This window comes from Lytechinus pictus, chromosome 2, assembly GCF_037042905.1.
Source record: "Lytechinus pictus isolate F3 Inbred chromosome 2, Lp3.0, whole genome shotgun sequence".
Taxonomy (NCBI): domain Eukaryota; kingdom Metazoa; phylum Echinodermata; class Echinoidea; order Temnopleuroida; family Toxopneustidae; genus Lytechinus; species Lytechinus pictus.
In genome coordinates, this window is record NC_087246.1 from 47,101,329 (window position 1) to 47,245,507 (window position 144,179).

At 36.7% G+C, this 144,179-nt stretch overlaps 4 protein-coding genes across 5 annotated transcripts; 1 reads left to right on the top strand and 3 right to left on the bottom strand.

Annotated features, from left to right (window-relative positions):
* Positions 1-38,572: 38,572 nt before the first annotated feature.
* Positions 38,573-71,671, bottom strand: LOC129278763 (transcriptional repressor scratch 2-like). The gene is made up of 3 exons (XM_064095668.1): positions 71,465-71,671; positions 69,210-69,300; positions 38,573-42,548 (listed from the first exon to the last, which is right to left on the bottom strand). Exons 1-3 carry the CDS (start codon positions 71,669-71,671, stop codon positions 41,692-41,694), a joined length of 1,155 nt encoding a protein of 384 aa, XP_063951738.1. The 3' UTR covers positions 38,573-41,691.
* Positions 71,672-79,487: 7,816 nt separating this feature from the next.
* Positions 79,488-88,171, bottom strand: LOC129278731 (cathepsin Z-like). The gene is made up of 7 exons (XM_064095856.1): positions 87,949-88,171; positions 87,104-87,267; positions 86,354-86,533; positions 83,435-83,585; positions 82,881-82,956; positions 82,174-82,263; positions 79,488-81,353 (listed from the first exon to the last, which is right to left on the bottom strand). The coding sequence occupies exons 1-7, from the start codon at positions 88,068-88,070 to the stop codon at positions 81,240-81,242; spliced, it is 897 nt and encodes a 298-aa protein (XP_063951926.1). The 5' UTR covers positions 88,071-88,171; the 3' UTR covers positions 79,488-81,239.
* A 26,845-nt stretch (positions 88,172-115,016) lies between these two features.
* On the top strand, positions 115,017-125,868 carry LOC129278721 (T-box transcription factor TBX20-like). The gene is made up of 6 exons (XM_064095857.1): positions 115,017-115,616; positions 116,413-116,686; positions 120,201-120,431; positions 122,134-122,210; positions 122,855-123,060; positions 123,538-125,868. The coding sequence occupies exons 1-6, from the start codon at positions 115,288-115,290 to the stop codon at positions 123,885-123,887; spliced, it is 1,467 nt and encodes a 488-aa protein (XP_063951927.1). The 5' UTR covers positions 115,017-115,287; the 3' UTR covers positions 123,888-125,868.
* A 424-nt stretch (positions 125,869-126,292) lies between these two features.
* LOC129254143 (uncharacterized) lies at positions 126,293-139,590 on the bottom strand. 2 transcript variants are annotated; one of them, XM_064094965.1, is made up of 5 exons: positions 139,395-139,590; positions 138,056-138,972; positions 131,984-132,127; positions 130,246-131,307; positions 126,293-128,595 (listed from the first exon to the last, which is right to left on the bottom strand). In XM_064094965.1, exons 2-5 carry the CDS (start codon positions 138,912-138,914, stop codon positions 128,471-128,473), a joined length of 2,190 nt encoding a protein of 729 aa, XP_063951035.1. In that variant the 5' UTR covers positions 138,915-138,972; positions 139,395-139,590; the 3' UTR covers positions 126,293-128,470. The 2 variants fall into 2 exon arrangements, with proteins under 2 accessions (XP_063951035.1, XP_063951036.1); XM_064094966.1 differs by having other exon boundaries at positions 139,477-139,583.
* Positions 139,591-144,179: the final 4,589 nt, after the last annotated feature.

Genomic DNA, 144,179 nt, shown 5'->3' on the forward strand with positions numbered 1-144,179 from the left:
TAGAGGCTCTTTGAAATCACATCATTCTTTGGTCTCTACTAGACCGTGATACAAAATGTTTTCTCTTACTGAATAATTTTTATCTTTCAGTTTCTTGAACTTCTATTTACGATACATATGATGTAGATATATATTATTTGTATTTCAATGCTATGATTTACCACTGTTGTGTTATCCGAAAGGTGGCAAAATATAGATCATGTATAAGATGCTGGACACTCTGTGGAATCACTATATGATTTGTTTCTTCTTTGTATCTCTCATATTCAACAGTTGTTAATGAAGCACATTCCAATGCGTAAAGGAGTTCATAAACTTATCTAACATGTTAAGCTATCCATTACATTACTATCCATTACATACCATCAATTACAATAATTATTTTGTAGAAAGGCTTACGGCCTCATGATTTCCTAAAAAGATACTAAATGTATTTTGATGTTTCTATACGAAAAGAAAAGCAACCCCATTTTTTCATAAACCGATGGCGTCAAAGAGGGATCCACACACTACAAGCATGTGGTGTTTAGGGTATCCCTCCATTTTCTCAGATCTGTACAGTGTGAATGATAATTTGCTTTTATATAATAATTTGTTTCACTTATGAAAAATATCATACATTGTACCTACCTCAATTTATATTGTTTGTATAAGTTTCACATCAGTGCAAATATCATTGTAATTATTTACGACAATTTTTTTTGTTCTGTGAAAATGAAATACAGCAAATTTGTATTTTTGAAAAATTAAACAATTGGTTAAGAGTAAGGCCCTAATTCGTGTCAGATACTGCTTTTTCTGTTTGGGGCAGATACAGCAGTTTGCCGGGTTTTTGTATTTGCTCGAGACAGATGCTCCTTTTTTGTTACCTTGTACTATGCATCCAACCTATTGATGATAATGGTGACCGACTAAACACGTCACTTTCTATATCTAGCTCTATATCATGGGTAACAGGTTATAGTCGCCATAGCTACAGGCGATATTTGCAAATAATGTTCTCCATCCAACAGAATGTCATACTAAATCACAAGCACTCACTACCGTTTATCCCCGGGTCTTCCATCTTCAAATATAAACAAACAAACCCCATAATGTCACATGTATAATGATACCAAATCTCTTCCCATTAATCTTCCTTTCTCCCGAAGACGAAGGGGGGAACAGCCAAGGAAAATGAATAGGAAACACTGGGTAAAGACTCAATCATGTTTGGGATAAATGAATTACTTTTGGGAGGCTAGAAGAGCGAGAGAAAAGAACAGTGGAAGCACTAATCACAGCGGCGAAGAGGAGAATGCTATAAAACCCTAAATCATTGTGCGAAATGAAATCTAAATATTTTGATTGGGCTGACAGAGCGCGGGCTTTTTGCTTGTTTAACGGTCAGCGCAGACGATTGACGTGGTCCTATTCACATCTCAAAAGCCAAGTTCAATCGAAAGTATACTTATCCGTATTACTTTACCAGGAACAAAGGTACTCTTTGAGAAAGTCTCTGCGTTTGTCATTTTGTAGAGGCATTGTTGAAATCATTAAATAAATAATTTCAAGGCATAGAATTAATTTATTGATGCTTTTTATGTTTCTTTCGCTCATTTTTCAAATCGATATTTACTCTTATATATACTTTTTGTAACTCCCGTAGGAACTCCCGCAGGACAGCATTTTGCTGGTATACGCCAAGGTGGTATATAATTACCTAGGAAACATTTTACGTCTAGGTTAATCAGTCATACTGGCTGACCTTACAGACGACAGATATTACAAGAATACGTGAAGTTAGAGCAGATAATTGTTATACATATATATATATATATGAAGAGATAAGCACTATAATATATGATTACAGTTCATAAACTGACATACATGCAGTTTGTGTAAGTAATGGTTAAATAATAAAAAAAAGCATACAAAAATCCCCCCAAAATATATATAATGTAAATTGTGAAAGAAAAAATCCTTAACGACCCCATGATTTACATAACCAGAAGTAAACTTTTCCGACCAATATGGAGCTATGATTTGATTTTTTAGTTTCCTTATGACAGCAGATAAAAATATTAGCATCGCTTTATCTCATTACGAAGTGTATGTCAGATATCGGGACCCCTGTGTCTTATCCATCTAGATGTTAACGTGGTACATGTATATATATTAAATGGTAACTATCAGGAAAGGAATAAGAAAGGCCCAAGTCACGGTATGGACCCTTGTGGAACGCCATCAGATTTATGTTTACCAAATTTGGTAACAATAATATCATTCTGTAATATTGTTGCGGTATTGCCGGTTGAAAAGGTAACCACTAAACCATGTAAGTGGCGTTCCCTTTCACCACTTTGTTCAAGTTTTTTTGGGGAAGAATTTTATGGTTGAGGGTGTCAGATGACTTCGATAGGTCTCCGAAGAACAAAAAAAAAAAAAGAAATAGGACTCAGTATCTTGTGAAATACTAACTCTACATTGTGCCTCGAAATTAATTATGAATGAATTCGATTGTACCCACACCTTACAAAACGCCAAAGTATATTTTTGAGAAGCCCCTCCCCACACAACAATTAAAAAAATAAAAGCAAAGAACCCCAAGGAAGATAGAAGAAGACCCCCCAATAAAAAAAAGTTGAAATCAAAATCCTCAGAATTTATCAATAAATTATGTTTACTAATAAGAGAAGATCCCACTCCAGGTAAATCGACAATTACTCTTCACATCTTGAGTTCATTTTAGAATTGTGATGTGAAGGGGGCTTGTCTCGAGCGTGGCTGGCGGATTTTGATATACGGATTAATTCCTGAAAATTGAGTGGATTGTCACGTGAGGGATCAAACGGCAGTGGGGCTTGGATTGAATGGATACGTGACTTTGTGTGGTGTGACAGGCTTGATGGAGTGAAGGATTACAAAGGAGACGGGTGAAAGAAGAAATAGAAAGAGATAAAGATAGAGGGAGAGTGAAAGAGAAAGAAAGATATACAGCGAGATAGACATTATAGAAAAAGAGATAGATATGAAGAGAGAGACACACACACCTACACCCCACACACACACAGACGGAGAGGAAGGGATAGAAAGAAAGGATGAAATAAGAAAGAAAGAGGGAGAGAGCGACTCAATGATATGGGAAAATGACACAATAGGGACGAAAATGAGAAAGAGAGAGAAAAGCAGAGGACATGTAGGTTAATGACCCAAATAAACTAGTTCCCAAAGTTCTTGAACTCTTATTATGCTAATATAATAATTCAGAATTTTGACGTATCAATACTGAAATAATATTGAAATGCGATTGATAACACATTTAAACTATTATAACATTATGCATTATGGTATTATTCTGCCAATTTGAGATGAGTGACTCGATGTTATCATATATCAATTGACGAATGGCCACCAGAAGATTGCAACTATATAAGGAATTGAATGAATGAAAGTAGTAGATGAAACATTTAAGGATGTAAAAATTATTGAAGATTGTAAAGATTATAATAAACTTGTGTTAAGTTGATATGAGAATGAAAAGTGAGGATAGTGTACTAGTTGCTCGCTTTACCATTAATCAATGAACTGAGGTTTCTGCCTTTCACTTAATTGAATAGGTTGATTGAATGAAATAAGATACTACCCATCGGCTATTACCAATACACTACTTTTACTCACCTTCTCCGAAATTTCTTCTTTTACTTAGTGCATTCCCCATTTCTTGTGTTTAGTTTATCCCATTTCGTTGACTCCGCCTCGCGTCAGTGTTTACTTTGTAGCGCGATATATAGCCACGCGCTCCAACCGAGAGGTAATACACTTAATGGAAGCGGCGAAATTGAATTATGTCTATTGACCCATCGTTTCATAATACGCACTGTATTGACTCATAAATAGCGTGTGTACACGTGTGAATGTAATTAACGTATTGTTATCAACCGGAATCTATTTAGCGGAGAAGTCACATGTAAAATGGACAGAAGTTCGGTTTGTAGGGTTTAGTTTAATCGCAGGAATTGGAATAATTCTCAATGTTGGCAAATAAAGATGGTTCGCTTGTAGCCTACATTCGGCAAATATCAAACATTTGCTGATTTGTTAACAGAAGGCATTCAACAAACCAAGATTTCTTTGTTTTATATGAGTTCTGTTAGGAAGGGGCAGATGTGGCCTAGAACAAATGTTCCTTTATGCGAATAATTATTCCAGGATTATATGATTTCAATTTAGGTCCAATCAAAGTCTCGTGACGGCGTCTAATATTTTTTAATAGTGCCAAGTAGATTGTCGAAGAGACCAATAATCCAATTTGCAAGATGTATAAGCATAGGTGTTTAAACAAAATGATGAAGCTATTGAAATAGGGGAGGGGGAGGGATAGACATAAAGAATGAGAGAGAGGGAGAGAGAGAGAAAGAGGTGAATACAAGGGGTACTTCGGGCCGATAATTTGTTATATCTAAATGAACAGAGTAAAATTCACAAAGCGAAACGCTGAAATTATCATCAAAATCTGATAACAAATAAGATATTGAACTCTAAAGATTAGTTTATTTTTAGGAAACATTATTATGTATACGCCGCCAGGAATATGCAATAGGTGCGCTGACCGCTGATGTCATGTACCTACTTTCCTTTTTCTTATGTTCTTGAAATTCATGAACTCACAATTACTTCAAAATTGTGATTTATGTGTGTATATCACCGTTGTAATAAAATAGGTTACTGTAATGATTATCCTACACATTTAATCTAGTGTTGATCCTACTTTTTTCATTTTTGGACTACAAAATCTGAATAAATATAATTTCATATCATAAAATACAAAAGAGAAAGTAGGGATATGACATCATCAGCTTGCTCAGTGCATTAGTGTTACCCCGAAATATTAAATGAAAAACTTTAAAATGTCATCAATTTTGTCACTCCTTATCCAATTTCGATGAAATTTTCATTTTATTTGTCTTATTTTACTTTATCTGGTCAAATCATATTATATTTAGCTAAGAGTAACTTTTTAAAGAAAGCAACAAATGACTTTATGGAGGAGGGAAATATAGACATGAAGGTACAGGGAGCGAGTGAGCTAGAAAATAAAAGTGAAGAGAAATAGGGAAGAATTTTATTCAGTAGCTTTTAGAAACAATTTGACTTATAATTTGAAATGAGGATATGTATGCTCTCTCAGAAAAATATTAGGTTGGTTAAGAAATGAACTTACCAGCTGTTCGTTGAAAGAAGATAACGAAAGGAGATTTTACTTAACAGTTAGTTGGTTCACATATTAACCAAAACGGTTGGTTAAAATATTTCTGAGAATGTGCGTTCATGATAACAACAATAATTATAGATATCAATTGATTAAAAAAATACAGCATTAGAATTGTAAATCCTTTGTTCACAATTCCCTGCTCTGTGGAAGCTTATATACGGCCAAATAATTCTCTTTCTCTTATATTCTGTCGGCCCGACTGATGTATGGTCTCTGACACTGAGCTAGTTCAGTGGTCTCTGACCAGTTTGATGGTATTGCGCCATCTACGATGGTAATACGACGTCAGCACTCAAGTGAATAATGACTTGAAGTAATTCAGTCCGTGCTCCTGATGTTCAGAACAGAATTGAAAACCCAGGAATCCATCAAAACATTAGCGTACAATAAAGGGGGGGGGGGGGGGGGGCTCTTGGTGAGCCATGCCTCCTGCCATTTCATGACCAAGGAAAACCAGAGAAAAAGAGAAAGAACGAAGAAAAAATTGCTTGCTCGCTTCGCGCACTTGCCCCATACGGTATATGTCTGGCCCCATCAAATTTGTTGGTTCTTTACGTCACTGCCTTCAAACATGAACATCACAACTTATCACCCCAATGTATAACTATTGCTCTTAATTATGAAAGTGATATCAATGATCACAATAAAACCTAATTGAAAATGTTATTATTACGACAGGAACAACAAGTTAATAGCGTGACAATTCCCATAAAAGAGAGATGTAGCTGTTCAGGGAACAGAACATGTTAAAAGGTATTTAAGCCTAACCATCTGCTTAAGAATTTCCTGTATTAATTGGTGTTAAAATTCAAACATTCGTCTTATTTTATTGGCACATCTTTGTTATTTTGATACATAATGAAATGTATATTGCGCTACAGACAAAAATACCATGCATGATGTTCGCATAAAGCTAGCATTCATAAAAATATTTCCGTAACGAATTGCAAGATATCTGAGAGCATAAACACAACAGACGATCTCTTTCAGGCTGATGAAGGGATTTGAATATTTTGAAGTACACGTTCCGCTTATGAAAATGTCATTTGTAATGTTGTGGGTGGTTATTTTGCCTTCAAATAAATCAATGTTGTTCACGAATTCAAATTCGACACGAGATATTGGATGGGGAAGCAGAAGAGATAGATAGATAGATCATATAGATAGATGGATAGATAGATGGATGGATAGATAGGTAGAGAGATTGATAGATATATAGATGGATAGACAGATTGATAGATAGATAGATAGATGAATAGATAGATAGAGAGATGGATAGATAGATGGATAGACAGATTGATAAATAGATAGATGGATAGATAGATAGATGGATAGGTAGACAGATAGATAGATAGATAGAGAGAGAGAGCGAGAGAGAGAGAGAGAGAGAGTGAATGGGGGGGGGGTGAGGGGAGTGGAGGGGAAGAAACATGGGAGGGGAGTGGAGAGAGAATTGGAGGTGAGAGGATATGCGTTTATTGGCATGGTTGATAATGAGCAAAATAAGTCGATTTCGATTTATGATTTTAAATATCAAAGATCTCTAAGGCGCCAATTGAAATGCTAAACAACAACAAGAAGGACCGATACAGCCTGCGAATATTTCACCTTTCACGCCGAAGTTCAAATCACATGCTCTTCTAGCGGGATGCAGTGCACGGATGGTGAGCTTAAAACAAAGGCGAGGAGATGCTAATTTGACACTGACTGCTATCATGAAACTAATCATCGGCAGGGTTGAGCGATCTCACCAAACTGTCTGATGAAGATAATCACTCTGGGTTGCACCAAACCCAAGATAGCAAAGAGAGAGCGAGGATAAGAGACCATCTGTTGAGACATTGGAAGAAGGCATGATGAGTAGTGGAGCGACATCTAAAGGGGGTGGGTTTGGGATGGGGAAGATGGTATGAGAGGTAAAGGAACAACACCTATAGAGGGATGGGTTTGCGATAAGAAGGGTGGTATGAGAGGTGGGTTTAGGATGGTGAAGATGGTATGAGGGGTAATGGGTCGACACCAGAAGGGTGGGGTTTGGGATGGGGAAAATGGTGTGAGGGGTAAAAGGGTGACACCCAGAAGGGTGGGATTTGGGATGGGGAAGATGGTGTGAGGGATAAAAGGATGACACCCAGAAGGGTGGGGTTTGGGATGGGAAAGATGGTGTGAGGGGTAAAGGGACGGCATCTAGATGGGTGGGATTAGGATGGGGGAGAGGGTATGAGGGGTAAATGGATGACATCTAGAGGGGTGGTGTGGGATGGGGAAGATGGCTTGAAATGTACTGTGACATCTAATAATAATAGTATCTTTTGTTGTTATTATTCCTTATCATAAAGTTATCCTACTAGTATTTTAAGTTATTATTCCTCACCGTTTATTTTCATTTAATATCATCGTTATTATTGAGATGGATACTGAAAGTGGCTCATCATGGGCGTTTATGTGCGTGCATATTCAACGCCTTAAAGTTATTACAACCATCCTTTTCAGGCTTCAATCTTTTGCATTTTTGCCAGGTATGTATGTGCTCTTCGGCGAAAATGTTTTCAGGATTGTTCTTCTTTTGAAAACTTTTACCAGTCGACTGCATTCAAATGGTTCAATTATGAGCAGCATATTAATTTAGCTCATTAGGACATCTCAGTACACAGTTGTGAAGATTTGCAAATTTGTTTAGCTTAACTTGTGATAAATGAAATTCGAAAAAAGAAGAGTGATTTTTAATTGAATGCCGGTCGATAAACGCATGGTACACTTAAATGTTTCTCCTTGCCCCTTCCTCCTCGCGTTTCACCTCCACTCTCACTTCGCCATTCTCAATCACACCAAATTGCCGATGAAATACAATAGCTGCATGGAGCGATTAAAGTCATGACTTGGACAACGACGAACCCCTCCGCGTCAATGTTTCACTACTGTAAATACTCCGGCCATTTCATGCGGAATGCGAGAACCTCCACTCCTTTTAATCTCGAAAATTATCAGCTATATTTGGTCTTGTGGGACGAGTCGACGAGAGGAAGAATAAAAACGATTGTGGATGCGAGTATTCGATTTAAAGGGTACCTCGGCCAACTTGTTGATATCATCTCAAGGGCAAGGCGCATTGACCATGGTTTCGAGGCCGATACATTGATTACTTGTCATGCTTATTGAGCGAGAGAGAGTGACGAGTGGTGTAATGAAAACAAATTCTCCATAATTTTGTTTTGTCCTAATATATTAAATAAACTATGTTACACTCATACTTTTATATATTTTTAGCATATTGGAGAGACGGCGGTCAAGATCCACCAATTTGGATCTATTTCAGTGTATCAAAATATTTAAAAGAAAAGGGGAGGAAAGGAAAGAGAGGGGGAAAAACAGAATAGCAAGGACATTAAACGTTAAAAGAGCAAAATATAAATGATCATCCAAAATAACCGGAACAGGGAAATAAACGAGATGTATACAGCATTAATGAAAATTTATTGAAAGATAGTTTAACAAAGGTGCAATTTAACCATGCCTTTACAAAACTACAGCTTTTATTTTATGCCTTATTCAAGCAGTAAAACGACAATGTCTATGCATTGAATTGCTGTAATGAGTTATATATCCTGTATTCATTAGCCCTTTAACGCCCAATATATCCATCACAGATTACAAAAAGAGAGAGAAAAATAGAATCCTTAGAGATATGGGGAAACGATCTTTTCATCAGTGCTTAATTTCTTGGCCTTACATTCCCGCAAAAATTCTCCATCTTCTTCTTTTCTTATTTGCGCGGGAATCGTGCACGCGATGTCGTCTGCTTTCGGAGCCCCATTTGGAGGCTAATTAACCGGCGCTGCTAATACGTGTCAGCGAATCGATAAATTATCCCAATGCTTTGTTATTGAGGAATTAGGGGACGAGGTATGTATATACAGCATGCTTTCACGATGCAGTACATTGAATCCGATATGGTCAATATACGACTTCTAGAGAATGACGCATGTGAATGTGAGTGTATAGTACACGGTATTTCAAGAAAAAAACTGAAATGACCTACAAATTAAGCGTTACTTCTACCATGGGTCCATGCTTTTACACTTCTTACAGATATCAACCGATATGTAAACTACACGGATATGACCCATCACATTACGTAATGTGTTATTAAGTGATTTAAAGAAGCCATTATGGGTCGAGTGGTCCAATGGTTAGAGAGGGTGATTGGACTCATGTTTGTGAGGTTAACAGTTCGAATCCAACTTGGCCATTATCTCCACACAAACTGAAAAGGCTCGAGAGTAATTTAGGTCTGCCATTATAATGAATTAAGACCCCCCAAAAACAAATGCTTCCCATGTGCCATTCTTGCTGTTAATGCGGCCGCAAGCTATACTCTCGAGTTTTTCAAGGGAGTTACTGCAACAGAAACGGAAACAATATGCCGATTATCCAATCTACTTATAGTTACGGAGGCCTTAAATTGGAAGGATAAGAAAAAAGTTTACTCTCGCATGTGCTTATTCCTATAACTTTTTTTCCCCACTTGATTTGAAACGTATCATCCCCAATTTTCTTTCTATCCCCGACTATCTTTCTCAGTTGCGTATTGTATAAAGCACGCTTCCCATACATGTATCCAATGTGGGCATACGATTGTGAAAAGCTAGAACGATATGATTTTTTTTTGCAACACCGTGTCCTCGTCTGTCATCTTCTTGATATGTGGCTAGCTGAAGCATAGCGTTTTGCCTAATTCGCTGGGTTCCCTAATAACATGTGAAGTAATCCATGAAAGAGCCACCTGTTCATTTCGATGTCACGCGCAACACGTAGAGAAACTCCCATCACGTTCTAACCACAGTCTGACTCGAACGAAAGATTCGTGTAAAAATATTGTAACTTTGTGCAAATTGTAGCTCGCAACATCCATGCAATAATGCAACTTGCAACATCCATGTAAAAATGGTCAGTGTACATAATGAAAATATTATCACAACCATTGGCTCAGTTGGTAGAGCGTCCGTCTCTCAACCGGGAGGTCGGGAGTTCTAGCCTCGGTCGCGTCAATCAGACCAAAAGACGCTAAAATATGGGAGTGGCTGCTACCCCGTTTGGCGTTCAACAATTCAAGGGATAGAGCTACGTCGATGTGGCGCTGTACAGTGGCTGCCGGGCCCACGATCAATGGGGCAAAAAACAATTTCGGAGTATTTATATTTTCACATTTCATTTCGAACAATAAAATATGGATTTCCATATTTTCATATTCTCCGCTTTCTTCATTTTAGGATCCATCCCTGTGCTTGTCCAAGTTGACGATATTCTATGCACATTTTTGTTCTTTATATTCAATCATGCACCTAATACTCTGAGTATGATTATGATGATGAGCCAGTTTCAGAGAAAAATCATCGAGTCATTGCCGATGCCCTTGAATTTGATATGCATCCAATATCATAGGAATACGTATAGCTGTATATAATATCAAATTTTATGTGAGATCAGACGAGAAGTAAGTAATCAGGGTTTATCGAGGCTCACAAGTAAGACTGCAACTTATAATCCTGGACCCCGTCTTACAAAGAGTTACGATCAATCTCAAGTATATGAAAATCCATCAAAATTATAATTTTTATTGAAGAAATTTGCTCAATATCCTTTGAAAAAAAGAGAAGCATACTGATTTGTCAAGAAAACAGTAAATGCATGAATATACATCATTTCTAGAAAATATTTTGAACAATCATGTAATTTAAGATGTTGACGTTGCTGGCTTTCCATAGTTGCGATTGACCGGATCAATCGCAACTCTTTGTAAGACGGAGCTAAGATCCTATGAGAATAAATGAAAGAATTACATGAAACTCATTTTTTTCATAGGAATTGCGGTTGGTGATAACCAAGAGGTATACAAATCACACCATACTATATATTTCTTTTTCTTCATTCAAAGTCTTCGATAAGAATGAAGATAGATTATAATTGTGTTAAATAATGTCAAATTTGCAATTTGATTTGACTTGCTTATAAATTGTTGACATATCAATCAATAACACAGTTTTCTTATATGACCTTCCACATGGTCTATCCATTCACAGTCATTTGAATTTTCTGTTTAGGAGGCACCTTACATGGGGGCCGTTTCATAAAGTTGTTCGTAAGTTAAGAGCGACTTTAAGAACGACTGTTGATCCTTTCTTACGCGCTAAACCATCCCCACTGAATCTCCCATTTACCACGTACAGTTTTATGAAACACCCACCCGGCATCCGAAGAAAGTTTGGCTCCATTCGAATCGGAAATAGTGTCGCCTTTTATATACAAGTATCAATGAAGAACGGTGGGTAGTTAAATGGATATATCAAGCCATGATGCTTCTAAGTATTAAAAAAATAATAAATACGTGGTATCTGCTCTGATACCTGTCAAATCGGTGCCTTTTCACTTTGGCATCGCGTAAAGAATAGATGAAAATAAATGACAAGCTAAAGAGGGCACTTCAGACTAGATAGAGTCACATTCATACTTCATAAGCAAGAACTGGTGCCGCGGTCACACCAACGACACCTACTCCAAACCGACCGATGGTATGCCCATTCGAAACAACGTAAGAGCTTTGATCGGTGTACAGTCGGTTTCGTAGGTGTGACTGTATCGCATCGGGAGCGAAGCAGAGGAGACGGTCGAGCGAGATTTCACCAAGTTTTTGCCCCGAGCCGTGCTTTCGGTAAATCCATCCAATACTCCCCGTCTATCAAAGCCGTTATAAAACGGGCTTTTAGGTTTGAAACCTTCCAGCTATCCGAGGATGAAGTGCAGGGGAAATCGAAGGGTCTTTAAACCGGTGCTTAGGAGCCCCCATCGATCGATGGGCCTGAAGACGCGAAGGGGTTTTCATGAACATGCATACACACACAATAACGACGGCTTCATCTTGCTGATCAATGCGATGTGTGATCAGACTTCTGTCCTAGAACTGCAGCATTTGAGTAAAGTGGAGACACCATTTAAAGCAACTTTGTAAACGTGTTATGATATGGCAGTATATATTACATATTTTTTAAGTGCGACCATGGGATAATATTCAATTCGTTTCTTGTGTGGTACAATACTGAACTCTTGTTTTATTTTTTGCTCTTTATCAATGACAGTTTCTGCTAGTGGACATGATATAATTTGATTGCCCGAAATCAAATTTGGATAATAAACTCAGCCTGTTCAGGTGAGCCTTCACTCTAAATGCAAAAGAGCTAATCTGATCCCTAACCACTCTCCTCTCAGAGTGAGACGATCGAGGGACCAGTCATTTTGGAGTGGGATTTACATCTTTTGAGGGTGCATTATAGCTCCTTCTGGAGTGAACAGTGCACATTTTTAGACACTTTCACTCCAGAAGGAGCTATCATACACTCTCAAAATATGTAAATCCCACTCCAACCAAAATGACTGGTCCGTCGTCTCACTCTGACAGGAGTGTGACTAGGAACCAGACTAGCTCTTTTGCATTTTAAGCGTAGGGACCACTGGTATCAGGTTTCTTTTTTTTTGGGGGGGGGAGGGGGGGGGTGCTTCTTTGTAATAATCGTTGGCTGTACTACAATAAAAGCTACTAAGGATGGGATTAGAATGGGACCATTTTGTTTCCATTTTTTTTAAATATTACTTGAATATCCATATAAAATCTATCATCCCAACTTCACATCTTCTATAGATAAAGGTCCCGTTTCATAAAGATATTGTTGTAATTGTCAATAACAAATTTACTCTCATCCAATCAGAACTAAGGATTGTATACGGTATAGCTTTAAACTGTGGTTGGGAATTTGTTATTATAACAAGTTTTATGAGACCGGCCCCTGGTCTTCAGTAGATGTGAACGTAGTGTGATGTATACATTATATAATTATATATGTATGAAAATATAAATGTGTGAACATATAGATCCATGTACTACAATTATGTAGTAACAATTCAATCACCCCCTCTCTCCCCCTCTGTCTATCTCTCTCTCTCTCTGAATGGAATTTGAATATGCAAAATGATGTCATTACTGTATTGTTGCTATTGTATTGCCGATATTGTCATTCTTTGTTTATTCATTCACTTATGTATTTGTTAAAATCATTTTCCTTTATTTATTTATTTACTTATTTATTTATTTATATTTATTTATATTTATTATTATTATTTTTTATTCATCTATCTATTTATTTATTCATTTATTTATTTATTTATTTATCTAATTATCTATTTATTTATTCATTTATTTATTTGTTTATCTATATTTATTTATTTATTTATTTACTTATTTATTCATTTATTTATTATTCATTTTTATTCATTTCTTTATTATTTATCTATTTATTTATTTATTTATTTACTTACTTTTATTTATGCACGCATTATATTTATGTTTTGTTTAGTCAGTCATCTTATTTGCACCTATACATTCCGTAATCCTTGATCTGGAACTTGTAAACGCCAAAATCCTTTATTTGCATCTTTCATATAATTTCCAATAACAATACACATACCATCCTAAGTACAGAATCCAGGCGACTTTCTAAGCTGTTAGTTTATCTATGTAGGCTTCTATCGGTTAATAAAGTGATCGTAATCCGCAATTGAGCAACGCCATCCATCTTTGAGGAAGGGGGAGCTATGTTAAGATGTAAGAGGGAGAATTAAGTCATTTTGGGGCCGAGATTTAGCCAGTGAATAGGAGCGAGGAAGAGGGGGACGCGTGTGCCCCTATGGGGACCGGGGTACCAGCTACTACCACCTGTTCAGCTGGTCTTTTGTGATGCTAAGGTGGATGGTGTGTGTACGCTGAGCGATGAGAGGGGAAAGAAATATGAATAGGAGATGCATGAACATAGATATATAGACAGATACATAAAGAGAGTGCAGAGTATATACATGTAACTGTGTGGGTGAGGGTGTGTGTGTGTGTGTGTGTGTGTGTGTGAGGGTGCTTGTGTGAGGATAACACGCTAAATACAGATAGAAATATAAATATATACGGGGACAGAGAGATATAAAAAGAAAGGGAGAAAGAGACAGAGAAACAGAAAGAGAAAGATACAGAGAAAGAGAGAGATAGTAAAGAGAGGCTGGTAGAAAGCTAGAAAGATAGAAAGAGAGATAAATTATCTATTTATATTTTATAGACAGACAAAAAAATAGATAGATATATAGATAGATAGATAAATTGATAGATAGATAGAGGGAGATAGAGAGAGATATGTAAAGTATGAATTTATCTAATCGTATAGTAATCTTGATAAATCTTTTATCATTTAAAATGCAGAGATTGTGTACCGTAGCTCATACACTCCTACATAGCAATGCTCCCAAAAATGACAAACCCAGTATTATTTCTCATGTCTTGAATTAAGAATTAAATTTGTGAGATCTCACAAAACATCAAGTCGTACTCCGTGAACCAATGGACCTAGGTCCATGATATGACCGGGGGTGGTAGCAAGATTATTGTGAGTTTTTAGCTCGTCTAACTGGGTCGCTGTGTTGCTACGTGACTCGAAAGAGATATTTTTCGTTGGCAACACACCGAGATCTTTCACCACGAGACGAAGAAATATAGAATAGTTCTCTCTCTTACCCCTAGAAGTGTCAATGTACTCTCTCAAAAGAAAAAAAGTCTAAGGGGATAAATGTAATGGCATATGTACATGTCATAATTAAAACATTGATATTACCATGCTTCAACTAGCATTGGTAGTTAAGAGCCATCCGGAGATAATTTAGGGAGAGATGGGGGTGGGGGCGGTTGATGCCCATGATCTTTTTTATTGTTGGAATAAAATGAGGAAGGTTCATTCCCTAAAATTTTTTTTAAACGTGAAGCTTGATGTGTAGTATTTTGAAATCCTGCTCTCGGAGGGATTTTGAAATTGAAATTCAATAATTATTAACAACCACACAAATTCTCAATTTTGATTTTAGTTAGATAACGATTTATACTCTGATTGTTTACATTTCCTTTTTTATACCGTCGCGGCTAATGTGCCATTTACCTTCTGTATATTCTTCTGTTAAAGGATTAATGTTTAGCTTCTAGCCTATAGTATCCTATCTTTCACACCCTCGTGGAGTCGCTCTTCCTCCCACCTCTCCTTAAACCCAGAACCCCTATTCATTCCATTCCCTTCTTCTTCTTCTCCACCGCTCCCACACCATCTTTTCAATTTCCTCGGCGAGAGAGTAGTATTATGAGCTAAGCCTGTTGCGTGCGTGCTCTAGTACTTCCAGCTCGTATCCAGTTGCAGAGACGCTGAAAACTCCTGCTCATTTTGGGATATGGAGGCCACTTAATACACGCTCCTGTTTCCTTACCTGACATGGGGGGAAAAAGAGGGGGAAAGAGGAGATGCATCCACTCATCGCTGTAACAATAGATGGTCTCTTGTTTGAAGTAGTTCGTTTGCTCCTTGATTGTATCCATGCATCTATTGAACATCCAAGATGGGATTGGCAGAGGGAGAGGAAGAGAGAGGGAGGTGGGGGAGGGGGGGGGGGGGGTGAGAGAGAGAGAGACAAAAAGAAAGGGAGAGAGAACGAAGAGTGTTTTTCGCGCGCCAAATCCCCAGGCCGCCGAAATACCAGCTGAAGATAATGCATCCGGGACATCCACTTCTTATTCACTCTCTCATTCACAGTATCGTAGGAAATCAGTGGTTTTCTCACTAGTGGGTTTTTCTCCTTCTACTCTAATTGATTGAGAATCTAGTTCTGCTCTGATAACCTGAGTACAAGTATGATGCAGTATATCCTTTTTTGGGTATGAACCACACCATTAGTGCTCAGGGACTGGAGACATGATCACGCTCTAAATTACACCTGCAGATAAAATACTTTCTCCATCTTGTATTGGATATATTACTTCCCGCAGAGATCTCATTGCGAGTTCCAGAAATAATTTTATTAACTGCAAGTTTTTCCATCAATGCAGCAGCAAAGAATATAGTTCTTTAATCTGATAGAATGATATTAATACTTAAAAAAAAAGATTTTGTGAAACAGCATGAAGCAATGATTCAGTCAGTATTATGATATAGTATCAATTCCCTTTTAGCCCCCCCCCCCCAAAAAAGGGCCCTCTGAGCAGGGGAGGCGGAAACGGGGGGGGGGGGGGGGCTAGGTGGGCTTCAGCACCCCCTAATTTTTCCAGAACCGTGTAAAAACTTAAAACTGACCATTCTGATTGTGATTATTTTGCATGGTCAGCCCCCCCCCCCACTTTCGAAACCGTTCCGCGGCCACTGTCGAGTGCCTACCCAAGTACTAGAGTTGTTCCAGCAACCTACACCGAATATAGGTGTTGTATAAAGTAAAGTTATTAACTATGAGCTGGGGACAACCACGAGTGTTGAACCCCCCCTCCCCCCTCGGTGGTCAGGAGAAAATGGAACATGGCCGATACAGATACACCCTCAGAGAGTAGTCAGTGACGTCATTATCGATCTCTGCTATCGCTCGTACAGAGTATCGTAAATGTAACCCATATTTGCCATCCAGTCTGTCATATTTGGATAATTTTTCGATATTAAACATATCTGGTTACCTCCAGGCTCGTGGTCGCCAATTCCCTACCAAGTCGGAGCTGTATCAGGAGCAACATCCTATCTGAGCCGGGTCTCCCATGAAATGTAATGTCCATACCTCCGTCGATTTCTTGTCTATGTGTGCCAGTGTACTTATAGGGTGAACTTTTTTTGTGGTTGCTTTGGGACCGGGCCGTGTGTACTTTTTGGATGCACTATCATGGTATAACCTACGTGTTGGTTAGGTTTCTTGGTTGTAGGATGACGAGGGTGGAGATGGTGGGGAGGGGGGGGGGGGTGGTTGGGAAACTAACATGAGACTCCTCGACAACCAAATAAGAAAGAGAAAATATGTAATTTTGCAATTAGTTATTTGCCTTTCTGTATTCCATGAACATGATGAACGTCACCTACAATATTTTTTGTCGTTTTCCCCGACATTCTTGGGATAAATTACCCGAAACCATGCATCCTCCAAGGTTTCGAGATTATTAGGAGACTCGACGAATGAAAATCTAATTTGCCCTCATCACGAGTTTTTAGTAATTGTTTAGTAATTGTTTTTAGAGAGATTGTGGTTATCCAAACACAAGGAATGGATTAAATTTTTAATGTGTTTATGTACATTTTGTTATGATTCATAATGTTCTTGTTTTTTTCTTCTTTTTAGTCCCTTTCTCCGTCATCTACTCGGTCTCTCTCTCTCTCCTCCTCCTCTCTCTCAACTTTCCCACTCTACATTCCATTTCTACACTGCAAAAACTCCGGTGTTGATTTGACACCAGCCCGGAATCTATATATGTTCACACCAGAGAAGTGTTAAACAACACCGGTTTCGTTTTGGTCTAACACCAGAAAGTTGTTTATACAACACCAATTAGTATTAAAACAGCATCAGTTTGATTTCAAACTGGTGTTGTTTCAATACTTCTCTGGTGTGAACATATATAGATTCCGGACTGGTGTTAAATAAACACCGGAGTTTTTGCAGTGTACTCCTATTTCTCCTCTGCTCCTTGACCCTTTCTCTCTGTTATCCATCTCTTTGTTTTAGTTCATGAACTACATGTATATCTTGATGCAATTAAATGATAGATTCCCACAGTGCTATATACAGGCATAATTACATGCTTACAATTTTACTTTGCATTCAGATTATTAATTGACACTTTCAGCCTCTGCTCCTGGCCAGTATATACCAATAAATAAAAATGAATGAAAAAAAATCCCAAGTGAATATTAATTTGAGCCATGATGGAATCACTTAATTCATAACATATCTTTTGTTTCAAGGATTAACCAAACTATAGTCCCCTGCGTTTGAGAAAATGTCAAAACGATACCAACTACATACAGATTTTTGATCGGTTGGCATGACTGTCTCTATTTCACGATAATATTACTTGTCATTATATATATAAATGAATATTTTTAAGGAAAAATAGAAACCATTCATGGCTGGTGAGGGGAAACAACCTCAAAGTTGTGGTGAAAAGATGAGCCCCTTATCTCCACCTCGACCATTGTCTTGCCCCCGGGAGATCAGGCGGGCAGTGGCGGCAGCGTGTCTCTCTCTGTCCGGTATTGTGAAGCGACGGTAGGAAATAGCTGGATTTATTCCTAATTGTTGCTGATTGCACTTTCATATTTTCTATTAAAGCGCAATACAATATGGAATTGTGAAGAGAAAATCGTGACTGTCTTAATGACTAAGGAACGCTTGCATTCAAAGACTCGCTTGCATTCAAACTAATTAAGACTCGGAGGATTTTTATGATAAAGTCAAAGGTTTTGTTTTAATGTTGGTTAGATTACTCGGTGAAGTAATCACAGAAATTCAGGACTTCCACATTCTACATTTTATATAAGGTTTACAACCTTGGTATATTCATTTTTTAAAATTATTTCTTACTTTTTAACAGTCGTTTGCTACTTGAGAAAACCTATTTGATAGCAGCATAATGCATTACAAAAACTATTTCGTGTAAAATCTTGCCAAATTATCACGTTGCATTTCATGATCTTTTATCCTAAAAATTGCAACAGGTTACATTATACGATATTTGTTATTTTCTTTGATTTATGTATCTTTTCATATGTGTTTACTTTTGACTTTATATGGACCCCGTCGAAGAACAGTATTGTCTTTTTTGACAAAACTGAATATGGGCTATCCACCCGGTTTTTTTTACCGGAAAATAAATTCCATACTTTACTTTGCTAAGTCGCTGATGTGTGTATTGTATATAGTATACCATACACTTTTATTGAACATTTGGGAGGGAGCGAGGCGTGCGAGAAAGTATAATTGTGTGTGTCACATGTGATTTAACATAAAAGGCTGATAATTCAAGGATAAAAAATCGAAATGATACACATTTTACAGACCCCATACCAAAGATTTCCACAGCAAAATATCACGTTTGAGAAAATTTCGGAGTTCTGTCCCCTTCCCCAGCCTGTATGATTTTGTTTCCTATTTCTATATCACGGTCCCTCACTCGGTTTTTAATGTATCTTTAACATAATGCATTCATTGATGTAAATTGACCCACATGTCTCCCCATATAGAGGTAGACCCTCATTTACACAAACACTTTTTTTTTCAATATGTTTTTATTAAGGATTTCATTCAAATGAATTACATAAACTGCAGATAAATACACAAAAAAATACAAATCTTCATTTCATATCAACAAGGATATGCAAAAAAGTACATATATATTTACCAAAATATGAAGCAAATAAGGACGGAATGAAACTCCTTAAAATTAAAAAAAAAAATAACTTAACTGAGTCCCCAACCCTCTATGTATTTCAATAATAATTAATGTTAAATGGCTATATAAATGATTTGCAGGAAAACAGAAATCAACCTAAATGTATTATCATTGCATCCCATTTTAAATCAAGCTTCAAACATAACTTTACATAATTATACACACATACACACACGCACCACAACACCCATACACACATGCACATACCACTCATACGTAAACAAACATAATATATACAAATCTGCATAATGAACGTTTAACATTTTGGCGCAATAGGATACAGAAAGGAAAAAAACCTGCAAATCATATTGATACAAGAGAAGGGGAAATTGAAAAGAACTAGTAAAAAGAAAAAAAACATCAACATTCACACCAGGATTCACACTCGCACCACACTAGACACATCCCACCTGTTCACATTCAAATTCCTTTTTCACCTTCAGTTCATCCCATTTCTGCAAATGTAAACTTAACTTGCCTGACTTCGTTGCCAGGCGTCTTTCTTCTTCTATACAACCCGTTATATATTTGTGTATTTTGATAAATGACGGTACCCGGCCTTCAGCTCTGGAATTAAAAATTGCATATTTAATACAAAGAATAACAGAATTGATACATTCAATTCTACAAGAATTTCCAGGTAATCCTAAGAATATTTCCCTCCAATTCAAAGTTCTTAATTCAGCTAAACAAAAATGTTCAATACAAAATTGCCAAAGAGGTTTAACTTTAATGCAATCCATGAGTATATGAAAGTACGATTCAGTTTTTGTACAACCAAACGATCAATAATTATCTCCCACGAAACCAAATCTCATCAAACACACACAACACCCTCCTTCACCCCACACACTCAAGTATGTTAAGACAGTGAGCTGAATTAGTTCAACAATTATTTGTCAGTGTTGATATCTTCAAGTCTCATTTTAGATAATTTTCTCAAAAAATTATTTTTTTTTTAATGCAGAAGACTGGTTTGTATTTATCTCGTTCATTGTGTAAGCCAATGATTCCTGTTTCAAATACATTCGCATTCATTTCTCTTTTGTAAAATCGAGACAATTTTTGGCGTCAGACAATCTGGTTATGTCATTAAACTGATATTGGTTCATATCCCGGCCAATTACGCTGCACTCGGACTCGAAGTGAGATATTGCAATTAGCACGAGGAAGCGATATAAGATGGTGAATCATATAATGGAAGAGGTATGTAGATATGAGAGATAGAGAAGGAGAAAAAGAGATAGATAAATAGAGATATAGATAGAGAGAGAGAAAGAGAGAGAGAGAGAAAGAGGGTGGGGAGAGAGGGAGAGAAGGGGAGAGAGGGGGAGCGGGAATGGGTATATAGGGGAGAAAAGGGAGGGAGGGGGGGGGGGGGTAGTATGGCGAGATGTGAGATACAGGGATGAAGTAACGGTAGGGTCATTAGTGTAAAAATGTAAATAAAGCAAGAGCTAGAGGAGGCAAAAAGAGAGAAAGAAAATATAAGGTGGAAAATGAAAAAAAAAGAACAAAGGCAACAAGAAACATATAAATGTAGAAAAGAGTATAGAATATGGACGAGAGGAGAGAAAGGGAGAATGAGAGAGAGAGAGAGAGAGGGGGGGGGGGTGGATAAGTAAGTGTGTGTGTGAAGGGGGGGGGGGGGAAGAGAGTGAGAGATACAAATGGAGAATTTATAAAGATGAATAGTGGGATAGAAAGGGGAGACTCTACATGTAGAGAGAATGCTAATAAAAGAGCTTGCCTGTTGCCCGCGCCTCGATGATGAGACGTTTAAGACATTATCGTAATTACGGAATAACGATTGCCTCTCAATTTAAGTCGCATTAAAAGCTACGAATCTAGATGCATGGATTTTAGAATGGAATTTGATGTCTTTAGGTTCACTTACACTTTAAATTGAATATATTAATAGAGAATAAGATTAATTCCTAGAGTGAAATTGCGTTTCTATCCTCCAATTTTAGGAAAGGAAGATTTATTACCCCAACAAAAGACATTTAATATCATTAGATCTTAATTATGTGAAAATTGTAAATTAGTTGAAAGTAATTGCTCGAAATATCGCTTTGCATTCAATAGAGTCTATAGAGTAAATTTGAATGTAAATACGTCAAAAACATTTTTTTTACTTGGGTGTACTTTATTATAGCTTCAATGACATTTTATATGACGTTCAACTAAATTATGCGCTGCATTTTGACACATTGTTATTTCATGTCATAGGCTCACGTGCTTTATTTATTTATTAATTTTTTTTATTTATTTCATATCAAAGGATTGACCCGTTTAATACTAAAACCTGCTTCACATTGTTTTTCTTGACGCAAATACCGTAACAAAATTATTTTTACTATGTTTACATAACGTAGGACGTATTTTGTGAATCTTGATGAAGTGACTATTTGATCTTTATTGAAAAGCAAGACCGATTTGAAGTGTAATCCGATCTGTTTTTCTTAGCGAAATATCGAGTTATGAATGTTGTCCAGAGCAGCGGCCGCCCCTGAATCGTTAAAATTTCTGCTACCGATTTGATATAGTCAACATTGGAATAAGGAATGTTTTTTCTGACGAAGATTTGATGCGGAAAGTCATCCGTTTCATGTCGGTTATGAGTTAACTGTCTACTGTTCTTTTTGTTGAAAGGAATAGAAGACAGTTATCTTGAAACCGACTTGAACCGGATGATTATACGCATCAAGTCCCCGTTAGAATAAAAATAATTCCTTATTTCATCGGTCAACATGTAGGACATTTTTGCACGATACATTTCGTCTAACAGTCATGATCACTAGCGTACCTACGGGGGGGGGGGAGGGGGCAGGGGGCTGACGAGCCACAACCCATGCAAAGGACGTATCCCTGCCCCCCCTGACGAGCTTGAAAGACCTTTTTGCCCCCCCCCCCCTGACGAGCTTGAAGACTTTATTGCCCCCCTGACGAGCTTGAAGACCTTTTTTTTTTTTTTTTTTTTTTTTTGCTTGTCAAATTTTTTGACGGACGGTTTTGCCCCCCCCCCCTGTGGAAAATCCTAGGTACGCCACTGGTCATGATAGATTAAGATATTTTTTGGGTGTTTTTCAATTCAATCCTCCTTTTTACAGAACCCTCCTTATAGAAACAGGCTCTCAATATAAGAATTCGAGATGCATGGACCGGCGGGGTATTGATACAATATTTCCCGCAGGAATAGCAATTCCTGCTTTGTATTTTCATTTTTTATGGAAAGCCGAGTATTCAATTCAATTCAAATTTATTTTCATTCTTCAACATAATATAAATAAGTACAAGATAAATTGATTCAATTTAAACAAAAGCATGAACAAGATTCAACATTGAATAAATGATATACATATTCAATAAGTGATTCAAATATAGATTAATGTGCATGTCAATTTTAAATCAATATAATATACTTCTATATACTTATATTGATTTTAATTATATTTAATTATATTGATTATATTGATTTAAAATTGACATGCACGAAAGCCGAGTAATACCAATAGCAAATGAAAAAAAAATAGAATAAAAAAAATGCATAGCCGGGTAAAGGTGGGCCACCCATTTATCTCAATATATTATAAATTCAAAGTTGATTAATGTTTAAACATGGACCTATGAAGAGATGGACAATCATCGCTCACATAATGAATTCACTAACAGGTGACTGTTATTGCCATCTGAATAACATTCTCTTCATACTTCTCTACTTTGATCCTATATCGTTACCGTGAGAAGAGCCTGAAGCAGTTCGTGATTGGAACTTTATATTTCACAGATTGTATGCGCAGTTGATAACAATTAAATCACTTCAATCATGGTACATCGATGTGCAGTTCTTGTTTACCTTTGGTAATCTTACTTCCATGTGTTTTATTTGGGAAAATGTCTGCATATTTTTATATAGAGGCAAATTTGTCATTGTTTGTTAACCATTTAAGATTCCGTTTCCCCAAGTTTCTCCACTGATATACGTGGCACATAACGTGTATAGAGCGCGTATCTCTCAATGTTATTGAGGTCCTTACGTGCGTCCGGAAGTGTCCGGATCGAAAAATATCATATTTTATATCACAAAAATCGTGTGCTTCTCAAGTTTGCTGCTCCAAATATGAAGCATGCTGATTGAAAGGCACAAGCTGAAACAGGGTATCAGCCAACAAAACTAAGACAGGGGAAACTGATCCGTCTTTAAGTGATCAGATACGTCTTGGTAGTCATGGCAATTGCTATTGTATCATCACCTGTATGTTCTTATTAAGATGCACATAACCAGGTGACGGTAACTATCATTGGATAAAAAAAATACTCGCGTTAATCGTCCATCTCTTCATCGGTCCATGGCTTAAACAAGTCATGAAGAGGACATTTTTGAAATCTCTTTAGAAAGAATAAGATTGCCTGTTTGACCAATTATAAGGTATTCATCCATGGTATATGATAAATCAAAGGCAAACAATGGAGGTGGCCAGACAAAGTTGCAAGCTAGCGAAGCAAGCAAGCAAAATGTTTGACCTTTGGTGATCTCCCCTCTTTGTTTTTACAGATGCATTGCTATTTTGTCTTATAAAGCCATGAAAATATAGAATAGAATAGTATCGTTGGAGCATGTGCTATAGAAGGATATATTTGGTTGGTCAGTTTTGTTCCTTTGAATCATTTATGAAACTTGTAGATTAAATAATAATAATAATAACAACAACAATAATAATAAGAATGATTATAATAGTAATAATAATAGGCATTTACATAGCGCCATCTATGGAGAAATAATCTATTCCGAGGTGCATTGTTATTATTATCATTATTATTACCCCGGCTTTAGCTCGAGCTGCCTTTTAGCTCTCAGTGCATTCAAGGAAATTAATCCTGCCTGGTAAGAAGGAACAACATCAAACTTCCACGATCATGATTATTTGCGTTACCCAGAACGTTCCCGTCATGTATCGTGTTCAGTGTTGAATGCATGAATCACCTTTACCATCGACAGTTTGATGATTTCAATGTTGGTCATATTAAGAAAAATATGTACACATTCCTGTTTATCATTATCAGGGTGAGCATGATCTTGAGATCACGGGGACATCGTTTTCATAAATACTCAAATTATTCAGAGGGTATAGGCAGAGGATAATCATCAACAGCCCGAAGGAAATAAGGAAAAATGTAACGGAATAAAAACAAATCTTGTAAAGGCAAATTCCGAAATAAGCGGGATATTTAGGCTTCAGGAATTAGGATGAGCATGGAAGATTGAAAAACATATAGGAGACGGGAAGAAGAGAAAAGGAAATGGAGTGAGGAGCTCGGAACACCTGCTCAGTTCTCAAACGTCTGTCCTCGATGTCAGGTTATAGAAGAGCAAGAGCGGGGGAGAAGGAAGGAATTAGGGATAGAGGGGGAAATAAAGGAAAACACTCTCGCAAATTGTATTTGCTTATCGACCGGGCGAGAGCTCTAGATGGAGAGAAATAAAGATAGAGGGGAAAGTGGGCGAGAGAGAGAGAGAAGATAATGGAATTTATAGATTCTTCTGCTGGTATTCCACAGGTTAAAACTGACCTGATGCCGCGCTAACATGCTAAAAAAAGCAAAGCAGTGAATCATTTTGGATTACGATATCAGGAAAGGTAGAATCGGGCTTATCATGTTTATTGCTTCGTTTGTGACATGATTGTCCAATATAACATTATAACAGCCGGTGGGAAAGGCGATGAGGGAACTTCCAAATACAAAATACCCAAATGCCAAATTCATCTCGACCATTTACATCTGATTCGAGAGGAATGATAAATGGGTCAAACCGAATCGACATTATCCATTATCTGAATAATTAGGATCATGATGGATAATCGTTTTTTTGAATATTTATTTGTCCATCATTATTTTATACATTATTCAGCGCTTCAAAAGAAAAACAAGAGCCAAAATAACGCATCAGCTAGAGTGAAAACGAAGATTACAAAATATGTACTTTTAAATGGTAATAATAAAATGAAAATCAAATAACATATAATCGGTACTATATTTTTTGTAAAATTCACTCATGACCATTGTGTATGTATAACCATTAAAAATCCCAGTTTATGACGATGATTTATCCCTTTCTTTGTCCACACCATGGTAATACAGGTATTTCCAAGTAAGATCTCAGCCCTGTCTAGATAAATAGTATACTGCCACGATCTACAGCACATTACTTGAGTTTCTGTACTTTTCCTCCAGCTCTGAAACCCGTACGTCGATCTCAGCCAACATTTAGAAATATATTCTCATAACAAGCAGAATATTCTCAATTTGATACACGTATATAGCGCCTCTCTTAAGAGCGATATCTAAATCTCATTTGGGTTTGATGCTACGTGCAAAACAAAAATTAATCAAGTTATACTTCCATGAATCAGCATACGCCACATGAGGACCCCAGGGATATTGACAGAGAGAAAGGTGGGAGAAAAATGTAGGAGGGGTGAGAAAATCAAGGATAGCAGGAGAATGAGAGGAGGTGGAGGGGGAGAGAGAGAGAGAAAGAGAGAGGGAGGGAAGGGGGGGGGGGGTCGCGGAAAGGAAAATTGGGCAAATGATTTGATTTGAAGGTATGAACAAAGATGACTAAAAACTATTGCGTCAAAAAATACATTAACAAAAATCATGAAAGGTAGCCGTGGGCATTCACAGACCAGGAACGAAAAACCTTCAAAACAACAAGAAAACTAAGAATATATGGCAAATCTTTAGTTTCTCAACAAAGGCCTAAATGACTTTTGATACACAGCGAAATAAATTCCGGAATTATGACATCAATACGAAAAAAAACGGTTTAAATATGCATAAATTAAGCAACTGAAAATTTATCAAAAGCCGGAAAAAATAAGTTAGAACGATTTGCTACATTTATTTGACATGATAAACCTCCACTGAAAAGAGTTATTCTGGTCCTAACTACCCCCACATATATTCAGGCCTGCACGGCTGTGGCGTCTTAATCCATATATTCCACAGGTTAGCTTGCGGCGCCAACAGCGCGCGTGTTTGCTAACAGGTAGTCGACGGACAAGCGAGTTAAGAGAGGGAAAGGAAGAGAGAGAGGGGAAGAGAGCAACGAACGGACGATTTAGTGTGTGCCAACACACACACCCACACACACACCATCTCGCACAGTCTCAGCTGTAGTACAAAGTGAATAGCCTTGTAAATTATCTTAGCTCTTTCTTCTAACTATCATAGGGCAGCCTTAACTGGTATGTCATATTTTGACTCCATATATCGTATATTGTTTTGATTACAGGGGTACCTTGACAAAGTCGTCATAATTGCATTACATTTTCCACAGACAGAAAGAATTGTCAATTTTCCCATAATAAAGAAGCAATACACACACTCACAAGCACACAAACCTACCGAAATATCGAATCACAAGCTTAATAGGGGAAAAATGACTATAATGAGTTTGGATATTTTTTTTCTAATCTGCACCACCCGACTATGTAGGCCGTTATTTACATATACAATACATTTATTTATTTATATATTTATTCATGAATTTATTCATTCATTCATTTATTTAGAGGTGAGCTTTATTGTATCCCTGAAGAAGACGTAAGTTTAACGTCGAAAATTTGGAATTGAAAAAAAACTGTTGGAACTAAGTACAATACATTACCTCTTTTCCTCATTAATATATATATATATATAATTATATATTTATATATATTTATTAAATATATATTTATTTATTTATTTCGTTATTTCTTATTCACGTTTCTTTAAAACGAAAGGGTTGTCTGGTTCAAACTGATCGGCTTGATTTTCTAGGGAGCCCTGTCAAAATGTACATACATACATACAAACATGATATATACAGAAATAAAATCAGTGGTTGAAAATGAATAATGACTAGGTTTCCATAGAAAAAAAAAAGGATCATATATAAAATGAGAATAAATCATGGGAAATGAGAAAGACAAAGCGTAATGGACGAAAATCAATACAAGTAACGAAAAAAGAAATGAAAAAAAAAAAAATAATAATGAAAATTAAATTATTTCATATATATCATATTGTCATGTTCATGGTCTAGAGATATCAAGAGAAAGAGAGAGCGAGTTTCAATTGGTTAGATAAAACGGAGAATATATCTGCCTTGAGCTGTGTGTATACGACAGACGGTAAAGTAATTTATAGGTGAATAATTTACGCGCCATGGGAAATGCGTTGTCAAGAACCAAAAGTGGAGTGTGTGTGTGGAGGGGGGGGGGGTGTCTGAGGTTGTTGGTGAGCTGAGGACAAAGTTCAGCCGGACCTGAAACTTTTCAAAATGGTACTCGAAATGGAGACATAAGTATGTTACTTTGGTTAGCAAAGAGGTAGAGGGGGGGGGGGGGAGAACCGTGGATATAGTATTTGATAAGCATTGTAATACTCTTGATGATATATTCACATTTTCCTCAAAAACCGCAATTCTAAAAAAAGGTTCCCCCTTCTAACTATTAAGAACAGTTATTACAAGGAAAACGTTTTCATCGAAACCCCGACTCTTTGGCGCTTTCAAAAATAAGTTCAACACTTTGAGAGATGACTCAAGACTCGTGTTGTTTGGCAAGGTGAAATTCGCTGGAAAATCCGAAGGTGACAAAAGATGTGAAGGTAAGAGATACGGATATAGGAGACCGATAGAAAAAAAAATTAGGATGTTGGCAAAATCGGGTATACAATTTTAAGGTCCAGTCGTCGAACCCTGGTGCGGATTCCCCCAGAGAGCGAGGAGTTCACGGTGTTTCGTGATGAAGGTTCCACACTCTGTTGCATTTCGAAATTACGGCACGAAGCGGAGCGCATCTAATACCCTCTGCCGTCTTCACCCCGCCGCTTAATCACAGCAATACCAGTTAGGCAAGCTGCAACCTCACGTGTGCTCAGTGATCAGTGATGCGCAACTCACACTCTCTCTCTTTCTCAATGACACGGGGAAGAAGAGGGGTTGTGGGTGATGTGACAAAAAAGGGGGAGGGGTTGATGATAAAAAAAATATGTAGAGGCTGAAACCGATTGTGTGTTGGAGATTTAATTTATCATTGCATTTCAAATTAATCTGTTTAGCCCAGAGTGAAGTTTAAAAAAATGTTGTATATAGGTCAACAGAGCAAATTTGAAAAAGCAAAAAAAAAATATACTAGTTGAACGTTCAAGCCCCTTTTGTGTAACTATATCATATTAAGTGTATACAAAGTATGAAAATACGATACAAAAGAAAGGAAGGATTTCGGATACCGAAGAAATTTTACTCATAGAAAAAATGGAGAGAGAGAGAGAGAGAAAGAGAGAAATGGAGACATCGAAGGGTGTGTATGTGGGTGTGTGTTTGTGTGTGGGGTTTTTAAATATAATGTTCTATTCATTTATTTGTCTTATAGATCAAAGGTATGCCCTTGTCAGTTATTTGAACAATTTTTCTAAGGGCCCTGCAAAATGAATGTAATACACATAACATACAAAACGCAAAAAAAAATCCGATTATAAAACATCTTCGTCCAGCTTATCAATATTATCATCGATAGATTTTACTGAAATTCAAACGATAATTCTTTAGAGGAGCTAGATACTGTAAGCAGAATGACTGTATACTAAATATGTGAATGCGCCGTACATTGACATAATCATAATCATGATTCATTGTTAGAATCATATTAAGTGAAATACAAAGTGTTAAAGGAGAAGCATTTGGCAAATAGTGTGATCTAATGTAGATATTAAACAAATGACTGGGTGGTTTATAAACATTCTCACATATTTGAGAGTATCATCCATGCACAGTCAATTATCACAAACTCTAACCCTCGTACACATACAGCACCATTTTTTGCCAAATATAAAATACTCACTATAGATCAAATTAATAATCAACAAACTGCTATATTTATGTATTCTTATTACAATAATCTCTTGCCAAACTTTCTTAATAAATGTTTTGTACAAAATAAATCACTTACTGGTCGTCTAACCAGACAAGCGAATGATCTCTTTATTCCAAATTTCAAATACACATTTTCACGAAACACTATTCAATATGTCGGACCCAAACTTTGGAATTCTTTATCAAATGAACTCAAACATTCCCCCACACTCCTGTCTTTCAAACGGAAATATAAATTTTACCTTCTTACTCCTTAATGTAGTTTTATATTTGCCTCTCCCCCTTTATTCGTATTTTACTTTCTCTTGCTTTGTCTGGGGTTTTGAGGTCTAGTATCTTTTTTCTTTTTTTTATCCATATGTAATTTGTGTATTCCATTTATTTCTTTCATTGGGGATTGACCTTGATAGATCAATATGGCCTTCGTCAATCCCCTCCACATTTTGATTATTCTATGTCTTTTTTATGTAATATATTGTAACTTTTTAGATTTGTATTGTTTATTATCTATGTATGTATTCAATTGTAATTATATTGCATGTTTTTTACTCAATATGTGGAAAATAAAATTGAATTGAATTTAATTGAACAGTCAACAATGTTGTTACCTATTCCTTTTTATTCAATGTAGAGGGAATAATAAAGCTAGTGTATTTGTATGTATGTGTGGGCTTGTACTTGTACACCCCCACACACGCACACGCGCGCATCCACACACATGCAACAACGCACGTCGATTTTTCTCTCTTATTGTGTATTTAATGTTTTCTCTTAATCTAGAGCTGTCATACCTTTTCCATATTATTTTTGCCTCTTTTTTTCTCGCTCGCTCTCGGATTTGTCTCTCTACCTCGAATACATCACTTTCTTCTCTCTGCATATCACATTAACTCTGTATTCCATTTCGTGTGTGATGTCAACTGAGCTACCAGACGCATCTCCGTTATTTTCTGCGAAAATAAGTCAATTTCCATTAATTTTCCATCATCAGTGGGTTTGGAGGTCTTAAAAACATTTGCCTCGGGACTGGTAACAATCACATCCGTGCAACATTCATGATATCATTCCTTTCTCGCGAATGTGTCATTCATTGAACAGCCTCGAAGATTAAACCTGAGTTTGGCGTCTGAGAAATTGGTTTATGGCTTTCCAAAGAACATGATTATTATCAAAATATCCTTGAAAATTGATACATTACCATGTCATGCGCTGTCTACAACCGAACAGATATAGTATGAAATGAAATATCAAGTTTGAATGTGCATAAGGGATCCTTTTTTTCATTGCTGATAAAAAAGAGGTCCTAATCGAACGATATGGGCCATTATATATCATTTCTAATTATTTGGAAAAAAAATCTTGTATTTTTTTAGCTTTGGTATAATTAACACCTCCTCATTACCACGATCAATAAGTCTTTCATTTATATCATTTTTAATGTTACTTCTTCCAAAGTTACTACTGCTGCTGCTACTACTACTACTACTACTACTACTACTACTACTACTGCTACTACTACTACTATTACTACTACTACTACTACTACTATTACTACTACTACTACTACTACTACTACTACTACTACTACTACTACTACTACTACTACTACTACTACAACTACTACTACTACAATTATTACTACTTCTACCACTGCTATAACCATCATTACTATTATTACTATCGTTATTGTAGTAATGTTTATTATTTATATTAATATTTCTATCAGTATCATTATTTCCTATCTTCAATCATCAATTCATCAATATCATTAACGTTAATATTATTATCATTACGATTTCTTACCTATTTCAATCTTTCGTCGTCCTAACAATAATGGTTTTGATTGTTTTTATAGAAGGTTTAGTAATATCATTATGATTTTTAATTTTGAAATCTAACATTGTGAAAGCTAATGAATTAGAAACCTGATATGATCATGCCTTGACATTATGGCATAAACGGGTTTGTTTCGTCATTATTTTCCACGCCTGGCAAAGGAAAGAGGGCAATAATCTATGATGAAGGCTGACTCTCCTTGTCTGGTAATGTCGTTCAACACACAGCAGGAATTGGTATCAATTCCAAAGCTTTTTGCCTTAATTTGCCAGATTTTATCATGATTAGTGTTATGACGTCACGGTAAGATGCATTTGGAGGAGAGAAGAAGAGTCTGAGGAGAGAAAAAAAAATCTGAAAAGACAAAGAAAAATGGAAAAAATGAAATAGAGGTATACTCACACAGAAAAAAAGATGATTAGAGAGTGGACGAGAGGAGATAAGGAGAAAGAGGAAAGGGAAATGAATAAATAAAGAAAGGGAAATGGGGGGGGGGAGAGAAAAGAGATAGAGAGAGAGGGAGAGAGAGAGAGAGAGAGAGAGAGGGGGGGGGGGAGGCCCCGCATTTTTTTTTCTCGAGTGATTTATCATATCAAGAACTTCAATATTTGTTTTTATTATACTTTAATTACTATGATCTATGCTATGTATATACTTCTTTTTTCTCCCCCAAAATATTTGCAAAAAATAAACATTATCATAGTCAACTCAAGAGACCATTTTCATGACATAGAGACAAGACTATAAAACATACGAACGATGTGTACGTTATTATCCAACAAAAGAACGCAGTGTACTTTGTTAATCTTCTAATGTTGCGTTAAGTTAAAATTGAATTTTAGAATATTCAAACAGGAAACACTATTACCCCCTAAAAAAAAAAAACCGACGATAAATCGGCTAAGAGCATCCTCGTGAAGGTTTTTTGTACTGTAATCATGGTAAAGGCATTAAAGAAACGAATAGAATAGGCAGGCACACAGGAGTATGACAAGATACACAATGCACTGATTTCAACAATTCAGACGAAAATCATCGTCATCGGAAAAAAAGTACGATGTAAATCAATCTCCATCTTTATGCCTCTTCGTAATTGGATCAAGTTCATTCAAAAAATCTTTCAATACAGTACTCCAACAACAGAGGAGAAAGGGGATCGCAATTACTGGACGAAATGCCAACTTGTAGAGCAGAGAGATCAATCGGGGAATGCATTATGCCACAGCATCTCTCGAATAAGCAAGACAGAAAATAATATCAAAATCCCAGAAATCAGCCATCTTGAATGCATTTGCACTAATGAATTAGTCGGCGTCTTCAGTCATACGAAAGGAATCACGTGATTGAAATCCTGAATGAAGTTAGACGTCAATTATTCCTTTGGGTCGCTCTTAAGAACCAAGAAGGAGCAGTAATAAGAGATTCAACGTGCCGCATTCTTGTTTTTGAAGTCAAATGTTAATCAATGCACATACGAATGCAAAATATTGTCTTGCTAATTGTCAGCATGTCAAGGTTTTAACCCATCAAAAACATTTATTTTTTCTGAAAATGCTCTCGCCAGCTCTAATCAAAGTAGATTTAGGAAGTCATTTTGAGAGTTCGAGAAAGGGAATAATGATCAAGGCAAAAAGTACACAGGTCTCTTACTTGATGTTTATTTGAAATCACATAGGAAATGTACGTTATTGGAAATGTATGTCAATAGTTCTCTTTCGTATTATCCTACCCTCATTTTGCGTAATGCTTCCCTAATATGGAGATCAGTCTACTGTAGGTTATAGTCCTTTTTCCTTACACTAAAGGGACAAATAAGGGAATAAAGTACCCATTACAAATATCGAAAAGGCAAAATTTGGTACATGTATTTATCTACATGTTATGCTCATAATGAATCTGTACTTTTTGTCGTGCATACGATATCATTGGTCTTTTATATTAAAAAGTTTAGCATGCATTGTTCAAAGATCGAAAAGCCCAACTCTTTTCGATGTTGATAGGAAATAAAAAAAGTACGTGTGAATGTCTGTTGATTCTTATGGTTTACGTCATTTGATATTATAATGCCAGTATAAACCTCTGCAGTCAAGCGAAGACAAACCGTCGATGGGTTGAACTAGGCGCCCCTCTCTTTCTTTGTTTTGATAAATGACGAAAACACTGCTTTGGATCGATTAGTTTATTGTTTACGTTAAATAATTATGTCTAACATTTTAGCGTGTTGCATGTCGTCTACCTATTTTGGAGCACATAAGATGTCATCGCCAATGACTATACCCGATCATTCTCCACGCGCAGCGTATGAGGCAGCGGTTCTCCGCAGGAAAATCTCTCGCGCCATCGGATGTTAGTTTAGCTGTCAGGTGGCGAAGCTTTAATTTGGTACCTCTTAATTATTCACTGGTGCTAATAGTTCTCATAAAGAAGCCCCGACGCACTGGCGTGTTAGAATTGGCTCAACCAAACCGGCGTGATTCGGCGAGGCATTAGCGGCAAGTATGATAATACCACGGGCCTGATACACACTGGACGTTCGTTGATTTGACAGCGCCTTCCTGAAAGTCCCTAACCTAGTAGCCAAACGCACATTGTCTCATGTCCGGGGAACGTGTTTACCTCAAGCGTTATAACCCACCAGCGCAGACCAGTTTTCATTTTTCTATTTTGTTTAATCGTTGATTTAATTTTCATCTAGGTCATTTCTTCCATTTTCCCGTTTTCAACATATCAGTCGTCCCCTGGCTTGCCTACCGGCAAGAGCTAGAACGATAACAACTATCCCGCTTCCATCTCCTTGAACACACTGGCGCTGTTTTTAAGGATTTAATTCTTCGCGCGCAAGCAAAATGTATCGTCTGCATAGCTCCTGTCCGTCCGTGCGCGCGCCCCAACACGCGACCAATCGTACGATACCTTTAGAAAAGGTGACGATTCACTATCCGGTTTGATTAATAATCATGCAACCCTGTGGCACCCTTCATATCGCAACAACCGCAGAAATTGGGAACAATATTGGATGACGGCCGCGGGCACATATTTTCCCCTTTCCCATTCTTCTCTTCTCCTCGAAAAGAGAGCTGTTGCTGAGCTGTGTGTGTCCTGTTGTTGTTGGATTAAAGAAAAAGTTACAGGTTGTTTTGGAGGTTGTTTAGGGTAAGTGTGCCATCGAACACGCGCTAAAAAAAGCCTGCTCTCAACTGCTGGAATAAGACACCATGTTTTATGAGGGCGTCGAACATTCGAAATTGGAAAATGAAGGCACAAAAGTGTGTGTAGGGTGTGAGGGTGAGGGCGTGTGCGTAGGCCTATGTGTGAGTGTGTGCGTTTGGGTTGTAAGATGTGTGTCTGCTTAATGCTTCACATGGATCTATTATTTAATGAGATAAATTCGATGGTGGATAAGACGATCAAAGTAATGTATTGTTTATTGTTCATTGTTCAGAATAATAAAATAATAATAATAAAAAATAATAATAATAATGATAATATATAGTTACATTTACTTCGCGCTTCATACATGTAATTTTTCATTACCCCGGTCATTGCATCCATCAGTGGTCCCCATATAAAGTACGCCATCTCGACTTCCCGGGATTACCCTGGACAGGCAACCGTTTTTTAACCGGTGAACACAAGCTTTATCTAATGTCTTTCACATCCCACCGGGTACCCATTCAACACCTGGGACGAGAGTGGCAAACTTGGATAAAGGACATTAGCGTTGAGTGGGAGTCGGACCCTCGAACCCTGGTTTAAAAGTAAAAAGACTCGAACCACTACACCACAACACCTCCACGAATATCCCGAACCTTGGGCAGGATCACCATTGGTACGTATCACGGAACAACGGAGAAAAGATAAGTCACTGTAAGTAGTGCGTGTGCTTGCAGCTGTTTCACCTGTGTGAGGGTGTGTGTGTGTGTGGGTGTGTGTGTAAGGGTGATGCGGGTGTGTGTGTGTGTGTGGGAGAGATACAAATAGAAGGAAAGGATGAACGGGTTAGTGAAATAAAATAGAGAGGGGAAATAATTTATAACAAGGTTGTCGATTACATAAAATGGGAGTGAGTTTTTAAAAAGGGGCCGAAAGCGAGAATTAAGATGCAGAATATGTAGTTGACCTGTCTTTACTATTTCCAATCTTTACCAAAGAGCGACATATACAATTAACATTGATTGAGAGATGACACTATCATATCTTAGCCAGATTAATCCTAAGACGCCAAATCCATCTGTTGCTATTATGAGAGAGACATGGCGATAGTTTAAGGGAGGACGGGAAAGCACAGGGAATGAAATGTTTTGTTCATTTGCAGCATCCGTACTTGTTTCTCTGAACGATTGTATTCAATAAAATTTGATTAGTGCCACTAGGATGAAATTAAAACCAATCAATCTATTTTTTGTAACATATGGAACATATATTTCTCACAATATTTCCTTTAAAAATACATTTCAACTGTCATGAAGCATAAATAAAATATAAAAAACCTTATATATACCAAAATGAATTCTCCTTTTAGGTATTGGAGTTGTAATGTTTAAGTGGTTCAAAAGTTTCGTTGATGGCTAAAACCATAGTGATAAACCAACATGCACGATTATTTTTGTCATTCGCATATGCAATTACGTTTTTCTTATGATTATCTTTGCTATAATTAGTGATTAACATTTCTTTTATTTTTTTTTCAAATGGCTATTATAGCTTAATGTATTAATTGTTTTTTTTTCGGTATAAAAAAATCACGACAATATTCCCCTCGCACCATGAGATTCTGTCATAACCAAAAGACCGTCATCTCCCGTGCATTCCTCTCAAATCCCTTATGAAAATGGGTTGCTATCATAATGGAGTACTATTACCCTGTTGATTGTAGCTTAGTGAGGCAGACTCTAATCCCGTCACTCCATATATCCGGCCCAGTTTTCACCCTTCGCCCAATCCTAATATTGCTTGAGAATGAAAAAAAAATGTAAAGAAAATTCATAAACCGCTTCGACTCCCAGACTTGGGGTTGCATATTTTCAATTATAAATGCTCAACTTAATACTTTCCTTTCCTCTCTGTATACATTGTCTTTACGTCCGATTGAACCGTATGAAAGATCAAGGGTTGATTAAACGGTCTTGACATTCATAACTATATCCCCCAATCCCACATATCATGAATATTTCATGAATGTGTTCATCTGGTTGAAATCCTCCCCCCCCCAAAAAAAAAAAAAATGTCTTTGAAAAACTAAATCCATGTATTCATGCATTGTTCTTGGTTAACGTGTCGTTGAATTGGCCCCGTCTCAAGCAGTATTATTCCCAACCCTCCTCCAAACAAAAACACATCACTCGACAATGAATTAATTTGCACTACATGCCAAGACTCATTTTCCTTATAATGAAAGGCTAGGCAATGGCACTAGATTTGTGCTGCAGATATTTGTCCAAAAAGTGGGTGAGTTGGCCTCACTTTTTTCTCTATATTTTGAGTGAACAATGTAGACCAACTTAGCGACATCTTCACATTTTCGGCGGCCAAGTTGATTGTCTATTGATTTGACATGTTTCCACGGCTCCTCTCAGAGGCTCACACAGTCTAGGTCAGCATAAAGACTTTAAAATGCCCCTTTTTAGCCAACAAGCCCACATAGTAGATAGCATATAGGGATGAATCAATATCCTACATGCTTTTTCCAGCACATTTAATGGAGTAATTAAGCCTTATTTTTCAGTATTTATGAAATTTTGAGGTAAGTTTTGAGCAATGTCTGTGATAATAATGCTAATAAAGAACATATTAAGGTAATGCTTTTTAGTAGAAATGCTGTTTCGTTGTTTTTGTTTTTGTCCTACCTTGATCGCTTTGTGCCGTGTAGAACATGTTTTTTGTTCTGTTTCCCCAAATCCATCTAAATATCCTTTTCAAGTAACGTTTAGTGCTTTTGGAGGTGTGAGGATAAAAAAAATGTATTGTAACATCATCATACCACCACCACCATCATTAGCAAGATGATCATTATATCGTCATCATCATTATCATCATCATCGTCATAATCGTTATCATCGTCATCATCGTCAACATCATCATCGTCATAATCATCATCATCATCATCATCATGGTCGTCATGGTTATGCTTTACGATCGATTTCAATGCCTTTTTTTGTCAAAATTATTTCTGTTCCTGTTTCTGAGTTTCTGTTCATGGTAACTCCCGCAGTACAGGAACTCGGCAGGACAGCATTTTTGCTGGTAAATGCCAAGCTGGTATATAACCAATTACCTATGAAACATTTTACGTCTAGTTTAGTTTCAAACGGTGTGGAAGACTTCTTCGTCACCGGAAAATAGTACGTAGCCAAACCCACATTCTTTGACCAACTTGTCGGGTGTTTTTCAGCTAGTCAAATCATTTGACGGTTAACTATCGGGGGTGGAAACATTGCTGACCTTCTTGTATAGGGCGTTGGCCGAGCTGGTATCGCGTGACCCAAACTAGGGGAATTACCTCTAAAACGTGTTTACATACAAAATATTACCTCTTTGCCTACTCTTAGTTACACGCCCTCCTTTATCCCTGTGCCCGGAGTCTAATCTGCTTATTAATTTCATGAATACACGAGAAAGGTTCGATGGCCAGTGGACAAACCGCCTGGCCTGTCCGAGGTCTAATCAAGGAGTTATAGCCCCTTTGGTCAAGTGTAAGAAGAAAAGAACGAGGACAAAGAAAAATGGAATGATTTCCCCCCCAGGCCGGCGTTGCTTATTCTACTTGAAAGTTGATAGGCATAAATCGACGGGGATTTCGTCTCTGGTAAAAAAATTAGGAAATATTGAATAAGGAAGATATCAAGTTTTATGATGACTGATATATTTTTTCATATAAAAGTATCGTAAGTCATGCTTATAGAGATGAAGGAAAATGATTTTAGCGAATGAGGGTGCTTGACTGCGCACTTGCGTGCATTAGAGTGTGTGTGTGTGTTGGCGTGGGTGAGGGTGTGTTGGCGTGGCAGTGTGTGTGTGTGTATATGCGTGTGTGCATGGGTGAGAATATGAATATTAGTTGGGCCACTTGGGTGGTTTGCATGAAGCTGAGAAAGGGGAAACAGAGAGAGAGAGAGAGAGAGAGAGAGAGAGAGAGAGATTGGTTATAGAAATGACAAATGTAATTTTTATGTAAACAATTACCAACTGAAATCAAAGTAGACAAAGTAAAAAAAAATACCGATGAAACACCTTCGCGAAAAACGTTAACTTTATTCTCGTCGATTCGTGCCACTCCTATAGTATACACAATCATTGTAGAATGATAAGAGATTCTAAAAATATTGCACGTGTATCGTCAATTTCTCTATAAAACAAACACAGTTGCAGTACAAAGTATTAATTTGCGGAAAATAACACATACTAATTCCCTTTACCATATTTATTCAATTTCGCTCGATATCCAGGAATGTTCGAATTGTCAAAATTACACTGTGTATGGGGCGACGAAAGGCCCTATCGTCATTAGTTTACCAACGATAGTATTGATAGCAATGATGATAGTGATTTGAATTGCAATAAAATAAAGGATAATAATGTTAATGCTAATGATAATGTTAATAATAATGATGATGATAATAACAATAATAATAATAATAATATTGATAATATTAGTAAGAATAATAATTATACTTCTAATATTTCTATTTCTAATACTGAATGTCATAATGTTAATGATAATAATAACACTGAAAATAATTATTATAAATAGTAATTATAAGGATAAGAAAAAAACATGTGTTTTATCACACTTTTCTAGTATAGATCTGCATGCAAAAGTACTAATGCATCATATCACGGTTTCACTGGTATCATAAATAATTTCTAAAGATCATTCATTTATCGAATAATCAAATCCTTGATACAAAGGCATTCTTTGGTTCGTGTCAATTATACCCATTGGAAAAGTGAGAGCTGATGTGGATACTTGATTTGACTCATTTAGTGTGTAACTGAAGGGATTGAGACACCAAGAGGCAACAGCAACACCCTTCTGTCTGGTATATTGCACCCCCCATTGCAATCGATTCTGCACCTTAACGGTACAAGGTTGCACCTTAAACGGTACAAGGTTGCACCTGTAAGGGTTCCAAAAGATGCATTCAAAAGAGTGTTATGTTTTTTACCTTTCTTACAGTATAGGGTCCAACTCTGCACCCTTTAGTGTTGCTGTAAACTACATCCCTATAAAAGAATAAAAAAAGTTTCTTTATTTGCAACTTAAGAAGACCTATTTGAAGGGTGCAAAATTGAACATATTCTCAAGTGTGTTCTAATTTGACAATTTTCTTGATATTGTTTGCGAATTCAATGCACACTTTTGGAAGGTCCATATCGATATATGATTTTTTTAATATACTGTATGGAGGAATATTTATGACAGTTTTCAAATATCATAATGATTTTATTATTTTCATACATGAAATACGTTCTCAAGCTATTTGGATATCACGAAATATTGCTTTCTCTTTGCTTAAAAATACGTTACATACTGGTACATTTCAGCTTCGAACGAGTATCAAAAAGTATGAAATATTATACACAATATTTACAATCAATCATTTGAGAATAAAACCAATCTTTAACTTTATCGATTTATATAGATTTAGCTCAAGTAGTTGTCTACGTCTATCTATCAATGTGCCCCGTTATTTTGGGTCTTGGAAAATCGCCAATGTGCGTTGTAAATAGCTGTGCAATGGGGACATTTATTGCGTTTTCTGCAAGTTGACATGAAGAAACACATTTGCCAATCATGAAAAATACACATCATAATTTACACCAAATCACTAATCACGCATTAATAGGCCCGGAAAATTTTCAAATAATATATATTTTTTGAGTCACATGGTTTTTTCACGATTTGATCCCTTTATCATGAAACAGATGTTTATTTAGAGGTTTGGTATGAGAAACTTCATATTTTGTTTACGAAATTTAAATTACTTTTTCATAATTGAAATTTGTGCAAATTATAAAAAAAGTGATTTCACTGATGCTATTATTGTTCAATAAAAAATTCTCTTTATAAACATAGCTTTGTATACGCCATTGGATCATGCTAATTGTAATACTGTATAATACTTTGGAAGCATACAAATGTTCACTTATTATGAGCCAAAGAGTATCATTTAGAGCTATTGAAGACCATTGCACACTTCAAGCCAGAGTCTGAAAACCCTACATCATTGACATTTGATTATTATTATTTGTGAAAAGTCTTATTCATTTGTGTCATACACTTTCTTAATTAACCGCGAGCTTAAATGAATAAAGAAAAGACTGTTTATATAACAAAATATTACACACTGTGAAATATGATGTTAATATTACAACCAGTCCGTGTCTGACTAGTCTAGATCTGGACGTTAGAAGCTGTTTTGTTTCAGTTGGAAAACCCTACACACATTCATCCCACACAGTGTACACACACACACAAACCGATCTTTCACTTTGTATTAGTGAAAGGAAGTGTGGGATGAATGAGTTTAGGGTTTTCCAAACAAATAACTACTAACGTCCAGATCTAGTCTAGTGTCTGACAGGACCACACCCTAGGACGTTTTCATGCACCATGCAGTTTGAAAAAAAAACCCACAAAGTAGTGTAGTAATAAAATGACAAACATAATCAATGTGTTATAATAACTCCATCGAGTTTTGAATCAACCATTAATTTTGTCACTGGTGCAAACCGCTTGAGTAGCCTTCTTTTGTTATCACATGTCGTGCACATTTTGACACCGCTATTCTGTTTTTGCAGTGCTTGGTATTCAAATGTATATAAACTGCTTTTAGCGAAATTCCAGTATTTGAAGAAAGCGATGCGTTTTTAAACATTTTTTTTTTACATACAATCATATGCTGAGATGATTGATTTATTTCATATTCTATTGATATAATATTTATTGCACAAATCTTTTAACACAACGCCTGGTTGCCTACAAACTACTATGTTTATTGCTTGCATACTCGTCTATCGGAAAGTTAATTTCCAGATAATTACATTTACAACACGAATTATACATAATAGTAACACTCAAAAATTTCAGAAAAATGGAATTATAAATGCCTTCCATAGAAAATTAGCATTAATTGCACAATCATAAATATAAGAATTCATTTGATCAATGTTGAAAAATACTTTGTCTTATTGATACATCACCAATGCTATATGTCAGCAAACATGTCTAAGCTGTATCTCCTCACTGAAATGTTTTCTTATAAAATCTAGTATTCGTATAAAAGGCGTTTGTTCGTATTGGATTGTAAGATACTTATTTGCTTGTTCCATTGTTCTCTCCTGATTTGATCACGTAGAAATGTTTCCATCGACCGATATATTTTCAGCATCAGACAGGGGCGACGGCGTACACGTCATCATGTCGTCTCTAATCTCTCCATCCAGTTTGAAGCAGGCCGATTCGTAGTGTTTGTTCAGATATGACTTGAGGGCAAACGACTTGTCGCAACGCTTGCACTTGTAGTTCTTGTAAGCCGAATGCGTCTGCATGTGGGCGCGGAGGTTGGAGCGGTCGGCGAATGCTTTGCCACAGTGTGCACAGCCGAAGGGCTTCTCGCCCGTATGTGAACGCATGTGGCCTTGGAGCAACCAGGGACGGCTGAAGGACTTGTGGCAGACATTGCACTTGTGTTTCAGGTTGTGCGTAAGCACGTGCATGGCCAGGGCAGGCATACTGACGTACACCTTGCCACAGACCTCACACTTCTTGGCAAGATGGCTATCGAGGCTGCGATGGGTTTGCTTGTGCCTTGAAAGGTTGGAAGAGGTCGCGTACTGCTTCCCGCACTCATTGCACTTGTATTTAGGTCTGTTGGCTACGGCGGCTAAGGATCCATCTATCTGGTCGTGCTGTTGATCAATACCCGGCCCGATCATCCCACCGCTGCCACCGTTTTGTAACGCGCGACGGCGTGATCGTCCGTCCGTTATCAAAAAGGCTTCATAGGACAGAAACAACTGTCCTTTGCTCTGAACACTGAGGATCCCGCTGTCCATATCAAAATCTCTAGATGTGGAGTCTGTAACGGTTTCTGGTGAGCTTGGCAGAGACGGTGGTTCTTCATGGTGATGGTTGAGAAGGTTGGTGATCATCAACGGCTCACTAGGAGGGGATGACGGTGATGGAGTGATATCATGGATGTACCCTGCAATGTGTGAGAAAAAGAAAGGTGTTGACAATTACTCAATGACTTACCCTTTCTATACTTCTATCTTTTTTCACCCTTTATCTTTACACACAACTTGAAAGTTTTAGACAGTGGGGTTAAATCAGCCTGAAATATAAAGTTCATAATATCTAGTCCCCGTTCCTTATGTACTAGAAACCAAATATTAATCGAGTTATTTCAACAGATAAATCACTGCTCGAAACGAGCATATTGAAGAACAATTATTGCTATATTTTAATAAATTGCAAATTGGATAGTTCATCTCTTTGCACTTTATAAATATTTTCCGTCTTCTGTTAAACCTATTTTGATATACAGCTTATACATTCTTAAATCGTCATAAAATGAAACACAGTCTGAGCAGAGTTAAAGGATTATCTGCCGGTGAAAGTACATGTACATCTGCACATAATATGTGTACTGGATTCGCTAAGTGACGTTGCTTCCATAGACTGCAGGGAGCTCAATGCGCCTGCCAACGAGGAAACTTATTTCATTGCGGTGGTGCACCATACATATGTTCATTTTGCACGCCTGATTGGACTGATATCATTAAGGAAGAGAACCGAGAAGGAGATTTGTGAAAGGAGAGCCTGACAATCACTTTCTTGAAGTGTGTTTGGCTGCGGTCAGAAGAAAAAACCTGTGGAGGGCTGCCTGTTGTGGGAGCAGGAGAAAGCAATGAGATTCAAACAGAAGAAGTATGCTGCGCCTACTACCAATGGCAACCGCATCAATATGGATTATTGTGCCTGGTACGTTAATGACGATGTGAAATAACTGCACTTAACTGTTATGTTATTAATGTAATGAAACATGTATCGGAATTAAGGGAAAGCATAGAAATAGGTTAATATTAGTTTCGATAGAATGAGTGAAGCGAGCTATTGTTACATACTGGATTATTTCACTCTAACCCCCCCCAGTAATCAATTTCTGTATTCTTGTGAGATATGTCCTCTTGTTACAGGCGCTCAATGAAAATGTAGATTCCAATTGGGATATACATGTATGCATGGATTTAGAAAAGTAGCTTAAGATGGGCAGGGGCAAGTTATAATATCTTATTAGTATACATTACAATGTAGAGAAAGGGAAGGGAGAGAGAAAGGGGGGGGGGGGTGGGGACATCGATCTATTGGGATAGATTATGGAAGAAAAAGACATGAAATAGTTTGTGAAGCTTGATGCATAGATTGGGAGGATAGGGAGATAGCAGTAGGCGGATGATGGATGTAGCTGGGCTGCTAACCTTTTCCCTCCAATTTGAGTTCGCCCGAGCGTGAGGATTGATCAACGAGCTTGCCCGGCATCCTTTTTTCATTATTCAAGAGACTTGTTGCGCGCGTGCTTGTATCGCCAAGCAAATACAGGCCCCTGCTGCCCTGGGAAGATCGAACTAATGCCTCTTCCACCAATTATAGGTGGCTCTTCTCCTACACCATGACTACTTCAAACAAGGTCTTGATGTGAGGATGATTCTAGAGTCCACCTTCCTATCATGTTTACTTCCATTCTCATCCCATTCCCACTTTCCCCATTCTGTCTCCACCTCAACACTCAGCGTATCGCTTTGCACGGAGAACGTTCTTACGAATCGTAGGTTACAGTCACACCAAAGAAACCAACTCAAAAACCGATCGATGCTATGCTACTGAAAACAACGTAATAGTTTCAATCGGTCTGGAGTCGGCCTCGCCAGTGTGACCGCACCGGGCATCTTGATCTTTGGACAGCTGTTTGGAGTTCGGTTTATAGTCCCCAATATTATATATGCATCTTAAAGCGTGTTATGATTGCATTGCAAACAAGAGGAGGCCAAGAATGCACTCATTCACGTAAATGTAACGATATCGTGAGTCATACTTCATCTTCCAAGGCTGAGATGTGCTTTTTTAATTGCGTTCTTCGAAAAATTCAGTTTTTAACAATTTAATCACGATTCAAAACCTAGCTATAAGTTTGAACCATCAATTGGAAATTTTGTGGATCATTATCAGTTAATGAAGCGGCACCTTACTACCATCATTTATTTATTCGCTTATCAATCGCAACCAAGACAGCTAGATATTTAGAATGATGAAAGGATACAATTAGTACAATCGAATTCAAATACATAAGTGTGTGTGAGGGTGTGTGTGTGTGTGAGGTGTGTGAGGTGTGTGAGGTAGAGAGAACGAGAGAAAGGGAGAGAATGGTAGAGAGGGATGGGAGAGTGTGTCCATTATAGTATCTATTAATTATTCATAAAATAAGACAAGACCATGGAAGAAGAAAATGGAATAATGAGGGGAAAAAAGAAGAAACAAGAAAACATAATGGAAAAGAATATAATACAATCTCCCAAAATGAAGTGGAGAATCAGTACACAAAGCATGCAATGATGTGACTAAACACTATCGTCAACAAAATCAACGAATGCATTAAAATTGTTAAAAAAAAATAATTTTACTTCTTTTGAAATCTTTGATATAGTAATTTATCAACGAGCTGAAATTCACGAACACGTTAAAATATCCAGATTGCTAACATCTTCTTATCAACATTCCAGAATATGTTCTCTGGAGATTCATGTAAAACTAAATACTAACGTTGTGAATTAAATTCAATCGTCTGTAATTAAATGCTTTTCATTTCTAGGAATTACAATTGAGTATAAACTTCATTAATTGCTGTACGGATCCAAAGTAAAAATTTTACTTTGTACATTAACTTTTTGATAGTCCTTTCTGTTCCATGTACCACAGTCTCCAAACTTTTCTTGTTTTCCCTCCGTTTAATTCTTATAAATATTATTCCATTTTCAGTACATTAACACACTCTCCATCCCAAAGACAACCACAAATAGCGATAAAATAGAAGTGACAAAAAATATATCATATTATTCCCTGCTTGTTATCCAAGCATAACGATTAGGGAACTCGATACATTACTCACAGTACACTAAATGATTTTATAATAGCAATTTTTGTTGTTCTTCGCGACAACCACACTGTTTTGTATTTCATGTATGTCAGAGATGTAAAAACAATAAGAGCGAAAAATCAGACGTTATAGAAATGAAGGCTGGGTTTACGCTCAATACCGCAAAATATGAGACCCAAATTGCTCACTCGAACCGAGAAATCCCGTATTCAGCTCATAATACATCCATTATTAGTGCGCCAATGCAAAGCTAATGACGCGCAACGAGACAAGATGCTTTTTATTTTTAATCGTCAGTTTGTCAAAGCATCCTTTTGCCTTCGCATATTTCAATATTGGGACCCATGCGGTCATCTACTGTAAATTTTACCCCCACTCCCCCTTTCTTCTTCAGGAGTTCAATGCTCTTTGACCACATGTCTACATGTCTGATTGTTGGCAATTCAGATGTAATTGGGGATAATCGCAAGGATTTAACTAGTTCCGTTCATAAAGACCAATGTCCGTCTGTTCCAATATTTCGGTGGGCGGCAGGCTCAATAGGCGTTTCATAATTATTAAGGAATATGTTATTGGGTGGCACACAATCGCCTGTAGAGAGGAAGCCTTTGTTTTATTGTTGAGAGACAAGTTTCACTGATTCCTCACATGCTTTAATAATACGCGATTAATTTGATTCTAATGTAGAGGCCTACGACGCAAGACAATTTAATTTCATAAAGACATTCTATTTTGCAAATCATACATGTCATACGTAGGAATAAATGTTCTAGTAAGTAAACATGAATCCGAAGTGCTATATTTGATAGCTTTCGAAACTATCAATACAAGTTGAATGATATTTGACCCCCATTGTGCCCGCATTAATTGAAATGATAGCCTTTCATGTCGCTTGTTAGATGGTTTAAGGAGAATTTCCCATTACACAATACAAAACTCCATTAGCCCGGTATACACCACAGATTATTTAGAATAAATACGTATTTAGAATAAAACTGATGTTGTTGTATTACCTGTTAACATGATACTGGTTTCGTTTAAAAACCTATCTGATGCGACCGCCAAACCGAACCGGTGTTGATTAAACACTCTGGTTTGGTCACATTAAAGATACCGGGTTGGGCGTTATACTGGAATTGTGTGTAGTTGTTGGTGATCTCTTTTGCATGATCGTCATTTTCAAAGACTTTGTCTCAATTAAAGATGTGGCTGTACCAGCTTCATAAGTTCGCCATTTAACAGACGCCACACGATGACAGTGTCTGCAATGCTAACGGGGTGTCACAGAAACTTGCGATTGATCGCAAGTCAATCTTAGGTCCCCAAATCAATTGAATGTATGGCATTTCATTGCCAATTTGCAATTGATTGATGGTCTCCTTCTTGCAGCAACAAGTTTAAATCGACTTGCTTTAGATAAAATCGGTCCATCATTTTTAAATTTGCATCCGAATTTTGCAATTGATAGCAAGTGTTTTTTTACAACACCCCCGTCACATCGGCTCCACCGGCCGATGGTTTAAGGTTATTTCCAATGGTGTACCATCGGTCGCTTTGGGGTCCGTTTAGATGGTGTGGCTGTTGCAAGCAGCAACATGGCGCCAATTCGCAGGCAGGTTGCTACGCCAACTCCTTGGTACCTCCTCAAAACAAAGAGGAGGGCCTACGCAAACCAAGTAGTTGAATATCTGATAACTGGAACATGTTCTCTTTGTCATTTGGAGCGTGCAAAGGTTGACCTTTACATGATAGCAATGTTAGCACGGTTAGTGGCGCATCTTATCTTCAAGTATCTTAATTTCCTTGGCGAGACTATAGTTCACTGCATATCCAAGGAGAATAATTACTGCTAAATTACATATTTTTTTCTTTAAAGCTCTACTTTTAGCTGTACTGATGTCTTGAAATCGGCAGATGTGTTCCTTTTTGCACACTAAGTTAGATAGGAATTATATAGTTTCGTCCGTTATCGTTTCATCTTTGATTAGAATATGCAGAATGCGCATTAATAGCGATTTTAAACAAATTGTTACTCCAATAATCAGAGATGTTGGTTGTCTCTCACGTCTTCTTCTTCTTTTTTTTCTTCACCATCTTCTTCGCTAGCCTCCATTCTTTCCATCTCACATTCTTTCGTTGTCTTCCATGAGACAGCTTTCGGCAAAGCCTGACGAATCACTCAGATTTAGTGACGTCATCTCAGAGCGCAGGTGTGTGCCATACTACTTATCGTTAGATCCCCCATCTCATGCACTCTTCCCGTCTCTCTATACCGACTAAATAATCTTTCTCTTTCCTTATCTTCCCCATCTTTTCAGAAATATTTTATTTTCTCATTATCTATCGTCTTCTCCTACTCCCTGCCATTCCCTTTTTTCCCCTCTCTTCATCTATCCACCCAAATTCAATGGACGGCTCTTGGAAGATGGATGGGGGATCAAACCTGTACACACACTTCCATCGTGCCAGGTATAAATGAGACACTTCCAGTTCTATTCGCATACCAATCTATAGTCGACATCTTTGTATATACTGGTCACCCATCTCCCGTGCAATCCATATTTGCAGTATTGGTAGAGCTTTCTCCGAATCCCACCACTTTGACAGTCGATAATTCATTCAAAATATTTTCTACCCCCTTTTTTCTCTCAAAATGTTGAAGGCTAAAAATGAGTTAACCCTGTTGATTGACAATGAACTCTCACTGCCCTTTGCTGTCCTTATAGTCTATCTTGGTCCATGTCTACACTGACCCGTTTACTATATAATTGTTGTCCTTTAAAACAACCCTTTCTCGATATCAATCTCTTTAAAATTAGAATGATCTCTCATTGTCTTCCCTTGGATCTGCCCCTAACGGTGGAGCGTTGTGGCCCAGTGGATTAGTCTTCGGACTTTGAAACAGAGGGTCGTGGGTTCGAATCCCAGCCATGGCGTATTTTCCTTCGGTAAGAAACTGATCCACATTGTGCTGCACTCAACCCAGATGAGGTAAATGGGTACCGGTAGGAAGTAATTCCTTAAAAAGCTGTGTGCGCTTTGAACGCCTAGCTTAGCCGGGTAATATAGGAGCGCCTTGAGCACCTAACAAGGTAGATATGTGCGCAATATAAATACCCTATATTATTATTAACATAAATTGTTTTCATTTTAAAACATTATCGGATGGAAATGTGGTGTGATGACATTTTGTGAAATAGCAATGCAACATGTGTAATTACTTAAATTGAGAAAGGAGTGTTTGGTCATTATTGAGCATTCTTTCCTTGCCAAACGTACACATGACATACAAGTCATAGAAATGATGAAAATAATATTAGAGCTCTTTAGTGAAATCACAGCTAGTGAGTAGGTAAGCAGAAAAGGAGGCTTGCATCTGGGTATATAGTATGCATTGTGGTTCCGCACAGCTGCGTGTTAAAAACATGTTTATTCTTTAAGGAAGAGGCAGAATTACAAAATTATCTTTCCTTGGTCTGTTTTTATCTTGGCACGATCTCTAATCATGATGCAAGGATGGTATTTCTAATAAATTCTGTATCTTGCGGCCACAAAACCGTCTTTATTGCTCTTTTACCCCACTCCTTTGTATAGCATTTCATGTTATCTTATTCCCTTCTTCGCAGAATTTTGTTTCGCTCCTCTGCCCCGGTCCCCAGGGGACACACGACCTCCATTTATATCAATTCACCCATCTTTTTTTTAAATTTTTATCTCCGTTAATTTTTGCCCGATTTTGTTTTGTTTGCGGCAATGGAGGCGTTTCGTAAAGAAGCAATTGAACTTGGACAAATTTTTGTTTTGAACCCTTTCGCTCACAACGATATAAGATGGAAATTAAGTGCGAAAGAAAGGGCGGAAAAATAGAAATGATAAGAATCAAAACCTTGCGGCTGAGAATGCCGTTGATGAGTGCACGGAGAGGTTTTTTAGGGCCGCGAAAAAATAGGAGCCCCTTCTTGGGTTACATATCTCTCGTCTGATTTGCCCGGAGGCGGTTTTTGGCGGGAAAAGGAGGAAGATCGAATGAACAGAGTGGAGTGCCATTAGAAGCAGACTACTTGTTGAATTCAACCGTGCCGTGTCGGGGGTGAGCCTGTGAGGAGACTTGATTTACATACCAAGACTAGCGGCGTTGAAGATGGGTAACTGGGATTCATCACGTGTTGCAGATGAATTTAGAGATAACAAGACGAACAGGGGGAATATGTTGTTGCTTTTGAAACTCGACCAAAAAGCAAAAGCAACAACGATGATGATGCGTGATTACAAAAAGCGTAGTATAACAGATATAGCATAACAGTTACAAAAATGTTGGGAAATGAATATAGGCTCCTATCATGATTATTGATTGGAGAAACAATATTGAATGACTTCATTTTTTGGTAAATGTTGACCCTCCTGCGATAATAAAAATATAATATCACATGAAAGCACGATACGTATCAAAATGATAGGAAGACGCTTGATAGGAAGTTAAAAATAAGAGAGGAAACATCTGACCCCCTCTATTGAAATGTGAAACGCTGAAATATTTCTTCATTACCATTAAACCACATAAAATTGTCTTTGAATAGTTAAAATTTGAAGGAAAATAACAATCGAACGTTTTTCCTCTCTTCATGGAAGTTATTCCTCACTTCTACGAGCAGTTGTAGTCCGATACGCCTCCTTTTCCGTTGGCGTTTATAAGGACGCTCTCTTTTTGTAAGATGTGATTCTAAGTGTGTTTATAACCCCACTTGTAAGGGGTCGACCGCAGCGGGTATGTGGTTTCTTTGAAAATACATTTCCATCTTCTGCATTTTGCATCAACAGTAAAAATAAACTCTGGACAGTGATGTAAAGTCAAATGTCCTCTGTCATTCTGCTCCCTTCTACTTAGCCTATCTTCAGAGTATAATAATGAATATATATGAGAAATAAATCTAAGGTCACGTGAAGAAATATTTTCTGCTTTTACCCAATCAAGTATCGGCGATGCGCATCCAGTATATATACGCAATGTTGTACAATGATTAAAATAATGAAGAATTGGAGTGTTTTTAAAGCAAAGAATTATTATTCATTCTCGATTTGACCTATATACTTGAATTAATATGATTTACACCTTATGCGAAGATTTTTACGGCATGACTGCTTGCTTAACAAAAAACCCACCAAAAACAGAATCAAAATTTGCGTTTTCACCTTTTTTAAACTGTCAGTCATGCGATTGGACACGGCAGGCAGTCAGAGAAATCGAATCCCTTCGTATTAAAGAATCGAACAGAATGTTGAGGGTTTAAAAACATTTTGCACCCTTAACAAACTTATGTTTTTTTTCATTTTCCTGATGTAATTGTCTAGAATTTTTCCAGATATCAGCCGCCAAATTTTTTTTGGGGGTACCCTTTCTCAAATCGGATTCACTCACTAATACGTAAAACATATTTTACACCCTCAACAGTTAGTGTTTCTGATAGTTTGTATTAGTTTGATTTTAGCCATCATTTACACGAATGCATTGGGATGGATAATTAAGGACCTTAAATTAATGTTAATACTTTGAAACTAAACATCAGTCTGATAGATAAATACGACGCTTACTAGTAACATAAAAAAAATCATATTCAATATCGAGAAGTAAAGGGGTTTTGGAGGATTTTTTTTTGAAGAGATGATCTTGTCATCGACAAGATTAATGTCCAATAGACTTAAGACAATAAAGACAATATCAGTAGAGCCATTAACATGTTTACTAGATCTTGAACAACTTGTTTTATAAAAATAAATAATGCAGCAGAATTAGTGTATTATATTGTATTATAATATAAATATACATTTCTTTATGAATATTATTATTTCAAAGAATCATAATCATATTCTCTCATTCATGAAATATATAAGGGCTATTCAGAGTTAGACGTTCTTCAATAGTGATCAGACTTTATTTTCTGACCGTGCCAAAGGGTATTATCAAAATAACAACCTTTCCATATTTGATGCCCTACTTGACTGTATTCAAGACACAGGAAGAGGAAAAACCCCTTACAGATTGTAAAATTTGATTACCGCACTCAATTTTTGGTTAATGCCAAGGGCAACGTGAATCGTCTCCAGAAGTTTCTCACCTCTGGATCTGGCCAGCGCACAGGTGAATTATTCGGGGTGCTAATTTTGAATAATAATGTATTTCTCCACTTTCTCTCTTCTCCCCCTTGCCCTTCGGACTAACGGGGGAAAAAGGAGGGCTTTTTATTTGCTTATGGATCGTGCGTGCCAATTTGTGTTATCGTTGACTTCTCATTTAGTGGCGGAGAACTCCTGATTAGGCACGGAGCAGGAGAAGCTATCAATGCGATGCATTGCCATGCGCCTTTCCACTCGAAAAGAACAAGAAGAAAGATGTCATATCGTATAAACACGAGATCAGAGGATGTGAAATGACGGGGCAGAGTAAATTTGTAGTAATATAACACGTAACAGATGGTAATAGGTGAGCTTTACCCTGTTAATTATCAACGACTGGTAGTAAATTGCCCCACTCTTTCAATCTCTCGTAGAGTAATTAAGTTATTGATTTGAATAGTAAATTGTTAAAAGCAACATGAGGATAATATGGCTCTCGATGTTTTTCTTTCGCTCAATATGTTCAACATCCAACGTCATGATTTATATGTATTTTTTAATTTACCAATTAAAGATTACCTTTCGTACTTCATTCCTAATTTCTTTTTTAAAAGTCACGTCGAATTAAAGTTCACTTAACTGCGCACCGTATAGTCATGGTAATTGACTGCAAAGTTCAATAGTCCATGAATAATTCTTTTAGCGTATATATATATATATATATATATATATATATATATATATATATATATAAATAAATGATAAATCAACTAAGTAGTTTTGCCCTAACCCTGAGATTCTATCATTACTATCGTAAAACCATAATCACTGAAAATTGTGCAAGGAAATAATCGGCAAATGGTTTCCCGAATCTATATTTTATTCAACTTACATTAAGTGAATATATTGCAGAGATGACAATGCATAGCCATATAGAATTTGCAATGTAAGAAAAACATACCCTAAAGAGTACACAAACAAATATCAAACTTGTATTTCACACATTCAGACATAAAAAAACACAAACTAAAACGCAATCCAAGACTCCTTTGAAAAGACATTACATTATTACCGGAATATTGCATTTTCTTTTCTTAAATAAAGCCCGGTATTTTTGCCTGACTTCAAACTTCATTATACATTTGTAAAAATTATTTTACATTAAAAGAGCACAGCATCCAATGTCACTGGCACATATTTAAAATAAATAATAAGAAAAAGAATAGAGTAATATTGACAATGATGATAAATGATAGATATTTACAAGTACCATCGTTATCAGTGGTCGATAGAATACCTTAATTGTGCAAATTTTGCTATACATGTAAATCAGCCAACTTTGAAAAACTTGTGATTTTAAGCATTATTTAGACCTAATCATTGACACAAATATTATTAACGTGTGTATTTTGGTGTCATCCACGTCTTAAACTACGGGAATAGGAATATGCCGTAAACTGAGCTTGAACATAATTTTATTTTCATACAGCAGATGCATTTAATGCAAATTATTTGTCATATTTAGTAAAAACGAGCACTATCAATGGATCTAATTTTTTCGTTGATATTTTTGTTGCCTCAAATACAGAAATGGGAAAAGACTACTTATTTTGATAGAGCAAGAATGTAAGAAAGTGATGTGTGTTAGAAAATGATAAGTAAAAAGAGAGAAATATTGAACTGTAGGGAAATGATTGAAAAATACTCTGTAACAGGTGATAACATTCTCGGGTTTATTCAGGATTTGTTCGCACCAACTACTTTGAATATCGAACTGGACACTGAAATGATTTATGATGATGTGCAGATGATACGTTTCACAAGATTTGAACGTTGTATTATATACTATTAAGATTAGATAAAATACTTACCATTGTTGACTGTGACGCTGACACCATGATGAGGCGTGGTAGGGCTGCCTGGGGTTGCAGGATAGTAAGGGTCGATATCCCGGGGGCACAGCGCTGAACATGATGAGAATTTGGTCTTCTTTACAAGGAAAGAGCGAGGCATCTCGGCGAATGTCAGGCAGGATAATTACCGTGTAAGAAGACACTTTGGATGAAGACAACACTTTTTTGTTGTTCCTTTCAAATCAGGTTTTGATGTCTCGAATCTGATTCTTCCTTCGCAACTGGAACTGTTAACCCTCAATCAACCCAATGCCATCATGAAAAATTCTAATGGGTGCTATTCAGTCAATCAAGTCAGGAAGCACGATTCGGTGGTTTTTTTCCCCTCGAAGAATTTAGACCAATCGTGGGATGATGAGACATTAATTATCAGACGAGATTATTGTTCGCTTTTATGTCATAAAATCACCGCGGCACCTACGCGTTACAAAGGATTCGGCTATCTGCGAGCTCTTCCTTGGATATAATACGTCCACATCTACTGTAGCTAGCAGTGCATTGATTGTGGGCTAGAGTGCATGGGGTTGAAGTACGCACCAAGCGAAGGTAGCACCGATCGCTCACTGAATGATATACATCACACGAACTTGCCACTTTTCAGCTGAGATACCATAATTGAAGTATTTATCAAAAAGATGAATGAATCTTCAAAATGTCCGTGGCTGCTTCGTTGTGTTGGGAAGGTTTCTTTACGAGGTGAGGGATAAAATGTGCGGTGTGAGTAAGGAGCACGTTCCAAGGAATGTTGATAGGATATGGAGATACTGGCAGGTGGCAGGCGACGCTCTAAGTACGTCTTCGCTAATCCATCTAGAAATACAGAGTCCCGCGAGAGAACGAGAGCCTACTTCGTCGGCGCAGAGTAAATTGCTCGTCTCGCTGCTCGAACTACGTCGCTTATAACTGTCACGGGCTAGAATTTATGACGGGAAGATAACGCAGATGAAAGCAACGGTAAGGGTATTGAGTTGATGGGGGCTCTAAAATCATGTAGTGCTTGACGGAGCGGTGTAGAAATAGACTATCACTTAAATTGGAGAAATCTGATGGCAGGTCTTGGCGTTTTTCAAGCAAGAGTTTCAACTTTGGCAATATCAGAAGCACAAAATATATGATCATAAATTGAAATGAGTTTCGGATTTTGCCAGTGTTTAATGATGTTTGATCATATCTCACCTCTTTTGAGTTTGTCCTCTAATGAGGTACTAGCCGCCAGTTTGTGAAGCACTTCATGTTAAGTGGTCGGCAGGAGGGAGAAGGGTCTGGAGGACTCGAAAACCAGGACACTGACTGGCTTGCGATTCCCAATATTGGCGGGATATTACGACGCAGACGGTAATACACACTGAAGAAGAAAGTCAGGCAATCGAACGCGCGCGTGTGTGCGCTTTCACTTCACTCCTACAAGTGTTCAAGTTCAAGCGATGCCGCAGATCCTCGGCCGACGAGGTGGACCAACAGACGGAGAAGTGCTGCTCTAAGAGAGGTGTATACATGCCCAACCTTTAAGTACGAGCGCCTTTCAAGAATGACATCACAAGTACTCCAGGGCGAAACGGACGACAAAGGCAAGGCAACCTGTATTGCTTATTGTTTTGGCACGAGCGAGGCACGCGACGATACGGGGCTCTTGGTCGACTAATGAGATTAAGTCAGGTCGATATGAAACCACCATTTAAAGTGGGTATACCTTTAAGGCCTCGCAGAATCGCGCTCTCTGATTGGTAGAAGACCACTTGCTTTTTGTTCGAAGGGGGTGTGGCCTGTGACTCCATTCATCACCTCTATAAGACGACCTTCATTGTGCAATGTACATCTTGACATCAGTTCGTTACATTGGTGTCACATCATCTGGCACCTCTGTCTCTATTTAGGTACAACACCAAGGAACAAAAGGTTCCATTCCATAAGGAATATTTATAACGGTAAAGGAGCACTAATATGCTCCGACTTGATCTCATAATTTCTTCACAGTCAATTTCTTCCTACTTCATTTTAATGAATAATTGTTTAAACGTTGCCTTCAGAGAGTCTTTACCACGTGATTTTTTTGCTAAATGGATCTACATGAAAAAATAAATATACGCACTTGTCTTTTAAAATCAGTTCATTTTAAAATTACTATATTAGTATATTTACTTTCTTGATATCATACCATAAACATACAAAATCCATGTAATATGAATATCATACACACATACATTATTCGAAATTTCCGCTAAATAAACATTTGTTCTGGGGTAGCGTAACAGAGGGGGGGGGGGGGGTAAAGGGTTATGACCGCCCATATGATATTTCAACTATTGAGAAGAAAAGAAGATTAAAAAAAAGAAAAGAGAAAGAGAGAACAAAGGAGAGCTGCGAAAAAATGTACATCTATAGGTCGTCAAATATAGTATAAAACTGCGTCTTACTATAGGTCGTCATGCCCCTATCAAAATATCACACTGGCGCCCCTTCATGCGTTAATAATACAGAACACTACCATTGGTATTGAATTATATATATTTGGGTGTGTGAGAGGGTGTGTGTGTGTGCGTGTGTGAGGATCGGTGTGTGTGTGTGTATATGCTCTCTTTAAACTGTCTACTAGATTAAAGAAGGCATTTTCACATTTTCAACACTCCCTAAAAAATATTTATGACATTTATATACATGATTCTAAAAACAGGACAGAAGGTTTTCTGGAATAAATAAGGTTATGTCGAGCCATTATAACGTTTATAATTGCTTTAAGCTTCAAGCAGCCTTATCGATTCAACAAGTCATTGTAATCATTCTATTCGATGCCCCGTCACATGTTGATATTGATCGTATAATATACACATATGTCTGTCTTGTCACCCAATCGACATCTTGTATTCATAGTCATTATCGTTTAGTTTCTTTATGCTTGAAAAAAAGAGAAAAATCCGTCGGTACGAAGAGAACAAAGAAACGTACTTTTGTACATTGTGTTGGGGCATTATTGTACTTTTCAAACAAAACATATTTACATATTATATTTACAGGTATATTAAACTTGCTCTTAATTACTGATTTTACTTACAAACAATGAATAATCGAAAGTGTAACTTAAAAAAAACTCACCCACAATGCCGACTCACTTTTCACTTTATACAAAACAAACTCAGTATCCTATTTAATTTTGTACGTGAACAGCAGAAGCAAAAACTTGACATTTAAACCATTATTGTGACAAATGTTTTATCCTTATTCATAAAGAAACGTCGCCAGTAATTCATGCTCGTCATGATTCACCCGAGGAGATAAACAAGAAAACTGAAAATGGTAAAAGGACCTAGTTGTATTTGTTCATGGGCTAATAAGACTGCGAAGCTGTATAGCTTAATCCTTCCACTTGACACCCTTTCCTCTTAATTAAGGCGTTTTCGCAACGAATGCGCAGACGCTCTCTGGATCGTAGAGAATCTATTGTCAAATGCCCTTCATGAGAAAACATCCTTTGTCGCAAATCGATGAATCAAAACAAGCAGTGTCGTCCTAGAATCTGGACAAACGACATGTTTGCAATTTTTCGTCAGCTCCGAATCTTGGGAAGATCTCGGTTAACCAATTTTCGACTAAGACCTCTAAGATGTTTTTTTTTATTTGACCGGCATTTTCAAATCCGTCCCATTGCCATTGCGAAATCTCGCTAATAACATGTTGCATTGACGCTTGGTCTAATCTGGTCATTTTGTTTTGCTAAGATGACAAGGAAAATTTCTATCGAGTTTGACATAAATTTTATTTCCCAGCTTTGTGAACCAGTTACATCAAATCTGATTTGAAATCATGTTTCTTGTTTTATATATTCATAGGCATATTCTTACTTCAACGTCATCAAATATTCATAGCAACAGGCGGGTCTGACTAGCATGATAACATAGCATCACAGTGCAAATATACGCCGTGTTTGGTTGTTTGCATCTGATTTGCTTGATTTATTACGGATAATTAGACCCTTCAATTTGGTGTCAGTCTGCGATCTAAATGATTATAAGGTTTGAACGAGGCTAGGTGTGCATACTTACCGTCGTGTGTCCCGCGGCGTTGAGATAATAGGAGCGTAATTGATGAAACAATGCCTCAGGTTCATCAACAGATGAATTGAAAACTGACCTGTTAATAAAATATGTCCCTGGTTTCACGCGATATTAAGGCAAAGCAGCTTACACTCGATGTGCATGCAGTCAGTGGTGTGATGAGCTAAGAAAGGGGGGGGGGTACAATTAATGGCATTAGATGCAAAAAAGAAGACGCGAGCAAGCAAATATTTGATCTCTTTTAAACGAAAATCTAAGTTTTGATCGATTTTGACATGATATTTTAGAAAATAAAAACAATCACATTTCACCATATTTTCTTTCCTTATAGCCTTCATTTTCTCTTTTTTTTTCTTTTCTCGGTCGTGGATCGTTGTTTGATATTGAAAACTCTCCAAAACCAATTCACAAGCCTGGCTGTTTGAAAATAGTTTTTGTTAATTTTTTTTATACTGTCTGAGACGTTCATGTACGACAAGATGTACGAGCTTTGGATACAATAACCTCAACTTCAACCGAACAGAAGATTTATTTTCGGTCATATCTCGTCATTTTCATGAATACTCCTTGTCTTCTCCGGAGCGTTTCATGTAAGGACTTATCAAACATTTTATCCGACAGGTTCTATTTTATCTGACAGTTACCATAGTAACACTGCTTCTTAGCCAATCGACATCAAGGAAAGTTGTCAGATCTGACAACTTGTCTGACAAAAATGTTGATGATTGTCAAATTTGTTGTAGTGCGATATTACACAGAGTGTTGCAAACTTTCATCTTACCTGATTATTGAGTAAGCTAGTATGATGAGAAGACGAATTTGTTTGAATACAAATTATTTCCATCCCTTTTCAAAGGGGTCCTTAATCTAGTTGTAGCTTTGAGCGTGAATGTATTTCAATGCAAGTTTGTTATTTGTTCACCATTTCGGAGCCGCGGAACGCAGTCAGAAAATGGGAACAAAATCTAATTATCGATTCATTAGAAATGGTTTACAAAATTTTATTTCCATCATTATATCACCCTAATGAGTTGTCAATTTTGTGTCTGATGCCATAGATTCACAACTCTTCGTTTTTCATTTTAATCTACTAGATTTTGATTTTTCAAAGGATATACTTTGATGTGAATTCATGAAAGTAGTGTTGCAAATCTCGGCATTTGCCCTTTTACTGTCCTCCATGTCTTCTCGATCCCACTCACGATATGTTTCATTTCGTCCTTTTTGGCTTTGTCCTCTCTTTTACTGTTTTATTTTGTTTGTCATTGTGCTCCTATACTTAATCGCTCTTCTGTAATATTATCCATGAAAATGCATCTACATGTATATTCTTTGGAAAGTATGAAAACTAAATTCTACTATTTCCGCGTTGCTTTAGTTTTTACCTATAAATTATCTTGTGTACTTATTAACAGCTTTTGCATTTTACCTATTACAGGGCCAGCGTTTTCACAAGCTTTTCCTCATTCCTTTTTATTTTATGAAATACACCAAACATGCCAAATAAATTCTTTAATATGATTCTATCGAGTAAAACTATTTTTGTTTTCATGAGTTTCGTTTGTATACAAAGTTAATAACCATGTATTGTAAAAAAAAAAAGATAATACATATTCAATCCACAATCTTTTTCAACAACTCTCCCCCGTGCTTGTATCAAAATGTCCTTTTCATTCTTCCATTCTTTCTTTATTTCCTTGTGTTTTTTCTCTTCCTTTTTCGTACTCTTTTTTTTTTATTCCTTCTTTATTCTCCCTTTTTCTTTCCTACCTCATTTGTCATTATACTTGTTTCTTTTCATTCGGACAACCGAACTGAATTTCTTAACCATCCATTTACTTAAATTTATGGCTGTTTTTTTTACCCGGTTTTGTGATCATAGAGGCCCTCCTCTTCAACAGACACCCGCTCAAGCGAAAATCTCTATTACACTCTAGCTTTAAATATGCTTCAATGGAACACAACTCGGAAGAAACTTAGCAGCAAGATGCTAATTCTAAAAGCAAAATGTAACGGTGGAATATAACAGTATAAAGTGATGACAAGAAAAGGGTCGAGGTTATATCGGCTACGTGATAAGCTTTGGGTATAATATTTGTTCGCTGTTTTCAAATTTGTTTTTCTGTTCGTTCATTTGGTAGGGCTTAGGATGGGGACGGAAAGAAGCGCAATTAGCGCAGACTCGTTAAAGTGTGAACGAGTATTGTCCATGTGAGACCTAATCTGTATACATAGCCCATGGGTCGGCGGACAAAACCCATGTTACAAGAATAGAGATTGATGCATTTCGGATGATGAAATATTCAGTAAAATGAACATATTTTTTAAGGTGATCTTAGATTTTACATCGACCTTTTCATTTACATACCATCATGAGTTCATCTTGACAATCTGGATAGTGCAATACTGCTTTAGAGCCTACTGGAACAGAGTGGATCCTATACAAACCCGGGTCAAAACCCAATAAGGGATGACAGAGGCCCGTATTCTGAACTCGGGTTTAAATTAAACCCTGGTTTAAAGTTGTGGTTTAACTATGGAGAGCCAATTGGGGCACAGATATCTCTTAGTACATATTCAATGTATTAATTCTAATGACACTGAAATTATTCATAACTGTCTCAGAATGATAACTGAAATATTTCGTTTCATTATGAAGCAAAGGGAAACAAAATAGTACATGTAAGAAATATACAATATAAGCATAATTTTTGAGTTTGTGGATCCCCATAATTTTAGCACAGAGTTAGACCATGTTCTAAGATAAACCTGATTTCAGAATACGGGCCAAAGAGTTCAGTAAAACAAAATTTAAGATTGATTAAACTTTCAGGGAAAGTTCACCCTGAAGAAAAATGTGTTGTAAAAATAGCACAAAAAATATATTGGTGAAGGTTTGAGGAAAGTTCATTAAATATTGAAAAAGTTATAAGAATTTAAATTTTGGATTTGTGACGTCATAAACGAGCAGCTGCCCCGTATGTTATATAAAATGCATAAATTTCAATTTTCTTATGGTTCGTGGTGACTTATTTTTGTTTTCTTTTTAGGAACTGGTGCGAAATAATTTGTTTATTGATATACTGAAAGTACAGTAAAATTATTTGCAATTTTCTGGGAAAATGACTTTACATTGATTTTTTCCATTCGATATGTAGGAGAGTTGCTCGCATGATTATGACTTCACAAATCAAATAATTAAAATTCTTTCATTCTTTGATGGATTATTCCCAAACATTCGGCAAATTTTTCTTTTTTTCCTGCTATTTTTACAATCAACTTTTAGTCAAGGTGAACTTCCTCTTGATTTGGCATGGGAGTTTTAATTCAAGTCTTATGTTCATTTGTATTGTTTTTCTCTATCAACAACTTCCCGTTGGGGATGGTCTTAGTCTTTGTATTAAAACTAAAAATAGCAACCAGTAGTAGATCCATTGAGACATTATCACATCAAGCACCCCCCCCCCAAAAAAAAAAAACAGGGGGAAGAGAAAGAGCCCAAGGGAAATGACTTTTTTGGGCGAAAAAGGGGAATAAGGGAAAAAAAATTAGGGGTTGAAATGAGCCATTATATAGCCTTACGTGTTTTTACCATGCTGTAATGGTCGCTTTTATTGACCGCAGTCCGCGGATAGTGCAGTAGCCCGACCTGCCTCGGGCCGCAGCACTCGGCCTGACTGACACGGGGCGCGCGTGCGATAATTCGATGAACAAACGAGAGACGTCTTTAAAATAGCAAATAGAAAAAGAAAAGAAAGACAGGGGCACGCAAGCAGGATGGAAGAGAAGACAGAATGCCGTGTTTACTGAACAAATGTATGATATGTTGATGCGATTCAGAAAACAATATTGAGGTTCATGCTCTCGCCCAAGGGAACGTGAATTAGGATCTCGGAATAACGACAGGGATTAGGCCTCTGCCACGATTAGGGGATAGAAAGAGTAATTCATGTTTAAGACATTAAAAATGAAGATCTATTGTTACACCAACTGAGCACAAAATTTGATTTTACAGCGTCGAACGTATATAGATATATATACAGTATATGTATACCATTGTATGTTATTTGCATGAATTACAAATCAAAACTCGAAAGATTTGTTTTTTTGGGGAAAGTGGAATTACGCCAGGTGACAAATTAGTGATGGTAATTACAGATGAACTTAACCTGAGACCAAATCTAAGCTTTCATTGAAATAATATTTTCTTCCGGTTCTTCATACTATCACTTTCGAGGTTTTGTTGAACAATCAACACTTTAACCTTTACTAAAGCATCACTCCTATCGATGGTGTATGATTTCATAATGCTTCCAGTAAACTGATAACAGATCAGGACCCCATCTTACAAAGAGTTACGACTGATCCATTCAATCGTAACTCTATGGAAATCCATCTGTGTCATAATTTTTTTCTTCAGGAAATTTGCAAAATGTCCATTTTAAACAAAGGAGAACACACCAAATTGTCAAGAAAGCAATGAATTTATGAATATACATCATATCTATATATTTTTTTTAACAAACATGCATTTTATATGTTGACTTTGCTGGCTTTCCATAGTTGCGATTGATCGGATCGCGGGCGTGCCAAAGGTATCTGTTTTCGGGGGGGGGGGGGGCACACAACCATGTTCTTTAATACATGGACCATCCTCATTCTCTCCATTTTCAAATTAAAACACATGTTTAATAATTTTATATTGTCCAATAAAATGCCAACTTGTTTTCCAATCCCATATCTAATCTTCTTTCATAACAAAGTGGACCCCCTAAAAAAAAAAGGGAGAAATGCTACAAAATAACGATGCAAACATCATCAAAACGTGGAAGAGGACAGAAGACACACAGAGGAGAGGGAAAAATGAAGGACAAATGAATTGTAATCATAATCTTTGTGGTAGCTTCTAGGTGCCAGCAAAAAATGATCAGGTCAATGATTAATGAGTTGATTTTTCGTTTAGGTAACTTAAAAAAAAACACCATTTGTATATTCACTTACGTCAATTTCGTTTTATTTCTATATTTTATTTTCAATTTTTGCTATATTTTTTTAATTGCAGATATGATAAGTACAGGGGCGCAGGTCACATGGGCGTGTCTCTTGCTGGATCCCAGACCTCCCCGCAACATAATTATATTGGAAGAAATACGCATTGTGATCTGACCTCTAATCACCCAAATCTTCCGGGTTGGTAACGAATACACGCTCTTGATGACAAACATAATCAAACACACTAAATTGCAAATTTCTCTGCCTAATATGGACATTTTCTATCTCCAAGACGTAATTAATGACTCACATGGAATCAGTGCTTCCATTGTCCGAAAAAGAGGACCACGAAGTTGTAAAATAAGAGTTTCAGACACTTCATAGATAAATCCTCATCGAGACGGCTCTGAATGGGATGGACCCAGACGCCTGTATCTACAAATGAATGATGAAAATGTGGTGATGTATACACATCTCGTTGATGGGAGAAGACATCCGATGAGATCTAACCCACAATCGGTTGGATTTCAAGCTAAGTCTACACCAACAGCTAGCTGATAACAATAAAATTATGATTTAAAAAGTATCAAGGAACCAGGCACTCCAAAATGTCATTATAGCCGGTTAAAGAAAGTTGTTACGTATTTGATTTTTGCTTAATTTAAGTCAAAAAAATAAATCAACATTGCCTCATTTTAGGTCTTAATCGTCAAGAAATGTAATTTATTTAGGAAGATATATATATCAATCCTTATATGATTACAGAAAGTGCATAGAATATCTGTTTTCTTTGGCCTAAAATCTCAAAAGAAATGGCGCTCACAATAATTGTTTATTGAGATACACATCATGTTCTTCAGTAAAAACGTGCTCAAACTCTCCAGTTTCTCAGGTCGGAATATTTGTATGTATGTATATATATATATATATATATATATATATATATATATATATATATATATATATATGAATCAGCTCTCACTCTTCACTCTCATAAACATTTTAGTTATGTATATACATAACTCGTTCATGAAAATGAAAAAAATGCTTATGATGTCCATTTTTCAGAAAGGAAAATCAAACACTTTTTAGCTCGCTTTTTGCGCTCGCATCATTTGATTTGTGAGATAAGTATCCTCTTCATGGGTCACGACAAATTAATATTCCTTATCACATGAAGTTGGTCTCCTACCATTGATTGTTTAGTTAGATATGCATCTTGTTCATGATTACAGAAACTGCTCAGAACGTCCAGACTTTAGGTCTAATATCCAAAATTGAAGCTCTTGCTTCACGCTCGCATTAATTTTTATTCTAACGAGATACATATCTTGTTCGTAAGAATAAAGCAAAATAATTAAAACTAGTTTTGAGTTAGGACTACCCCCCCAAAAAAAAAAATCCTCTTCTAGCGGCAGACCGATCGGGGAAAATGTAGATGAAAATATTTTTTCCACCCCCTCCCAATTGACAGAAGTTGGATCCGCCCGTGGAGTAACACATGTATAACGACTTCAGTCCATATAATGCACTTTCTATTTCAGTATGCAACTGGTCTGATGCCTGTGGGCAAGGTATCAAACTAACACGAGATGAAAAATATAACTGAAAGCCTTCCGATTCATCTCTGCCAAATATCATCAAAAGAACAATTTTCTTCTCGTCGTATCCAGAATGAGTTTGTGATTGAAATGACAATATTTGTGATGGATGCCAAAAGTAATTCCACTCATCGTTTGTATGCCCACGCTGAATATCAATGTATGGGTCCAAGGAGTGTTTTTTGATTGATTTCCATTTCTTTTATCTCAAAACCTTTCCCGCTTTGCATTCCCGATGTAGGACTTCAGAACATAATTCCCCTATATTTCAAATCTCTTTTTGTTTTGCCTGAGGGGACTATGACAAAACACAAGACGACAACTTTCTTCTAACTGCGTAACATTTCTTGTTGTAGACCGTTTTCTGTTTTGCATGCTTCAGACAATTTTGGAGTGGAATTATGCATTCATACCGCGGGCACTTATAAGACTTTTTTTATTATCCGTGTTATAGAGTAATTGGTATAGAATGATATATGAATATTGAGAATGTCTGAAATCAGTAGAGAGTACATTATAATGGAGAAGAACAGTGCATTAACAATTTGGATCAATGTATGTATATTTTATATACACATTTCCACCCTTTCTGCTTTCCAAATACTCCCATAAAGTAGTTTCGGATGGACGAAATAAAATAACAAATAAAGTTAAATCAAACAAGCAACATGCAGGGATTTCTTAAAATCGGATGAAAAATAACGAAGTTTTTATGAATGTGCATAAGAATATGAAAATGCTTCTAAGTACCTAACCCATGCAAACCATTACCCCCCCCCCCCTCCACCTTCATTTTTTTGCACACTGTAGGTGTCATAACGAAATCAGTGAGCCTGATTTTCCCGCCTTTTTTTCTTTAAAAACGGCAAGGGGATTCGAACTCCACTCCCCTTCTTTGGCCAGCGGGCACTGCATGGCGTTGCATGTAGCTGAATGGTATTTATTGATGGTTTTTACCGTGTTTTGCCAGCCCCCGAACCCAGAACATCAAGCGCTATCGATTCCCTCCTCATTTCCATTTTCAGAGCACAAAATCGATACACTGCTAAGAGGCAATCGGACGATCGTTTGTCGGTTAAAGGTTCGTCCGGGTGAGTCTCCATTGTTTTTGTTTTTCCCCATTCTTTTAGGCCTCATCCAAGAACTTACTTTTTCCCTAAAATTGTTAATTCAGCACATTTGGGGGTATTCCGTCGTTTTTCACCTCATGGGAATATTTCCTTTGATGTATTAAAGTCATCAGCATAATTGTTTTATGAAGAGTCAACTGTCATAATAAACATCATTGCGATACCCCCCGAATCAGCATTTGCAGAGGACATTGATAATTGCCCCCGAAGACCCCAAGTCCCACGGAGAGGATTGTAGACGAAGGTAACCTATAGTTACTGACTGGTTAAAAGTTAATAAATAATAAGAGTGAATATCTCATATCGTTAAGCCCAACATCACTCATTGAATATCAAAGAAAAGTAAAAAAATTGAAAGACAGGGATGAAGAGATAGAGAGAGAGAGAGAGAGGGAGAAAGAAAAAGAGGGGGAGAGAGAAGGGGAGAGAGGGGGAAAGATGGGGGGGGGGGGGAGGGAGAGGCGGGTCATGACCCAGATGAAGAAAGACAATCCGAACAGAATAGAAATGAAATGAGACGGAATAAAATATTTCCTGCTTGCTAAGGTGACAAGTAAACAAGTGGCGACGCGATGCGTTCGCCTTCCCCCATAAATTTGACAAATGGCTAGCAATCCATCTTATTATCTATATTTTAATCTCATTCCTTGTCCTGCTAGGATGTTTCTCCTCAGGTGCTATCCGGTTAAAGAATTCCGAATCCTGTTAAATTCGGGAACTATTAGCCGGAGTAACTGTACGGAGGGCAGTGCACAGAAAGGCGAAAATAGCTCTTACATTTAATCAAGCAAATATTAAAACGGTTTAAAGCACCGGAGTTTCCGTTTGCGCGATCCGAGGTTAATCCGGAAAGTAGGGGGAGGATTGTGGTTAATTAAAGGCACTTGCTCTGCTATGTGAAGAGAAATAGAAGCATATGTCCGCCATCATCTTCAGCTCAATTACTCACTCTTCTCTAGAAATATATACTTCGATCTAATTAATCCGTAAACCACCTTTAACCGGATATAAATTGTATTTGAAAGGCATATACGGACGGTATATAGTTTCAGAAGAAATTGCACCCGGACTCCGGTCAAGCAGACACTGTCCTGCTCTCATAAGAAGTTCAGATGACTCGTTTTGAGATTGTATACAGATACGATTTCTTACTTAAAATTGTGCTGAAGTGCAATAAAGATTTATAACATTATTAATATACAACAACATCTACAGCAATAGATTCATGTAGGTCAGTATATAAGAATGAAAGTTTTGTTTATTTTCAGAAAATAGTTTTATGATCACCATGAAAAAAACAACTTTGAGAGCCGATGTCGTCACAAATACCTTAGTATATCTTTTATATGCTATTATTTACAATTTAAATTCAAATTAAATTGTCTACTTACTGTACATCTTGGTTGATCCCTTTTAGAACAAATATGATAAAAATCATCACATCTACTGTAATTTAGTGAGGAAGTTATTAATTATCGAATCAATAAAATTGAAAAATTATATTTTTTTAAAAACAAAACAAAACATAACAAAACGATTAGTGAGTTTGTGTATATCATCCCTCATTTGCACACTACACTGTGTGCATGCATATAAGTGTTATGTGAAGATAAACAGAGATTTGAAAAGTCATGTAGGTGTTATTTCACTTTGATTTTTATCTATTAACTCAACTTGTTGTAGGAGAGACTTGGCATTTTAAAATAGTGATAAAGGCGATTCTAAGTAGGGGACAAAAATAATTCATACTCGTATATTTCGTTTTTTTAACAAGTATGACGTCTTTTTTAACTCCCGCTCTGATTTTGTCAGAAGTACAGAGCCGTCACTGCCTTAAAGTCGTTTTGTAGAAAAAGTTCCCCATTATTCTATGCATCTTCTCATACAGGGGTTAATGTCTCTCAATACCTTCGACTCATGCATCAATAATAAATACTTACTAAAAAGAACGGTTTCAATAGGAAGACCTTGGAGTGGTTCAAGAGTTACAGGAAACGATGTGTATTTTTAAATGAGTACGAATCTGAATCACGTAATATTTGTAATGGTGTACCACAGTGAAGACTATTGGGCCCGCTGCTTTTTATCATTTGCATTTAATGGTTTCTATAGATCATAGAACTCCTTTAGCTAACAAACATTCACTTAATAATTTTGATATTCTAAAGACTACTAACATGATATTCAGCAATTTTTTTGGATTCGTTACCTTTTAATATTGTACTTGATAATGCTCAATTGAATCAAGTTTTGCACACTAAATTCTTGGGGGTAATAGCTGACAACCATTTTACGTATAAACTGCACATTGATAACATTTGTAAAGTTATTTGAATTCGAGAAATATTGGTATCATACCACAATCCATATTACATATGCTTTATTCTTCATTGATTTTACCATACCTAAATTACGACCTTCTTCTCAGTAGAAATACTCTGCGAACATTAACATTTTATATTATAAAAGAGGATTATTCATATAACTTGCTCACCCTTTCTGATCCTTTATTTGTCGAACATAAAATCCTCATATTACGTATCTATATATAATGATGACAGTTTACTCTATTGTTTTTCACGACATGTTTCTTTAAAAAAAAATCAGAACGTTCATAAGTACCAAACTAGGCAGTCAAATGTATTCCATTTACCTCTTTTGAGCACATCAAAGTAAAAGAAATAAATCAATCTATGAAGGACCTAAATTATGAAATTCCATTGATGGTGTCCCTTCCCTTCTCTCAAAATTTGTATATTGAAAGTATATTGAAAAAAAAATCATACCTATGATCGCGTCAAAAAAAAAGCACAACAAATCGTAATCACAGCTCCGGTTAATTTTCTTATTTTTTTCTAATCAAAATTCTTGATAATTTTGTGCGCTCACTACATTTATATTTCCTTCTACTCTTCTAATTATTGTGTAATCCATATACAGCTTTCGTCTTTGTTTTCACGTAAAAATTATGTTTATTCTCCGTTTCTTCCCCCCTCGCACATCACGCATCTCTCCATTTTTCATGCCATCATCTTTCTGTCTTTGTCCTTGTGATCTCTGTTGGCAAATACGACATGTATTGATAGGTTACTTGTTTTCTTTTTCAGGTATATAAGTTTGTACTATCATATGTGACATACCACCCCAAAACCACCAATAAGTCGCTAGGTAAGGTTCTCTGTCAATAGCCACAATAGCAATTTAGTCTCCAAAATCCAAAAATTGACAAAATAGCTTATCTGAAAGAGCAATTCATTTCTTCATACTGTGAAAATTTGTCATTCTCAAGCTTGAGTGAACCCCAAACTTGTTTTCTCCTTATTTTTCAGCTCTTGCTGAATTTCTTCTGCATTCAATCAAGTACTTGTAATGGTTATTGTTGGTCAATTTGTCATTTTAAAGCTTAGGTAGTGAATTTTCAAGCTCAATAAGAATCTCAATATTCATTTTGGACGAACTATTGTTGGTTTTGGGGTGGCAGGTCACCTATGAGTAGCCCACGATATACAAGTTATGCTTTCTCCGTGTGCTTCTTCACATAAATGCAATACACAACGCTCTTTTAGTGATGTTATATTTTCGGTAATAAGATGTTTAACGTATATATATATTTATTGTGATGATTGCATAACGTATTGACTTGACTCTATTTACTTGATTTGTATTTTTTAAAATGAAATAAAGGAAATTTTATGCAATCGTCACACACAGAAAAGCGGCCCCGAATCGACCAATGATATGGCATTCGAAATGACGTAATAACTTTTATCGGTATTGAGTCGGTTTCGTTGGTGGGACTGAGCATGCGCAAACTCCCTGGTACTGCAGAATCTCAAGAAAGAACCGAAAAAAAGAACAATGGACTTGTAAACAAAGGCTTGGAACACGAAGAGAAGAAGAAGAAGGGGTGACTCACCCGGGCAAGCAGCAGCCCGGCAGAGTCCCGGTTGTATGGCCTCAGGTGGGCTTAGGATACGGAGCTTTGGCCCTCCACTTACGGGGATAAACTGATAAATTAGGTAAAATATGACGCGATTTAGACATGATTCATTCATTCAGAGTCCATCCGTCTCATACACGGTTTTAGGAGGAATTTGGCTAAATTACTTGCTGGAATGGAGGTGTTTTGTTCCCTGAGTTTGATAATGGAGCCAAGAGTTATCTTATCAATTTCATTCAACCGACGCATTGTTGGTTGTTGCATTTCGCCAATTCTTTCCTCTCGAACACAAGCTTATATTTTTATGTTGAAACACAAACACACACACAAAATTCTAGAAACATTGTTTTAGTTATTTTGAAGATGTTCGAAATCTTGAATATGATGAGGTGACTCCAGAGGTAGTGTTCCCTCGTACACAATGTGGCATGGTTAACTGGAAAACATTGAGGAAGGAATATATGCGTGTATGTGTGGGTGTGTGTGAAAGGGTGAGCGTGTGAAGGTGTGTGTGGGTGTGGTGGGTGTGTGGTGCGCGTACTGGGTGTTTGTGTGTGTGTATGATGGGTGTCAGTGTGTATGAGGTTTGAGTGAGTGATCGTTAATGTATGTGAGGGTGCATAATCTTGAAGTATTCATTTTTTCTTAGTTTTTTTTTAAGGCATTTCCTTCCATCATTATTTGCTTGAGTGGTTTGCAAATATAAATTGTCGACTGCTGTCTTTAAAACAGAATGAAGATATGTAAATTAATAATTGTAATTATTTACCTTGAGTTTATGTCATGTATTTTGGATGATATCCTCAATAAAGCATGTTGAATAAAGTCTTCGTTGTGATGATGCACTGTAAAAAAAAATTAGTAGAAATTACTTAATAAAATTGTGGCAAAAAATTGCCTTAATTTTTTCAAGTATTTATGACTTTGGCAGTTTTAAGTAAAATTTACTTATTTTCTTTGCTTCCATTTTACTCAAGAAAATTAAGTTACAATAACTTAATTCAATTAAGTAAAACAATCACTAAAATATTTGAAAATATCAAATGGGGGAGTGGATGGACTTTCGTGATTCGAAAGTCCGCTCCCCCATCGTCCCACTTTTGGTGGCATCATTTTCATTTTATACATGTTTTATCCAAATATTAGACTTTGTGAATTGTCACTTACCTGTACATGTATAGGTACTGACATTGATATTTATACGCGATCGTTTCATTCTTATAAATAAAACAGTGAGAATAATTTTCTGCTAAATGACTATTTAATGTTGCCTTTTCTTTGATTCAACAAAAGAATACAATAGTTAGCACACCCTTATCCAAAACAATTTTAAACACAAATAGAAATGACAGTTATTAAAAAAAAAAAACATTTACTTGCTCTAATGAATATTCATGCATTATTTAAATATGGCGTTAATTGAAAATATAAGTACATTCAACATGATTTTATAAGTAATAATCATCTTTGCCTAATTGAGTTAGATTTACTCAATCAAAGCAAGCTATCAATACGTGAATTTTCTTAAATGTATATTGAACCCAAATAAATCAAGTAAATTAAAAGACAAGTTGAAACTACTTAAAAACAACGAAAAATAATTACAAATTGTAAATTCTACTTAAATACATTAAGTGTTAACTACTGATTCAATGTTTTTTTTTTACAGTGTGGGGACGTGGTACTGTGCTGTAACCTCTCGATCTTCATCCCTGTTTGAAGAAGCCTTATTTCACCGATAACTAATTTACAAAAGGTCATTCATCAATCTGCTTCAAGGTAGATGAAATAGCTAGCATCTGCTCCGTACACTCAGTGGTGTACAAATGGGGGGGGGGGGGGGGGTGGGGCGTTTGACCCCCCCAAAAAAAAGTTCTCACGACCAAAAAAGAAAGAAAGAAAAGGAAATAAAAGGAAAGAAAGAAGGGTAAAATATGATATTATTTTCTGAATATCATGTCTAATCACTATATTAATTATCATAATTTATTATTATTATCATTATTACTATTATTTCATAATCATTATTATTATTAGTAGTAGTATTAATATTATTATTAGTAGTAGTATTATTATTTTTATTATTATCATTATCATTGTTATTATTATAATTTTCATTATTATTAGTATCATTACTAATATGATTGTGATTATTATTATTAATATATATTCAATTTTGTAATTAAAATACTTCTCATCCGTTACCTCTCCCCTCCATGCCCTCTGCATACAGGTACAGACCCAACTTCAACTCCTCTTGTACTTTGCTTCAAACCCTGCTCTAGCGTCTCCGAAAACGAAGGAGCCTTCACCTCACGGGAGCGTATCGGATGATCAGCTGTGATGACGAATGAGAGCCGATCATCAAACACGGCGCTGGTCGATGCCCAGTTCTTCGATGAAACACGATCTCGTCTGAGCACCAACTTCTCAAACATTGTCACTTTCTTGCCTTTTCTGTGTTGTTGTTTCGCCCGGCTTGATCGACAGGTCAGGAGTTCGATCTACTTACTGTACGTGTTCTGGAACCAGTTGAATTGATTGACAGGAGGGTACCGTCATTGTGTTTTGACTTGGAGAAAAATCGTGCTTGGGATTCGCTGTATTGAGCGGATTTGACTTTTCAATTAGACACTGTATTAAAATATTTTTGAAATATCACAAGGAGATGATTACCAAGTGACTGTTTTACTCACCGTGTATGAATACGGCAATTTGATTTTGACAACACTTGTGACTCGAAGACTTGTGACTCGAAGAAAGATTTCGTTTACAATCAGAATCAAATCCATTTTGTAAATCCTAGTTACCGTCACTGAAAACGAACACATTTCAATTTATGAAATGTTAATAAATCTAAAGAAATGTCTTGCAAAAACAACAACAATAACAAACAAATCAGAATAGTGCTCTACCAAATCTTACAAACACTATGCAAATCCATGTTTAATATGGTATGATTGCTGTGAAATAATTTGTTAGTTTTATCTTTTTGTCTCCCTTTTAATTGTGCATAATTAATTATTTCAAATCATATAAGATTAATTTCATTTATATTTTGTATATTAATTGATCCTTAAACCATGTATACGATGATTGGTAAATCTTTTAAATATCTCCTTGGTTTCAGTTCACTAAGTGCATTTGCATGATTACATTAGGATCAAGAAATTGACTCATCGCCATTCTTCTTCAAGTTTATACCCATTCTACATCCTGAAATCAAATTCTATCAATCTATATTGAAACCTGTAATGATCATTTATTTTACTAATAAACCAAACTCATTCCGAAACCCCCATCTTTACCTTTCCTTCATTCATCTTTTTAAGATAGTACATTGCTCCACTAAATTTACATAAAAATTACCTCTTACTTGCATTCTTAGTCGTCGTGGAAACAAAGAAAAGCAACTTTATGTATATTATTAGAAATCCATATGTTTCTCAGAGCTAATCATTTAATACGATTCATTTTGATTTAATTTGTAAATGCTTCTTTGCTATCTGCCTGGATTACAACAAACGCCGAAGGCGATCTCTTTTGGTCTCTATCTCTCTCATCTAAACCCTTTGTCCTTTCCAAACTGTGGCTGGATTGGAAACTCACCAAATTTGTCCTCATTACAACTTAATCCAATTTCTCTTACTAGATTTGTGTACAGCGTCTACTTTAAGAACTCTCTGGACAAAATTAACCACAGTTTCGCCTGTAAGTGCCGTTTCAAACACGACGTCTTCACATTGTGGAAAGGAAATTATTCAAATCGCATTACCTCATTCATCTCTATACCGCCAAACTTGAATTTGCTAAATTTCACAAATTACCCCCTCTTCATTTTCGTTCCATCTTCCCGTTTCGTTTGTACCCAGACCGACCAGCCGCAATGGATTCGCAGGGAAATATCTGTCCGTATTTCCAGGGAATCGGGAGACACCATTTCTAATTTGAAAGTACATTTCCTAATATTAGTTCCCAAATTATATATCATTTTCAAGATTTTATTATACGAAACTTTGTTCTGTGGGTTATTGTCATTATTTCATAATCAGACCAATGGGGTTGTTTGTGTAAGAATGATAACATGACTCATTTATATTACGTTGCTTTGTTGGTTTACATTCCCTTGGTCTGAACGCAGTTGGTCTAATTTCCACTACGTATAAATAGTATTATTATATCGTCACATGAAAATTTGGATTTTAAACAGTTTGTCTATAGACTAAGAGGTGTTCGACCTATAGTGGGAATAAGACGAAGTGGCTAATTGGTGTTTTCTGACCGAATGCTTATATAGTAGACGGACAGGTTGTCAGCGAGCTGGGAATAGACGAAACGGAAAGTTGACAAAGGGGATGTTGACCAATTGACAATTTACCGTTTTTTATCTTGAGTGCAAAGCAGAGCGAGACTACATGTATAGGCGCCGCTTTTCCGACGGCGCGGCGGCATCGTCAACATTGATGTCTTAACCAAGGTCAAGTTTTTTTTGAAATGTCATCATAACTTAAAGAGTATATGAACCTATTTCATGGAACTTGGATATAAGGGTAATCAAGTTTCACTAAATATCCCGCTTTAGTTTCAGGTGATATGACCAAGGTCAAAGGCCATTTAGGGTCAATGAACTTAGACCATGTTGGGGCGATTCCATGTTAGAAATCTCAACTATTTTCACAAAATTTTTTAACCTGCTGTCCAAACAAATGAGGAGCTTCAATTTGTTTTTCTAGTAATTACAAGTACTACTGGGTAGTCAATGTGAAAAAAAAGACAAAGAACAAATATTATACTGTCCATGGGTGAAGTAAAGGTGAAAACGGAGCGTGTCGTACGGGACATCTCTGCGTCCCGTACGACACGCAACATTATCACCTTTAATTCACTCGTAATCACTTTTTTGTTGGTTATAAATTTTTCACATGACTACCCAGTAGAACTTTATTTTATTAACTTTTTTTGTTGCTCAAGCATTCAGCTATAATAGACTAGAAATTGTTCTGGAAATATCCCATACGACACGTATGGAATCGCCCATTGGGGGAATCAACATCGAAATCTTAATAACCAAGGTTAACTTTTTTAAAAGTCGTCATAACTTTGAAAGTATATGGATCTAGTTAATGAAACTTGGACAAGAGAGTAATCAAGCATTATTGATTGTTTTTCATGAGTTTCATTTTACATGATATTGGTCAAAGGTCATTTAGGATCAATGAACTTTGACCATGTTGGGTTTTTTATTGAAATGCCATTATTACTTTGAAAGTTTATGGCTCTAATTCATAAAAAAGTGAACATAAGAGTAATAGTAATCAAGTGCCGCTGATCGTCTTGCTCAATTCTCAGTCCTTAAAATCAGCACTGCTGCTTTAATGAATCCCGTAATGCAGGCGAGAATTCCAAAGCGTTCCACTTGTTAATCTTATTTTTCGGTTCTGATACAGAAAAAAAAGAAATATTGAAATATTATTCTGAACACTTATAATATATCTTCTCTCTCTTAATGTTTTTTAATGAATTGGTCATTCTTATAATGTTGGGTTATAAAATACCCATTGAGGATTTGGCATGAATTGTCTAGCATCTGTTGAATTACCAATGATATTAGGTATTTTTTGTCTACATACACAAAACAGTGTAGGATCGTATGTTGTCCGTTTAAATTTTGAAAATTTGCTGAAGAAAGTGTTTTAATGTCATTGAGAACGTAATTTTCCATTTCTTTTTTAAAATCTAAAATTGCATGAGAGCCGTTATTATTTCATAACCAAAGCTTCAAGCATAAGAGACATATATTATACCGGAATGAACACGGACATCTTGAGACTTTGGACCGACCTTAACGAATTATCAAGATGAAAGGAAGTCGAAATAAAAAGAATGGTTAAAGTTTGAAAGATATCGGACCAGGAATAAAAAAGTTACTGCTCTTTAACAAAAAAATTTACATCTTAATACCAGGGAAATGGGAGTAAAGAATGGATAATATTGTACAGAACATAACCAAAAGTATTTTAGTCGGCGATTGTAGTGCTCCTTTGTCATGTTTGTATTTTTACCCTTTGTACCAGACAAAGATAAATTAGTTTGTTTAATTCGCGAGCCAGCCATGGTGCACAGCGTCACGAATGTCTATAAGCATAATTTTCGAAAGAGATCATATTGATCTGCGCACGCGCGATGAAGGATCTGCGATCGATTCAATCAATACTACAATTTCGTTAGCATAAAACCAATCGATCGACACGCGCGACCAGATTAAAATTATAGACATAATTAGTCTGGTACTTGTTTGACACCACCTGTTGTAGATGAATTCATATTCCGACGTATTTCGACCATTGTCAAAATACATTTTTGTTTGTATTCATAAATAACATGTACTAACATATCCCCCCAACATCAATCCCGTGCATTTTGTAATAAAGTTTCTTTAATATAGGCCGTATCTTATTCATAAAGACGGAGATATTAGTAAGATGCTAGCCTTGCTAGGCATGGTAAGTTCTTTCCGAAATAAGGAAAAAGGAGGTTTGTTTTTCCTCAAATAAAACAAAACAAAACAAAAATGAAAAGCATCCATGGACAGATCCCAGTAAGGCTACTTAATTGGACATTTTCACCACTACGAATCTGACCATTAGTGGGATAAGGTTTCTGTTTTCACATAAAGATGAGAGAACTTAGACATGATAGACATTTTAAAAAAAATTGTGTGCTTTCTTGATGAGTTCCCTCTTAAGAAGTACATGATGCCGCCCCCAGAAAGTTAAGTGAATATTAGGACAAATGAATCAGTAAAAGAAAAAAGAAAATAAATTCCGTACGCAAGGGATATAATAGGAAGATGGGGGAAAAGATGCTCATGGAACAAGTGCATCATGCGTCCATATGCTGCAAGATATGCTCTGATTCTTATCATGTCAAGTTAATCAAGACCAATTATCTTGACAATTATACGAGATGGATGATTAAAGAACGCACCCCAAAATCATACTGAGAAATAGGATAGCGAAATTACAAATAACAGAAGAAAAGGGAATCTCTTTTTGTTGTTTGCCGTGATTTCAACTGCTGCTTCGTCTTCTATTTCTTCTTCCTCGTTTGGGGGGGATTGATCGATTGAATGACGGGGTAATAGATTTGAAGAATGGACCCAACGCATCGCAAAGTGCGGAATAATGGAACGCACAGAACATCGGACGATGGTCGCCCCTCTCGCCATGTCGCCCCCGGGCTATGTCATCGGCGGCCCTTCTCTGCGCGAGAATGGACAAGAGCATGCGCCATGCAAATTGTCCATTAGAGGCCAATATAAACTGGTCGAAATTGGTTGAAAACCTCGTGTCATCGCTTTAAATGAAATATGGATCTTCCGAGTCGTGCTTATCGCAAAATCGTTTTCGGATGTACGATATGAAATCCAAAGAAAGCATTATTCTGCCATGGAGCTATCACAGATAGCTCCATGATTCTGCGCATCTAGAATTGCCCAGCTACGAGTACGGAGGAAACTCCACCCCTCATTAGACTTCTTGTCCATTTCGATTGATATCAGCGAATGAGCCTAGTTTGTAAATTTGATTGAAAAACAATATCATCTCGAGATAGGCCTCTCACACATTTCGGAATCTTATAAAAAGTAGAATGACCTATCTTATCATCACGTTTAAATGTAATCACCTTCCTGTAAAATTCAGGATACACACAAACATAATATCAACAAGTATTGTAGATACGGAAGAATCCATAACAAAATTTGAAATTCAAAGCTAAACATTCATAAATAGAAGTATCAAAGTATTTCCCTGAAGGCTGTATAAAATACTACCTCGCGTTGGGACAGTATTTACCCAATGCGGGAAGCATATTGTAAAGTAAGGTAAAAAAAAAATAAGCAGCGATTACTTTAGAATGGGCAACATTTTCATTGCACTGGATAAATAAAAATGTCCCCAAAAAGGCCAATGTTGGTTGGACACATAATTACCCTCATGGAGTACTTTTCCCAATAGTTTTTAGAGTGTAAAATAAAATATGAATGTCATACAGTCATAAATGAGAATATGTAATTTAATATATTTTAAGTGTCTAAAAGGGAGCGTATATTCAATCTCCGCATGTTGATTCAGCAAGTGCATTAACAAAATGTATGGACTGGGAGTTAAGAGTTTTTTTTTTTTGGCTTTCATGGACTATGATCGTGATTATAGTGCTATCACTAGGAAAGACAAATTCAAACTAGGTGATATCATTGAACATGTTGAAAATGATACAAATTTACACGGCAGATAGGCCTACCTAGCAAGCATAGTAACATCTTTCATCCAATGTACTACAAACTTTTACCAGATTCTTTCTTCATGAATGTGATTAGATTTTAGCGATTAAACTTATGTTATTTGTCTATGGGGAGAGAGGGGGAGCACGCGCGCTGGAAGAAGACAAACAGGAGGGGCAGGGGCGGCGATTTGAAGGGGGCGGGGTATACAGTGCCCCACTTGTTGAAGCACTGAAAAAGTGCTCTTTTTATGCAAGAAAAATGCTCCCCCCCCCCTCACGAACGTGTACTGTGCCCCTTTCATCAGCGAGGAGGACCCGTTTTAAGTGTTACCATGCAATTGCCCTTTTTCGTATCACTGTCAATTTTTACCCCAAAATGCCCTTCACGAACGTGTTCTGTGCCCTTTTCATCTGAGAAAGACTCTTTTTACGTATGAACAAGTGCCCCCTTGCCTTCTTTTAAGTGCCGTATCTCGTATCAGTGCCCCGAGTTTTTACCCAAGAAAAGTGTCCCTCACGAACGTGTATGTGCCCCTTTCACCTGAGAAGGACCCGCTTATGTGTTAACGAGTGCCCCTTTGCCTTCACACATAGGTGCCTGTTCTTCATATCAGATAACTCTTTTCGTGCCCGATGAGCGCCCGGTTTCTTAATTTAGCATTAAATGCATCCTCTGATTGCACAATCCATTTTCAAAATTTGATTTGTCCCTTTCACTACTTCTTCTTTTTTTTATAATGAAATTCACCCCTTTAAACCTCTAATTAAATGCCCTATTTTAATATGCCCTTATTTACTTTTCATAACTGCGCCTTTTCTTTTCTAGTTTGTTCAAAATGTTCAATCTGTTAATGTTCGTGTGGCGTCCCTTTTCCTTTGAAACAATTGTTCTTTTTATAATACTAGTATGACTCTGGAAAATACATTTTAAATTGATGAATTTCACATTACAATTATCTCAGCGAATACGAGGTAGCTGCTATTCGAAACAAAATGCTGCGCAGAGGAAAACGTAAGTGTGTTGAATACGCGCAACTGAAATGTTCAACGCGTGTCACAAGCAGGACTTCAGTCAGAAATGCGTCAAGTAATCCGAAAAGACAATCATTCTTTTCATAGCCTTCTCTTTTGAAAAAAATTGAGTAGGCCTATGTAAAATATTCAAACTTGTATCATTACTTTCGATATGCCAGTTTGTTTCTTGTGAATATATTGTCTACTATGTTTCGTCCTGAGTTTTTATGCTGAAATGAAGCGGCTCGCGAATTAAAGTAATCTATTGAAACTGATACTGATATTGAGGAGATCTGGGCCCCGTAACGCAAAGGTTCGCGATTGATCGTACGCTTGATTTTACGATTGATTGTACATTGTAATTAATGGAATCAATCGTAGAAAAATGTTCTACAATCATTACTAAGTTTTGTGTTACGGGCCCCAGGACAGGTTAATGGAATTTAGCCAGCGTTTGCAATACTGTGGCAAATTCCCATAAAGAAAAAAATATCATGATTGGTAAAAAAACAATAAAACAATATTCTCATTTTACATGTTACTACTTATGAAGGAAACAACTTGTAAGCATAATTATACGTGCCTTAATTAGTTTCATGACTCATGTGAGTGGTGTATATAAGTCTTTGTTTTAAGATAGTGCCCTTTTTGAAAGAAAAGTTGCTGTTTTTCCCCGGCCCTTTTTCCCCTTTGCCCCCTGCCTTTCAACTTCGCTCCGGCGCCCCTAAGGAGGAGGAGGAAGAAGAGAGAAGTAAAAGAAGAAGGGGAAGAAGAAAACAAAGAAGGGGAAAATGAAGACGAAGAAGAAGAAGAAGAAGGAGAAAAAGAAGAAGAAGAAGAAGGAAATGATTGGGAACAAGTAAAAACAGATTTGAAATCAAAGAAAAATCAAAAGACCGCCGATGCAATGGAAAAAGATTGAGGGAGAAAAATAAGAAACAGGAAAAAGTAAATAACAGAAAAGGTTATTTATTGAGTCTTGTCTCTTTGTTGACATGTCAGGTATCTTTAGTGATGTCATCCCTAAGGTTCATAATAACACAATAGATCTATGACAGACGAGATGACACAGTGGGGGTTGAATTATCACCGCAAACCGTAATTCATTTTCCCCCTTTTCCGAGATTGATGGTAAATTACTGTTCATCCTCTCAAGTCCCTAGCGAAGCATTTCACCTCCCAGAACAGTCGTGGAGAACTCTCCCCGAAGCCTTTAATGAATGCAACAATGCCCCTCTAAAGCCATAGGAGGAGACGAATGGAATGATCATGAAAATCGAAAACAAGGGCAATTTTCTTCTAGAATGTAGAGATTAATTTAATGAGGAGACGGAGATAATGTACTGGATACATCACTCATCGAAATGCATCGTACTTTTCAAGAATTGCTTCGATAAGAAAGTGTAATTGACAGATTTTGAAAGAATTATTGCTTCTTTGTGTCTCTCGAAGCAGAGTAAAGGAGCGGAGAAGAATGCTCAAATAGAACTCGTCGATCTGTTGTAAAGCACTGTCCTTAATCATCGCGAGATGGCGCAATATCTTTTTACTTCCTCTCCCTCTCTCTTTGGACAGCCATGAGAACGTAACTATCTAATCAAAACACTGAGCATGTGTAATTTGATTATGACGTCATTATGGGTAGGTCCTGGCAAGATGAGATTTGACCAATCATGTCCAATGATTCGTAATCAATGAATGACCCTCTGTATGATTTGCGCTAACTCTCAGAATCAAGTTTGTGTCTCGATTGAAGAAAAAAGAAAAGAAAGTACAAAGTAAATAATGTGTGACGTCAACTTTTTTTTTCTAAATTGCATACTCCTCATAATTAAGCACATGTAAATATTTTGTGAAAATACGCGAAACTTGAAAATACCAAGAAATATTTGTGCACTGCTATATGCATTCTGAATTGTTTCTTTATGTCCAAATCAACTTTAAGGGTTGACCAACATGGGTTCTTATAACCAGTGGAACTAAATTCAAAAGCGATATTAAAAAAACAAAGAACCTCTGAAGTAATGAATCATCATCGACGATTATGAACACACAAACAAATATAAAATCATCAAAATTATTTCTTTTTTCTCAATATAACCACAGAGAATTACGCATTCTTAGGTTATAACAAGAAATTATCATAATAAATCATTTATCTTTTTTAAAGCAAGGAAAAACTTAATAAATTAGGTCAATATCAATTACTGAGCATTAAACCATACAAAATCATACCCCCAAAACCCCATGAATGCTTACTGATCCTGACAGATATATAAAAAATACATTACATTAAATTAAGTATCAAATGCGACCCTGCCATCCCCAAACCAATAATAAGTCGCCCAAGATCATGGTGAATTTTGAGGTATTTATTGAGATCGAAAAAGTTCGTCCTAAGCTTCAAATGATATGTAACTTGCCAAACACTCACAAACATGACTATGTTTTACATGTTATATATAATTTTTTTTATATGTACACAAAAGAGAAATAAAAAGCCACAAGAATATATGTTGTACTGAAGCATATTAGGCTTTGTCGCCGCTACAGCAACAAACTGAATACTATTTGCGTGTGTGAGAGGGTGTGTGTGTGTGTGTGTGGGGGGGAATTTGGGTGTGTGGCGCGCGCGTGTGTCTCTCTGTTAGGTCTGTGTGTTAGATTTAGGGGTGGGAGGGGGGGGGGGGTGTCAGAGACAAGAACTTATGGTAGGATTGGGTCACCAAATGCACATTCCGATTCAATGGCGAGATTGTTATTGTTTCCCTGACCTCCTTTAAACTTGCTTGTCACTATTCGGAACCATCCAGTCTCTCCCTGTAAAATGCAGTAAAAAAAATAATCACAACCAAAATGTCAAGATTCGTATGGAGCAACTATATTATAATATCGTTCTAAGCATTATAATTATTGGTAAAAGCGACTTCACTTAATACAGTTATCAGGGTTATTACACGATCTTTTTTAAATGGAGGTTTACAAGCTATTTTGTGTGAGTGTGTCGTTTATCATTGACACGCGAATAGCTGTGATCTCATGAAACCCTTGAGATCAAATCCTCGGTGTATAAAGGGTCTTTCGCTGCCAAATTACAGGTACACGTTTTGATTTCCAAATGCTTTTATGCCTTCAAGATAAAGTTCTATACAAATATATTGTACACACACACATTGGGGAACAATTACTACTACTTTTTTTAGACATCACATTTCCATTATTTCAATGTCAAACGTGATATTTATTTTGATGGTCTTCGCTCTCTTCCGCAATAAACCTTTCCGTTTTCATTTCACATTTTTTGGGAGTTCTTTTTAATGCTAACCTAACGTAAGAATTGATCCTTTCGCCCAAATTAGTATTTTTCTTATGAAAATATCAAATGGTAGCATATACCATGGAGATATTAAAGATAGCTATTAATAGCTCCATGCATATTGTAGAGTATAGGCCTCGTGGGTGACTCGAGATTTTTAAATAACTATTTCTATTCTCTATTCTATGTGACATATTTTCATGATCGTATTCGTCTTTCTACGGAGAGATTAATGTTCAATAAAAAAAAATGGATGAATAGAGGCTTCATTACAAAATACTTTTTGAAATTATTCGAATTAAACATGAAATTGAGCGTATTTACCCATGGAGTTCCCCACGAGTTTCTTGCGATCCAGTATTCCACTCCCGTGCGATCAACTCCCCAGCCAACTACAGAGACGATATGATTTAGCTTTGAAAAAATAAAGAGACATGGATAACAAAATAAATAGATACGTGAATGCAAATATATTTTGAAAATTGAAAGAATACATATTCCTAAATAAATAAATCGATATTCAAAATGAATATAAATGGGGTATCATCGAAACTTCGTGCACACATGGGAATAATGTTGGGAAATTGTGATAAGCGACTTCAACAGTTGGCATAATCCAAAACTATCTTGGTATGATTAAATTGGCTATGGATGATTTTATCAAGAGGTCCATGCTATATTTTGGTTGGTTAGTTATTTTTTTTAAATATTTGTTTTATATTGTAAATATTTGTTTTGTTTTTGTTTCATTTTTTTGAGGGGGTGGTGGAATTTATTTTCCCTTTTAGTGCCATGTAAAATTCGTTTAAAAATCAAATGCTTATAGAACTATTGCAGTATTTGCCCGCGAAAACTGGAATAGATGTTTTTCATGATGATGATTATGATGACAATAATAGAGTAATTGGTTATAATTATCATTTTCAAAATCTCAAAAGGATTTAAATTCAAATCTTTATTATTCAAATGGAAATAAATATTTTTTTCCCCTAAGAATTCGTGACCATAAGCATAACATCGAAATCACTTACCAAGGGCTTGGTGTTATATTCACTATACACGCCCCCAGAATAGTTGTGAAACATTGGACTAGCATCGATGCCACAGCTGATTAACAAAAAAAAAAAAGGGGGGGGGGGTGTGAAGAAACCATATGCGTTCGCAAGTCAAATCTATAATCATAGTTTTAATAGTTTATGAATATTTATAATTATTAGTAAACAAGGAGATATCACAGTGTTATTTTTTAAACAAAATAAAAGCTTCCTTAATTACAATTTTGGTAGCTATGTAGTCCACATCTGTGGCGTATTGAGCCAAAGATTTTGAAGGGGGTGGGCAGATATGGCGGATGGAGCAAAAGGTCTAAAAAGATGCAAGCGAGCGACACAAGCGAGCAAAATTTGATACACCTTTTTGCTGGAAATATTTTGACACTATACCTGTATACCGGCAGAAAATAATGTAATATTTTATTCTTTTCCTTTCCTCTTGTGTCATTTTCTCCGATTTTAAAATATTTTGTTCAGTCAATCGAGGAATGGCGCATTTTACTTTTGTATACCGAATTCTAAATTCAAAATACCTGATCGGTCCAGACTGATATATTTCTGCCATCATTTGGTCACGTCCGGTGAGCCCTCCATAGTCAGCTACCTTGTATATGGTATAGTTCGAGAGCTGTATACATTTGCCATCGGGGCTACATGTTCCGCACTGGTTTAGTGGATTGCATTCTGCATGCGTGGAGCAGTAATATGAAAGAAAATGTTAATGACGTAATCAACGAGACGTTTAGCACGGGCCCATATTTGAAAGAGAGAGAGAGAGAGGGGGGGGGGGATTTTCAACCACCATAACACTGAAAAATGAATAAAAGGATAATTTTTATTTTGTATTTGCAATGGATATAAAAAATATGACATTTAGATTTGAACTACCGTATGATTTTTATTTTTGCACCATTTTCATGATTTAGCATTTTTAGCATTTAATTAAAAAACGTATGAACAGAAATTAGATTTGTACTGGGGTTATCATGGTTATATAGTTACAACCACACCAAAACACAACCCGACTCAAGGGTTCCATGACATTTGCTCCGGCGAGAATTGCTCCGATATAAAGTCTGCACGTTAAAGCCACACATAAAATCTAACCTCCAAAACTAAATAAACCCCAATCATCATCTTTACATTATTCTGACCCCCCCCAAAAAAAAACTATTACAATCCAACTCTAAACCTATGCCCTCTGAGATATAAAGACCGGAGAAAATGTCATAGGAACATAGTGTCGTGTCACCGACCCAGACCGACCCAGCTATTAAATTGTTTCGATCGGTTGGGGGTTGGGCTCGTTGGTATGACTGTCGCCTGACCTTACCAGGGGCCGTGGAACAAATTTGAAAGTGTGTGTGTGTGTGTGTGTGTGGGGGGGTCAACCGCGTAGCCAGGATTTAATTTTGGAGGGGGCGGTAAGTGCAACAAAAGGGGTGTCAACACTTACAGAGCGCGCGAAGCGCACTCCATAGGGGGGAGGGTGCAGGGAGGGGGGAGTTTGCCCCCTCCCTTGCGGAGCGCGAAGTTTTCGATACCTCATCAAATTCAAATCAAAAGAAGGCGTCTCTGGCGTCTCTGGTACCCTCATCAACTCGAAAATTGACTTGCTATGATTAAAACAAAAATTTTTTCGAGAGAAATTATGAGTGCCCCCAAAATGGGAAAAGATTGAAGAATTTGAAATAATTCCTCTTACTGCGCGAAGGGTGGAAGCTTATAAAGTTTTATGAAAATAGAGAACAGAAATGATTATGCCTACCTTGGTCACATCAGATTTGATTGTAAAAAGTGTATCTACATTAAATGTATTTAACTCAAGTCGCAAAACAGAGTAGAAGACGGGTATATACAGGAAAGAAATAGGCACTATATTCCTTCCCGCGAATATAAAAAAAAATTCTCTGAAACTTTAACCTGTTCTAAATTTGATATTTCTTAGATTATATATAACTCGATTAAGAAGAAAAACGAGCTCAAAATGTGAAAGGGATGATGCAAGCTAGAAGAGGAACTTTTCCTTTCCCATGCTCGCGAAGCGCGGAAACCTCTGTGATTTATTTTGGAAAAAAATGTATAATTTCGCTCATATTAAGCGCTTCCTTTTGATTAAGAAACTTCAGAGATATTTAAAATTTCAAATCAATGGCGCAAAATAAGACATGGATGTGCAGCGATATAGAATAAAGTATAATATCGTACATACTTTTGCATAAAGCACGGCACGAATTTAATTCCTCCCCCTTTGAGCAGATACTTTGCCAAAAATTACTTGCTGAAAAGCGGAAGAAGTAGCATTTGGGGACTCGGGGAGTGACGGTAATGTTTACCCGATCCGAGCAGAAGAGCCAAACTTTTGTGTCAATGCAAGAATTGAAAAAATACTTGTCATACTCTTTACACCCATGTATGCTTTAAAATTTCTGGCAAGAATATATACGATTCCCACAGGTGGGAAGGGGAAAAACGGAGTAGAAAAAAGGTGTGGGAAACAAAAGGGAATGGCAATTTTGATATTTTTCCCGCGCGGAGCGCGGAAGCAAAATTTTGTATGAAGAGAGAAGAACGTCTCGTTTAGGGTTTTTATTCTTTTAACCAAAAATAAGGGAAAAGACAACAAAGCTATATCTTTCTTCCTTTTCTCCTTTCGCTTTTTCTTTTTCTCCTTTTCTCCTTTTGTTTTTCTTTTTGGGAGTGTTTTTTTTTTTTTTGCTACGCGCCTGGGGGGTGACCATGCAAAAATAACAATCAGATGGTAATTTAAAGGAGAATGAAACTCTTGGAGCAAGTTAGCTTTTGTGAAAGCAGAAAAATCAAAGAATAAGATCAACAAAAGTTTGAGTAAAATAGGACTAGCAATAGAAGAGTTATGAGCATTTGAATGTCGAGATCACTAATGCTATGGAGATCCTCCCATTGGCAACGCAACCAAGATCTATGATATCACAGATGAACAACTCTCCCCTTTTGGACACTGAAAATATACCCCAAAACATCTCTTTTTGCTCATTCTAATCATATGACAAACGATTCATCAATGATATAATGTTGTGAAACCTCTGTACTTGTCCTCTCATAAAGAGAACACCTCACCTTGTGATAGATTCTGTAAAAGTGAGAATGTAAGTGAAATAAGTACTAAAGCAATGAGGGAGTTGTACGTGTGTGACATCACAGATCTTGGTCGCATTGCCAATGGGAGGATCTACATGGCATTAGTGATCTCAATATTCAAATGCTCATAACTTTCTTATTATTCATTCAATCTTCCTCAAACTGTCAACAATACGTTTATTTGATTTTTCTCTTTGATATGGATTCAGCTGGTTTCAAGGGTTTCATTCTCCTTTAAGTTTTTGTAAACGGTTCTGAAAAAAAAGGTGGAGGGGGCTGAAGGCTCCTCACCCCACTGGTTCCGTGGCCCCTGCTCCATGAATATACCATACCTTGGTCAATGGCTTGGTAGTTGTTGCATGTCTCATCGGGTATCCCTTGCTCATGGGCGTACTTGTACACACCGATATCGAAGCCCCCGTGACAACTGCCGGCATTGCCGCAATCGATCACGTGCTGGACAGATAGATACGCCGATGGCCACGAACCGTTGCGCATGATGTTAATACGATCTTGAGCAAAGTCCACAAACGTAAGGGTTAGGAAGCGAAGGAGAGTGGTGGGGTGGAGGCATTGCAAAGGAAGAAAACGAAAGGAGAAGTTATTTACAGAAAGTACGTCGAATGTCATTATTTTTTGTTTTGTGACTTAAATGCATATTAATTTTTGATATACTAAAAAGTAATAAGGATCTGAATTTTTTTTGTAATTTTCAATTGAGTAATTTCTTCTGCTTCAATTTTCCCCCTTTTCTATATTTTATATATTTTTGTCTTCTTCGACTCTTTTTCTTCTTCGACTCTTTTTCTTCTTCTTCTTCTTCTTCTTCTTCTTCTTCTCCTTCTTCCTTTTCTTTACCATCTTATTCTTCCTCTTCTACTTTTCTTCTTTCTGTCATTGTTATTATTGTTATTTCTATCGTCATCATCATCAACATCTTCATCATCATTATCATCATCATCCTCACCTCATCACCATCATCACTATTATCATAATAATCATCATCGTCGCCATCATTATTTTCAGATGCTTCCAACATGCACCAAAAGTAAAGACATATCATTTATATTTCTATAATATACCTGCAAGTGCGCTTGTTGACCCCATAGCCCAACAGGAGCCGCAGAAATGGGGGATATGCTGGTTCCTTGTGGGACTCACATAATTCTTTCCATCCACATTCCGCCAGTCCCATTGTGCCGGGAGGCTGCTCAGGTCCATTGCCTCATAGGGGCGAGGATACGATCTTCATGAGATTGCGATCATGGACAAGAAAGTATAACATTGGGAGATTAAATAAGAAAAAACAAACAAAAATAATAAAACCACCATTTAACAAAAACTAATTTACTCAAATATTCATATGAATGAGGGGACTGATATTTACTTCTCTTAAATTTCCTTGATACTACAGTATGGTACTCACATATTTTTCGTTTTCATTCGTGATGAATAAGAATAATTTCACAGAGGCGAGAAAAAGTAGTTTATAGTTTTAAGAGAACAGAATCGTACACAATTTGAGTTAATTGTATATTGTATAAAGCGCGTTAGGACTTTTATCAAAAGCGCATTATAAGTAATAACAATAATGATAATAATTATAATAAAATAATAATAATAATAATGATAATAATGATAATGTAACATTAATAATGATAATAATAATAACGTAAGCTAAGGTTACACCAAAACCGAATTCTTCCGAATGAAATTCGGACCAATTCTGCCCGAATACGGCCCCCTATACGGCCTGATTCGGATGGTTTCGGTGGATTCGAATGTTCCCGAATCCCCCCCCCCAGAATTTTCTTGCATTTGCGGAGTGAGAACAGAATACTCCCGAAACCACCCGAATACGTGTATTCGGATGAATTCGCAGCTGATTCGGTTCCTCTGTAACCCTACTACAGCTAGAATATCCCACCTGATTGGCTTGACATCTCGTGCTTTCTCTGGTAAGTAACATGCTTCAAACTTAACTGCTGAGCAGACAGCAGAACAGAAGGAAATCAGAAACAGCAGTATTAATTCTTTCTTGGACGCCATACTACTATAGAAATATGCGTTCAGCTCTACGAATGATCAACCAATACTTAGACGACGTACGTATAAAAATGTTTAAGTGAATAATACATTAATTATACTGTGTAACAGTACTAATTTTGAACCCTGCCCTTTGTTATTAGACATTGGTCGAACGCCGAAAGCTGATAACATCAATTGGCCTGGCTTAGTGTACTTGATATGGTTTACACAAGTTGCAATCTCTTTTTAATTATTATCAAAACTGTGTTCATAAACATGTACCTGTGCACCACGGGGGGGGGGGGGGCACTGCCTTCCTTTCATTTCTAAAGTAGTTAAAAATAGAAAAGAAGAGGGGGGGGGGGAGAAAACAGATGAAGAAAACTGAAAAGATGACAGGTTGTCATTTTGGGGGTCGTCATTTTTTTCAAGCAATCTGCTTATAATGACAATCCTTCTCCTGCAAACTGTGAAATAATGTTAAAATTATTTGGTAGTAGAAAATAGTCAATTTTTTTCTTTATGATTTATGCCCCCAAATCCGCCCAATATATTATGTTTCTTATGTAATAAAAAATATATTATATACGAATGTTATGAATGCAGAAGAAAACAATAAATCAAATCAAATTAGGTGTCAAAAAGAGCGGTCTAAATCCCCTGCACTACCCCTATTATTCAAGAAAGAAAGATGACGTCATTTTAGGACGTCTTTCCCCTTTAATATTAAGATTCACAGGCGCCGCCCCTACCCCGACCATTAAAAAGGGATTTAACGAGGAAATTCAGCAGTAGGCCTACATCCCATTGGAACCAATAAAACCCCACCAGACTATATAAACAAGAAGAGAAATAAGAAAAAGAAAAAAAAAACATATATACAAAAAAGGAGAAGAGTGATGTGAATAATTTTGCCCATTTAGAAATCATATGTCGGGACCGTAGGTCACACGGGCCTAATTACAACTGACAGGCAAAAAATATTCATTCGACCCAACCCATTCTCAATTTTTAAATTTTATATTGCTGATTGACTAAAATGAATGAATATGATTGACAATCTAACACTGATTCTACGAAGGATACCTACTGAACTTACTTTTTCAAAATTGGAAAGATATATCACTACTTTGGAACTATTTTTTACTGGCGGAAGAATTGGGGCCATTTTACTCTCTCAAGGGATGAATTTGTTGTTGGTGTTGGGTTTTAAGGCGCGTGTCATTCAGATATGAATATTTACGCCTAAATTTACACCTAAATTTGATCCTGTCGGGTGTAGTCTTCATAAATGCCGATTTATTTTTAAAATGAGCCGGTCGAGGTACCCTTTTCTGGTCAGATATGGAATGTCAGACATATATCCTGTCCACTGGTAGTAAACATTCAACCCTCGAATTTCCTCCTTGTTTTTTATGAATTTTTTTAAAGTGCCACTTTAACACACGAGTCTATGGGAAATGAATTAGGCCTGTGATACCCCTAGTCAACTCGACAGAACACTTTAGGTAAAACAGCGCCATCAAAGTTGCCGCGCAGAGATGGGGGGGGGGGGAGAAATCAGGAGATCTCTTGTTACGGATGAGATATCACTTTTATGAAGTGGGATATATAAAGGAATAACATCAAAAGGGTCCTTATGTGCATTACCTTGAAATTTAATGATATCATTGCATGCTTATGAAGCTTAATGGTAAAGAACTGTTCTAAGAAGAATAGATTATAACGTCAATAACTAAACATGGACAGCTAAATGACAAAATGATGTCTAATTTTTGGTTTAAACATGTCGGTATTTTGTTGTTAGAATGTCCTTTCAGGCTTTCACCGCTCATTTTTTAAAATATAATGTAAAGCGATTTTTTTTTACTGAATTGAAATAAGTCGTGGACTCAGTAAGTAGATGTAACATAATTTATGTTTCTGTTTCTGGTAACTCCCGTAGGAACTCGGCAGGACAGCTTTTTGTTGGTAAACGCCAAGCTGGTAATAAAACCATTTACCTAGAAAACATTTTTCGTCTAGTTTAATCAGTCACTTGGCTGACATTGTAGACGACAGATAATGCTTTAGGGCTGATTTTTTAAATCAAAGTGAAGACAATGGCAGAGTGGGGATCCGAACTTACAACCTTGCGATTATGAGTCCAACGCTCTCACCACTAGACCACACGACCCGATTTACTTGACATGCTTGAGTAAAATGATTGCAAAGAAAGCAACTAAATTTTACTTAAAACTGCCAAAGTTATGAATATCATTTAAACTGCGGCAAATATTTCTCACTTTATGAATTAATTTCAGCATGTTTTTTTTTTTTTTTTTTTACAGTGAGTCTTTTGGGCGGCTTGCTAGCTCCATCAGTCTAGAGGATGGACTGTCGCAGAGAAGACGTGATGTCTTCAGGAGTTTGTACTCAATACCGACATCTCCCTTGGGCCGCGGAACGGTTTAAAAAATAGGGGGAGGGGCTGACCATGCAAAAACACCGTCAGCTTGTCATTTTTTACATTTTTGTACAAGGTTTAGAAAAAGTTGTGCCTTTGTGTGTGTGTGTGTGGGGGGGGGGGGCTTCAGTCCACCCCAGCCCCCCTCCGGTACCGCGGCCCCTGTCTCCGACATCTATCCATCCATCGCTTCGCACATACCTTTATCTATATTGTCGTCTACATTTAGGAGAAGGGGTGTAACAATAACTTTTCTATCAAGGAAGAAAAAGGGGTATGGATGTAACATGAAAATACAGAGAGAGAGGGGGCAGGGGGTAGCTCATAAAGGTGGATAAAATAAAATAGGGTAGCTCCTAATAGCTTGGTCGAGATCCAGGTCGTAAACTATCCCTCTTGTATCTAGTAAATACAAATGATAATAGCGAGCTAAAACAAACTCGGGTCTCTTTTATGTCTGCGACTTCCATAAAATCTTTGGCTCGCCTGAGGCCTGAACAATTTGTTGACAGAATTCTTTTTATCTTCACGTGTTGACTTAGATATTGATATTGTATATAGTTTCGCAATCTGCGAAATGCGCCGACATTATCCGTTTATTCAGTTCAATTTTGTTTAACCTCAATGTTTGCATGGAAATGATTTTTGAAATATGCAAATAAACACGTCAAAACCGTCAAAACTCTGGCTTTGACTGTGAGAGTTCTTATAAAGTGTTTGTAAAAAGCAGGGGCCATGGAACGATTTTGAAAGTGTGTGAGGGTGAGGGTGTTTTTTTTTTGGGGGGGGAGTGGTTAATTTGGTTCCGCTCCTTTTGAAAGATATTCGTTTTTGCACCCAGTAATCGTATGCTCAATATTTGAAGAAAATGAAACGTGTAGAATAGGCTTCCTAAATAGGATAGCATAATAAGGAACTGCGTAAAACAACCAACCCCCCCCAAAAAAAGGGAAAAATTATTAACCCTTTCATTTAATATTGATATCGGCAGTATTTTTAATGCCGGCCTTTGTGTCGCTTTCTTTTCAATCTCGATGGTACAAGTCATCACGCAACGTGTCTCAGTCTATGTGCCGATCTGTAAACGACTCAATGTAAGATACCTTGATAAGGAATGTGATAAATAAATGAATAATTCAAGTCTTTATCACTAAATTTTAAACATATTTAATTTGAGATCGTTTGTCCGATCTTTATGATTTTATTGTTTACTCAAGTTAATTCCAGGAACACCAGCAGTACAGTGTTCGAAAGCACGGTATCGTATTCCTAATGACTACACATCACACTGCGATGAAGTGCTTTTAAAAACCATATCTATGAAAGCCAAACAGTGCTATCTATTCGTTACAAACAAGATGATAAGCCCCCGTCAAACTCGACTGCTTTATGATTCTGAAAATTGCCCCTTAAGATTGAAAACAAATATAAATCGTCGAATTACACGATCAATGGGATTTCGACGTCATATAAACAAGCTGGGATGACGATCGTGTATATGGATTTCATGTTTGTCAGTTTTCAAGGGCGGCACCAGGGTGTGAAGGGGGGTGGGGAAAAATAGAAAAAAATAATAATGAAATATTGGTGAGGGTTTCAGGAAAAATCCATCAGAGATTAAAAGAGTTATTAGAATTGTAAGTTATTTGTGACGTCATACGCGAGCAAATTCCCCATATAATAACATGTAATGAAATTTCAATGAAATGTCATTTTCAAAAAAAAAAATAAATTATTTTGTTGTATATACCTTGGTCAACAGACAAATTATTTCACATCCACTAATGAACCATTAACAAATTGAAAGTTATGCATTTTATATTACATGACATGTGGGACCGATGCTAGTTCATGTTGCCATAAAATAAAAAACTTCATTTTATAATAACTTTTTGAATCGTTAAAGGATTTTTCTCAAACCTACACCAATCATTTTTTTTCTGGTATTTCTTTCCTTCAGACTGAACTTCCCCTTTAACAAAAGGGTAAACCAGAGTTACGCGACTTAGATCTCTATCAAATTTTAGACTTTTTAGATATCACTTCTCCCTTTTTGTCTATATCTCTCTGTTTTCTTTCTTTAAAAATCTTCGTTATTTCCTATGATTACGTTGGTTTGACTATAGCATATCTTAATGAAAGGTTGTTTGAACTTTAATTCATTAAAAGGCTTTGTAAAGTAACTTTTCGTAAATCGGCCCTGTCCTTTTAGAAGACGATAATGCCCACTATATAGCACTCTAAGAGTGAGCCAGCGTGGCGCCATTATATCACCGTCGTATTAGTTCCTCCCCTTGGCAACATCGACATGATATCAATTAATTGAGGAGGAGAAGGGGGTGACAGGGGGGTCTATGTGGAAAGGAGTGCGAGCATTGAGCGAGATTGCTCCATAAAAGGCACCAAGATACTGGTAAAGTATATCATGATCATTAATGAGCAAAAGAATGAACACTCATTTGTTTGAACATTATCGATGTATCCCATGCCATACCAATACATGTATGTCATTTTCAACTCCATCTTACGCATGTTAATATTTCATAATAATTAGTTATTGTAGTAACAGTGTTCTTTATTATATCTGTGTTTATTATTATTATACATTATCGAAGACAAAGGTAAAACCCGATGTACCGCACATAGTGTTATACATTGATGAATCTACATGTGATTTCTCTTACAATTCTTCTTATATATAACAATAGCAAAATATAGTGCTAAAACATTGAACCCCCTCAAATTTTATAGGACACACAAGCAATCACCTTGACAGAATAAGAGTGTCAAGACACAATCCCGAATGATGCACTTAAATAAGAAACACCATCGGCCCCAAATTCGGAAGAGTATTAGACACCCCTTCCATCCTTATATTTCGCTCTTATGTTGCTATCTTCATCTCCTTCTCCAGCTATCAATCGCTTTCAACCATCAACCTAACAGTTCCTTTACAACTTCGCGCTCCATGGAAGACAAACTTTTTTATCTGAAGCTCTTGACCCGAGCGAGATTTGGCGGGTTCACAGATGCAACGTAGAGTTAGGCCTATCTCTATCTCGGAGGACGCCACGGCGAGCCTTGAGCAGAGAATCTGCTGTATATCAACTCCGCGGCAATTACCGAGACATGTTTACACGTTTTAGAGAAATTATACGAGCTTTTGCTATCAGGACTGGCTTAAGTGGGATCAGAAGTAGCAAGAAACTCCCCGCCTCTTCAAACCCCCTCCATTCGTTCGGAACCCCATCCCCTTTATCCACAATTGTCCTATTTTGTATTCTCCATTCGGGACGCGGGGAGAACAAACAGTAAATTCACATTTACTTCAAAAGGTCGCTCAAGATAAAAAAATAAACAAACAATATTTTCTCGCAGTACACTTACCATTCTTTGCGAAACAATAATAATATCAAGATAAATGAAAGGCTGCAAAATATTTTATGTAATTTGTATAAAGGAGGATAGAGCCCCAAACCAAATGTTAAACCAAAAACGCGAAGTCTTAATGGAAAAGCATGATAATTGCGCCTTTGATTATAAAACGGGCAAGTAGTAAATCGTATTCTGTAAAATCAGAAAGCACCGATTTAGATATGACATTTAAAATATTCTTATTATACTTCTTTGATGTGAAGTGGTCCATTTTAAAACTCTGCTTCACAAATTTTGAACATTTCCAATGCCAATATTTTTTTTTTAGTTTATCTATTTTATTTGATATTCATGAATTGATTCATCGTACTATAGAAATTGATAAAAAAATGTTCGAATTTGTCAAAACAAGACTGACATTACCTTTTTGGTGCAATCTCGGACACAATAGGTGAAAAGTACCTTTTTGTTCTTAATTGCATCCGGATATAGATGTTTGTACCCTTTGAAGTGCAAAGTGTCATTTAGGGTGCGTTAATTTTTGGGCTCAAAAGGTGCAAACCAGTAGCAAAATGTATGACTGCACCGCTAAAGGATGCAAATGTAGCTAAATTTCATAGGAGTTCCAGCTATTGCATTTGAAGGGTGCAAATTTGCATAATCAGCATCAGAGTTAAAGAAATATGTGAATTCCAAACAGAAAGTTTGTTTTTGTCTGTATACTTAAGAAAGTTGCCAGAAACATTTAATGACATCTTTTAACTTAACACTGCATCTTGTAAAATAACAACATGTCAAGCCAATTTAACTGGTTTCAATAGTTTCATTATCCTTCAATGTTTATAAAGAATGTCATGTTTATATTTTTTTACGAATATCCAAATAATATACACATATATCACATTAATATTCTTGATCATTGTACATGTTGTTGCAATGTAATTATCATTTTGTTCTCGAGTGTAATTATTAAACTGTTGTTTTGCGGCCTGTGTAAAGACGGACACGTGTCATGCCCATAAAGAAAGGTGTGCATTTAGGAAACGCACTCTTTCTGTGTGTATGGATTCTTATGTTCCTCACAACGTAATCCCAAGGCCCCCCCCCCCCCGGCCCATTCCCGTCTCCCTCTACCCCTCTCTCACGTAACCATTATCATTCTTTTCAAGATTCTAGACAACACTAATTCAAGTTAAATATGTCAATGACCTTCCAGTTGACAAGAGGAGAATTTTCACTTCACGACTTCTCGACGCCTTCTTAAAGCTCCCATTTCTAAACACACCACTCAACAGCTAATGTTTGACGAATACCAGGGTTTTTGACATTGAGTTAAACTCCTCAACAAGATATTCAAAATTTCAGTCTTGTTATTCTTGAAAAAGTTCCCCTTTTGTATTTTCATTGGCCATATAATTTCAACGCTTAATTGCCTCTCGCGTTTATGAATCCTTTTAGAAACAAAAGGTTGATCGGGATATTGATCATGACAACGAACTCACAGTGTGAAAGCATGCTTATCTCGTTAACTCTCAACCCATTCGTTCTCATGAATTCGAGGGGCTGTTTCAAAGGTAAATTGCCAATTCGTCTACTGCCAACTCGTCCACCCACCACATGGTCTACATTCATTTAGTCTAATGCCATTCCGTCCATCAACATTTCGTCTATCAACCATTTGGCCCATTAACCAGTTGATCTCATCATCACTTTGTCTAATCACCAGTTCGTCTACTACCATTTCGTTTCATAACCAGTTGGTTTATTATCCATTTTATTTTCATTCATTTCGCACAAATCACACTTAGTCCAATTTGACCAAATGGTCTATGGACTAAATGGCTATTGGACCAACTGGTTATTAGACGAAATGGTGAGAAGATGAAATGGCAATTAGACCATGTGGATAGTGGAAGAACTGATGGTAGACCAAATGATAGTAGACGAGTTGGTAATTGGACGAATTGGCAATAGAACAATTGAAAATAAACCGTTTCAAAGGCTGTTCTTACGTCACACATGACTCGACGAATAATATGAACAATGTGAACAATTTCTTATGAACAATCTGATTCTCAACCGTTTTAATCTACATCGGCTAAAGTGGTAATATGATGTGAGCAGATCGAACCGAACTACTGTCTTGTTTTTCACAAACATTCTGATTCAAATATTTATAAGTTGTAACAATTTTTAAAGGCAATTCAGACCTAAAACTTGTATTATTTTTTTTATTAAGCAGAGGAACATACGCCACTAGCATGACTAGTCAAACAACTCATGACACAGGACCCTTCTCCCTTACCGTTTTATCTCTCTCTCTCTCTCTCTCTCTCTCTCTCTCTTCTTGATTACTGTTCTATCTCCCTCTCTTCTTGATTTCCCCATAATGAAAGTTTCTAGATCAGCTTTAAGCAAATATTTCACGACCTGTTTTGGTTCTTCTTTGACTAGAACTGTGCAGTTTTAGAGTCTAAATATAGTAATGAAGAGGTTAATAATTTGTTGCCTTTTTAAGCTAAATTTCCACATTCACTTTCAAAACGTCAACTTAAGTCTTAAACCACGCAAATAGTTACCAGCTCCTAATAATCCTTTACTCTTATTTAATCCTGCCCAACAAGAACCCTAAAAAGGTGTAAGACATGAAAAAAAAGTGCGAATAAAAAACCCCACTAATTATGATGTAAGTTGTATACAGTAATCGAATAAATTCATACCATACCAAAATGTCATTATAATGGCGCAATATGCAACCATAAATGGCGTGACTAGTCAAAAAAAGGCAAAGGGGTGGCGATTGGCAGTAATCATGACGAGCATGACGAATATAGCGTTTAAAAGAAAACGCCTTTTTTTCAATAGAAGTCGAAGACGGCTGGGTGCCTGAAACAGAAGCATTTTCTACGTCCCCTTCTCGCATCGACGTAAAAACGCACCAAACTTTATCTTTATATAAGTGAAGGGTGTTTAAACTGTTATAGTGGTATTCTTCCGACCTTTTTTTCAAGGAACCCAATCAACATATTCTTTGCCCTTTTAAAAATACCCATGATAAATTGATATTAAAATCGGAAATCTCTACGTTGCTTTGAAGTAATTTGAAGAATGAAATTAAATTTAAATTTTGACTTTACTCCCATCTTTTTCAATATTTCTTCTATACCGATAGCTTCTTCTTCATTTTATTTTAATGAAATAAATTGTCAAACATCTTTTGGAAATTACAAATATCTTTCACAGAATAAAAGTCAATGTGTCAGAACAATAATCATAACCATAATCATGATCATCATGATTGAGTGGTAACATAGTTATACTCCAAAGTGGTGACATAATTTGGAGAATGATTTTTGGAAATAAATGGCTGATATTGAATCGGTCGAGTTTGATTTTCTTGTGCAAATCTTTAGCGAAAGAGATAGGGTGGGGGGTTGACGCTTCTACCCTGTAGGCGACCAATCGTCTGCGACAACCAAGCTGTGATGACATAAAGCACAGGATCGCCAAATAAATCAGAATTTTGCTAAGATGTAACGAACCTTGGAAGAAATAATGGAAATGAGTGTGAAAGTGGGTGCGCATGTGTGTGTGGGTCGGTGCGAGAGATAGAGAGAGAGAGAGAGGGCGGGGGTTGATGGGGGAGGGAGTTAAAGAAAAGGTGTGTGGGGGAGGGTAGGCTGAGGGGTGGGCGGGGATCGAGCAAAGACGGTTTCTTCCAGTTGTGTGGGCCATCATGAGAGTGCTTTACTGCCCTGGCATCACTCCCGATAACCACCTTACCTCTTTGAGGTTACCCATGGCATCTTGGGGAGCATTTTTCACAAAACGTTGTGCCTGTGATTTTCACCAACATGAGTTATAAGCTACAGCAAATCCTTCCCTCTAATTGGCTGAGAACAAATTAGTCGGTGAAAAATCATTGTCATAACTATTCGTGAAACGCTCCGATTGTCTTTTGAAGTTGTGGTTCACTCAATGAGAAATCGAAAATAAAATGATTTAGAAAAAAAGGCCTGCTGAGTGACCGTGCGTTTATCCCCTTTCGGCTGTTCATTCATTTCAAATTAACTTGATAAAACAAAAATCACATTTGAGCATTACAGACGTACAAGCAATGTATTTTTTTTTATTAGACATAGCAATCGCATTCATAATAGTTTCCAGGGGCCGCGGACTGCGGGAGCTTCATCCCCACACTTTTTAATCAAATATGTACAAAACTGTAAAATAATTACCATCTTTTATTGTAATGTTTTGCATGGTTAGCAACCAACACACTTTCGAAACCGTTCTACGGACCCTGGGATCAAATTAAGTAAAATTTGTTCTTATTCATTTGCTGATTAATCAATCAAATTAATCATTCTCTCATTTTGTTTATTCACTTATGTTATCGTCTATATCAATTTATTTTATTTCTCTTTTATCATTTCATTAAGTCTGGTAAAACATTAAACATTAAAGGACAAGTCCACCCCAACAAAAAGTTGATTTGAATAAAAAGAGAAAAATCCAACAAACATAGCACTGAAAATTTCATCAAAATCGGATGTAAAATGAGAAATGTATAACATTCTAAAGTTTTGCTTAATTTCACTATACAGTTATATGCACATCCTGGTGGGTATGCAAATGAGGAGACTGATGACGTCATCCACTCACTATTTCTTTTGTATTGTATAACATGAAATAGGGAATATTCTATTTTTCTCCTCATTGTCAAGTGAAACAACGATTAATTCCTCCCTGAACATGTGGAATGGGCATTGTTTAATACTATATGATTCAGTCAAGTTGGTCCTTATTGTCAAATCTAAAAAAAAATGAAATATTGTTTAATTCAAACAATAAAAAACAAAAGAAATAGTGAGTGAGGGACATCATCGACTGTCTCATTTGAGTTGTGCATATCACTTTTTTGCGAAAAATAAGCAAAACATTAAAGTGTCATAACTTTCCTATTTTACATGCGATTTTTTATGAAATTTCTGCTTTTTGCTAGTTCGATTTTTCTCTATTTATTCAAATCAACATTTTTCTGGGGTGGACTTGACCTTTAAATATCATGTTGCTCATATAAATGCAGGAATAAATTTACTTTTCAAGTAAATCCAAACTTTTGAACATAGTAGAGGCGGAATCGCCTCTACTATGTTCAAAAGAATATAAAACAAGAAAGTGAAAGGACAGAGAGGAAAAGAAAAAAAAGAATAGAAGAGAGAAAAGAAAAGAAAAGAAAAAAACTGAAAGGATAGAAAAGAAAAGGAAAGTAAAGGAAAAGAGAGGAGAGGCGAGGAGAAGCGAAGAGAGGAGAGGAGAGGAGAGGAGAGGCGCGGAGAGGAGAGGAGAGGAGAGGAGAGGAAAGGAAATGAAAGGAGAGGAAATGAAAGGAAAGGAAAGGAAAAGAGAAGAGAAAAGAAGAGAAAAAGAAAGGAAAGGAAAGGAAAGGAAGAGAAAAGAAAAGAAAAGAGAAGAGAAGAGAAGAGAAGAGAAGAGAAGAGAAGAGAAGAGAAGAGAAGAGAAGAGAAGAGAAGAGAAGAGAAGAGAAGAGAAGAGAAGAGACGAGACGAGACGAGACGAGACGAGACGAGACGAGAAGAGAAGAGACGAGAAGAGAAGAGAAGAGAAGAGAAGAGAAGAGAAGAGAAGAGAAGAGAAGAGAAGAGAAGAGAAGAGAAGAGAAGAGAAGAGAAGAGAAGAGAAGAGAAGAGAAGAGAAGAGAAGAGAAGAGAAGAGAAGAGAAGAGAAGAGAAGAGAAGAGAAGAGAAGAGAAGAGAAGAGAAGAGAAGAGAAGAGAAGAGAAGAGAAGAGAAAAGGGCATTTAAAAAAAATTATCAACTTTTTTGTTCGTCCGACCCCCACTTTTGTCATGTCTCACTTCACTTCATAAACTGACCAAGTCATTTTAGAACATTACAGACTGTAAAAAGAACACGGAAATCAGAGACAGACATATTCATGAAGGTTCCACGGGGTCAGACGTACACATTTAATGGAATTGCCCATAAGAAAAGGACGAAAGAAAAGAAAAGAAAACAAGAGAAAATGAAAGGGAAGGGAAGGGAAGGGAAGGAAAGGAAAGGAATGAAATGAATCAATTCACTCTTGAGCCACTGCGCCAAGGATTTTTCACTAAAGTATATCATGCTTATTAATTGTACTGTAATTCGAATTCAGCGTGCTTCACATTCCAATTTTTTATTAAAAAATGGCGCGGAAAGTATAGGCTTCAAATTGGTTTAAAGGGGAAGTTCACCCTCACAAAAAGTGTAAGGATTATTGTAAGGATAGCCGGAAAAAAATGGTGAAAGTTTTAGGAAAATCAATCAAAGAGTTTAAAAAGTGTTTTTTTTTTCTCTAAATTTGGGACGTTATGTGCGAAAAGCTTTCCATGTATCGTGAATTTAAAAATCAATGAAATGTCATAAAAAAACCGAGATTGTTTGTTATTGTACTTTCATGATATATCAATAGACAAATCATTTTACGACCACCCCTGAAAGGGTATTTAGTCATCATTATTTAGGGTTTTTCCTTTATTTAGTATTTAGTCATCATGAAACATTAAAAATGTGAAATGCATGCATTTTACATTACGTAATATATGGGGCATCTGCTCGTATATGACGCCACGAATAAAAGAAATAAAATTCTTGTAACTTTCTTAACCATGTTAACCGTTGATGGATTTTTCTCAAACCTCCATCAATGATTTTATTTCTATTTTTTTCCCCGGGTATTTTACAACAATCTTTTCGTCAGGGTGAACTTCCCTTTAAGTTGCTGATAAGAAGATCACGTCGCTGTTGTCATGGTTGTTCAGACGCGGTCGGCTGAGTCTTGGTATGGATTTTTGATGGAATACCGTAGAAAAACATGATATATGCCAGGCATGCCAGGGTATGGTAGTCTCTGATTGTGTCTCTTGGCCCTATTAATAATGCATTTGATTCAATAGCTTTGGTTAAAAAAATACATTATTGTTTTGCATGCGGTATGTCAGTATGTGTAGAATTAATTTAGGTCGATAGCTTGTCAGTGTAGTGCGGATTTTTCGGATACATGTACCATAAAGATATGGTGCAGTATGTTCTTTTATCAATTGATTGATTGATTAATTAATTTATCATTTATTCATTTATTTATTCATTTATTTATTCATTCATTCATTCATTTCTGATATTTATACAGGGTGCACATCAACAACTTGCTGGTCTTCCATGTGGCCCTGATAAAAAAGCAACAACAGCAAATATCAGAAAAACGACAGTAGTAAACAATATGTACAGTCACATGACAAAGTATACAACATGCATACAAAAATGTAGGCCTACATTGTATCCTTGTGAATTATGTTCATTTGATAACCATCTTTCACGATTTGAATCAAATCTGTGAATTTAGATTTTGAATTTAGAAAATGAAATAACACTGCGTTATATAAAGTAAATTTGAAAGAAAAAACACATATCAAAAGTGAGAGAATGATTAGCAATCAGCACGGAATACCAACTAATGTTTTACCGCCATTTGCCAATCAAGTCTAATATCGTATCATTTGAATTAGCCAATCAGATTCAATGTCTCATACCGTATCATTGAACCCTCCCATGTTAAAATAAAACAACAATCAAAATAGCATTATGAATGCAGGGTCATTACAAATAATTCCATTGACCATGTGTGTCAAAAAGTAATATCCGAATTGGCGTAAACCATAAGATAAAGCCAAGGAAAACATAGAGTTAAAATGAGGAAACCATATATCCCCTAAATGTCATGATAGTATTATCTATTTGTTTATTTTCGGTTCCATGTATGGGATTGTATAGTTGTTTTATACACACGTATACCATTGTGAGTACATGTTTACAAGCGTGTTATTATTGAATTGATTTCAAAGAGAACAAATGAGCAGAAGAAAGAAGTTTCATTTCTATCAGAGAGGAACGGTGAATGGATTGAAAAGGAAAGAGAGAGGGGCACATTCGATGAAGGAAAATAGAGAAAGACGAAAAGAAATAGAGAAATAGACTGAAAAAGAGGAGGAAGTGAGACAGAACGACAGAGGTGGGATTGAAGGAGGGAGGGAGAGATGGAGAGAGAGAGAAGGGGGAGGGGTTAATTTTAGTATGCCAGGCAATTGTAAATCAAAACCGGCCAATCGTCAGGCTCCTTTACCTCTTGAAGGCGCTGAAAGAGACCTGACCATTTAGCGTCAAATTGGTTCTTGACTCTTATTACTTGCCTGAGAGAGAGGGAGGGAGAGAGAGAAGAAGAGAGCACTAAAAGTTTGTTTGGAGAACTCGGGAGCCAGTTAAGTGGACTAATACGATCGAAGTCATTTTTCTTCTTCATCGAGCCCCAGTCCCGCGCAGACGACATCCTGAAGGTTGTTTGGTGCCCGATTTATCGTTCGCTTTCGTCTCTTCGTGACCAGTCCAATCCCAAAGCTTTTGAAGTCAATTGGAGCCCACCAACCTAGTTCAGACTTCATGGACTTGGTGTTGCAGCCTTCATTATGGCACTTGTCATCGATACTTTCAAGATTTCGTCATCATCTTCTTCGATTTAAAACGTTCTCGAGCAGCTCAGACGCCAGTCCCTTGTTCATTTTTCTTCACTCTCAGTATGCGATAAAAGTTTTCCAGTGTTTTACTTCGTGTTTTCGATGAAATAATGGAAACATACTTTTACAAGAAAGTTTGATAAACCTTCCGTTTTATTCATCAGTGCACATTTTGTACGGTGTCGTGGACTAAACAGAATTAAAAAATGTCTGATAGAAGAGGAACAACTATTTTCAAAGTGATATTTTTCTTTTAGAAGTTTAGCTTTCCTTTGAGAACAATATCATCCGATACAATTTGTTATTGCCAAAACTTATTAAAGGGCACTGTCACCCATCAAATCTCCCACCCGCTGACGAACTAAAGGTTTTATTTTTTCAAAACTCTTCTTAAAAAAGCGAGAGAAATGAACACTATTGACAATAAGGATTGACGAGATAGACTTATTTTTCTTATCGACATTAGCCATATCTGTTCTCCAACTTGGGCAATAGATTTAGAATAGATAATGACAGGCAAGGCGAAAATAGACAAATTCAAGTCGTTTATCAGAAGAAGCGAGACTTCGGAAAACTTGAAAACTTCGACGGATAGAGACGGCGATGGGGTGGATAAGAAGGATGGAAGGATGAACGGACTGTCGGCACGAGCATCAGCTTTCTCAATCGCATCCCTCATTGCAACAGATCCCGTATCTTCCCCGAGTGCGGAGGAGAGGGAAGGGGATGATTCGGAGCATGACTCGCTCTATGAAACTGACGTTGGTGCGTACGAAGGTGGGTACCCTTCAGAATAATTCAATTCCAACATAATGCAATATGGGAATGCTTCTCTGGAAAATGTTTTGTCTATCTTTGATATGATATTTAATTGTTAACGATTATCTGACCATCTTTCTTTTCTCGTTCCTCTTTTAAAGTCAAAAGTGTTGTTATTTCAAATACTAATGTTAATCGCAATGTTATTCTGCAGTAACTTGGAGTTGGAGTGGATAAAATGTCGGGTAGTTATGATATCAGCTGTAATAGAGAGTTAATGAACTTATGATCACTAGCATTATCAAGCGATCTTGCAACACCGATTCGCACCACGCATGGGCCATATTGACCAGCAGGTCTCGCCCCACCCGTTTTGGATTTAATACCTTTTTATCCAAATCGTTCTTCATTCATCTTAAGAAAAATAGTCCTATGGTTCTTGGTCCAAAATCCAATATCTGAAGTAACGTCATGAACACAATCATTTATTTTTTGTAATGACATACGGGAACTTGACTACAAAAAGACAATGAAAACTACACGAAAGCCGAAAATTTCAGGGTAACCTTTCGAGATTGTTTCCTTTTGTTGAGAACCAGAGTTTAATAATTTGTTACTTTCAAAGTTTTCAACCAACATAGATGATCTTTCATGATCGTAAAAAGACAACCCCTGTAGTGAATAAAGGATTTACCCTGCATATTTTACATGTTTTCTCAATAAACAAGCTAGATACATAATTTTTGTTGAGTTGACATCAGATGACAAGGTGAGCACCGCAGGGAACTAGCATATAGGGATAGTGTAATAGAGATTGTAAATCAATTCAACTATATTGGTGTATAGTATTTGATAATTGTCTTAAATGGTATTTGCATACGTCGAAGATAAAATGATGTCTCCAAAATACCATATTTTAATACTTATTATTACTACTTATTATCATTGAATTGTTTGATACCATCACATATTGACTATCATGACAATGGGGCTGATAAGCTTAAATAATGCTGAAATTTAGTTATTTAAGTATTTAGATCTAGTTTTAACACGTCGAAATTAAGTGAGTATTGTATATAGAATTGTAATCCGCCGTAGACATGGTCGAGAATGACAGAGAGGGGCAGGCGAGGTTCGGGGGGGGGGGGGGGGGGGCTTTGGAAACCGAAGCCCCCAAATCGCTCAGGCCCCCTAAAAAAGAATTCGACCACAAAGAAAAAAATAGATATGTTTTGATGAATGCAGTATTCCATTCGTGCCGTCAAGTGCTCTAAAATCGAAGTTTTTACTATTCAAATTCGAAACTTTTCTCGCTCGGTCGCTAAACACTCCATCGAAAAATAACGTCTAAATGCAGAATACATTAGTGCTCTCTTAAAGTGCGGGTATAGAAAGTTAATGATCTCCTGCAATATAGTAGACTGCCTTCAAACTTTTTTTTTCAAATTAACCTCCCTACATACCTCACCCACCACGAATATAACAATACTAATGTCATAAACATTGAAGTATTAACTCTAAATCTGTCCATGTTTTGTCAAAAGCGATCCGAACTTTTGTCATTGTTTAGGATATTTTTTTTCAATAAAATGGCTTTGTCGCTAAATACTCGTAGACTGAGGCTAAAGTTATTTAAAACATATAATTTAGAGTCAGGAGTGTCGACCCATGCATGTTTCGGATGGCGATGGCGCTCTGCGCGCCAAATTATAATACAGAATTTTGCACGTGAAGCACACCGAAAATGTAACAATTTTATATGTTAAATAGTTTTTTAATGTAAAGTCTGATGGTTTTATAGCGCTTTAAGATGTTTTTTCAAAATTCATTTTTGCATTAGATTAATACATTTTTAATTTTGTCAAAACTATTGGGCAGGGCAAATCGATATGTTTTTCAGCATCCCCGCCCCATGATGATAGAAGCAACATGTAGAATGATCTGACTCTATATCTACAATATCACTGTTAACAATAATTTAAACAACGCTGTTTACTATATGTGAATCGCACAGTAGTTGTTTAAAAAGTTTAAACAAGTGTTTAGAATCTTAAACAACCATGCTTAAATTATTGATAATTAAATATTTGAATTTAAACTTTGTTGTTTAAGATTTTAAACACTTGTTTAAAATGTTTAAACAACAGACTACTCTGCCATTCACATAGTAAACAGCGTTGTTTAAATTATTCACTCTATTGTGTAGACTTTTGTGTCATACCATGTATACAGGCATGATAATTATAGTAGTGATCATTGGGTCGTATTCTTTTGCAGCCTATAGCAAGTTGAATTTCCCATTCAATAATTTAACGATGTTGCAGATGTACAATTATTTAGAAGTTCATAAAGTGCTCCAAATGCTAGGTTTCACTTAAAAAAATTCCCCCTCTGGTCACCACATTCCCTCGTAATATATTTAAGGGGTGTCATTGACAGTAACACCCCATCTCCTGTCATGTTCTCTTATACTCTTTTACGTCTCGACATTTTGAGAATATCGCTTTAAAAAAAACGCCCGGAGAGTGTAACAACACAAATTCATTTACTGATAACCAGTCTTCCCCCCTCTTTAAATGCCATCATCTACATTTATAACACCCATCAGGCCCTGATGCATGTGAAAAATTCTCAAGCATTCTTTAAAACGCGATTTTTTTTTCGCTCGGTTGCTACGCTCCCTCGCATAATATCAAAACTATTTTTGTATATAAGTGGAAGGAGGGGAATAGCTGCTTGGTCAGTATAAGGCTACCCACAATACGCCATTTGCATTGTATTAAAAAAACAACGTCGAAAATTTCCGAAGCCCCCAGAAGCCCCCCCCCCAAAAAAAAAAAAACCTTATCAAAACAGATTATCATTAAGAATATAATACAGATAGAGGAGGAGTACAGTACAGTAATGATTTAGATGTATAAAGTGATGAACAATGAAGCACAAACACATATTGAGGATGTTGTGTGCAATCGAACAAAAAAAATCCAATTATTTAAGAGCCTGTACTTTTTGTGTTATACCAAACAGAAAATTTGCATGTACGAAAGGTGCACAAAATGAAAATTATACTAGATCTTAGATATCTGACGCATTTATAATTTCGAAATCCAAGAACATTATACAAATACATTTCATCTGCTTAAGAGATATTTCTCTCATTTATAGCCATTGCATTTAATGAAAACCAGGGACAACGGAATGTCTAACAAAACGAGAATCCGGAAAATGATAATAGTTGACATTGAAATATTTATCCTTGCTCATTGATATACTTATCAACATACCAATGACATAGATGAGTTAACATGGATTAAGATTAAATAAAAGTGATTAAGAAGTGATCAATATATTGCATTTATAATTTACATAAGTATTCTACATTTTCAATATTTGACCTTTACTCAGTTCTTTCTTTGTTGTTTGTTTTGTTTAATCTACTAAATATGCTTAATATAAGTGAATGAAACGTGCAGGTAAATTATAATAAATCTTGTAACATCGGCTCGTAACACCGATAATGATTACTTTAATACTTTTTTCTAATAATAGACCAATAGTATTAATATAGTGAGTGGAGCAAGCGAGCTTTTAAAATGAAATAAATTACAAATTCAACATTCATTTAACGATTTTTTTGCACATCTAAATATTGTATAATCAAGGGCATTGTACTCAGTCCCATATTCATTTATTTTGCTTTGCTCTGAAATCAGCCGGGTATATGCAACGCCATGAAGACTCAAAATTCAAAGTTCAAGCCACATCTTGTAAGTTACGTATAAAAGACTTTTACCATTAGGAAAATTGCATTACTAGAGAGGAAAGTGATACAATAGAGTAACTCATCTGATATGCTTTTTAGTGAATTTCACCTTGATATTGGCATCTATTAAATGAAAACTGCAAAAGCAACATAATTCCAAGCAGCTTTTCGTTTTCTGAATACGAAGGTTTCAAGGACAGTACGGTGCAAGTGTGGTCTAATAAAGAAAGCGTAAAAGTAGTGTTCATAATTGTTTTTATTTGAATTTATTTCACTTGTGATTTAACAACACAATCAGAAACATCGATTTCATACACGATATTATTGTAATTCCGTTGGTGTCAAAATGAATCGTAAATGAAATACCTTAAGGTGGCTTACATGATATGGGTCTGCCGCTCGCTTGGGTCGTCACAAAAGACAGCCTTTGAAAATTCATAACTTTGTTAGTCTGTGATGACTTTTCTAAAAAATTATGATTCTCTGATTTAATTATGTTGGGGTGGACCCCCCGGCTATTAAAATACACTCTACTGTTGTTTTGGTCCGTTGAGTAGTCGGCTGTATTCATGCATGTACCCCCTGAATGTTATTCAAACACGTTTGATACCGGCGCCATGACTTTCATTTCATGCATTCATTTCACCCAGAACTATGCTCAGAATCTTAAAAATTTCCATCCTCTTTGCACCCAAAGTGCTGTGCTTGCAACTCGGTTTAATATTGCTTTTTGCCCTGTTTACTTTCCCCAAAAGTGGAACCGGGAGATCGAGCTAATTGTTACAACGAGGGTTTTGAGTTACTCTGTCTGCCTTTACCGCCCGTAGATAAAAGGGTACCCATTGCTACTCAAACTTCAGTTTAATATTCGTTTTAGATCGAGTCACGTTTCTTACTTCCGATTTTTTTACACCAGGTCTCATGTTGTTGTTGAAATACGTCGTAATTACATTCATCAAAGAGGCAGATCATTTTCAAAGACATGATGAAAAGTAAGATTGGAAAGAAAAAAAAAACGCTCCAGTGTAGGGTTCAAAGTCACCGCAACTTCAAAGTAGAAACTGCCCGCAAGAATAGAATGCACTGTTTGCTGATTTAATTTGATAATACCGTCCTTAATATTTATTTTTCATAATGAAGGTAAGGCCGTATTCATGCTTGAAATGGGAGAATCCTCATCAAAGAAGCCCCCTCCGAGAAAAGGATCGGCACATAATAGAAGTCTTTCACGGCATCTCCCGAAAACGAGGGAACGCAGCGACCGATTTAAACAATCGCTCTTCTCTCCAATAAAATGTATTGATAAAAATCTTCATCAAAGAACTCCCCCACCCCCAAGAAAAGCAGAGTGAGCGAAGCAATCAATCTTGCAGTAAGGAGACCTTTTAAGCATAACTGGCGTACAGATAAGGACTGGGGGTGGCTCCCAAAGTTTCACTACCAACAAAAAAATAGAAAATGAAAGAGAAACTGAAATATTGTATTATTTTCTAATGTTCTGACAAAATCTATCAAATATATATTTTTGTATTTAAAACAGTCTTGTTCGCTCGTATCGATTTTGAACTTTTGCTCCATCCGTCATAATTATATGCCCCCCCTCAAAACTATTTGGCTCATTACGCCACTTTTAAGTATTGTGAACTAAATTAGAATTGTGTGCACTAAAATTATAAGGTTAGGGAAACGAGAAAAGAATCGGCACTGAATAGAAGTCCTTTACAGCATTTACAGGAAACGAGGGAGCGCTGCGACCGATCTAAAATAGCACTTTTCCAACAAATTCAGTGATTCTGAACGTATATATGCTTTTCAGTGATAGGGTAATGTGAGCGGGAAGCAACAACTTAAGTATTTTTTTTCTCTTACACCACTGATACTTAGCTTTCTAAACACTTTCCGGTATCTTTTTTTTTTTGGCTCGTCAATTAAAAGGGTAGAGGGTGGGCATGGCCCCCGGTGTCCCCTTTCTATGCCAGTAATCTGAAATATTAATCATTTTCATTTTACAGTCCCAGATTTGTGGAATGTATTTTTTTTACTCAAATATACTGTATACAAATGAAACAACACTCATTGAGAAAACAAACAAGAAAATGTGCAAATACAACATAAAACCTTCACAGATGTATTTTAGAATTGAATTGTTAATGGGTATAATTGTTATGTTTTGAATAATAATAAAATCCCTGTGGAGGGGAAACAAATTGAAAAAAAAAAATAGTTGTTCATTTTCTTTGTGATTTCGTGAGTGGGCCGCTTAAGCCCCTTTCACAATTGACGTACGACCATTTGCGACCTTTTGGTCGTGCGACAGGCTGCAACAGGCATCAATCGCTAGTCATCTCATAAGATCGCACAGAGGCTTTCACAGTTGCAACAGCTGTCGTACAACAAAAACAACCAGTAAACCCCATTGCACGAGTAAGTCGCATATGGTCTTATTGTGCTCGTGCGATCACATGCGAGTGTTGCACGAGGGATTGCGAGTGGAACGGTCGCATACATACGAATGAAATGGTAGTGCAATGTTGTAAGCCGTTGCGATCGGTCTTGCAACAGTCTTATGGCCCATATTATTATCGCAACCAGTCGCAAGACAGGTCTCTGTACATGTAGGTCGCTTGCACATGTGCAAGTGTTGCACGACCTCCAGTCAAGTAAATGCGACTACTTAGTTGTGCCACCTCTCGCACCAAGTCGTACAACGTTGAACAACACTTGCACGATGATCGCCCGACCGATGGTACGACCCCGGGTACGGCCTGATGCGAGTGAATCGATCGTATTTGATCGCGTTCGGATTTTGAACATGTTCAAAGTTCAGATGTGACCAGCCACGACCACCTCGAGTTCGTGCGACCGTCTACAACGACTGCGAGTGCTCGCAAGACACCAAGAGATCGATCGTGCAACAACAAGAAAAAACTGTTGCAGGCGGTCGTAAACTGGTCGGACGTCAATTGTGAAAGGGGCTGAACGGTCGCATACATGCGAATGCAACGGTAGTGGAATGTAGTAAGCCGTAATTTCGATCGGTCTTGCAACAGTCTCATATTATCGCACCCAGTCGCAAGACTGGTCTCTGTAGGTCTCCAGCACATGTGCAAGTGTTGTACGACCTCCAGTCGACTAAATGCGACTATACTTAGTTGTGCCACCTCTCGCACCAAGTCGTACAACGTTGAACAACACTCACACGATGATCGCCCGACCGATGGTACGACCTGTTGCGAGTGAATCAATCGTATTTGATCGCGTTTGGATTTTGAACATGTTCAAAGTTCAGATGCGACCAGTCACGATCACCTCCGACCACCTCGAGTTTGTGCGATCGTCTACAACGACTGCGAGTGCTCGCAAGACACCAAGGGATCGATCGTGCAACAACAAGAAAAAACTGTTGCAGGTGGTCGTAAACAGGTCGTACGTCAATTGTGAAAGGGGCTTTAGCAAACCAAGTGGCAAAGCTTGCAATATCAAATTAAACATGTTAAAGGTTGCGCCTCACACCATGCCTAATAGTTCGATCGTCTTGAACCGCTGCAACCAGTTTTTTGCACCTGCTCGGAGGAGAATAAAGCCCATTTCCCCTCACGAGAAATTAAACTGCAGGAAAACCTCTGGCACTTAATGAACTTGTCACATTTCACACAGCTACTTGCTACTCATACTGTTCTTCTTACTTTTTTTAACAATGAGAAGCAAAGATTGCACGCGCCTACGCGGATTTTGATATTTTGAAGTACGTGATAATTTAAAAGTACTTCTGTCACTCCCTCCAGATGACTAATATTTATTGTGCAATTAGTGCTGTTGTCACTTCCTACGCGTAGCATGCAAAACAGAGAAAATTGATTTTTTTTTTGCGAGGGGGGGGGGGTGGCTAAAACTAATCACCATGGTAGATTCAAATCTACATGTCCATTACACATCCATCACATTCCTCATCATCCGTAACTGTAAAATAATAAATTCTCCGATTGCACATTTTCACGAAAACATGTTTGGCCAGACAGGGGAGATAATAGGCGAGAAAGCACCTCGATGGAAGCGGTGTATCTTTTCTTCCAAGCACGCGTGACCTTCGCTACAAATTATGATATTATTTCCTACTTTTTTTACTGAGCATATTGACTTCCTCTCTTAGTTATTGACTTAGTTCAAAAGGATTTTTTTTTTCATTCATTCCTGTTTATGGTCGTGTTGTATAGTTTCATACTTTCTCATTTCCGGCAATCCTAGAATACAAAGAAAATGTATCCCGAATGAGCATGCCCAACCCCTCCCCTTCCGTATTAGTCTGTTAATTAAAAAAAAACTAACTTACATGGTTATGATGATGATAAGATATCGGTTTTGTGTTTTGTTGTAAACAAACAGATACTTATGTTATTCTATTTTGTATGTAAGACATGTTAGTTCATATGCCAACGTCATTTGAATATTACTATATGTGATCTGTTACGTCATGGATGTTTTGTTATGTTTACTCTGGATGAAAAGGATCAATAAAACATGAATTAAGAAAAAAAATAAGATATCAGTACGTCCACTTATTCAAATTAAATGGCCTAATTTGAACACTAAAAATTCCTGGGCTTTCCGGAAACATCCTTTAAATATTAAAGAAAAAGTAGGCCTACTTGTTCATTCTCTCGTTTCTGCTATGTTTACCAGTTGTTGGGCGATTGTTGCATCGCAATATTACATTTTTATTTCTTACTGAAAACAATTAAGGTAGGGAAAAGAAAATTTCCTCTCAAAATGGACTCTCGGAATAGGCCCTAAACAAGAATCTGCGATTTCAGAATACTTTTAATAGGCTTTTCTTCATGTATCCCCGAAATTAAATGTTGTTCTTCTTTTTAAAGGACAAGTCCACCCCAAAAAAAAGTTGATTTGAATAAAAAGAGAAAAATCCAACAAACATAACACTGAAAATTTCATCAAAATCGGATGTAAAATAAGAAAGTTATGACATTTTAAAGTTTCGCTTAATTTCGCAAAACAGTTATATGCACATCCTGGTCGGTATGCAAATGAGGAGACTGATGACGTCACCCACTCACTATTTCTTTTGTATTTTATTATATGTAATATGAAATATTCTAATTTTCTCCTCATTGTCATGTGAAACAATGATTAATTCCTCCATGAGCATGTGGAATTAGCATTGCTTAAAACTATATGGTTCAGTCAAATTGATCCTTATTTTTCAAATCTGTAAAAAATTAAATATTGTATAATTCAAACAATATAAAACAAAAGAAATAGTGAGTGAGGGACATCATTGACCATCTCATTTGCATGTCACTGAGTTGTGCATATCACTGTTTTGTGAAAAATAAGCGAAAATTTAAAATGTCATAACTTTCTTATTTTACATCTGATTTTGATGAAATTTTCAACGTTATGCTAATTTGATTTTTCTCTATTTATTAAAGTCAACATTTTTCTTGGGTGGACTTGACCTTTAAAGAAAGGTTGAAATTCACATCTTACCACATACTATGCCGTTTACAGGACTTCATTTCTTCTTGATATTGTCAATTTTTATATCATTTTCACTGCACATGCGTGTATCGCCAGGCCACTGTTTTTTTTTTTTTTTTGGTGTGTTCTTTTACATCTGTACCATTTAGAACAAATCCTACATAATATTACAAAAAGTAAATGTAATCTCATCATTTATTGTGTAATCATACACTGGTTACGAATCCCGTTTTCACGCTCCGTGTATGCATGGTTTCTCCTCAGAGTTCATTTTACTATACCCAGCCCCCCTAAAGCAATCTTCGCTCCCGATTCTTTGAAAAATTGACTCAAGCCTAGCTGCATGCTCACCTCAAAGTCAATACATTTAGCACAATGCTGTTTAACATGTATCAACTGAGCAACGTTGACTCTCTAAACTTACCATGTAAAGAAAGCAACAAAAAGTCGGAAACACACCTCTAAAAAGGATCATCGGGGGAAAAGCCCCGAAAAAAGGAGTATGAATGGAAATAAAGTGTCAGATGTTTCAGTCCTTCATCCAATCACCTTCGATTTAAGTAATGATTGTACTTAATGCGGATATTGTGGACGTTTAATGGGTTTTTTTATGCTTAAGTGTATTTTCTTTGATATTGATACGAGGAGAGTGAATTGTGATTTCATTTATTTGCTTGATAAATCTCAACACGGGACTAATTTCAGTCAGCAAACAAGTACAGTGTGCCTTCATTATTGGTGTCAAACACTTCTTTCCATTATAATAAAAGTAATTTGGGAATCATAGAGTTATTTGCTATTTCCCAAACAGGCCAAAATATTAAAGGAGTATGACACATTGTCACTTCGTTAACCTAAAGGAAAATTGAAAAGCGTGGAAATGATTTCATTGTCGGTAGAGACCAAACTTGTGAAAAACAACTATCTTCAAACAACACCGCTGTAGAGATCAGTGGCGCATAGTTTATTCTGGCCAGCCTTATACACCGGAACCGAATCAGTTGCGAATTCACTCGAATACACGTATTCGGGTGGTTTGGAGAGTATTCTGTTCTCCCTCCGCGAATGCGAGAAAATTCGGGAGGGATTGGGGAACATTCGAATTCACCAAAACCTTCTGAATCAGGCCGTATTCGGGCAGAATCGGTCCGAATTAATACGGGAAAATACTGTTTTGGTGTAACCCTAGCTTTAGTAAGCATTTACATGTTAGGAGAAACGCATGGTCGATCAGCTGCGACTTTATTCGAATACACGTATTCGGGTGGTTTGGGGAGTATTCTGTTCTCCCTCCGCGAATGCGAGAAAATTCGGGAAGGATTCGGGAACATTCGAATATACCGAAACCATCCAAATCAGGCCGTATTCGGGCAGAATCGGTACGAATATATTCGGGAGAATTCGGTTTTAGTGTAACCCTAGCTTTAGTAAGAATTTACATGCTAGGGGAAAGGCATGATCAAAAGAGTGACTCCCTATCTCTCGCTTATTCTTGATTTGAGGCATGAGATACAACAATGGGTATCCTTAGGATATCTCGTTGATTTTCCCTAATTGATATTTCCTTTTTCACACTGGTTTGACTTAATTACCCGATTACTGGTACGGCTATTTTGATTTTTCTCCACTCTCAAGTATCGTTACACATACATTATTGGTCATTTCAGTGTATCTCTTAATTGTTTTGCTATTAAAACGTTAAAAAAAATGCATGTATTATCTTAGTGATGCAAATTCGCATAGGCCTAACTTTATAAAGGTGTCATGGTTTCGCAAATGCTTATTATGGAAAGTTCAAGGACTATTTCTCCTTTACAGATAATTTTATAGCACATAATTTCATATAAATATTTTATAGCCTATAAACAGGTTTATACTTAACGCATTTTTGTGCCCTAAGTGTTTCATTCCAATAAGAGACGAACCATACATACGTAGAAAGTATAATTCATGCATCATTTGGTCGTAGATTTTATGATATCTGCCATCATGACCATGACGCGTGTTACGGGTTTAATAAAATGAGTTTACATTTCTTTTCAAGTCTTGGAGGACGAAAAAGGGAACCAAAGTAATGTTCTTTTCTCTATCGTCTATATGATCGGTCACTTTTTATAAGTGCACAATTTTTGAGGAGTAATAAGTGGCTATGCTACTCGTGACGTAAAAATATATATTTGTTAAAAATAAGTGCCTCCTTCAGCACACTCCTCCTGATGACATGTGTCCATTCAAGTTTCTCTTAATTATCACCTGTCGTAGAAATTTGCTTTTGAAAAGTCACCGGAACAATTTCCTACCTCATCTTTTATGTCAAAACTAAAAGCAATCTCTGTAATAAGCAGGGGCCGCCCCGGAGTGCCTTGTTAATGGATACGACGAACAAACGAGTTTGTTACCATGGTTATATGAACAAGCCATTTTTTTCTATATTTTTCGTCTTCTTCTCCCCCTCTTGATATTTTCATCGTCAAATGAAAAATCAAGCGATAGTTTCCTCCTGCGCCTTGAGTTGGTGCCCTTGTATAATTTGCCACTCATTCTCGTTGCAGGAAACCTTGAAGAATCAAGATCCCCAAGACTCCAAGCACCAGGCGACTGCACTGCACCAAAACGCCGGCGTGTCGCTCTTCCTCATACTCGAAGAATTCGATCGCAATCGTACGATACACCACACACGGCACCAACTGGATTAGAATCAAGTCAGAGTGAGATCGTCATCGTAAGTCAATCACATATTCATCCAGGGCCTGATAGGATTCTTCACGACGAGGTTCGCGACCATGTGGTAGTCAGCGACCACGCCCAACGTCCAGCGCATGATCAGATGAAACAGCAACGTCACATCATCCAACGCAATCACCGGCAACCTCAACGTCAATTTCACCATCCTCATCATTACCATCATCACAGCCTGGTCTCTCTTCTACGCGAACCAGTAGCGACATCATCGACGACGACATTTGAGCGTTTGGGGATCTTACGACCGGAAGCAGGTTCCCCTCAGAGGAGAGCAATCCAAGTTTGTAGGAGTTGTCACGATGGTGCAGCGTGTTGGAAGGAGATGGCGGGGATCGGTTGCAAGCTTGAGACAAAAGATCTCTGGGATCGTTTTCATGAACTTGGCACCGAAATGATTATAACTAAATCTGGCAGGTAAAACAGCTCTTCCATCCACACTGCAAAAACTATGGTGTTGATTGAACACCAGTCCGGAATCTATATATGTCCACACCAGAGAAGTGTTAAACAACACCAGTTTCGTTTTGGTCTAACACCAGATAGGTGTTTATACAACACCAATTAGTATTAAAACAGCATCGGTTTGATTCCAAACTGGTGTTGTCTCAATTTTTCTCTGATGTGGACATATATAGATTCCGGGCTGGTGTTAAATCAACACCGGAGTTTTTGCAGTGCATGTCTCCCAACATGTAATGATGTCGCCAATATACACGATAACTTTCCCTTATACCATGGCCCTCGGAAACAGGAGTACTGGGGGTGATTCAGCACCCCCAACAATTTTCTTGGGGGTGCTAAACATATTATTTTCCATATAGGAAGCACCACTAGGTATTCTAGAAGACGTGTAAAAATTGAAAAATGTAACCAAATTGATCTCCATTTTTTTAGTGAACCATCTTTTTTTTTGCTTTTCAAATTTCTCTGGACCAATTTGAACCCCATTTTGTTGTGAAAACTTTTTGTTTGTTTGTTTTCTTTTCAAATCTCCATCAGCACCCCCCCCAGTAAAAAAAAAATCGTTCCCAGAGCCCTGCCATATACACTGATTTTCAACGGTCCAATTGACAAAAACAACGTGGAAGATTAAAACTTACTTTCAAATGCAATAATAGTCCATCAAGCAGAAAATGGATTAATATCTTGAACATGTTTCATTTATATGACTATGCTGGTTTTTTAAAAACTCTTTTCAATCTTTTTTCAGACGCATGTTTCCAACTCTCCGGGTCTCATTCGTTGGTTTGCATCCCATGTCATCATACTCCGTGTACATTGACGTCGTACCGTTAGATAACAAGCGCTACCGATACGCTTACCACCGGTCATCCTGGCTCGTAGCAGGCAAGGCCGACCCGTCATTGCCCCCGAGACTTTCCCGCCACCCCGACTCGCCCTTCACGGGAGAACAGCTGCTTAAACAGTTCATATCATTCGAGAAGGTCAAGTTGACCAACAATGAATTGGATAAGAATGGACATGTAAGTATGGAGCAGGTTGCATTTTCATGATTGTTATCGTTATTGTTGTTGCAAAATTTGTGTAAAATTATTATTATTATTATTGTTATCAATAATGATAGAAAGTTGATTTCATTTTCACATTCGTATAGTATTATCATTTTTTTTTTCGTAGAGTCATTATTTTCGTTTTAATCAGCATGAACTTTAATGGTTACAAATTTACGTAGGAGTCAAGGGTATATGGGTAAGTACTCCCCGTGATTCATTAAAACATTCTTTGTTTTGTTCGTTACAGCAGTTTGGAATAAATTTGCCTCCTTGTGGACGCACTGCTGGGGGTGGAAGAGGTACTCTGGGCTGAAAATATTTATATATTAATAAATAGAGTAAAATTCACCGAGAAAAATGCTGAAAATTTCATTAAAATCCGATAAAAAATAACAAAGTTATTGAATTCTAAAATTTAGCAATATTTTGTGACTATAGGCACGTCACCATGAATATTTATTAGGTGGGCTGATGATGTCACATCCACACTCTCCTTTTTCTTATGTTATTACATGATATCATAATTGCTTCATTTTTTCATACATGTGTGAACAATGTGTCTCCTTTATTACGAAATAAGTTTCAGCAATGAATATACACAACAATTGGTTAAAAAAAGTTATCCAACTCTGGGTAGTTTTCAACCAATACTGTGTAGTTTTCACCCAAAGCACACATTATTGGTTTAAAACTACACAGAATAAGATAAAGTTTTAACCAATTGTTGTGCGGACAGTATATTACCCAAAATTGTTAAGAGTGTATGGTAGAAATACTACTACTAGTATAGTATCGTCATAAGCATCACCATTTTCTTATACTTTTCTTGTACATTATTTTTAGACACAATTTCATACAATTTCTTCCTCGTAAGACCTTTTTTTAAGTTTTCACCCCATCACCTTTGATAAATTCTCATATTCGCCATTGAACAAATTTACGAAAGGGAAAGTAGAGAATAGGCGATTGCAAAGAAAGAGAAAATACAGTGCCTAAACATTACAACAATAGTTACGCACAGAGCAAAATGAAGACAAACAAAAATGGAAAATATGCAGAAGTCATGAATATCAAAGACCAAACCAACGATAGCTTGAATATAATATCATGCGGTACATAGATTGGTATTTTACACCTTATCCTAGATAAATGGAGGAAAATAGAAGAGTGTTCCGAGATGTTATACAAAGAAATAACTAGTCAGATACTTTTAACAACATAATCATTAAGTATCTGATTCATAATGCTAAATGAGGCGATGCGATTGTTCCTATATAATCATGCTCCATACTTTCGCAGCCATGCAGGAGGTTGCTCTGCAAGACGAACATTCATTTGAAGATAAAATACGATCGCGTCGTCGGGATCGTGTTTACATAGAAAGCATTTTGGTTTTGAATGGCAGTGCAAAGGTCGTACAAATTTCAGCACTCATTGAGCAATAAATTATTTCACTTTTTAACAGTCGAGAGATGATACGGGGAACATGATGGACCTACTGAACTTCGTCGATCTACCAACTCCTGTATACATGCCATATTCACTTGTGTGTAGATGGGGGGGGGGGGGGGTGCGCTCGGGGGAGCTAATCCCCGAAAAGTTCTTCTACCTAAATAAGACCAAAGGGTCAAAATGAACGGCAAAGAAAAGAAGAGCGCTCAAATATGATATCATTTTCAAAAAATAATGTCAAAGTCTACACAAAATTAGATTTGATCGAAAATACCAACAGTGATTCAACTCGCGATTCTTTTGACATGTTTGAGGGGTTACTTCTTTTCCCCATTCGCCTTATTTCACTCTGCACTCATCGTTTTTTTTTAATTTAATACGCCACTGTCTGAATTACCTTCTAAGTTTATATCGCCTGGGACTTTGTTTTAATCACATCATTTCTACAGCGTTTTTACAGTGTCACGGTGTATCGAACAGAATAATTGTTATCAATCTCATGATTGTTATTGTTTTCGTAAACTTATTATTATAATTATTATTACCATTAATATGATAATAATAATGATAATAATAATAATGTCAAAGTCTACACAAAATTAGACTATAAAATCAGCCATTGATAATGCCTGATGAACAAAGAATAGTTGTAACAATTTAAATTTATTTCTTTTTTTATCGAGCTGGTGAAATCTATTTCTGTTATACCTCGAAATGTCGAACATAAAGTGCAGGTCCAATAACCCTAAAGCAGTTGCAAAATGTGTAGTTATAAACTTTTCTCGTCGAATTTCAATTGTTATGATGTTGGTTATCATTAAATACATTTAAATTGAATGGATCAATCAAATTCTCACACTGAGGTCAATTAGTGTAGCAATATTCCTGCCAAAAGTAGTTTTATCAAAACTGTTTCTAGGAAAAAATTTGATAGTTTTAGAAAAAAAGTTACCTTTCTTGTCATTTCTTTTTATATTTTGTATATATTATTGCTTAATACACCGGAACGACGTCTCAATTTATTTTAATGTATGCATAGACTTATGGATCAAGAAATAGTTTATAATAATATATAGAAAATTAAGGGCACAACCTTTTCAATTCAAAAGAAAACATTCAATTGTTTCTATTCGGAGCATCCAATATGACATCTTACATTAAAGGGATGGTCCAAGCTGGCAATATTTTTATCTCAATAAATAGAGTAAAATTCACAGAGCAAAATGCTGAAAGTTTGATCAAAATCAGATCACAAATAACGAAGTTATTGAATTTTAAAGATTTGCATTATTCCGGTGAAACAGTTCTAGGCATATCTTTATGAATATTCATTAGGTGGGCTGATGATGTCATATCCCCACTTTTGTATTTTTATTATATGAAATTAGGTTTATTCAAATTTTTTCTACCAAGAACTAAAACAATTGGATTGACAACTGATTAAGTGCATTACTTATTTATTGCCGCAACTTATTTCATCATAACGTAGACACATCATTTACACATGATTTCATGTAATAACATAACAGAAAGGAAAGTGGGGATGTGACATCATCAGCCCACCTAATGAATATTCATGACGATGTGCAGAATTGTTTTCACAATATATTGATAAACTTAAACATTCAATAGCTTCGTTATTTGTTATCCGATTTTGATGAAATTTTATCAAGATATAAATATTTTCAGCCCGGACCATCCCTTCAACCTTGTTTTACCATAGCCTAATGTATCACAGTAAAATGCTGCTTAAAATATTTTATACAACGATGTTTACTCTTTGAATTTTACGGTAGTTGTTTAACTTTCAGATTGAACAAGTGTTTAAAACGTTAAACAACAAAGTTTTCCTATTTGTATTGAAATCTTCTATAAATGACGCATTAATGTTTAAAACTGTTAAACAGCTAATTTAAAATTCATGTAGCAAACAGCGTTGTATAAAAATATTAAACATCACAGATTCCAGATAACAAGACAACTTTCCTTAGCGATATTATACCCAACACTCCGTTATACATTCATTTTACAGGTCATCTTAAATTCGATGCACCGCTATCAACCTCGGATACACATCGTGAAAAATGTAGCTTCCGCTGATAGCGATGATGACCACCGGGAGAACAACGACAAAAGCCACGACGTCGATGGTAATGACATGGATGAAGTCATGAACGCTTGTCGATCAAGACCGCAACACGTTCGCACTTTCGTTTTCTCCGAGACATCATTCACCGCGGTAACAGCGTATCAGAACCAGCTGGTGAGTATAAATGGGCAACGGTGAATTCCTGACACAGAATATATAATTTATGTATTTGTTTATTTACTTATTAATTTATCTAATTATTGATTGATTGATTACACAGTAATACTTTAAGTTACGATTTGCTGTATCGGTTGTCCTTGTAAAAAAGAGATGCTCTGGATGGAATGGTTGAATATGGGGAATGTTCATTATCTTCTTAAAGGATTATGAAAATATTATTTTCGGATTAAATAAAATTTACAAAATATGCACAAATGAAAATTACATTTGGGGTCGTTTTTTTTAGCATTACAATATTTAAAAGTTCATTTAAAAAAAAAAAAAAATCCGGGAAATATAGTTTGGTCAGATAAATGAAATAAATGTAAATCAACAAGATTGTAGCAGCACTACAATTGAAAAAAAAAAAAACATTATTATGAAGTATACAATCAATAAGAGACATATACTTCTTTTGTTATTGATTGTATATTCCTATAATGCTAACACTGAAAAAAAAATGAAAATGGAGAGTCCCACTAAAAAGCAAAGGCTTGTATTTTGTGAGATCCTCAAGCTAATTCAGTAAGCTAATGACGTCTATGGGAAGGCAACATAACATAATAATTGCCAACAGAGACAATGGCACAAAATGTAGCAAATGAGGGGTACGAAACCTAACATAATAAAAGAAGGCAATAAATCTTCATAACGAAAAAAAATTTTCCATGAGATAACGAAGTGAAATCCCAAGCAAATGATCCATAATTAATGATTGGTTGCGAGTGACCAATCATTTATTTGCTTAACGCATGAATATATTTGTTTACTATATTCAAAATATGTTTCACCTCATGATTTTTTTAAACTACGCTATTTTCCATAACTTTTCCATCATTCATAATTTACCATCTGAAAAATGACTAGTCTTTTCTGACTTGATAAATAAACCAAAACTTAGTTTGAAGAGATTTATCAATAAGATAATTGTACACTTGATTATTTTATTCTTTCTGCTTTACTCTTATGATATTACGATGAAAATGTACAACGAAGGTTAATATAAAAAAAAAATTATTTTATGCACCAGCCAATGACGAGAGCATCTTGACAATTCATTTTAATTCATGTATACACTCTAACAAATATTGGGTAAAAGAGCTCCATGTGGGTAATTATGTGTCCAACCAACATTGAGAATTTCTTTTGGGCATCTTTATTTATCCATTGTGACGAAAAATTTGCCCATTCTAAAGTAATTGCTGCTTATTTGTTTAACCTTACTGGACAATATGCTTCCCGCATTGGGTAGTAAAATACTGCCCCAAATTGGTTGGACACATAAATACCCTCGTGGTGGTAAAAATTTTACCCAATATTTTTTCCAGTGTAGGTGATCCTCATGGACTGGCTATTTCTTTTTTAATTGATTTTTCTATCAACCATTACATTTTTATTGTATTTTATAATAATCTTGTCGGGAATTAAGATTAATGGGAAAAAATAAAAAATCAATGAAAACATGAATAATAAATAAGTCAATCAATTTCTCACACGCGTCACTTTGGAAAGAGGCCCAAAACTCGAAATCAGGTACTAGTTGGCCTTGAGCGTGAAAGAACTGAGATGGTAATTCTTACTTATTCTCTCATTGATGTATGCTCCCACCCCTAAAGCACGCATTTTGACAATTTCATCTTTGTTATTTTTTTCACAGATTACAAGATTAAAAATCGACAGCAATCCCTTCGCCAAAGGCTTCCGAGATTCTTCTCGGCTTTCAGAATTTGAGAGGTAATTTCAATTTTGTAGGCCTAGAGTTGTAGATAAGTCGGACATGAACAATTTTTTCTTTCTTCAGTGTTTGGATTGCATGCTTCCATTGCATATGTTATGCAAAATGGACAGTGACATATTTTTCTTAAAGTAAAAAAAAAGTATAATTGTATTTTTTTTTTCATTTTAGATCGCTGCGTTCCCTGTCCCAAACAAATTTACCTATTTTATCATTACAAAAACAAACATTCACACTGTGTCTGCCATGCCCAAAATCAACAAGCGGGACATATGATAGGATGATGTAAATTTACTAGCAATAGTTTGTTATCAAAATTATGTGGTTACTTCTCAACTATAATGAAAGATGATTTGTTCTGCCTCCAATTCATTATGCGGGGACGTACCAGACCAGGGAGCTGTGTGGGAACGCTATAGGCGAATAAAAAAAATGTTGGCAGAGTATTATGAATACTTCCAATGGTACAGTCAAAACGTGTTGTCTGCCGTTGCACACTCATCACTTGCGTTTCCAGCTTTGCCAACTTGGTCTGGCAGGTACGATGTACGACAAACCTATTTGAGAAAATAAATTATTGATACATGAATATTTTTTGTATGATACACACTCAATGTTATCTCGTCATATTTGCCCACGATAGGGAAAAGGTGGACATCTTGATGAAAGGTCATACCTACGCCCGTAATCCAACCAGTCCAACGAGAGAGGGCGTCCTTACCACTATGTTGGCGGATGGAGTTCCGAAGACTTTCTCACTAGGAGCATTAGCAGATGATTCTTCGTGTAATTTACCAATTCATCTAGACTCTCCCCTCTCCTTTCCGCTGCAGAGGCCACCGATTCGGAGTAAGCAGTTGTATACAATATTTTTGTCAAAAAAAAAAAGAACCTGCGGCAATGCGAGTTGAAGATAACTCTATTTCCTTGATTTAGTTTCATTCATGTAACGCAGCGAGCTGGTTAGATGATATTCAAGAAGATTCAATTAATTATTTTGATATAACGACCATTTGACTGTTTAAGACTGGAGTAAAAGAATAATAGCCAATTATAAATCTGGATTAACCTGCACCCAAATTAGAAGGAATGATACATAAACAGACGGCTCTACGTGTACATTTTCAATGGTTAATACAATCCAGTTTATCTCTCGAGTAACATGGATTGGCAACTTTTTTAAAAATACAATTTGCCATGAGGCGCGTGTACATTCGTTATCAGATGAGACCATCCGAGCATCCCGTTCTTGATCTGTAATCGAACGTGTCTTTTGCAGAAGAAAGAATGGACTAAACAAATTATATCTCTTTCGTTTTTACACAGTCGGACAACCTACCATATCTGCTTTTGGTGACCATCTACTCCCGCCCTCAGCAATATACTATGGCCCTTTCGGCGAACATCTTCTGCTTCCGGGTGAAAGTTCAAATATTCCTGTGGGACTTCTTCACGGCGGGAGTCAGGACAGAGATGGCGGTAATCACAGTTCAGTTAGACCAACGTTGTTCAATGATGGGACTGACTACCGTTGGAATCGGTACCAATCTTTGCTCATGAAGAGAAGTGTCCCTCATTTACCTCAAATGTTTAGCAAATCTTTTCCCGAAGCACCGTTAGTGGCCTCCAGAGATGGGGTGCAGTACCGACGCATCGGGCGCCATCCTGTCACCTGATTTTAGTAGCACAAGTAAACTGTTCGAAAACATTAGCAACAAGGGCTTGTTTAAGGGCAATAGAAGCTTAAAGTGTTTTCTTTTACCTTATCTGGTTGAAAAGGGATTGGTTGTAGACTTGTGAAAAAAAATGTAAATGAAAAGTAATGTTTTAAGAGTTCTGGAAGACGTGCTTATCACTTGCTTGAAAATTACCTCGAGACAGATCACTCTGGAATGAGATTGAGTTTGATCGTTGACATGGTTGCGGTTCAATCATGACGTAGTTTTCATTGATTGGAAAACGGCATGAAACTCTAGATGGCATGTTCTTGGAACGCCATTGCGAATGATATTTCCGTGATAGATGTCTAAAAATTGATAAAATGGATGACCGCATAATTATTCTTTGAAGCTAATGATTCCTGTCCGACCTACTATTGTTTGTTGTTGCAATTATGAACTTATTATAACAACAATCTGAAAGTTTTGTAGAGTGTAGCAACGCGGGAAACTGAGCATGAAAAAAGTCGACTAGTTTCCTTGCCTGACATCTCAACTTGTTCTTACCAAAGAATGGATACCCCCCAGCGGCCCACATCACTGTAAAAAGATATTGGGTAAAATTTTAACCAGCATGAGGGTAATTATGTGTCCAACCAATGGGGGAGGATTTTACCCAATGCGGGAAGCTACATTGTCCAGTAAGGTTAAAAAATAAGCAGCAATTACTTTAGAATGGGCAAAATTTCCATCACACTGGAGAAATAAAAATGCCCAAACGAAATGCCCAATGTTGGTTGGATACATGATTACCCTCATGGAGCATTTTTACCCAATATTTTTTTAGAGTGATGTGTTTTGCCAGGAGATACAGGCAATGTACAATAATGTTGCTAGCTGTACTCCACTCCAGCAACTTTGTCACGTTTGTTACAAAGAACACAGATCAGAATAAATTGTAATTAAATCAATTAGCAGTCCAGCAGTGAACTTGCAAATCGAAAACGCCCTATTGATTTTGAATCTCCGACGTTAATCATTTTATACCTTCGCACACGAGACCCACTCGATTTCACCTCAAGCGCTGGTAACTTTTATAATTTATGTACATCTAGAAATTGATATAAAATAATAAATAATAATACATGATTTGTATATCACACGTATCCACCTTGCTAGGTGCTTAAGGCACTCCTATATTACCCCGACTAAGCTAGGCGAGAGTCTTAACCACTAGACCACGACGTTCCCACATATTTAAGCATGTAACGCAAGTTTTGTGATATATTTTGTTTCAACATTAACTTTGATATATACGTCACATGAGTGAGTAAAACAGTTCGACGAAAGGGTACTTAAAGTTATTCGGTGAGCGGCATCACAGTTTTGTAAGTGAATTTAACGATTCTAGAAAGATGATTTTCAGCCCTTTTCTATGACACCCCAATCACTTTACAGTGGTGTGTTGAGGAAAGGAACGTAAGACACTGTCGTTTCAGATGTGAATTTTCCTTGCAGACTTCTTAGAGTGAGCAAACGAAACTAAAAAGTGGATTATTTTGAAAATCAATGGTCAATCATTTAACAAAAAACAATTTATGTGGGTCAAAAAATCAATTTGGCCAGATGTCACTGATTAAATGCAAATGTGATGAAATCATTCATAATTACTGTCTGATTTATTTTCATAAGATGCATTCATTGTAATAGATAAACCCATGCCTTGGTGAGGTGGTATTTGTTGGTGACATAATTATAGGGAAATTACGCTTATAATGATATGCTGAAATGCATGTTAGGGTTGAAGACTATACATTTGCAATCTTTCAGAAGGTTATCTTTAATGTACATTTACCGGTAATATCCGGTTCATGGTGGCCTGTCAACAGACGAAAAAGATGATTATAGACCATTCCTGCCTCACCGAGTTGATTTTGTTTCTCAATAAATGTTATCAGTTGTCTTTTATTAGGTCAATAAAATTGCAATACTATCGTGTATATGTGGCTGTGTGTCTTTCTTGTTCACGGACGTGTGTATCAGCTGGTAAAACATGTATTTACATTTTGTAAGCATCGGAAAAATCATATCCCAGGACTTGAACTAGATCCACTACAACGCCCAGTTGTATCCAATGCATCAATCAAATAAATGATTTTAAAAATATGTTTGTTTTAGTAATTTAATTATTCCTTCAATTGCTTATTCCCTTTTTGTTTATTCTGTTCTTTTTCTTTCTTTCTTTCTTTCTCTCTCCCCCCCTCTTTCTTTCTTTCTCTCTCTCTCTCTCTTTCTCTCTCTCTCTCTCTCTTTCTTTCTTTCTTTCTTTCTTTGCCTCCCTCCCTCCCTCACTCCCTCCCTTTTCTCCATCTATCATTAGATTTGGATATAGATTCGAATGCAAATACACACAAGGAGAGAATAAGATACCTAGATATGCATTTATTAGTATAAACAGTTCTACATTTTAATCTATACAATAATACATTCGAATTTTGATTCGTTCATTTCATTTGTGAAATCTTGTGAATGATCTACATTAATACAGAGAAAGACACATAAAACTGCGACTCTCCCGGTCGTAACTCTGGTCACTCTCACGTTTTAGTGAGTTGGATCACTTCCGAGCATAGACATGTAAAGGCTTGGTGTAAAAAGATACCCTTTGTCAGAGTTCTAGGTACTATAAAAACAACTTAGCCACAGCTTTTAGCGGGATTCCCGATCAGTGTAATTTCCCGCAGGGCGTCTTTTCCTTCCAACCCTAATTTCCGCTTAGACAAAACGGGGGGGGGGGGGGGGAGGGGCTGGTCAGTAAAATCCCGCATGCGGTGAAACCTTTGTTTTGTAATCAAAACCTGTTCTATAGTTCAACGCCCCTCAAAATTATAATTATTACCCAAAGGAAAATTAAATAGCTTGTTTCTACGACAATACTGGCGGTGATATAAACAGTGGAAATTCGAACTCAAACTCAATTAAAAAATAACCATAGTACTTTTGTCCAGTACAGTAATCCATTTTTTTGGTGAAAGAACGGCATACTCCTTATCAAATCTAAAACAAGCACCAGGAATGTGTAAATGGCGAATATACATATTCATCATAATACACGTTATTATAAATTGTACATTGTTTTCGTCCATTGCCTGAACAAAAAAAAGAAAAGAAACTATATCTTGCTAGATACGTTAAAAATGAAATTACATTTTTATAAAAGACATAATTTACATAGTTAGGACTACTTTAGACATATAAAAAGAATGAGATGCGGTTGCATAGTAAAGGGAGGGGAATCGCATCCAATAACAATGCTTCAAAATATTCAATAACGAATAAAGACAAAATTCTGCCGGATACACATTTTCTCGGTAATGTTCTTACATTGAACGTACAATATCACAATGATATAGTATTAAGAATAGTGCCATGGTTTATCAGGAAAACTAGGCTGGTGTCATACGCAGTATTATGAGCGACATATTAGTGTAATTAATATAAGGGATTAAATTGTTCTTTTCGAACCATGACTACTGCGTTTCAGCCATTTTCTTCTCCCTTTTTTTAGATTAATCATGGAAATTGAAAGAAAAACGTTTTAAGAGCCAACCACTGAATATGACTTGTGTCGTTTTTAGATTACATACCGACTCTCAATTTCAATTTCAATTCAATTTTTCAATTCAGTTCGTATTTTGTTTACGGCAAACAGAAAATATCTGGGACCCATAATAATTCATTATCGGTTATGTGGGACCCATGGTCCATATTGATTGAGAGAATTGGGTAGCGTCACATGGGGCCCAATCTCGTTTATATCTGGGCCCATTGTACCAGGTGAATATCATCTGGGCTGGAGATGGGCACTTCCATGTGGGACCCAGATCGGCTAATATAAGGGAACCATCTGGGTTAGAGCTGGGCCTGTATGTACACGATGTACCAGATGAATATCATCTGGGCTGGAAATGGACAATTTCTAATGGGACTCAGACGGGCTGGAATAAATATGTGGGACCCATCTGGATTATAACTGGGCCAATACTGGGTTAAACCTTGTGAAATATATCTGAGAAACAAATGATTGGTACCAAATGGGAATGCAATCGGGTAATATAATGGGGGAAATGTAGGTTAACCCTTATGAGATATACATATCTGGAAAAACGTTTTACTCGACGTACATTATTTTTTCCGTCTAATTCGCAGTTACATTATTTTGTGCCTGTATATTAAAACGACCATTTTTTTCGCTATGATCAGCGAGGACTTTAATTCAAATTTGTTGTTGTGTTTTGTTTAAAATGATAAAGAATCCGTTGTGTAAATCATTGGCCTGAAACTAATGAGCGTAATAAATAAGCAATGTGCAAGGTGAGCACTTTTGGTTATTAAGTAGGACAAAATATCTTGGACCTGTGACAAATTCCAAATAAAACTGGAACTTCCTTCCGCAACTATGCCCTAAATAACACGGTGAAGGCAGCATGGTAGTAGATGGTTACAATATTGTTTGGTCCTGTCTCGCATAAAATATCCTCCGAGCAACCCAAATACTGACCTCTGTCGTCGTGTACAGTGTTACATTGAAAAAGCACCCTCTAGTGACCCCTCCTTACACGACGGATGACGAGAATGATGACGACAAAAGACGCAGCAACTAACGTTACAGCACCGGCGACGAAGAACGATAGCGTGTAACTACCAGATATATCACGTACAGCTCCTGCAACGAACAAAACATGGTGGTATTAATTGACTGTATGAAATAATGGAGAGACAAAATTTTGTCGACATTGACAATAGGAAAAGATTTCATTATAAATAGTAGTGCTTTGTTGCTGATATTTCAACGTCATGGCTGCAAAGGAGGGGAGGGGTAAAAAAAACGTTGAAGTCCTGCTCTATTATCTATTATCTTTCTTGGTTACACTTCGTAATTCCGAAGGTTCGTAATTCCGAAGGTTCTTTATTCCGAAGGTTCGTAATTCCGAAACACGTAAATTGCCTATACCTCGATGTTCGTTAATCCGAAAACATAAAAGGGTTCGTCAATCCGAACATTTGTGGCGTTATTCCGAAGGTTCGTTATTCCGAAGGTTCGATAATCCGAAAACGAAATAAGATTCGATGTTCCGAAGGTTCGTTCATCCGAAAACGAAATAGGGTTCGTTGTTCCGAAGGTTCGTTAATCCGAAAACAAAATAAGGTTCGTTGTTCCGAAGGTTCTTTAGTCCGAAAACGAAATAAGGTTAGTTAATCATTTAGTTTTCGGACTAACGAACCTTCGGAATTACGAACCTCATTTTTTTTTCGGATTAATGAACCTTCGGAATTACGAACCTCACTTCGTTTTCGGACTAACGAACCTTCGGAATTACGAACCTCATTTCGTTTTCGGACTAACGAACCTTCGGAATTACGAACCTTCGAAAATACGAACCTTCGGAATAACGAGCCTACGGAATGTCCGAACCTTCGGAATAACGAAGCTTCGGAATTACGAATGTGTGTGCTTCCATTTTTCTTGTTTCTTGTTCTTAGTGTTTTTGTTCTCTGTTTTGTCACCTTCGTGTCTGTCTTCGTAGGCAATTCTAAAATAATTATTTAGAGGGGTCCACACAATACAAGCACTGCTTTTTAGTGGATCCTCCATTTTCTCAGAATTTTATTTAATAATGGTTATGATATTTTGTTTATATATAATACTCTGTTTTGTTTTACTTTTACTTATAGATAAATATCATAAATTGTACATGCCTGAATTTATTTTGTCTGTATAAGTTCACTGTAACTATTTTGACCACATTACTTTGTTCTGTTGAAAATTAAATAAAATAAATTGAAAAAAAAAAAAAACAGCAATACATTTCCATTAAGGGGTCTATATGACAATACATGGTTCATATCTTTAATCTTTCTTTCCTCCTTTCTTCTTTATTCTTCGGCGTTATTTTTTTTTCTTTCTTCGTTTCCCCTATTCCCCGTGGAGCGTTGTGGCCCAGTGGATTAGTCTTCGGACTTTGAAACAGAGGGTCGTGGGTTCGAATCCCAGCCATGGCGTAATTTCCTTCAGCAAGAAACTGATCCACAATGTGCTGCACTTAACCCAGGTGAGGTAAATGGGTACCGGTAGGAAGTAATTCCTTAAAAAGCTGTGTGCGCTATGAACGCCTAGCTTAGCCGGGTAATATAGGAGCGCCTTGAGCACCTAACAAGGTGGATATGTGCGCAATATAAATACCCTATATTATTATTATTATTATATTATATTCACTCCAATGTTCACTCATTGAAAAATACCATCGTCAAACCGGTCATCATCCCACACCCTATCGTGTCGCGCCCCTGAGTGTCCCCGCTATCCATAGCCTACCTATGAAGAATCCTCCTATACATCCTGCAACACCCTCGATGAACATGAGCCATCCTGCAGCCTGAGTTCCAGCTCTTGGGTCAAGGGTTCGCTGCACCACAAGGTTTAGAGAGATGATGGTCCCTGTCCCGAGCCCAAACAATGCCGAACAGACGAGCCCTACCGCGTACTGCTCAAACACGGCAATCCCGAAAATGGAACCAGACATCAACAAGAACACGAGAAGGTACAACTGGAGAGGCGTCATCCAACGCTTGGAGATGATGATACCGTTTAGAAAAAGGCAAATGCACTGAGTGATACCGGTAATAGATAGAAGCATGGCACCCTGGAGGGACGTCAACCCCCTTTGAACACCTGCCGCCACGATGTACTTCATAGTAGCAGTGTTTGCCAGGGACCACAGGAAAGCAACAACGAAAAGCAGTCCATGTGTGATGTTTGCTACGACAAAACTGACCGCCTTCTCCCGTATGCTTGCTCTCCTGCCTAAATGTCCATATCCATTCCTTTGTATTGGCATCGTGGTGATTTTTCCGTCCACGTAAACACTGCGCAAACCGATTTCGGGACAACCTGATGCACGGTGACTTGGTTTACTCTCTTTATCATCCAAGCGGCGATTGATCTTAAGATCATCATCGGTCCTGAACGTTACACCCGTACACCCATTACTTGCGCCATGAAGTTTATATTTCCCCTTGGACAAGGATGCAGTAACTTTCCCCTCCATGTGCGTCCTGTCACTTGGTGTGTAACTTGATTTCGATACAAATACCTTCGACTCTCCTATGTCATCAGAGTGCCTCCTCGGCTTCCTTTTGCAAACATCGTCCTTCATCAGAGCACCTGTCACCATGGTATTCAGGGAGATGGCTGACAATATGAACAGCGCGCCCCTCCATCCGTAATGATCAATGAGAACTCTGATTATAGGAGGGAATGTGAACAAAGATACCGAGACCCCGGCCAGCGTCAACCCGTTAGCTATGGCGTAGAAGGTGTGAAAGTTTCTTCGGACGGTAACCAGAGCTGCTACATAGATCATAGAACTTCCGGTTCCTGTCAAGTTCAGAAAGGATAGATATCGAATGTATTTTTGTTATATGAGTAAGAAATTGGTGCCGATATACGAAATTTTAAGTATAAAGTGAAAAAAAAAATAAGGAAAAGGGGATGTTTTGCCTTGAATAATCGAAAGAACAATCGATATGAAAATGTTAAATCTACATAATCCAACAATAAGTTGGTTTAAATTAAAAGAGATTAAATTAGCATAACATCAAGGAATTTAACTAAATCGGATGTAAAAAGTTTATGATAACCAAAATGTAACTTATTTATCCTCAAAACAGTTATGCACAGCGCAGGGATATGGAAATGAAAGAGTTTATGATGTCACTCACTTACGGACTCATTTCATTGTTTGAATTATACAATTTCTGTGCAAGTTCTGCTCCCCCCCCCCCATTTTCAGTATATACAGTGGTGCTAAAAAGTTAGTGTTCAACTGCTATGTTTTAACTATTTAATTGTGAAGTCAGGGGATAAAATATTACATTCAATAAAGTTAGTTTCCCTGAGCTCGCAGGTCATTGTATGGTTGTTGTCTACATTCAACACTCAGCATGAAGGGGTGCATTTTCCTTCATGCTGAGTGTTGAATGTAGACAACAACCCTACAACCCTGGGTGGGGGTGTGTGTGAGTGTGTGGGTGAGGGTGTGTGTGCAATTTACCCGCAATGGCCGAGATGCCCAACCCGACGGTAACAATATTGGTTGCCAATGACGCCATTAAGATTCCCACGCCATTGATCAGACCTCCAGACATCATTACAACACGAGGGCCAAGTTTCTTCGTAGCGAACGATGCAAAAGGACCTGGGTAATTTAATGAAAACAACAAGAGAAATATTTATTAATATACATATAACTTAATACAGTGAAAAGGGTATCACATTGCCAGCGTCATTAAAAATTGGTATACTGATCAACAGCCCATATGTGGGAGCGGGATGTGTTTCACACTATTTTGATGAAACAGGTTGGAGAGAACATACAAAAAAGCATACGAAAAAAGTTGTTTTAATAACGAGCGGATAATTTTTGCTCTATTTCGCTAGTACATTAGTAACTAGTGGCGCCTTCACTACCACATACACTACGTGACATCATTCCACTGTCCAGTGAGCATGGTGAGTTTGTTTAGTTTTGTTTTTGGGCCGTGTGACAGATACTGATTTGACACACATTATGCGCACGCATGCACACACCCGCACTAACTCCCACTCCCGCACACACCCATAAGCATGAACCAAAGGGCCAGTCGAGAAGGTTTATATTTACCTTACATCAGTTTGAATATGTTATTTTACATTCCATTATCCTTCAAGTTCATTTCAGCTTAAGTATGTGCTTGTCATTCCGTTTTTTGTTTCTTGCACTGTTGTTGATTCAACGAAAAAAAAAACATTTCAAGGAAACGAATCAAGCATTCTGCAATGGTGCGTTGGAACAGGCCCGGAAGCCATTGAAGTGAAAGCAGTACAAAGCATAATTCTCATCAACGTTTTAGTCATGAAGACCCTATTAAAATTTCGACATTTTTATTGCAAAAATCAAATTTTGTGATAGATTTTGACATAATATTCAGAAAATAATGTCACATTTCACCCTGCTCTCTTTCCTTTTTTCTTGGTCGTGTTTTTTTTTTTTTTTTTTTTTTTTTTTGGGGGGGGGGGGGGGAAGCGCCCCAAGCCTCTGTTTCTACGCCACTGTTTTTAAGGACTTTGATAGATTTGACCGAAACGAATTTAACGCTTAGTGTTTTTTCCTCACCATCTTTGCTTGCTATATACACCACGTCCCACGTAAAAAACTAAACCAAACCGAGACTGTACATGATTGATCATGTACCACTTCCCTGATCATACTTCCCTGATACAGATGCATTGGACAAATTAAAGAAAAAAAAAATGTCTCTTCTTCATCTGGAAGAATTTAGATGATTCCACATTCACTCATAAGTGGGTAAAATAATTTTAAGAAAAGTTATTTCGTGGCTGTTGTCCGAATTAAAAAAGGCAATCACAAATTCTAAAATATCGAAATCTGCTCTTAATCTGCTCAAAGTTATGTTTCTTTGAATTAATGCTTGTATTTCCATAATTGGATGAAAATAAAAATGTTTTCACAGATCTCGCTATAATAAGCATTTATATAGCGCCATCTATCTAGAAATATTCCGACTGGAGGCGCGATGTTATTATTAAGTATTATTACCCCGGCTGTAGCTCGAGCTGCCTTTCAGCGCTCATGCATTCAAGGAATTGATCCTGCCGGGTACCCATTCACCTCACCTGGGTTGAGTGCAGCACAATATGGATAAATTTCTTCGAATGTTAAATTTCTATCGAATGGTTTTAAAAAAATAGCCTTTATGTATGACTGATCGTCAACAAAGCGGAGTGTTGGGAAAAACCGAAAGCTAGCGTGTAAATCGTCTTCATTGTATGAAATCCATGAACGGAAATAAGTTATAGCAAGGAAAGTAATAATAATTTTCGAGATTTAACGTCGAAACCCGCCTTTTATTGATTATTGGCATTTTACGGAATGGATGTTTAAAAAGGACATTGCAACAGCTGAGTATAGAGTGAGAGGAGCGGGGTAGATAACAATAACAGATGTGTTATTTTTTTTTTTTTGAAAACGAAACTGATACAAATTCAACAAAAATCGACTGGGCATTCATTTGATAACCATTATATTAAGACGAAAGCAGTTTCATGTAGGTCATGCACTTTGCAAGTAGAAGATATTTGTCTATTTGGAAAACAATCAATAGACTGGATGACCGGAAATTAATCGACAATCAACTGGAATGAATGAAATGTGTTGCTGCTGGACAGGGTAACTTGTCTGATCCAACAAATAGTCATTCTCAGACATAGTCATACGAAGTTGCCCACCCCCTCGAAATTTCGTAAACTTACATTTTATCTGAAAATTTTCGCAAAATTCACCCAGGGTACGCACAGATTTTAATATCCTCTTTAAACAATGCCAAACCGCCACTCTGACTAGCTTGGCCGCTTCGCTTCCTCGTTTTCGAGTTCCTTCGAGGGGGGGGGGGAGGTGGTTCTGCGTATGGCCATGTTCTTGACGGTTGCCATAGTAAACAGACAACTGCTAGTCAATCAGTCAATCAATTTTGAAGTAGTAAGCGCTGACAGCTGCTGTCGGCGAACGAAATGATGATGAAACACCCCAGGTATTATATAACATGTAATTAAACGAAGTGTATCCTAGACAAACTGTTTGCGCGAGCAAGCAGAGCACGCGAGCAGGCATGTGCTCTGCCTGCTGTGTAAAGTTACGCAAGCACGATGCTGAGCGGTCATGAGCAAAGTATAATGACCGGTTATGATTTTGAGATCATGATGTCTCATCAAATAACCCCGACCCACATCACTGTCTTATCAAACTAACAACATACAAGTTCAGGTATCAGTTTAAATTACCTTTGAAACAGCCCCGAAGCCCTTGGCTGTGGCAAGAGCGTAAAACTGTTCAAAAGTTCATATGTGCAATTCTTATCAATCCTCTCGTTGATGTCATTAATTCGTTAATTTGTAAAACAAAAATCATGGAAGAGCAACAAATTATGTAAAATAAAACATTCACATCACTAAGTGACAGCATGATGTACAAATTTTACTGCTTCATGAGTAAAAAATCGGCACCGGGCGGTCGACCTCTGCCCGACCCCCTCCCTGTAGCGTAGCGCATGTGTAAAACAACGATACGACTTTCGTGAATAGTGTAAACACATCGTGTACGTGATAACACAATGATTGAAAACCAAAGATAACTGATCAGGAATAAAATCCAAGAAAACATTGGACAATTTAAAATATAGTGTAATGCATTTTTTAATTGTATAATGTATGTAATGTATATTGTACAATGACATCCCCAACATATGAGACTATAAATTTTCTTTTATCCTCTTCATTAAAAAACATACTGTTTGATTGGGCTATTAATGATTGTTATCACAATCTCTTCATTGTTACTAGAAAAGTTTGAAGAAAATTTATAGTCTCAAATGTTGGTGATCTCATTTTAAAGGAGAATGAAACCCTTGAAACCAGCTGAATCCATATCAAAGAGAAAAATCAAATAAACATATTGTTGAAAGTTTGAGGAAGATTGAATGAATAATAAGAAAGTTATGAGCATTTGAATATTGAGATCACTAATGCCATGTAGATCCTCCTATTGGCAATGCGACCAAGATCTGTGATGTCACACACGTACAACTCCCTCACTACTTTAGTACTTATTTCACTTATATTCTCACTTTTACAGAGTCTATCACAAGGTGAGGTGTTCTCTTTATGAGAGGACAAGTACAGAGGTTTCACAACATTATATCATTGATGAATCGTTTGTCATATGATTAGAATGAGCAAAAAGAGATGTTTTGGGGTATATTTTCAGTGTCCAAAAGGGGAGAGTTGTTCATCTGTGACATCATAGATCTTGGTCGCATTGCCAATGGGAGGATCTCCATAGCATATAGTGATCTCGACATTCAAATGCTCATAACTCTTCTATTGCTAGTCCTATTTTACTCAAACTTTTGTTGATCTTATTCTTTGATTTTTCTGCTTTCACAAAAGCTAGCTTGCTCCAAGAGTTTCATTCTCCTTTAATAAACAGGATGTCATTAGCATTTGTAATCATGGTAATAGTAGTTATATATATATATATATATATATATATATGATTCTAGGACATCTACCCCCTGGACATCCACCCCCGGACATCTACCACCCGGACATCCACCCCCGGACATCCACCCCCTTAGGACATCTACCCCCTAGGACAAGTACCCCCTATAGGACATCTACCCCCCGGACATCTACCCCCGGACATCTACCCCCCAGACATCTACCCCCCGGACATTTACCCCCTGGACATTTACCCCCCCCCCTCCAGACAGGCTACCCCCGGGCATCTACTCACGGATATTTTGGATACGGGGGGTAAATGTCCGCGGGGGGGGGGGGGGGTAGATGTCCGGGGGTAGATGTCCGGGGGGTACTTGTCCGGGGGGTAAATGTCCGGGGGGTAGATGTCCGGGGGGTAGATGTTCGGGGGGTACTTGTCCGGGGGGTAGATGTCCGGGGGGTAGATGTTCGGGGGGGTACTTGTCCGGGGGGTAAATGTCCGGGGGGTAGATGTCCGGGGGGTAGATGTCCGGGGGTAGATGTCCGGGGGTAGATGTCCGGGGGGTAGATGTCCGGGGGGTACTTGTCCGGGGGGTACTTGTCCGGGGGGTAGATGTCCTAGGGGGTAGATGTCCTAGGGGTAGATGTCCTAAGGGGGTGGATGTCCGGGGGGTGGATGTCCGGGTGGTGGATGTCCGGGGGGTGGATGTCCAGGGGGTAGATGTCCGGATACGATATATATATATATATATATTTCGTCATTTAAACACCCAATGGCGTTAGTCATTGTCTCGCTTCATGCAACCTAAATGGGATTTCTCGATAGGAAATATAAAGTTAAAAGTTTCCTTAACACATGCAGAATAAAATAGATAAGGAGCCATAATGTTCTTTATTTGATACGATTACTCTCTTACTCTCTATTTTCAAAATCTGAAATTGTAAAATATCAGGATTGGGTTTATATAATTTGGGACAGTAGTCCTGCCTTTGTCTTCTGTACGTTTACGACATCGTGCATGCAGCATGCTATTCCAGATTAGAAGTTCGTAACCCTTACAAGTAAATAGACAATTATCAGGAATCAAGGCTTAATCAGTTTGTTTATTCTAGGAAGGTGGATAAACAATATTTCGAGCCATCGTAGGTCATGTAACGAGGGAAAGAATTGGAAAATTGATATAGATAAATAAATGAAATGATTATGATGATGATGATGATAATAATAATAATAACAACACCAATAATAACAATATTATTATTATTAATAGCATTATTATCATCATTATCAGTGTTGTTATTATTATTATCATTATTATGATGGTGTAATAATGATTAAAAAGAAAACGAATTATTTACACATACAGGGTATCCACGTCTGTTATGAAACTATCGGGCCACTTTGTATGTTATGGTATATGTGTGTTATCCATCAGTCCTAGATCCACAACGACGGACCCCAAGTTGGTTTAACATTATACAAACGAAACATGTTTCAAAATATTTATAACATTGTATCGTTTTATGAATATGAAAAAATATTTACATCTTAATTGACATATTAATGTCAACGCGTTTTAATCGATTTACGTTCTGCTATTTTTATGCCAATAACATTCTGAATATTTCATGAAAATCTAATTTTGTTTTGTTGCTCTTTTACAATTTAAATGATAAGTACAAGATCAAATAATAACGGGGATCTATTTAACTGATAAGTTTAAAACAATTTCTTTGGGAAGGTACAGATTTTTTTTGTACAAATAGTCTAAAGACAATAAGCATGCATGATGACGCCACAAACGTTTAACATAATGGAGTTCTTAGGCAGGCAAATAATTATGATGTGAATCAAATCAGATTGGGACAATTGGCATTTATTGCGCATTATTTAGTTGCATGAATGAAGTACAGCATCTCCTGAGAGAAGATTCCGCGTCATATGCTGGGTTTTGACATCTAAAAAGCAAATGATATCACGAGGAAAGCAAAAAATACTTGCTTGATTTTTTCCCCTATTCACCCGCGTTCCTCTGTTTGTACGATAACTCACAGGTAGCTCGGTACTTACAAGTGAGTCCAAAGAAGAATGCTTCCAGAGAGAACATCCAGCCCATGAAGGCAACACTTGAATCAAACTCCACAAGGATATCATCGAGGAAAACAGCTAGACTCTTTAAGAGTCCTCCGGCAAGAATCTGGCTCAGGTGACACCATACGAGCAGCATCCATGGAGACTTTACAGCGTGCGATGATGGAGTGGGTCTCGACAAAGGTTCGTCGAGCAAGGACAAATGGGTCAGCGAATCAGAGGAATCGGTCAGCGAATCGGCACTTGAAGTAGAAGATTGGTTCCAGGAAGAAGATGGGACGGATGATGTGACAGAGCAAGACGCTGAAGACGAGATCGGTAATCCATTTGAAGTGATTTCTTCTGATGTATATATTTGGTCCATCGTCATTATTTCTAGTATTTTGTGACTACGCGAATCGATATTGGAGTCTTCGCACACAATTCCTTCTCGGACACCCTCAAGAGATATAGAGGGTAAGTCTTGGCCGCTGTCGCCCTCGCTATCCAAGCATGGAAGCGACGAAATGAAAAGATCCACGGTGTCTGAGGACTCGCGCGCATACGTAGGTAAGCGATTGTTCGTCCGGACATCATCAGGAGCCGTTAGGTTTTGACTTGAATCGGACACACTTAAACAATTACCGTTCGAGAGTTTCTCATCGCTGGCTGCAAGGTTCGACAACCGAGAAGAAAGAGACTCTGACGATTGCATTGAAGAAGCTGATGAAGACATTGAAGTAGGCATATTATCATTACCGGCTCTACTTTTCCTGAACTGTACACTTCTGTGCTTCTCCCAATGTGGATATTTGTCAAGCCCTGACTCGCCCTCCTTGTCGACATTCGCAAAAGGCATCTTGATTGAAAGCGGAGCTGGTTTTGTGAGATCCTTACAGCAATCAGGTCACATTTAGCTGTAAGTGAGATGACAAAGAGAGGGAAATACAGCAGTCGATTTGATATTTATATTTACAAAGTGAAAGTTAACATGAACTTATATCAGTGACATAAAGATTCAATCAGCAGCATATACAGCAGTCCAAGTTCCATTCTCAATACAGATAACGATCTCAGCTGTTAATTGCATGAGGACGGCAATCCTTTGTGCGTTACGTGCTGAAATGGCATAATGATCTTTGGATATCCTCCTTAACCTTTCAAGTAGGAGATCGAGAGCTAAGAGATATCTTCTTTGTGCTTCCTAGTATGTCTTCTAAATAGGAGTTTATGAAATAATTACGACAATGAATACTTTAATGAGGAAAGGAACATTTGAACAAAATTTATAAAAAGAAAAAATTGTCAAGGACATCCGTTCTGAAATAATTCAACACACCATTAAGTAACCACGTTTCCCAACAGCCGTTAATCCTTAAAAGCAGAGCAATAAAACAATACAAGGTTCATGTCTTTCTTACAAACACAAAATAAATGCCTCCATTCAAATCTATACTGAATGACCAGGATTCTAATCTCCACGAAATAATGCTGCCGGTAGCAAGGAAGTCGAAATGTCAAGTGCTGTAATGAGTAAACCCTAATAAGCCGGTTACCCGACGTGATGATATCGGATCCATCAAATTTTGTTTTACTGACCTCTGCTTGACAATGGTTGGACTTTGTCACTCGGCCTCTTATAACAGACAACATGTTGATTTACCCTGGGAATTACCTACTCAATTGTTGGCACATTGTGTATAAAGTCCTCGATCTGTTAAAGGGGAATCCAGCCTTGGTCATAAAATGTTGTGTTTGAAAGCTAAGAAAAATAATAAAACAGAATAGTGAAAGTTTGAAAGAAATCGGACAAGCAATAAGAACGTTATGGCTGCTTTAAAATTGAGAGACTAAGACTCTAGATTTCAAATTGGCAACTGGTTAAGTATAGATTATGACAAGGGCAAGGACTACTTTCTCATAGGCTATTTACTTAAAGGACAAGTCCACCCCAACGAAAAGTTAAATTGAATAAAAAGAAAAAAATCCAACAAGCATAACACTAAAAATTTCATCAAAATCGTATGTAAAATAAAAAAGTTATGACATTTTGAAGCTTCGCTTACTTTCGCAACACAGTTATATGCACATCCTGGTCGGTATGCAAATGAAAGGACTGATGACATCACTCACTCTCTATTTCTTTTGTATTTCATTCTATGAAATATTGTAATTTTCTCCTTGTTGTCATGTGTTGATATTGGTAAAAAATATCAAAGTCAATAGCAAATCCTTCGCACTCTTTTCAAGATTATTTTCATTCCCAACTCCTGAATCGTTCTTTATTAAACCTGCAACTGTTCATGAATTGATTAAAAGTCTTCCTTCATTAAATCTTGAAAGGTATATCTGATGGTATATCACCAAAAATGTATACATTATATTGCTCTGCCGTTATGTAATATTTTCAATATGTATCTGAGTACTGGTTCAGTGCCTTAAAAACTAAAAATAGCAAAGGTTGTGCCATTGTTTAAAAAGGAAAATCCAGCTTTTATTGAAAATTATAAACCTGTTGTACTCCTTCCAATTTTTGCCAAATTACTTGAAAGAATAATGTTTAACAGCCTAACTGATTTTTTTTATTAAAAAGGACATTTTAATACAGGAACGGTTTGGTTTCGGAAGAATTATTCCACTTCTTTAGGTGTGATATGTTTCTGATTATATTTTGAATGAAATAGAGAAATACAACTTTTGTTGTGGAGTTTTTATGGACCTGTCGAAAGCATTTGACACCATCGATCATCACATTCTTTAAAAAAAAAGTTTATATGGAATCAGAAGTTTATCTTTACAGTGGTTTGAACGTTACTTATCATAATAGAAAACAATTTGTGGTGGTCGATGCGGTGTTGAATCTGTTAAATTAGATGTAAATTTAGGTATACCACAAGGTTCCGTGCTCGGGCCCCTCCTATTTTTAATATATGTTAATGATATTATGAAATCTTCTAATTTATTGAAATGTTCACTCTTTGCTGATGATACTGGTGTTTTTGGTTCATATAAAAAACATATTTACTCTTACAGCTTCAATGAACAAAGAATTGTACACGTTGAATGACTGTTTTATATGTCACAAACTTGTCTTAAATTTTAAGAAAGCAAAGTATATTATTTTTCATTCTAAATGTAAAAAACTTCCATTGAATACCGAGCCAATAAAAATTGATAATACTGTTATTTCTAGAAATGAATCATTAAATTTTTTAGGTGTATTGGTACATGAGTCACTCGACTGGAAGTATCATATTGTTAATATTTGTTCTAAGCTTTCAAGAAGTATTGGTATTTATTAAAACTTAGGTACTGTTTACCCGGTAAAATATTAGATAACATTTATAATTCCATAATCTTGCCACACTTGTAATGAGATATGGGGTAAAACGTATAAGACTAATATAGAGAAACTCTATATTTTACAAAAAAGAGCACTAAGATTGATAACAAAGAGTGACTTTTGTAGTCTCAGTCTACCATTATTTCTAAAAATTATTCCTATATACTGTATGATCTTGTAAAACTAAATGTATTTGTCTTTATGTTTAAGTACCACAGAGGTATTCTTTTTTTTAAAGCTTTTTTTATTTCCCTCCGATAGGGCATATATTTGCATAAACATTTTAACAATGATATAAATGACATAACATATCATACACACATAGCATAATTTTGTACAAAGTATAGGCCTACAGGGCGTTTCAAGCAAAAGGCAACCGATACTAGAGTGGCCATGCCCTACGCCCATCCGTTCCGCCGCCGACACTTGCAGCAGCAAAGAACAAATGAGCACCGAACAAGGCCACTCCAACAATAATTGATCACCTCTCACCCGAAACACACTGCACATTCATCATGAAAATATGTTTACATTAAACAGAAATACATATAAAGGTCCGGAAATCTTATTACAAAATGACGAGAATTCTTTTGTAACATTTTCTTATATATTGTTTAATTTTCTCAAAATTAGGTATGGTCTTTTCCACACGAGCAGAGTTTACTTGTTGTTTCGTCCAAATTATTAAACAATTTAAAGCATCGTTTCTTTTTTCTGTGAAACTAAACAAAACATGTAAAGCAGAAAGATTTATTCTAAATCTTGTTAAACTGTATAACCAGTCTGTAAATCGTACCCAGATAAAATTTACCACATGACATTGATAAAAAAATGTATAGCGTTTTCTTCTTCCCTTCCACGAAAAGAGCATTTTGCATCTGCAGTTATTTTCATCTTTACAAGATCCTTATCTGCTTATTCAAATATAATATCTTATTTAGCAGTCGGTACTGAAAGTACCTCATTGTAGTATAAGTTGTACATCGAAACATCGTTTTAAAATAATTTTTCATATCTCTGGTGTCCATCGAAATGCCATTGACAAACCATCTATTACACAATTTAGTCAAGTTATCATCATTTTCTTTTAACATGATATCTAATTTACATGTCTACATCCTTTTTTTGTCCTTCAGTAAATGAGAGATATAAGCAGGGCATAATGGTTCATTAGATTTCATATGACACGTATTCAACTGAGCTTTATACTTACATTTAATAATCTGACATAAGACATAATAATGAAGAAACTGAATTTTGATTGAAAATCTTTTTTTCACACTCTTCCCTTTTCAGAAGTTTTCCATTTTCATCTAATAAATCGTTAATAAATCTAATGCCTTTGTCCCACCATTCCTTTAAGAATATACCTTTTCCACCAATTTTTACATCAGAATTGTACCACAAAGGAATAGCCGGCCAAAAAAGAGAAGTACACTGAACATTTCGAATAAAGGAGGAAACTATAATAAAAATTTCCTTCCAAAAACTGTTTCGGACCATGAGTGATAGTTTCATATATATCCCCTTTACCCCATTCTAATGTTACTAACGGTTTCAAAAATGCATACATTAAATGAGAAACTTATTCACATGAATTTGACAGTATTCTTCTTATCCAAGACAGCTTCAAAGCTCTAGAAAAGTGTCCAACATCGACCATTTTAAGTCCACCATTTTCATAGTTACAAACAATCTGTTTCCTGCTTATTTTGTCGGGTTTCCCCTTCCATATAAATTTGTAAAAAGACACATTTACTGATTTTAAAAGATGTTCAGACGGATTTGGAATAGACATGAATAAATGATTGAATTGTGAAACAAGCAATGATTTGACAAGGATTACACGGCCAAATACAGAAATATTACGCTTAGACCATGATATCATTTGTCTTTTTAGTTTATCAAATACTCTATTATAATTGAAATCAGGGAGATTTTTCAGATCAATACAGAAATCGATTCCTAAATATCTAACGAATTTCATGTTAATCAACGTTATATCAGTCCCAGGCAAATCAATCTGAACAGTTTCTTTCAGAGACCCAATACACAATATTTGCGTTTGAGTCATGTTAACCTTTAAACCAGAATTTTTCGAGAACATGTCTAGAAGGTCTAGTGCATTTTGCAAACTTTCCTTACTATCGAGAAACAAAACGGTGTCATCTGCATATTGCAATAGTTTGTATTCTTTTTATCAATAAATATGCCTTTAATCCGTTGAGATTTTCTTACTAACATTCCTAAGATCTCTGCGCACAGTATAAACAAATAGGGAGAGAGAGGGTCCTCTTGGCGACATCCTCTTTTAATGTTGAAACGTGAGGTTAAACAGCCATTAACCAAAACACTAGAAGTAGATTTAGCATACATAACTTTAATCCATTTTATAAATTATCACCATAATTGCAAAAGTGCAGTACATTCCATAAAAAATCATGCGAAACACAATTGAATGCCTTTTCAAAATCGATAAAAAGAATTATACCAGGTATGTCATTATTTTCTGTGTAGGAAATTATAACATAAATAATTCTAATATTTTCACCTATATTATCTACCAGCGAGAAAACCTTTTTGATCGTTGTGTATATTTTCTTCTAACAAAGGTTTTATTCTATTCGAAATACAATGGGAAAGAATCTTATATTGGACATTAAGTAAAGAAATTGGTCGCCAATTTCTGAGCAAGTTTCTTGGCTTATTCCCCTTCGGTAACAAAGTTATTATTCCTAAATTTTGATAATGTGATAAGTTTCCACAAGCAAATGCTGAGTT

Bases quoted from the DNA above. Each gene is read 5' to 3' on its own strand.
- LOC129278763 (XM_064095668.1), bottom strand. From the start codon at position 71,671: ATGTTTGAGAAGTTGGTGCTCAGACGAGATCGTGTTTCATCGAAGAAC. The intron at 69,301-71,464 runs GTATGCAGAGGG...CTAATTTATCAG, and splicing joins TTGAAGTTGGGTCTGTACCT to TTTATCCCCGTAAGTGGAGG. The intron at 42,549-69,209 runs GTGAGTCACCCC...CACACATTGCAG, and splicing joins CCGGGCTGCTGCTTGCCCGG to GGTACATCCATGATATCACT.
- LOC129278731 (XM_064095856.1), bottom strand. From the start codon at position 88,070: ATGGCGTCCAAGAAAGAATTAATACTGCTGTTTCTGATTTCCTTCTGT. The intron at 87,268-87,948 runs GTGGGATATTCT...AATCTCATGAAG, and splicing joins CGAGATGTCAAGCCAATCAG to ATCGTATCCTCGCCCCTATG. The intron at 81,354-82,173 runs GTAAATACGCTC...TGCATTTTACAG, and splicing joins ACTCGTGGGGAACTCCATGG to GGAGAGACTGGATGGTTCCG.
- LOC129254143 (XM_064094965.1), bottom strand. From the start codon at position 138,914: ATGCCTTTTGCGAATGTCGACAAGGAGGGCGAGTCAGGGCTTGACAAA. The intron at 131,308-131,983 runs GTAAATTGCACA...TGAACTTGACAG, and splicing joins GGGCATCTCGGCCATTGCGG to GAACCGGAAGTTCTATGATC. The intron at 128,596-130,245 runs GTAGGCTATGGA...TGTTCGTTGCAG, and splicing joins TATAGGAGGATTCTTCATAG to GAGCTGTACGTGATATATCT.
- LOC129278721 (XM_064095857.1), top strand. From the start codon at position 115,288: ATGAAACAGCAACGTCACATCATCCAACGCAATCACCGGCAACCTCAA. The intron at 115,617-116,412 runs GTAAAACAGCTC...ATCTTTTTTCAG, and splicing joins ATTATAACTAAATCTGGCAG to ACGCATGTTTCCAACTCTCC. The intron at 122,211-122,854 runs GTAATTTCAATT...TGCCCACGATAG, and splicing joins CGGCTTTCAGAATTTGAGAG to GGAAAAGGTGGACATCTTGA.